We start from the raw sequence: 144,179 nt of genomic DNA, 5'->3' as shown, positions 1-144,179 counted from the left end.
CTCTGTTTATGAACGCTGTTTGCATGCCACTGTGGTGTTTTTCATCATAACTATTCATTTTTTTACAAACTCAAAAGAGATGAGAGTATAATTCACTGTTCAGTCATTTCCTATTCAGTCTTGACCCAAATGAGACAGGAAAAAGTGAAGAGCTATTCACATTGATTCATGGCATGAGGAGCATTTCTGAGTAGCTCAGTTTTAGCCACTTCACTGTTTATTGCCAAATTCTTCAGCCACCCTTTTGTCTTTCTACTGATATTCTACCTCCAGTTTTCCAAATCTGGAACTTGTTCATGAAGCTTGAAACAGTCTAATTTCTATCTCTGCTATAACTGAGATTTGTCTCATGATTGGCTTAAATAATTAGCTAATGGTATGGCATGGAGATGTTTGACCGTCTACAAAGGAAGGGATCCTGGGGGTTTCGGGACCTCCTGACTAACCTCTTCAACATACTCAATGTCTCAATCAAAATTCTGGGGGTCCCTAAAAATAAATGTATGACGTTATGCTGTGCATTAGAGAAAAACAGACACTCAGATCCAGATTCAGTGAAGCTCATTGTTTATCTTCACCCACAACCAGCTTCTGTCTCTGGTGTTCTTAACTAACTAGAGCTGCAGCACTGCTCTGCCTCAGGGTGGTGCTGTAGCCGACTGGTTCACCCAGTTGGTCCTTCATAGCCTAGAAACTGTAACTCTGCCCGGATTCCTCTGAAAAACTTTCCAATGAGCTGCAGCAGATCTGTAAATCTGAAAACTCGCCCAGTTTCCCAAGAGTTTGGAGTGAAGAGTGACTGTTCCTCATTTCTCACACTGAAGACAGAAGAGGAGACGAGGAAGATCTCAGTTACTGTGAGGAAGAGCGCAGAACCGCACTAGAACAGAGACTCTACAGAAGAGGAGACGAGGAAGATCTCAGTTAATGTGAGGAAGAGCACAGAACCGCACTAGAACAGAGACTCTACAGGAGAACAGCTGATAAACAAACATTTACTGACATTGAAGCATCAGCGCCGCTATGGTGGGACATGGGACACCCGAATACCAGGGGAATTTCACACACTGGTCAGAGGTGTGCTCAACATTAACTCAAGAAGAGAGGCTTTTTTGCCCAACACCGCATGGTAAAAGCTTAGTTTACCAGACCTGGCAGTGGTCTTGGTTATCTGTCCATTACTGTCCATAATAGAGGAACAAGGTCATTTTTTATGCAAATAGGTTTCCAGCTGCTTATACAGGTCACAGCAGAGAACTAGATGAGAAGTAAGCTGTGGACAATTTTAGGAACATTGATTCTGTCAGCGGCTCAGTGGAACAGCCCTGGATGACGTTCGTACCGTTCCTCAGTGCTGAGTACCTTTACTTATGTATGTTTAATGTTACTGTTGTTTGCTGAGGATAACAGGTGACCTTTCATGCGATTTATAGTGGATGTGATGGTATATTGATTGGCTTGAATACAAATTCAGGAGCTCAAACAAAGCTGTCAATTCTTTCTACTTCACTTTTACTCCTGCTGTCTCATCACAACTGTGAACGCCAGAGGCCACATACAGCTACTGGTGGCCCATCGTGAACTTTTTTGGTGGGACTCTAATCTGTGGAGCTCAGTTTAGAAGCAGAATAACTGAAAGAGCCTCTCCACGTTTTCTGTGTTTTACTGAAGGTGTTTGCAGAAGGTCAGAATCTGCAGATCTGAGATCATAAACAGACATTCAGGAGCTTTAAGGTCATTTAGAGCTTTAAAAACCAGCAGCAGAGCTTTTAAACTCTATCCTGAATGATACAGGCAGCCAGTGCAGCTCTTTTAAAGCGGGACTGATCTGATCTCTCTGTGTTTTTGTTAGGATGCTGCTGCATTTTGTACGAGTTGTACAGGATGTATTGTTTTTTAGGGAGTTCAGCAAGAAGATCATTACAGTGATCAACTCTGCTGGAACAAATGCATGAACAAGTTTCTCTGCGTCGCTGAACTAAGTGATTTTTTTTCACATGACAAAAAGCTGCTTTAGTGACTGTTTTTACACACAAATTAAACAGAGCTCAGAGTCTAAGATCACACCCAGGTTTCTACTGCAGGTTTGGTAGATGAAGATAAAGAACCAAGTTTCTTATAAATCATTTTTCCTCTGAGTTTCTGTACCAACAATCAGTATTTCATTTTTGTTTTCGTGATTTAATTGTAGAAAATTTGCGACATCCACTGAGGAATATCTGACACACAGCTGGTCCGTCTGTCTACAACGTCTTGATCATCAGAAGGAATGGAAATGTATAATTGGGTGTCGTCAGCGTAGCTATGAAAATTTATATTATGTTTCCTAATGACATCAACTAGAGGTAGCATGTACAAAGAGAAAAGCAAAGGCCCTAAAACTGAGCCTTGAGGGACGCCACAAGCAATGCCAAATCTTTTTGATGAACGATTTCCCATTGAAACCATGAACTGCTTATTACATAAATATGATTTAAACCATTCTAAAACTGCCTGAGAGGCCAACCCAGCATTCAAGGCATGAAGTGTTGGTTTAGAAATTTCACTCTCAGTTTCTTCCTAACATCATAAGCTCCAACCCTGATCTGACACACCTGATCTAGGTAATCAAGGCCTTCAGGGACATCTGTCTAAATGAGCCAGGTGTGATGTATCTGAGCTTTCCAGGGTGGTAGATCTCCAGGACCAGGATTGAGCACCCCTGTCCCAGACGTTCTTGATACAAGATCACGTCTGGCTTCAAGAGAGGTGGATGTCAGACAAAAATATGCGAGGTTCGACCCCTTTAACTCATCTCGGACTCGGCTAGACCACCAAGGTGTGTTTGTATTAATAAGCTTTGCCCATTGTGCATGTTTGTGCACACGCTGCACCCCTTTAAATCCTCTATTTTGGATTGTTCTCCAGCTGAGAGATCGGTGACGCTCTTCATACTCCACAGGTCCTCTCTCAGATCAGTTTCCTCCGTGAGCCCTCGGTGTCGAAAAGCTCTGCTCATAAATAAGATCAGCACCAAAAATCAGACGCATTATTACTGCCCACATCGTGCTCCCTCCCCCAAAATCCCTCCTTCCATTCCTCAATATCCAATCTCACTCCAGAAAGTCCGGCTGGGGGTTATCTGCTGCCGGGTGTGTCGAGTTAAGCCTCCCTCTCCAGCAGGAAGAAGCACAAGCGTGATCTGACTCACTGCTTTATTGTAACACATCCTGCCCTGTAGGAGTGTGATGTGTTTATGCCTGTGTAAATTGTAAGAGTGCTATATCAATATCCCTGGGATAAACCGTACTCAGTCGTTCTAGAGAGAGAGAGAAAGCGAGACACAGGCAGAGAGAGGCTGAGATGAGAATGAGAGAGGAAAAAAGGAAAATACTGAGAATAATCAGAAGGTAAAAGCATCCGGGATAAAGGCCAACAATCCTGTTACTGTTACTAGATGAAAAACATTCAAGGAGGAATCAATTGAACTTGTAGCATCAAAGCTGAAATGCTGAAGAACATTGGGCCTCGTTCTCCAACCGTTCTTAAGAATAAATTTCTTCTTAAACCCTCTTACGCTGTTCTGACGAAGATTCTGACTCACCGATGTTCTCTGATTTGGGATTTATTTAGAATCTACACACACTCAAGAGCACAAAGGTGAGAACGGTTCTGCGCTTTAAGAACACGTCATGAATCTGACGGAGACTTTTTCTTAGGATCTTTATCAAGAACACACTTAAGAACAAACTGAGGAAGATATTGGAGAATGAGGCCCAGTGTGATAAACTCCTGTGAATGATGATTCTAATGAATATTAACGTGATGAGCTCGTCAAGCATATTAGCAGCACAACACATTCACTGACCTTGAGTAAGTTTTGGTAACAGTTCTCTGAAACTAGTAGACCAGCGGTGCCCAAATCCTGGTCCTGGAGATCTCCCACCCTGCAAAGTTTAGATCCAAACCCTTCAAATTTGGCACATCTGATCCAGGTAATGAAGGCCTTCAGCAACATCTGAATATCAGAGCCACGTGTGCTGGATCTGAACTCTTCAGGACCGGGATTGGGCATCACTGTATTAGACTGTATTAACTGTATTAACAATTTTGTAAAAGACTATGGCTTCAAAATAAGGCTGAATTATTAGAAAACAATAATAAATAAGAGAGCTTTCACTGATTACACTGTCGCCCTTTCCATTCTGTCTTATCACGAGATCATACGAGACTCACATCCGGAGTTATGAGCCTATGAAGAGGGGCTGAGATACACGGCATCTGCCTCTCACCGCGTGGAACTGGTGGATTTGTGTGTCCGTCTACATTCTGTGTGAAACCGACCAATGGACACTCAGGAAATCACTAAGGACTGACCATCACGCCGGAAACCCTTCATTCTTCATTCAGTCCACATCGGAGACTCATGTGAAATGGCGTACAGAGAGTTTACAGCTGCTGAAGCTGCAGCAGCGGGATTGGAAAGTAGTGATGAGGAGAACATTTATCTATTTTATTCATACATTCCTCTGCTTTTGTGATCCTGAAACTTTGGTAAACACATTTCAACACCAAAACAATTCGTCCACCTGAGTAAAGCTGTGTTTTCACAAGAGATATTGAGAATTTCTAAAACTGGATTTTAGAAATTATCTCTCTATTCCAGGTCAAAAGGGCCTCACATTAGAGAGAACTGAGAATGTTCTGAACATTGATATACATTACATAGACAAAAGTATTTGGACAGCCCTTCTAATTATTGAGTTCAGGTGTTTCAGCCACACTCATTGCTAACAGGTGGATAAAATTAGGCTCATAGCCCTGCAGCCTCCATAGACAAACACTGGCAGTAGAGGGTCGAAAAGAGCTCAGTGACTTTAAACATGGCTCTGTCATAGGATGCCGCCTCTGCCACAAGTCAGTTTGTGAAATTTCTGTCATGCTAGATCTGCCCCAGACAACTGTAAGTGCTATTATTGTGAAATGGAAGCATCTAGGAGCAACAACAAGTAGCCCCTGGAAGCAACATCAGCCAAAAGAACTGCACGTTAGGAGCTTCACAAAATGGGTTTCCATGGCTGAGCAGCTGCACACAAGCCTAAGATCACTATGCGCAATGCCAAATGTTGGCTGGAGTGGAGTAAAGCACCGCCACTGGACTCTGGAGCAGTGGAAACGTGTTCTGTGGAGTGACCAATCAGCTTCTCTATCTGTCAGTCTGATGGACGAGTCTGGGTTTGGCGAATGGCAGGTGAACGTTACCTGCCTGACTGCACTGTGCCAGCTGTAGAGTTTGGTGGAGGAGGGATGATGATATAGTTCCAGTGAAGGGAAATCTTAATGCTTCAGCACCAAGACATTTTAGAGAATTTCACACTTCCAACTTTGTGGAACAGTTTGGGGAAGAACCTTTTCTGCTCCAGCATGACTGAGCCCCAGTGCACAAAGCAGCTCCATAAAGGCCTGACTGGGTGAGTTTGGTGTGGAAGAACTTGACTGGCCCTCACAGAGCCCTGACCTCAACCCCATCACACACCTTTGGGATGAACTAGAACAGAGATTGTGAGCCAGACCCTCTCGTCCAACATCAGTGTCTGACCTCACAAATGCTCTTCTGGATGAATGGACACAAATTCCCACAGACTCTCTCCAACATCCTGTAGGAAGCTTCCCAGAAGAGTGGAAGCTGTTAGAGCTGCAAAGGGGGACCAACTCCATATCAATGCCTATGGATTTAGAATGGGATTCATAAAAGCTTCTGTAGGTGTGATGTGTGTAAGGTGGGTATCATGTTGTATGCAAGAGCTTTTAAAGGTGACTTTAAGAATATATATGAAAATCAAAGAAATGCCCTCAGACCTCAGAGCGTTTCTCAAGTATTACCATTTATTTTATAATTTTGAGAGTGATTTGAGAGTCAGAACGAAAGACTTACCTCCTTTTGTTCTTTTGTCCTTTGATTGTGCTGTAAACGCCATGCTGTTGTAGCCTCACATGTGCTGCCTCACTTATAAACCCTGACCTTTCATACAGCCTAAATTAGAGGTCATCTCAGCCAGGTAAAGCAGCGGCATTAGGACCAGCCCCTGCCCTATTGAAAACCGTTAGGACGCACAATGACAAATGAAGTTGAAGTTTTGGTTGTGCTCTGTGTGCGCAAACAAGCAGGTGATTGGAAAGGTGGATTCACAATTAATGCGATAGAGAAAAGGATCAATTGCAATTAGGTGTGTGTAACACACCCTGAGCCTGATAAGCATCCTGGCTATCGATCACCCTGGAGACATGCCGTTACTGTGGACGCAGCCCAAGAGGTTTTGTTCTCCTCCTGATCCAAATACAATCAGCCCAGATGAGTTAATTCAGACGAATCTGCAATCAGGTTCATGAGGTCAAACGACAGCATTAGTGCTCAGTGCCTCAGGTTCACAGTGATAGTTAACAACAAAGCACTCTGTATTCTATTGTGAAGCACAGAATGGTACACCATATGAACAATATATATAATATATATATATATATATATATATATACATATATATATTATATTATATTTGAAATACATTTCAAACACACTGCTGTCAGTGTTGAAATATATTCCAAACACTAAAATATATTTTAGAATTTATTGCCATATTAACCAAACATATTTTAAAATACATTTAAGAAATATTACACACAGAAATGCCCTATACAAAAATAAATGTATGTAAATATGTTTATCAAATCCATTTGAAAATGTATGAAAATATCCAAAATCCTGTCTGATGCTCTTCACTGTCTGATACCTTTAGAAATGAATTTCCAGTCTCTTCATTTTAAATCTGATCAAATGATCCTTTAACAGGACAGAAGCGAGTGTTGTGGGTATTGATACTCTGTGAAAATGCAGTTATGATCTGATATCTTGTTTATGTGAACTACATTGTGTGTGAGAGTCTGACTGCAGACGTACATGGTTAATGTAAAGTACAGTGCAGAACACAGAGGTCAGTACATTTAGTTACATCTGGAACCTTCATTACACACAACTCAACACAGATAATAACAAATATATAAAAAGGGAGCAGCACTGCTGTGTCTGATCCACTCATACCAGCGCAACACACACTAACACACCACCACCACGTCAGTGTCACTGCAGTGCTGAGAATGATCCACCACCCAAATAGTACCTGCTCTGTGAGGGTCCATGGGGGTCCTGACCACTGAAGAACAGGGTAAAAGGGGGCTAACAAAGTATCAGAGAAACAGATGGACTACAGTCTGTAACTGTAGAACTACAAAGTGCACCTATACAGTAAGTGGAGCTGATAAAATGGACAATGAGCATAGAAACAAGGAGGTGGTCAGAATGTTATGCCTGATCGGCAGTTAAACAATCCTGAAAGTCAGGCTGCTGCGGTTCCCTTAGTTTCCTACTTTTAACTCACTCTATTCGTGTAACGTCTCCTTATTTCGAGATCATAGAGAAGCACATTCTAAGGTGGACTAAGGAGAGACCACACATCAATATTTTGACAACTAAGTAAAAATTTAAGTGTTTGGATTAAAATGTTTTCGGACTCAGTGACAGCTCACTGTTGTTTGCACGCAACGTACCCTTCAAACCTGCTGTAGAGAATTCATACAATATTTACATTTACTTTTTATACCCCGGAGCATTTTAGCGCAAGAACTTCAACACTTCCTCAAGTGGATTTATGGACGCGGGACTTTCGCTCACTCAATTTTAATGGCATAATAAATTGGGTTATTTCTACTTTTCCTCAAGTAAACATGGTTTTCCTCCATCACTGATTACGGAGGAGACTGTGTCGGGGAGGTCAGTGCCTTGAGAATGAAACACAATGGAAGAAACACAATGACTCAATTCTTTCTAATGGTTTTTGTTAGAATAGCCCGTTTTTATTTTGCTCAGAGAAATCGGTCTACAGCAACCTTTGACCGAATATCATCTTCAGCTGAGAAAACTGAGAAAGACAGTGTGTTGTAAACAGAAAGAACAGAAGTGTAAGGGCAGCCATGTCCTTCACACGACAAAAGAACTAAATGAAAAAGAACATGCTGTGGTAAATATACTCAAAAAGAAAAAGGACTTTCAGGACATTCTGCATTACATATGGTAAAGCGTACACATGGGAAGTGAACAGCTGGCCCTCCATGTAGTGACATAAGCAGCCATGTATTATTTGGATGAATCATAGGCAGGAGAAAGTCTCAGGACAAAGGATGTGACGCTTAGGAGTTCTATTCAATTCTATATGTTGCACGGCTCAGCAGCTCCACTCTCACGGCTTTCGGTTTCACGCATGCGATGATACAGAGCTTCAGACGGCTCTTCAGACAAGCACACAAACTGTGAACAAACATGTAACTAAGAGAAAATTAAAATAAAAACACAATAAATAGAGAACTTCCATGGCCACAGGTGTATAAAACCAAGCACCCAGGCCTGCAGACTGCTTCTACAGACATTAGTGAAAGAATGTGTCGCTCTCAGGAGCTCAGTGAACTCCAGCGTGGTACCGTGATCGGATGCCACCTGTGCAACAAGTCCAGTCGTGAAATTTCCTCACTACTAAATATTCTACAGTCAACTGTCAGTGGTGTTATAACAAAGTGGAAGCGATTGGGAACGACAGCAACTCAGCCACGAAGTGGTCGGCCACGTAAAATGACAGAGCGGGGTCAGCGGATGCTGAGGCGTATAGTGAGCAGAGGTCACCAACTTTCTGCAGAGTCAATCACTACAGACCTCCAAACTTCATGTGGCTTTCAGATCAGATCAAGAACAGCATAGAGAGCTTCATGGAATGGGTTTCCATGGCCGAGCAGCTGCATCCAAGCCTTACATCACCAAACGCAATGCAAAGCCTTGAATGCAGTGGTGTAAAGTGCCGCCACTGGACTCTAGAGCAGTGGAGATGTGTTCTCTGGAGTGACCAATCACGCTTCTCCGTCTGACAATCCGATGGACGAGTATGGGTTTGGCGGTTGCCAGGAGAACGGTACTTGTCTGACTGCATTGTGCCAAGTGTAAAGTTTGGTGGAGGGGGGATTATGGTGTGGGGTTGTTTTTCAGGAGGTGGGCTCGGCCCCTTAGTTCCAGTGATAGGAACTCTTAATGCTTCAGCAGAACAAGAGATTTTGGACAATTTCACGCTCCTAACTTTGTGGAATCAGTTTGGGGAGTTTGGCCCCTTCCTGTTCCAACATGACTGCACATCAGTGCACAAAGCAAGGTCCATAAAGACATGGATGAGCGAGTTTGGTATGGAAGAACTTGACTGGCCTGCACAGAGTCCTGACCTCAACCTGATAGAACACCTTTGGGATGAATTAGAGCGGAGACTGCGAGCCAGGCCTTCTCGTCCAACATCAGTGTCTGACCTTACGAATGCGCTTCTGGAAGAATGGTCAAAAATTCCCATAAACACTCCATAAACCATCAATAACCGAGCTCAGGGGTCGGCAACTTACGACTCTTTTACTGTCCTGATAAAAATAAAATAATCCTCCTTTGCAGCAAAATAATGCTCTGCTGATCGTTCTAACACTGTTTTAATAAAAGATGGTCTTAAATGTTGCTAATTCACCACCCTATAACCCTTCTCGTTCGAATTGTCCCGTTCCACCTTAAACAGTGCAGCATTTACATTCTGGCGCCTCATGCAGAATTTAAGGTGGAACAGGAACATTACAAGAAGCTGTTCTACTTTTGAGGAAAGGTTTCCTGCCGGAGATGTGAGGAAAGCGGCTATAATGTTAGCTAAATCTTAAAGCAGAGCAAAGTAAGTCTGCATTTTAGCTTATATTTCTTAGCCTATACAAGGACATTAACACATACTGACACATACTGGACATTAAATGTTTGATTTTTGTGGAAAGGACAAAATGGCTCTTCTTAACATTTGGGTTGTGACTCCTGACCTAACCTAACTTTTAATGCAGAAGGTGCCGGTCGGATTTCTCGTTCATCTAGTTTTCGTTATGTGCCACAGACTGTCCGGGCACTGCACTTCCGAGTTCCGCCTTTTGCGTTCCATCAACATTACGTTAGAAATTGAAATTTGGAAAATCGATTCAGAATCATCCACGTCCACATCGCAATGCATCTAAGAATCGACACCCCCCTCCCCCCACCCCTACTGCTAATGTATGTGTATTATGGTAACATTACAAGGGTGTACAAACTTTTGCACAGCCATTTCTTTGAGCATTCAGCCTTTCATATTAATAAACTAGATTTTAAAAAGTTGCTCCTAGGTGTCTTTCCTTCATCACTCATTCATAATCATACTCTGATTAGGAAGATATGGGTGCCTGAGAATGAGTCCCTGTGTTTTGGCCATAACTAATAGTTGTTATGAAAATAGGCCTTTGTTTTTGTGAACTTTGTGGAAGACAAGACTTCATAATCCACATGTTATACAGGCAAAAACATATGTAGTAGGATTATGGTCAGTCTATTATCAATGATTTATACAGAGCTTCTTTATTGTACAGTGTCCTGGATCATCAGCACAGCTGCTTATCGGCTGGGTTGATAACGGACAGGAAGGTTTGGGATTTCAGTCCGAGCTGGATGTTCTGTACGAGTCAGATTAGACTTGATGAACAGAATGTCAGATTAGGAGTGATGAAAGGAATCTCGATTAGACTCGACGAACCCAATGTCACACGCAAGGACACTGAAAGGGACTCTGCTGTACGTCTGTAGCCACGTTAGCAGGTGGCAGAACAGAGTTACGCAGATGAAAGCAGATGTGCTGAGAGTTTATTTGATGTCCTTGAAACAGAGTCTCAGATCTTAGAGGTGGGCGATGTGCCCGTTTTATCATTGTCATTAGGGCCCGACCGATATATCAGCTGGCCGATAACATCAGTTGATATTAACAGAAACCAAAACCAGAAAGAATGACGAGTCTCTCACCCCAGCGATACAATAATTATATTTAAGACTGCAGTTCATTTAAATTTAAGAAGTTAATTTTTACAGTTGATAATCATATCAGTCAGTAAGATACTAAATTTGAATCAAAATGGACTTTTTTTACCTTGTTAGTTCAAGACCCATGTCATAAGCATAATTTATCATGCCACACTATTTAAAACACATTTTCTTTTTTGTTTTCTCGTGAGTTTTAAACATAATGATTTGTGTCCACCTCAGAAATGTCTTCATGACACAACAAAGCAGGAGACAAACATAAAGGACAAGAAATCTACTGTAGGTAAAGCAACTGTCCTCACTATATTTTCCAAAGTAGCCACACATTCGGATAATCAGAAAAGCCACTTTTTTATATCAGATCTACTGTTCTAGTCAAGACACAAGTCCGAGGTCAGAGTTCCGAGTCCAAGTCAAGGCCGAGACCGAGACAAGACTTTTCCACAGAAAAAGAATTTTGTTTGTAGTTAATTGTACACTTACTATCATTACTTGTCACTGTTGTCGGAAGAAAACCTTGTATCTCCAAAATGCTAACTTTACAGGAGAACTTTAATGTAAGTCAATGGAACCAGACTTTTTCCCAAGTCATTTTGGGTCATTTCGTTTAGTCCATTCATCATGAAATTTACACACAATGTAAAGGGCAACAGGGAATTTCAAATTATGTCAAAAACTGAAAAAAGACAGCGAGATATGTTATATATGTTAATATATAATATTATATTACATTACATTATATTTTGTCAAATACAACATTAAATGTATAGCCTAAAACATTACTACATTTATGCATTACATATCACAGTAACAGTGACTGTTGTAGGAAGTTATTGATAATACTGTCGCCATTGGCGACGCTCATGGGGGCTCGGACCTGGATTTTTCTGTAAAGCTGCTTTGTGACAACACCTGTTGTAAAAAGCGCTTTATAAATAAACTTTGACTTGACTTGACATGGCAACATAAAATAGGGAAAAATAGCTAAAATACAGCAGAAAATGGCCAAAGATGAACTACAATTAATCTATTAACAGATTTGTAAACAATGTAATATGAACAGTAAACTACAGCTCTCAGTAACATTATTATTCTTTTGATGCTAGTAACATATAATAACAATAAGGAGTTCCACCCTAAATGGTGCCTGAGTGCCTCCAGAATGTAACTGCTTTACCATTTAAGGTGGAATAGGGCAATTTGAAGAAGAAGCTGGCGAATAAGAAGCCGACTTCAGGCTATCAAAATATCCCACCTACAGTTTTACGTAGAGGTCCACCTGTAAATACATCCTACGGTTGGACATTTTAACAAGGCATCACAATCCATCAGAACACCTGTTAGTCTCACACAGCTGAGTGAGGAGCTGTATAAATAACTTTCATTAATAAGTTATAAATATAAAAACTGAAACAAGCGATTCCTTACCAGATCATATGAGCAGAACAGGTGTTGGAATAAAGAAAGTTCGTCTTCATTATTAGTTGTACAGAGATTAAAACTTTTAAAACTTTCTGTGTCATTTGTCTTGCAGCTCTGGCTGCTTTTGTCTGTCTCCTAGCAACACATCTGCGCCTGCGTATCTGCGGTGCAACTCGAGCAGAGCGGAGAGTTTAGTACAGAGAAAGACTGTTTATTCTGGTTTTAATAATGTTTCATGATAATTCAGCTTCTAGTTACCTCAGATGGAGGCATCAGACTCGGCTGGTCTCTAACAATTTCCGAGTCTGCCTTAAACCGAGAACGAGACCGAGTCCCAGTGAAGTCGAGACCGAGACCGTTAATTTATGGTCTCAAGACCAAGACCAGACTCGAGTACTGCAACACTAATCTAATCCTCAAAGATCTCCCCATTTAGGAAATCTGTCTGCTGGTATGTTTCAGTGCCATGCAGCTAAAGCACAGGGATGCATGCAGACTCTGCGTTTATCATTGTAGCCTTATATCTCGGCCGTGCACGGCAAGTTTAGCTTGGCTTTGGTTGGGCTTTTCTTCCGTGACACTACAGAAGCATGAACGAAACAGAGGGTTTAGTGGGGCATGATGAGTTTTGGAGCTGCGCTGCTCCACTAAATGACCCCCCCAAATGACAGGCCTGCAACACTCCCACCAATCATCAAGCAAAAATGTTTAAATAATTGTTCTCAAGCTTTTCGTAGCGCTTTGTAAATGTGCTGCTGCTGTTTTGCTGGTGCATTTTGTCTGTTGATGTGTTGTGGGAGAAAAGAGCAGGTGTGAAGGCCTGAGCAACTTCCTTATGCCCAGCCGACTGGGTCAGGACATCTTTAAAACGGCAAGGTTTGTGGTGATCCCGGTCAAAAGTGGTCCAAGTATGGACGAACCCCCGAGCCAGCGACAGGGTGTTGGTGCTAATCAAAGAGAGGGCAACAAAGGTGATCCCATCTGACAGAGGAGCTACTGCGGCACAAGTCACCGAAATGTTTAATGATGGTTACGGGAGGAACGTGTCCCATCACACAGTCCGTCTCACCCTGCTGCACATGGGGCTGCATATTCACAGAGTCAGTGCCCCTGCTGACCCCTGTCCACTGCCGAAAGAGCCCACAATGGGTACACGAGTCAGAACTGGACCTTGGAGCAATAGAAGAAGGCTGCCTGGTCTGATTGGGTTCCTGGAGTACTGATGGACCAGGATGCTCTGTGGGAAGAAGATAAGCTGGTGGAGAGAGTGTGATGCTCTGGTCTGGGCATTCATGTGGTCAGTTTGACATGTGACTCTGACCAGGTCCACGCCTTCATGGTGATGGTGTTCCCTGATGGCAGTGGCCTTTTTCAGCAGGATAGTGACCTGCTACACTGCACTACACTGTTCAGGAACAGTTTGAGGAACATGCTGAAGAGTTTGAGGTGGTGTTCTGGCCTCCAAACTCAACAGATTTCTATCCGATCCTGTGCTGGAACAACAAGTCTGACCTGCAGCAGCTCCGTCTTACAACGTACAGGGCTTCTGCTGAAGTCTTGATGGCGGACACCACAGGGCACCTTCAGAGGTCTCGTAGAGTTCATGCCTCGGCACACGGAGGACCGACAGCACATTTGGGAGGTGGTCATAATGTTTTGGTTCATTGGTGTAAATGTGTTGAAAGTGAGTTGAAAAAGAACAGTTTAAAAGAAGGACAGCTCACTGAGATTTTTCTGTTTATGCTAATGTTGTTATTTTGCGTCATGCAAAACAGGCAGAGTAAATATTTAGGAAATATTCAGGGGAAATTATTAATGTGTTTACCGCTGTGTGATTAGCCATGATTAGTGTAATTAAGATAATCCGAATGTGATAAGAGGACACCAACAGGGGCTCAGGGGATAATCAGAGGATTTAGGGATGTAAACTTGATCTGCTTGTCCACTGCAGAGCTCTCTTTTATCTGCACTGCGGGGGGTTTTGTGATTTTCTCATTGTTTCCTAAACAAAGAGCACCAGCACTGAATCAGATTACCTCTGCCTGTTGTTCAGAAGATAGATGCACTCTCAGCGGCCACTTTATTAGAAACACCCACTTTGCAAGTCCACTTTTGTTATGAACTGGTTTAATCTTTGCCAAATCTGTACAGTCAGACTCACATCTGGTAGAAGTGTATGTGCAAGTTCATCTTTAACGTCAATAATAACAATAAAAACAGAAAATAACAAGGCTAAAAAACATTGTGCACAAGGCAGTCCAGTACAAAAGTGTGTGCACATTGGAATAAACAAACGCTGCAACTGTTTCAAGTTCCAAGATATATTACACTGTGCTTTTGTTCTATACTACTGGCTCCGCCCATAAAATAAGCAACACAAAACACAGCTAATGCACTGCAATAACACAATGTTTCAATCTGTTATTTTAGGAAAATAATTACAACCACATCATTCTACAATTCTAATATTTTCCAGTCATAATACTATTAACACTATAAAATTTGGTCAGTAGGGGGAGCAATGCACTCACTGCTTCATCTCAAACTCCGCCTACAAGTACATCCATTGGCTCATGAGTTGCTCAAAGCTGTCGTTTTATTGGCTAACTGCTGAAAGTCTGCCTGAATTAGAGCGTGGAAAGTTTTCGCTGGTGGTTTTGGATGGTAAATAAAATGTCTATGTTTAGTGTTGTAGTCATGGCGACCACTGGTTCCAATCACCACCACTGTAAAGACATCTGAACCATTTCATACCAAACCACTCTGAATCTCTCTAATTACATCTCACACACTGAATTATGGGCAAATTTTGAAAGATTTAGTGGAATTCCCCTTTAAGTGCAGTAACAAAGGACTTTACTTTGTTACCTCCCACCTCTGGTTATGTCAGGCTTAGTCTCTTCGTGGTGTGATCAGACCCCCAAGCCCTAAGCGGCTCTTCAGTACCACACTGACACCAATCGCTTCCCCGCGGCCTCTGTGGATCGTTCAATTACACACTTTCCTGAGCTGTGATGACACAAAATCAGCTGCCCTTTCAGAGTGACCACTGTACACAAGCACTGTGCTCTAAACTTGAACTGTTTCCCTCTTTTCCTGTAACGAGTAATGAGGAAAATCAGAATGAGGATTAAGATTTTGTACTAGGTCTAAATTTTGACCAATCATTCCGTTCTGTACATGAGTAATGTGACTAATACAGGCGCACATCGTATCTTTCGTCATTCGCTATTGTGATATATGCCTTTGCAGTGCTGATATCACAGCAGGTCCAATCACAGTCCAGATGTGTTTATATAGTCATAAGTTTGGGATACCCCTGTTGGATTTACATGTGATACTGAATGTATGAAAAAACCCATCCCTAATACAGGCCACTGTTTCTGTTTTATTTTTTTCCCAACATGTTCAATACAGCTAATAAACACTAAATGTAAGAGGATGTGTTAACTTATTTTGGTAACACTTTCTATGAATATCACATTTGTAAGCATCTATAAACACATTTATAACATGTTATAATGTATTCATAGGGCATTATAAACATGGTTATAAATATTTATAAAAAAGAATTACACTGGATTACACTTTATAGCCATTTTTATTATACATTATGAATTGTTAATATAATGCATTATAAGTAGTGTTAATAACATGTTACAATGTCAGTGCCAAAGAAGTCAGTCCCAGCTTGGAGAGCGTAAAGTAAAGACAAATACCAGGCTAACGGTGGTGAACATTACCTTTCCCACATTGGGTAAAACACTGATGGCAGCTCTAGTTTAAACTCTGACATTTGAAGCCTGTAATGTGCTTTACTGTGAATGTTTTAGTGTTTCAGTAAATCCTTCAGTAAATACTTCAACTTGAAGCCTCACTCTGAACACTGGAGGAGGCTTTAGTACAGTACGCTTCACTTTACTTAGAGCGGACAAATACAACTTATGAGCTCTTTATGATCAGTACTTATGTATTATGTTAACAATTCATAATGCATAATAAGCATGGCTGTAACGTGTAATGCATTTTTATAAATATTTATAGCCATGCTTATAATGCCTTATGAATGCATTATAACATGTTATGAATGTGTTTATAGATGCTTACAAAGGTGAAATTCATAGAAAGTGTAACCCTTATTTTCACCTAGAACAACAAAACATGTCATTTGACCAAACTTTTGCTTACAATTATACCTTTTTTTCATAATCTTCGCTTCTTTGTTCAAAACTAATAAATAATCAAAATAAAACTGTTAAAAACAAGCAAATTGTTTTCGACAGCTGTTTATATTCTCACAGCAGAATGACTCCTTTCCTGCATTCACTCCAGTCCAGTCTGTGTTCAGTCGTGCCTGTGGAGATGTAGCAGGTCTCTGTGAGTGAGATATCATTAGCACTGAACTGTGCTCGGCTATAAAGAAAGAAGAAACATACAGACGGAGACCTTCAGTGGATTCCTTTACATCTATATTAAACATTTCATTTACTCCTTTTCATTATCTACCTTTCTCTGTTCCACACCAGCCTGTGGCTTCTGCATTGCATCATCCTCCTTTAACGTCTTTAACAATTTAATAAACTCTTTTAACACTCCTTTAACAATTTATCTGTGTTTCTGCTTTTCTTTACATAAAATAACCTTCACTCGTTAAATAGTGAAGCACTCAAACTCCACACATGTGAGCACACTCTCAAAAAGATGGTTCGGTAATACTTTCTATGAATGTCACATTTGTAAGCATCTATGAACACATTTATAACATGTTAAAATGTATTCATAAGGCATTATAAACGTGGTTATAAATATTTATAAAAAAGAATTACACTGAATTACACTTTATAGCCATGTTTATTATACATTATGAATAGTTAATATAATGCATTATAAATAGTTTTAATAACATGTTATAAAGTCAGTGCCAAAGAAGTCAGTCCCAGCTTGGAGAGCGTAAAGTAAAGACAAATACCAAGCTAACGGTGGTGAACATTACCTTTCCCACATTGGGTAAAACACTGATGGCAGCTCTAGTTTAAACTCTGACATTTGAAGCCTGTAATGTGCTTTACTGTGAATGTTTTAGTGTTTCAGTAAATCCTTCAGTAAATACTTCAACTTGAAGCCTCACTCTGAACACTGGAGGAGGCTTTAGTACAGTACGCTTCACTTTACTTAGAGCGGACAAATACCACTTATGAGCTCTTATAATTTGTTATGATCAGTACTTAAAATGTATTATGTTAACAATTCATAATGCATAATAAGCACGGCTATAACGTGTAATACATTTTTATAAATATTTATAGCCATGTTTATAATGTCTTATGAATGCATTATAACATGTTATGAATGTGTTTATAGATGCTTACAAAGGTGACATTAATAGAAAGAGTTACCGATGGTTCTTCAATGTTTCTTTAGTTAAAGATAACGCTTGCTTGATTAAAGCGTTCTTTGCACCATGAAAGAGATCTCCAGAATGTGCTGTACATGGTTCTATTTAGAACTTTTCTGAAAAGGGTTCCATTGTTACACTCTGGAAAAGACGGTTCTTCAGGTGTTCATTAGCAAAGAAAATGGTGCTATGTATTAATCATAAACACTCAAGGAACCATTTGCATGATTAAGGGGTTCTTTGCATGGTAAAAGAGTTCTTCAGATTGATGGAGAACGTGCTGTAGGTCTTACTGTGTCAAGCTTGCAAAAATAGAAAAACCCTTTTGGGTGCTGTATAGAACTCTTTTCGAAAAGGTTCTATATAGAACCATCTACAGCCCATTCATGCACGTTTTTCAACAATCCAAAGAACACTTGCACCATGCAAAGAATCCTTTAACCATGCAAAGGTTTCCTTGAGTGTTCATGGTTCTATATTATACCAGTTTCTGCACACTGAGTGCAGTCCGTTCTGCACAAACTCAAGAACAAAAGACCTGTTTGGGCAGAATGTCTGTTTAATTAGCGTTAACCTCTCATCAGCAGGAAAACTGTTTACATCATAGTTCCATTACTGTCTATACATTACTGTTATAAATCAAGACAGCACTTTAAAATAGTCTCAACAAACCAAAAATAACCAGGAAAGTCAATACAGTGAAGTTAAGCAGCCAGAAGAAGTTTCCTTAGCACATCTTCCTAGTTTAGCAACATTTTCTAAAGCTGTCAAATCCTGAAAATGCGCAATATAACACCCTATTTTGCTCAGTACTGCTGGGTGATTAAATGAAAAGCATATATGAAACCCATACAGTGTTGTTTGCTCTTTGTCTGAGGAAGGAAAACCTGGTGCTCATCTAATGCAAAATGTGTCTCTAGTCAGGCTAACCTGATCGACAGCACTAGATCTGGTGTAAAATGTGAATGTTTTGAGTATTATTTTTAACACCCTGCAAACTCTGGTTGAAATATGAATGGAAAAGCTTGTGATGCTCAACATGGCATCTGTTTATGGAGAAAGTTCTGCCCTTCAATGAAAAGAGCCAATCAGCCTGCTGGTTGTGGCATGAGTGGAGAAAGTAGAACTGAAACTTCTCTGAGTACAGCTAAAACCCCTCCCAGTACAACTGAAACTCCTCCCAGTAGAACTGAAACTCCTCTGAGTACAGCCAAAACCCCTCCCAGTACAACTGAAAACCCTCCGAGTACAGCCAAAACCCCTCCCAGTACAACTGACAACTCTCCGAGTACAGCCGAAACCCCTCCCAGTACAACTGACAACCCTCCGAGTACAGCCAAAACCCCTCCCAGTACAACTGACAACCCTCCGAGTACAGCCAAAACCCCTCCCAGTACAACTGACAACTCTCCGAGTACAGTCAAAACCCATCCCAGGACAATCAGGAGGGGTCCAAGTACAACCAAAACCTCTCCCAGTACAACTGAAATTCCTCCCAGGACAGCCAGGAGGGGTCCAAGTACAACCAAAACCTCTCCCAGTACAACTGAAACAGTACAGCAGGAACTCCTCCCAGTATAACTGAAACCCCTCCTAGTACAACCAAAACGCCTCCCAGTACAAATTAAACTCCTCCCAATAGAACCAAAACCTCTCCCAGTCCAACTGAAATCCCTCCAGTACAACCAAAGACTCCTTCTAGGACAACCGGAACTCCTCCCAGTACAACCAAAACCCCTCCCACTACAACTCCTCCCCATGCAGTATGTCACTCAGCAAGTGATCCGTGTCTGGGAGGAAGACGATCATGGTGGACACACACAGTTGCCTTAAGTTTGAGAAAATGCACAACAGCATGCAAAACTGCAAACGTTGCAAAGCACAGAAAGAGGATAAACTGATATACGATGGTAATTAGTTCACCATAACGAGTGGATTTGCATATTCTGTCCCACAAAGCAATTAGATTTCAGTCCGACTACCAAGTGTGGCTAAAATCTTATCAGGATTCAATCCCCATACTGGACACATGAGGTGACCAGGTGTAAACCAGTCTAAGATGAGCAGAGCAGGGTTGGGAAACAGTGGTCAAAGCTTATTTAAAAAACTGACAAAACATGAAATTATTAAGTTTCTTCTGAAATTCTGCAGACCCTTAGCGCCCACTGCGGCCCCCGGTTTAACAACCGCTGCCTAACTGGTACCATCTGAAAATCACTGGGCTGCTGGACTGTTAATCAAACCTTCTTTTCAGTAGTTTTGTTTCACTTTCTGTATTAAAAGAAAAGGCTTGTTTGCTCGTAACTGACTTTTCAGACTTTATAACCAGATTAAAAGCTTTAAATGCAAAGTTAACAGTTAACGACACTGTTTTTACCCTTGTATTATACGTCAGCATGTTTTTAAGCTGAATGCAGTTCTGGGCGGATAACAAAAAGAGTTCAATAAACTTTGTGACGGTAGCAGCTTTTTACAGTGTAGCCATAAAAACATAACGGTGCTGTTTTTATTATCCTGAATGATGTTTACCTATAAATGCTGTTTGTTTTTCACTCACGTTCCTCGTCTCATTTATGATGGTCTTGGCGGTGATTTGAATAAATATCTAATTAATCAGTAGATTAGGGGGCGGCATGGTGGCGCAGTGGGTAGCGCTGTCGCCTCACAGCGAGAATGGCCTGGGTTCGATTCCCGGCCGGGCGGCCAGGGTCATTTCTGTGTGGAGTTTGCCTGTTCTCCCCGTGTCTGCGTGGGTTTCCTCCGGGTACTCCGGTTTCCTCCCACAGTCCAAAAACATGCAGTCAGGCTGATTGGACATGCTGAATTGCCCCTAGGTGTGAATGTGTATGTCTGTCTGTCTGCCCTGTGATGGACTGGCGACCTGTCCAGGGTGTATCCTGTCTTCCGCCCAATGACAGCTGGGATAGGCTCCAGCACCCCACCGTGACCCAGAAGGATAAGCGGTTTAGATGATGTATAGATTAGATTAGGTTCAACTTTCTTGTCATTGTGCAAAGTACAGGTACAGAGCCAATGAAATGCAGTTACAAATTAAGTGTATACTTAATTTAATTAAGTGCAACTGATTTAATTCGACGTCTGGGTCTCGGGTAGACAGGCTTGACACTCTCACCCCGTGTCTCTTTTCCTCTCTCCTCACTCGCTTCCTGATAGAGTCCCATTCTTAGTCAAGATGTTTAAGAAGTCATAAAGCTATTTAAAGTAAAAGTTCTGTATTCAAACTTGTTTTCGAGAGAGAAAACATTAATTCGCCTCGGCTTGATGGACAGAATCAATCATGTGGATGGTGATGAAGATCCACATCAGCATAGCGGCGAATGTAGACAACACAGACTTCGCAAACATACTGAGTGGCTTCTAGCGAGCGCAGAACATCATTCCCAGACACATCAATCCCGCACACACCCGCACGTCCTCCACCAGCTCTAATCTCCTCTGAACCCCGTAAACAGATGTATGTCTGCCTGACTTTGATTGGGCCGTCCTGATATGGTTCAGCCTTATTAACTTTGATGCGTCTGGCATCTTCCCCACGAGGACAGAACGCTCAGAGATTTTTTCCTCTGTATTTTCTCTCTCTCTCAAACTCGTCTTCTGAAGACGGCGCTGTTTTTCTGATCGTTTAGCCGCTCGGCCTGCTTACTGGTCTTTGTCATCGCGTGCTCAAATGGTGCAACGATCGCTGAGAGATCATTTATACAGAGGGTATTATTATTTTACTTATCGCATGGAGTCATGACGAAATCCCCCACACCGCTGGGTTCTTTCATGATGATCAGTGATGCAATTCTAACACAAGGTGCATGAATAATAAATCTCAGCATAGACGCAAAACTAGCAGGACAGCTGTGCCAGATGCAGAGGGAAAACAAGTTTGAATATGCATGGTGTCGTCTTCGTCTTAAGATTTAAGAAAGAAACAACTTGGTTTTCTCAAGGTCAGAGAGAGAGAGAGTCATTATAGTCCAGAACTGAGACGTGAAATAAAGCAAATAAGGAGGATAAAGAAGTTTTCATCAAATTTACATCAGTAAATAAACATAAGAGAGACGTTCTCAAGTCAATTCAAGTCTGAGTCCAGTCTCATTGTTAGCTGCAGACTGTGGACTGTAAAAAGTACTTAAAAGTTCCAGACAGCTTCGAATAATGAGGCTTTCATTCTAGAAGAACCCTCAGTCTGAAGAACCGATCTGAAATGCTACATGTTAGAAATGCACAATAACTTGGAATGGTTGGTAGCACAATAGCTAATCCAACTGCAGTTATAGTATGTCATAAATAATAGTAATAATAATATTAATAATAATAATAATAATAGTCTCTATTTATATAGAACCTTACATCCATTAAAATGCCGCTCAAAGTGCTTAAAAAGAACAGAGGAATAAATAGAGAAAAAAGTCTTTCTTAAGATCATCTCAGAGAAATAAAGCAGATCTCAATATTGTATTAATGAAGGATCACTGATTTCTGAATTCCTTCTCCTCAGGAGAAACAAGGACATTAACTTCAGCACCTCACTGTGAGAATTTCTGGTGATGAAGGAGAAAAGTGTGAGTTCTCCTTCTGCACTGATAGACTGAGGAGAGAGTTCTGTGATCTAGAACAGAGCTCTATAAGAAAACGATGAGATCTCAGTTTTTACACCTCAAATCAGATCCCGGATCACCCAGGATGCATGTTGGTGTGAACAGGGCCTCCGTGAATGTTTATGTGTATTTAGTACACACGCTACTCGTGTGTACTCGTGTCATGTTTACACACGAGTGTCAATTTTCCGCGTCCTCCAGAATTGCACATGCTCAGAGGAAGGAAATATCATCCTCCCAGCTTGGTGGCGTCGAGTGATTGGAAGAAACCCAGTGGTAGGAAATTAGTCTTGACTATTGGAGTGAAAAATTGGATATTGATTGCAATCAGATCAATGCATTGATGGGCAACAGACACCAATGCAGTACAGTGTGTGGAAATTACCCTGAATGGTCCCTCAATTAAAAAACTATTTTGAGAAAAGATGCTCTTAACAGAACAAAGCTTTTAAATACTGATGCTCCACAAATGGTTCTTGGATACACAGTCTTAAGAATTGGTATAGAACCTTTGCATTACATGGAACCCAAAAGCACATTAATCAAAAGGTTCTCCAGGGAACTGAGAGTGGTTCTTCTGTGTTGTTGCTGAAAACCCCTTCTCACTTTTGTTTGTTAAGAGTGCAGGAGACAAGAGTGCATCTCCACTCACAACCTCACCTACAACTGCCAACTCAGCCAGTCTGAAGCACTTCAGATGTTTGATAATGTGTCTTCTCTGGATGGGTGAAGCTGGGAGACTTTATTGGCTATTGATTTGCGTAGGTGAGAGTATTAGTGTGTGTGTGCTTGTCTTGGGGAGCATCTCTCTCAGCCTGTGTCTCCATCAGAGCTCCAGACCTCCAGCTTTTGCCTTCCAAAGCGTTTCCATGGAACTGAGCTGCTCAGGCATGAGAGGACCATCTGAGAGAAGCTCCATTCACTTCCATTCATTTCGGGTTCTCTCCAGTCCGAAGATAAAGGAACATCTGAGCTGTGTTAGATCACCTCACGGCCCTGTCCTCTTCTACAGAGACTGGACTGTCTGTTGTTTAATCCACAGACCTGTCAATCACTCTATAGGTAATTATGAATCATATGAATTATTGTAATAATATAATAAAAAGTATATTTCATCGCTGTTGGAGTAAAATGACAAATGAGTACACATGCAGAGTGTGCACATGGGTAGGCCATCCAATCATTTCATTCGGTCCGAGTGAAATGACTGTAAAGGGTGTTTACAGTCCTGTGGCCTCCACAGATAATATTTTTTTTTTTCTTTTTATTGTCAGAGCTATTGATTGACTGATTGATTGATTGATGATTGATTGATTGATTGATGACTGATTGATTGCTATCAGGATGCAAGAAATGTTTCAAGAAATATATAAAAAATAAAATATCTATCACATTTAATTCAACAGCTTAACTACGTCAATTACACACTTAAAAATTATGATTCTTCAAGGGTTCATTAGTGCAGAAAATGGTTCTATATAGAATCATAAACACTCAGAAACCCTTTACATGATTAAAGGGTTCTTTGCATCATGAAATGTTCTTCAAATTGATGGAAAATATGTTACTTATTGTTCTATATAACACCAAAAAGGGTTCCACTATTGTTACGATGTCAGGCTTGTTACAATAGGAGAACCCTTTTTGGTGCTATGTAGAACCCTTTTTAAAAAGGTTGCATACAGAACTATCTACAGCACATTCTCCATCAATCTGAAGAACCATTTCCTGATGCAAAGAATCCTTTAATCATGCAGATGGTTCTTTGAGAGTTCATGGTTCTATATAGAACTATTTTCTTTACAAAAGAAAGATCCACAGGCCTGTCAATCACTTTCGGGGGAGGCTGGAGCGTATCCCAGCAGTCAAAGGGCGGAAGGCAGGAAAAACACCCTGGACAGGTCGCCAGTCGCCAGTTCAGGCTGTTTTCACTGTATCGTCTTCTTCTTTTTCTCATTTTTAATTCTACTGCATATTTTTATGCAAACAACTACTGGCGGAGGAAGTAGTAACTAAAATTCATTATTTGGTGAAAGTGCACTGTGTTGTGCTGAACGGTTGTGAAGATTTTTATTCCTTTAATAGGTTAAAGCTTAAAAATTAGCTGGGCACCTCCTACAGTTTAATCATTTGCACCTCACACTTTAGATTTTGCGTCATTAAGGTCTCAAGTGCTCCCGTTAGCCACCACACGAGAATCCGAACAGGAAGTGACATGACTGACACCTGGTCCCCCTGAAAACAGCTGGAAGTCCAGGTCCCATTGATATCTACGGTCACTGTCTCCACATCTGTATTCATTTCAAAGGGCAGTGCAGCTGCTGACTGACTCGCTCCACAATCAAATTAACTGCCTCCTTTTATTCACGTACTGAAAGGGCAGTAAAACTCTATGAGCTCGAGAGCGACTGCATTAATCTGCATGACAGTGTTACTGGAACTCTCAGTACCGCGAGCTACCAGAGAAATTGTGTGATGAACCATGTCGCCCAACGATTATGGAGCTTTTCTTCGTCCACTAAAAACCACGATCTGAAATGAACGAGCATGAAGAGCTAAAACGAAGGGCCAGATGTTACATTCAGATCTGCAGTCTATAGAAACAGACACTGCTATCTGAGTTTGTGCTAATTCAACACACTAGATTAGTTGTATTTGGACATAAACCAGACGTGGGTGTGGCTTAAACTGCTTTCTAGCTTAAAGAAATGGTTCAGCAAAAAAAAATAAAATCAACACAATTTTCCTGATGTAGTCAATCAGTTTGTCTGATTTTTGCCTCTTTAGCCTAGTGCTGCACTGTAAAAAATAAATAAATAGATACAAAAAAAATCAGTAAAACCTTTTAATTAACCGTAAATGTTTGACGGTAAAAATCTGTAAAATTAGTCATGTAATTTCTAAGAAATATTTTTTTTTTTATTTATTTATTTTTTTTAATTTTTACCCCGATTTTCTCCCCAATTTAGTCGTCTCCAATTCCACCCCGCTAGCTAGGACTCCCCCAATCACATGATGCTTTCAACGCTAGGAGGGTGAAGGCTAACACAGGCTTCCTCCGAGACCTGTGAAGCCACCGCATTCTTTTCGAGCTGCCGCTCACGCAACGTCACTGGACAGCCGAACGCGCTCGGAGGAAAGCGCCAACCGCCAGATCTGTTACGTCAGCTAACAGACGCCTGCACTGACTAGCATCGCGCTGAGTGATGGGGGGAGAAGGAGGGGCCATCCTACCCACCCAGAGAGAGCGAGGCCAATTGTGCTCTCTTGGACTCCCGGCTACGGACGGCTGTAGCATCACCAGGGATCGAACTCGCGATCTCCTGATGATAGGGCCAACGCTTAGACGGTTGCACCACTCGGGAACTATTTCTAAGAAATATTGCCCTTTACTTCAACGCTGGAGTAGGTGATTTTGTAGAAACCAGGAATTGATAGTATTCTGATGATGTCACAACGCACTGCCACCGTTTTGGTAGCAACATCAGATTCATTCAGCAGTGCTGTGGCTGTGATCCAGCAAAGGCAGTAAAACCTTTTTTTAAACACTTTTTAAATCTCATTTTTAAAGCGTATTAATCATTTGAGTGTACTGACTTGATTTTATTTGATTTGTTGCTGTATTGATAACAAATGAAAGCTGAAATCTAAACGGCTGAGATTTCCTGCTGTGTTACTGGCGCCCCGTCCCAAACCGCACACTAGCTCACTAAATAGAGTGTAAAAATAATGCATATCCCATTAGAGGTGCACTCATTAGAGCAGCAGGTGAAGTACAGAAGTGTGTGGTTTGGGACGCGGCGTTAGATCAGCCAGTGAGACGCGTTCAACAGCTGCTCTGCTGTGCTGCTCGTTAGCTGCTCATTAAACACCTCCAAGAGAAAGTTTGAGGGGGTTGTTCATTAAGGAGCTTTTATTGAGCGAAATTAATGCATTTATTGAGGCTAATTAATGCATTTATTAAGGGAACCTTATGTTGCTTCATATTCGGCAACTTTCATAATTCGTTCTGCATTTAAGGCGCCTCAGTGTAACTGCAGTTCCATTTAAGGTGGAACTGAAAACTCAAGTGAGAATCTGGTGAATAAAAGCTTCATCTTTATATCTGTGTATGAGTTTGTAATTTAAGAGCTTTGGCAGTTTTGCTGCCACTTTAATTAGATTTATAAAATCTCACACACTGGAATGTTCTGAACTCTGGAGATGTGCAGGTTAAACAGATCCACCAATCAGCTGATCTTCTCCTCATAGTGTTTTCTGGAGACGCATCTAAAGTGTCCTCATATCTGTTCATGTGTTTGTGGTCATTCTGGTCTGTGTTGTTGGTGTTTGATCCTCCTGCAGGGCTGTATCTGCAGTAACGGTGATGAGACGAGCTCCATCAGAGCACAGTCAGAGCTACAGCTCACCTACCAACCTGGAGACGGGCCCTCTACTTTCAAAGCTACTCGCCCAAAACACATGAACGTGCACAGCCTGATTAGTTACGACAGACAGTGTTGGAAAAAGTGCACAGCGCATCATTTTGATCACTGTATCTATCAACCTCATCTCTCATTCACATGTAACTAGTAGCAGCTACTGAAAAACAACAAATTCCTCCACAAACAAAACAGACCAGATAATCAGTGTCCAACAGAAAATCAGCAGCCTTGGCGTCACTCTCCAGCCTTTCAGGTCTCAGATTTTTCCACCGTTGGGAAGCTGCACCAATGGTCACTCTGGTTTGACCTCTCGCTTCATCCACCCTCTTTCTGTTCTGTTCCTTTTCTGCTTGTCTTTCTTTTCTTTCTTTCTTTCTTTAGCAGTGAGAGCTGCTGTAGGTCCCTGTCTAACTTTCTCTGCCGTTCTTGTGAACTGAGTTCGCTACCTTTGGTTATAAGCCACTGAATACTGTCATTTATCAGCTCCCTACAGAAACATCTGCATGAATTAGGGCATGCTTCATGTAAATGATATGTAAATGAGGTTGGCACTTGATTTCACGCACTGAAGCTGATTGCACATCAGAGAATCAGACAAATCTGCTTTCTTTTTTACTTCGATCAATAAAGACTACTGTGTCTTAAACTACATTTCATCCACGTAAACTTAACGAAGACCTGGATGCAGTTTGAGCAGGCTGACAGAAGTTTTGGGCATGTATTTACAGACAAGATTTGGGTGACTATTGACTTCTAGTGTTTGTTAGCAATGTTAGCCTTATAGCTATGGGTTAAATCTAAAGAAGCTGAATTTGGACCCCAAACATGTCTGATTGAATCCATCCAGGTTAAGTGGAAAATCATGTAAATGAGATTTTTTTCCTTTCTCCTACTACAACCATGTGTTGAAGGTCTAAACCAGCATAAACATATACATACATACATCCATCATCTAAACCGCTTATCCTTCTGGGTCACGGTGGGGTGCTGGAGCCTATCCCAGCTGTCATTGGGCAGAAGGGAAGGCAGGATACACCCTGGACAGGTCGCCAGTCCATCGCAGGGCAGACAGACAGACAGACATACACATTCACACACTCACACCTAGGGGCAATTCAGCATGTCCAATCAGCCTGACTGCATGTTTTTGGACTGTGGGAGGAAACCGGAGTACCCGGAGGAAACCCACACAGACACGGGGAGAACAGGCAAACTCCACACAGAAACGACCCTGGTCACCCGGCCGGGAATCGAACCCAGGCCATTCTTGCTGTGAGGCGACAGCGCCACCGTGCTGCCGCCCAGCATAAACAGTATTTAGATATTCAGTCAGAGCCCAGATCAAACCCATTGTTTGTATATTTGTTAATGTATTTGTACTCAGGAGCACAACTACACAGGACACGGTGCTGTGAAATAGAAGAGAGACACACAGTCGAAGGAAAGCTGACTGTAAGTTGAATCTGTAGGACTTTATGCAGCACTGTTAATGCTGTGTTGTGTAACTCAGAGGCTGACTGACTGAGAAAGGTGTGCAGCTCTCAGGCTGAGAGAGATCACACTTTCTCACAATGGCTTTCAGAAACCACAGTGAAACCAGAGCAGAATCATAACTGTGAGTTTTATGCGAGCACTGAGTGCAGAAAACCCGTCCTGCTAAGCAAGCTGTTCTCCTAAAAAGAGGAGTGTTTAGTCGCAGTTTCACACTCTTATCTCTGTGTTTATTTTTAAACAAGTGCTCCTTGTTTACTGCAAAGTTTGGGAACATTCAGTTTGAACAACTACTGTATTTACTGTGCTTCATATGCAGCGTCTCTGTCCAAAGATATACTAAAACCTTCTTAACTTTCATGTAAGTTAAAGGAACCTGACTTTATTCCAAGTGAGTTTGGAGCATTTCTGTTTTGTATACACACTCTTCAACAAGTTCTTCAAGGGTTCTTTAGTAAAGTGGTTCTATATAGAGCCATGAACACTGAAAGAACCCTTTGCATGATTTGTTTCTATATAACACCAAAAAAGGTTTTTCTATTGTTATGATGTCAGGCTTGTACACAGCAGCAGAAGCCCTTGTTGGTGCTATGGAGAACCATGTACATCACATTCTCCATTAATTTCACCATGAAATGGTTCTTTGAGTGTTCCTGGTTCTATATTTAACAATTCTCTTTACTATAGAACCCTTGGATCATCATAGCTGGTCACCAGTGTTTTGGATGCTGGTATGCAGGTAAATAGATTTATATAATAAATTATTCCCACATTTCTAACATGTGAGGATGTTATTAGCATTTAACGTATTGTCTGTTTACACTTTGTTAGAAGTTCTGTTAAGAAGAACTCGGACCGCTCAGCCCGTACCTGCGCTCTGAGATCCGTGACTGGAGCCCCTTTAACTCTCAGACTGTGTGATGAAGCTGGTTGGTCGCTAGCAGCATGACGGGAAACGCTGGATTATTTTCATTAATAAATCACTCTCCAGCTGTGTGGCAGCTTTTATCTCATCTGTGGTCTCTATAAATAACAGTAATTATCAGACTCGCTCTGGTCACTGAATCTGGAGTTTAAACTGGAGTTTTCACTGAACTGGGAGAATCTGCTTTTACCTGCAGAGCAGCAGTGAACTGGAGTTCAGTACAACTGGAGTCTCTAAAACTATTTGACCACCTTCAGACAGACTGGAACTGTTTTAGCTGAGTGTAACTTTTGCTTTTTCCTTTTTTATTTAATTGTATTATTTTTTTATTTTATCTGCTCACTATTTTATTGCAGCTGTTTTGTTTGATGTTCATTTTTTTTACTTTTCTATTGTAGTAAATAATTAGATTTTTCTAAAATGCTTAGTTTCCTTATTGCTTCATATCTGGTTCTTTGACTTACATTTAATGTGTTATTATTAAAAAAAATATTGCTATTTTATGTTTTTCTTTGGGCTGTTTTTTTATTTTATTTTTTTTTATAATTTATCTTCTTGTTTTGCTGATTTTCATTTGTTTTAGTTGATCAATTAAAACTGAGGGTCACCCTTGATGTACCTCCGAGTTAAAATAAAAGTTATTTTATTTGATTGATATCACTCAAAGCATCATGCAGCACAGGAATGAGGTGGGTTGCCAGATTTCAGCCCTTGCAAAAAGCAAATGGAGGAGAGGCTGTTTAACAAGCATAGCATTCAATATGTATTCATCACCTCCTCATTCTGTCCTTTCTATTGTGTTTTTGTGTCTAAAACAGTTTGATTATATACTTTGGTTTCTTTTGTTTTGTTTTTTTTTTCATATTTTATATAATAAACAATTAAGCTTAAATGCCAGGTGCTTTACATTTTTTATTTTTTTTTTTAATTCTGACACTGTGTATTGCAAATAAAACTATGAGAAAATGACCTATTGTTTAGTCTTCTTTAAGATGACCACTGCGTGAATCACATGAAGATGCACATTTCAGTGTTCTATTAATGTAAAAGCATCTGTAATGTAGAAATAACATTTTTTTGACCCTTTTTTTTGCAATTGTTTCCAATTTTCTCCCCAATTGTAGTCATAGGACTCCCCGAATCACACAATACCACCAGCTCTAGGACCGTGAAGGCTAGCACAGTCTTCCTCCGAGTTCTGTGAAGCTCCACCGCATCTTTTCAAACTGCCACTAACGTCATTGTACAGCTGAACGCGCTCGGAGGAGAACGATAACCACCAGTTCTATTACGTCAGCTAACAGATGCCTGTGCTGACTTGCATCACTTGCATCCCACATGAGAGGGGAGACGGGAGGGGCATCCTACCCACCCAGAGAGAGCAAGGACACCTGTGCTCTTATGGACTCCTGACCATGAATGGCTGTAGCATCACCGGGGATCCAACTTCCAATCTCCTGATGACAGGACCAACACTTCTAATGCATTTAACACGGGACTCTACCAGACTCGACTGGTTGCCAGTCCGGAGCTGAAAACTGGACATCTGGCAACCTTAAAGGATCCTATAGAGCGAATATGTAGTCTATAGAGTAATACCACTGAGCTCTGTCCTGTACATAATTCGGTGGTGCCACCCCTCAGTGCTCCTGCTCCCTCTTGTCCCACCCCAAGTCTAAATCCCTGGACCTGCTGGAAGATTGTTTGCATAAAAATGATTAATCTTGCTCAAACATTGAAAAATATACTTAGCAAAAACCAAACAGTGTCAGGTTGCGCCCCCCCTCTCCCCTCCAGTTAATGATGAGTACCCGTCATGGGCTTGTTGAGCATTCATTTACCAGCAGAACTCATTTATCCTCTCTCTCTCTCTCTCCTCTCTCTCTCTCTCTCCTTTGTTGTACGACCGTTGGAGAGGCAGTGCTGGATGAGCTGAGCGTGTCAGTTCCTCATGCTGACAGCGTGTGTGTGGGTGGGTGTGTGTGGTGACCCGACTGAAGTTTCCGTCTCTGCGCTGACGCCGCAGACGCAGCCAATGAGGTGAACATCTCCCTTCTCTCCAGTCCAGAGCCGCTCTGATCACGCTCCAAACCTCGGCTCCGCTCCCCAAGGCGTCGTAGCTTAGCGCCTTAGCTGTTAGACAGATCACTGAAATCGTGCTCTCTGCCGATTCATAACGATGTTGGCGCTAAAGTGCTTTTGTTAAACTCGCGCTGTGTTCCAGGGCCAGCAGGACGGCGGGAGACAACTTCATTTCTCCACGACAGCGTAGCGCTGCTGAGCGTGGGACCCAACTCCGAGAAAAAACTAAATGTCGGTGGATTGTTTTGCAAATGTTGATGGTTTGACAACACAAATAACAGTTTTTCTCAAAAACAAATGATGCCTTGCATCAAACTGGTTCACATTTTGAATGTAATCCTGATGGAATGGAGTGGTGCACCTGGAAACTGCCTCAGCAGCAGCACTTTCAACTGGTTTTATTAGTGAAAAGTCAGTTTCAGGGCTCCCAACATGGTGAAATCGGTTATGCATTGGCCTTTTCATTGGGAGATTGTGAGTTTAGTGCCACAGTCACCCATGGCTGGGAGTCCAAGAGACCCTAATTGGCCTTGTTGCATTTGGGTGGGGACAGAGGACCTCCCCCAGCAATGCTAGCAGAGCTCAAACTGATCCGTCACAAAAAAGTAAAATTAAGCCGCAGCAAACGAAATGTGAACCGAGTGCGTTTGGTTCAGGCTAATAAATCTAAATAAACAAAAGCTGTAAATGCATTAATTGAATGTTTTGCAGATGTTGATGGTTTGACAACACAACGAACAGTTTTTCTCACAATCAAACCAGGCTTTGAATCAAACTGGTTCCCATTTTGAATGTAGGCCTGATGGAATGGAGTGGTGCACCTGGAAACTGCCATAGTAGCAGCACTTTTAAGTGGCTTTATTAGTAAAACGTCAGTTTCAGGGCTCCCAGAATGGTGAGATCAGTTATGCATTGGCCTTTTCATTGGGATATTGTGAGTTTAGTGCCACAGTCATCCATTGCTGGGAGTCCAAGAGAGCATAATTGGCCTCATTGTCTTCTCCCAGTGATGGCAGCACAGCTGAAACTATGTCTGTCACAATTATTACATAATCGGCTGATCACAATTATTTGAGATGATCATGATTATTTACATTTCACAGTGAAGCGAAGCCTCAGCAAACAGAATGTGAACTGAGCGTGTTTGGTTCAGGCTAATAAATCTAAATAGACAAAAGCTGTAAATAAATTAATTGAAACATCACAGGAATTATGAAAAACCTCCATCGGAGTTTTTGTTTATATCTTCGCTCTCATGATCAATATGAGTCTACATGTAGTTCTGTGTTTCTGCAGCTGCACTATTATTTATATGACAATTAATCATCAGCTAACATTTATAATTGTGACGTACTTAGCTGAAACAATTATTCAATAATTGTTGACAATTATATTCTCATAAAATATTCAGATATGTGTGGACGAGGCAATATACATGTTGGTTTGTGACATCAACATTATTTTCATTATGTGTGAGGAAAAGAACAAACAGTCAATTAGTGGTGAGTCATCAAATAACACTGTGCACTTAGTAATTAACGTTAATGGTAAATCACTTTTTAAATATGTACAGTTAACATGCATTTATAATAGCTTTCTAAACTGTTCGACAACCTCCATGTTCTTCAAACTTACTTCTGACCACACAAACGCAGTCAAAGCAGGTAAACAGATTCCTCCTTGAAGAAAACCCGCTGATTGAAAGTCTGTGATCAATGACATAATCAACAGTTCAGCACAGTCACTGTGTCACTCAGTCTGCTTAGAGTCAACCTGACAGAAAAAAGCTCTCTTTTTCTATCATTTTCTTTTACGTTTCCAGGCATATTAAACACAATCCATCATATAATTTAAAGAGAAAGTGTCCTATTTTTCTTTAATCTCTTATTGAAATGCAGTGACTTTAAAACGCCTCCAAGACCTCTGAAAATACGGCCCATACAAAGGACAGAGTGATTACTTAAACGTGAACCCAAAAACAATAAGCAGGTTCTGTCACGGTGCGTCAGGATCTCAGCGTCTCCTCAAACCTACACACGTCTCATCCAGTCAGCACCTGCGTAACTGCAGAGCCTCAGGGCTTCTTTACCTGCTCTGAATTTAAACGTCACCTGCTTTAACACAGAAACCAAAACAGAGACTGAGCAGCTCTAACAGCCAAGTTAGGAGACGAGAGGAGGAGCAATCAAGAGAGAGAAACGAGAGAGAGGGAGAGAGAAAGAGAGAGGGAGAAAGAGAATAGACATGGAAAGACAGAATAAGAGAGAAAGAGACAAACAATAAAATGACAAGAAAAGAATGAGAGAAAAGGAAGATAGATAGATAGATAGATAGATAGATAGATAGATAGATAGATAGATAGATGAGAGACAATGAGAGAAAGAGGTAGAGAGAACGACAGACAAAAAAGAGAAATAAGAGAGACAAATAAATGAGAATGAGTGAGGAGAATGAGGGAGACAGAGTGAGAAAATGAAAGACAAAAAGAGAGAAAATAAAGGAGAAAAGAGAGAGAGAGAGAGAGAGAGAGAGAGAGAAAGAAAGAGACCTTTTCCATACTGAGCTGTTCTGTCTGGCTGAGTCTTTGTAGAGGACACTGCTGGGACACAGCGGCAGCTGATACATGATAATGCTCGCTCTCTCTCTCCCTCTCTCTCTCTCTCTCTCTCTCTCCCTCTCTCTCTCAGATTGATGGCTCAGCAGAGTTCCACACTGATCAATCAGACGCGATCTGCGTCTCTGTTTAACCTCGGCGGAGGGAGCTGTGCATTCTGAGTGGGGAGGTGCATCATTGCTCAGCCTGTCTCGGCGCTCCGTACCGTCCGGATCGATCACTTTCAGCTTATTTGTGTAAATACTTTGTAAGAACGTCCATTAATCATACGCAGCGCCAACTTTTCTCAATGCTGCAGCATCACTGTGTGCTGAATTAAACGGGCCGAATCCTGATTGGAGGGTGAAGCAGCTAAACAACGAGCTTTACCTGGACTCATATGAGCATCTGTTTTACCCTAACAGACAGCACAACTTCACTACGTTTACTTTCAGGAACCTGAAGCCCCCCCGAACCCCCCCAACAAAGAAAAAAAAACTATTTTGAAACATCCAGGGGGTCCAGTAGGTTAATTAGGGTGTCCCAGGGTTTTGCACCCCTGTATTTTACACCTTGTATTTGTAACCTGTTTATGTAATAAATTTGAGATTGATTAAAAGCTTCAGCCGTCTGGCTCCCATCACCACCACTGTTATTTCACACCTGACCACTCTCAATTACTTAATTTACGTCTTAACAGTTTGATTATGGTGAAAATTTGAACAATGTGTGAAATTCCTCTGAAATTCGTTCTCAATTTTTATTAATTTACTTAACTAGATCGATCTATGCTGTGGCTCTCGTCTCTTAGGTTATAAATTCTTTGTACATTTTGGCTTCCATTGTTTTGTAAGTCACTCTAAATCAGATCGTCTGTTGTTTTGTTTTATTTGTATTTGTTTGTATATCTTACTTGTAGGAATGAGCAGAATTGTTTTCTAGTGTATTTAGTTCACTTCATTATAGATCTAATTAATTAAAGTAACTAAAATATCTAGAAATTAGTCGAATAATCCTATACAAATTGTGGCGCCACCACAGGACTCAGAGTTTGGGCCAAATGGGAGGTCAGACAGGATCACATAGAGGACTCCCAGAATGCCTTTGCACCTCTGTTCAGTTAAATTTAATGTTCTAAGTGTTGTTTGGTTGTGTCCTTTTTGAACACTCTTAAAAATGATGGTTCTTTAAGGGTTCTTTAGCAAAGAAAGTGGGTCTATATAGAGCCATGAACTCTCAAAGAACACTTTGCATGATTAAATGGTTCTTTGCATGGTGAAATCGTTCCTCAGATTGATGGAGAATGTGCTGTGTATGGTTCTATATAGCACCAAATAAGGTTCTTCTATTGTTATGATATCAAACTTGCAATATTAGAAGAACCTTTTTGAAAAGGGTTCTATATAGCACCAAATAAGGTTCTTCTATTGTTATGATATCAAACTTGTAATACTAGAAGAACATTTTTTGAAAAGGATTCTATATAGCACCAAAAAGGTTCCATATAGAACCATTTTATTTACTAAGTAACCCTTGAAGAACCATCATTTTAAGTATGCAGTTGAAGTAGTGTGTAGGTGTTCACTGGCTTCATGCTGTGGTTGTCTGTTGGTGGTCTGTTGGTGGTCTCCCCCACTTTCCCCCTGCATTTTGGTTCCTCTCTCTGTTGTTTCTAATGGGTCTGAAAGGATGTGTAGCTGTCAAGAAGAACCTCACTGAGAAAAGGAGACGGACACATCAAACAAAGAAGCTGAACGATGGACTGACCACCCCAGAGTCCAGACCTCAACACCACTGAATGTGTTTGATTACTTCAGAAAATGATCAACCAGCTTCTAAGACTGAGCTTTGGAGGTGTGTCTGCAGATTCTTCGAGGAACTGAAAGTGAGTCTCAAACAGCTGAGATTAGATTTAGCTGCTGAGACTTCTGTGTGATTTTCTTTAAATATGTTTTCTGTTGTTTGTACTGATAATTAATGAATAATTAAAAATGACATGAAATATAATAGTGTTAATTTAATACTTTTTTTTTTTATAAAGTTACTGTATCTCCAAAAAACATAATAAAGTAAATGGATGAAATAATTTTCGGACCATTTCTGTTGGTCATCAAGAAACTTAGACACATCATAAAGGGCAACTGGCATTTTTAAATGATGTCAAAAAGAAAAAAAAAATATTGTCAGAACGAAACCTTGTGTCTCCAAAATGATGACTTTACAAGAAAAGGAAAGTACTTTCATTTTAATGTAAGTCAATGGAACCAGATGTTTTTCCCAAAATTTTGTGCAATTTCTTTTGGTCCATTTATCATAAAAATTATACAAAATATAGAAGGCAACATGTACTTCTATATACACACATTTTCTTTGAGTTCATGATGATGTTTGAACCAAAAGAAAATCTTTGTACATCTGTTACTGGATGAAAACTAAAGATTCTGCTTCTTATTCTGATTTCAGCGGACTCATCACCTCCACAGCCAGAAATAATAGCGCTCCAGTGTTTTCTGTCTCCATTATGCACATTTTTCAGTGTGATGTGTGTTGGTTTGTGTCCACACTGTGGGCTGACAGCTGAGAAACAATGCTTAGCTTGCTCCGCTGTGTGTCAGTGAAATCTTTCTCAGCGCTCGTCACCGGTGACTGACGTAATGTTGCCTGTGGTTGGAGTCAGAGGCCAAAGAGAATATGAGCAAACATGCATTTTTAATGCCAGTGCCTCGCTGAATGCAGAGAGGAGCTATGAATGGAATTGGAATGGTGCGATGTCGAGCTGAGAATGCGCTGAGGGCATTTACAAGGGCCTGCCTCTCTTTCGGTTTGCTAAGCAGCGTTTGACTGATAAATGTGTGTGTGCAGAGGCGGCGCAGCTCACGGACTCTGTAATGTGCTGTGCCGGTGAGGGAAAAGTGGCAGGTTTTACAGAGCTGAGACGATCTGAGGTTGTGTCAAGGAGCCAGTGATGCTTTGGACTCATAAGTGTGACACATAATAGACAATGATGTTCATTCGTAAACGCAAAGGCCTTTTCCTTCCCTTAATGATTCACATTTACGTCACTTTGAACAGTCATGAAAGTTTTAAAAAAATGAGGAGCAAATTAGAATTTTTGATAAGCAATTTAGCTTCTCCCTCATGTTGGGCTTCACTAGATTTCTTTCCAGGCATGCTAACTTACATTGCATCCATGAGCTAGTGACAGGCTCAGGCTGCTTTCCGACTAGACTTCACATCACAATATGGCCTTTCTTGTTAATACACACTGTGTAATATATAATAAGCTGCTACTGTAATGACTCTCACTGCGCACTTCAGACTGTAAACACTGCAGATACTCCCAGTTACGTTTAAATTCACTGTGACTTACCACTTAGTGCAGTACTGCTCTCATGAAAATACAACAAATCTGTCTTAGCTGCTTATGTAAATATGCAAATAGATATATGTCTGTTTCTACTTCCTCGTACTTTAATCTATCTTATGTGTAATTTATGTCTATTATAATTTTCTCTTTTATTTGTGCCTAATATTTGTAAGTTTATGTGCAATTATGTCTTGCTACTGTAACATTGCAATGTCCCTTCGGGATCAATAAAACCTACCTACCTACCCACCCACCCACCCGATACATTCCCACCCGCATTAGACCCAAAATTTCATGGCTGTCACCACACATTGCTGTTACGAGATTCTGATCTGTGTAGTCCAGAGAAGGAAACACAGAAAGACTACTGCAGCCGCCTAAAGGATGAGAAGCACTGTGTTGTGCAGCAGATAGGAAACGTCATGCAAGTGTCAAGAAACAATATGCTGAATTTCATTTCACCCTCATATTTATCTGTTTCCATCACATGATTTTTTTCATGCAAAGACCATATTAGTATGTCTCCTGCTGCATCTCAGTGGGAGTGATGATGGAGAATTAAAAGATCAATGAATAGCAGTACTGAAAAAAAAAACAGCGACATCTACAAAAAACAAAAATAAATGTTCTTGGTTTATATATGGTTCCCATTAGTTCCCATAACTGGTGTAAAGCCTTTAATGTGGCAGTGCAACGCCAGGCCTCCATTGTTAATAAGAAGTTGTTGGCAACACTTTCTATGAATGTCACCTTTGTAAGCATCTATAAACACATTTATAACATGTTATAATGTATTCATAAGGCATAATAAACATGTTTATAAATATTAATAAAAAAGAATTACACTGAATTACACTTTATAGCCATGTTTATTATACATTATGAATTGTTATTATAATTCATTATAAATAGCGTTAATATCGTTATAATGTCAGTGCCAAAGAAGTCAGTCCCAGCTTGGAGAGTGTAAAGACAAATACCAAGCTAACGGTGGTGTACATTACCTTTCCCACATTGGGTAAAACACTGATGGCAGCTCTAGTTTAAACTCTGACATTTGAAGCCTGTAATGTGCTTTACTGTGAATGTTTTAGTGTTTCAGTAAATCCTTCAGTAAATACTTCAACTTGAAGCCTCACTCTGAACACTGGAGGAGGCTTTAGTACAGTACGCTTCACTTTACTTATAGCGGACAAATACAACTCTTATAATTTGTTATGAACAGTACTTATAATGTATTATGTTAACAATTCATAATGCATAATAAACTTTGTATAATGTATAATGCATTTTTATAAGTATTTATAGCTATGTTTATAATGTCTTATGCATGCATTATAACGTTATGAATGCGTTTATAGATGCTTACAAAGGTGTCATTCATAGAAAGTGTTACGAAGTTGTTCTTAATGACTTGCCTGATTAATTAAAGATTAAGTAAAATAAAAAGGGCCACAGGTTACACAAGTTTGGGAAACACTGATTCAGAGGAAGAATTGTTTTATTCTGTTATTCTGGCTTGGTTAGTATTCAATAGTAATTTAGCTTCTAGTTACCTCAGAGAGAGGCATCACACTCAGCTGGCCTCCACAACCAGGTCCACTTAACCCTGAGACCAAATGAAGTCAAGGCCTAGATGCGATCGAGTCCAAACGAGGTCCAGAACGAGACTGCTAGTTTATGGTCTTGAGACCGGACTCAAGTGTTACAGTATCATCAGTATCAAAAAGCTGAAATGTATTAAATGTAATATTAAAATCATTTGTATACATAAATAAATTCACAGAACTTTGTTTAGGATTGAATATAATTCAATTCATACCAGTATATTCAAGTTATTAGATTGAGTTTGTCTTTTGTCTTTCTTCTTTTCAAACTCTCCTGCCTCTGGATTTGACAGACAGTTTATCGATGGCTAATTGTTTTGCCTCCAACCACATACTGGGCCATTTTAACTGCTTTTCCATATGTTTACTTTCAGTGATATTATGCATATCGTTGACCTTGCTAGCCCATTAAAATGAGACATTTACCTCAACAAGAGCCCAAAAGTTCAGCGGTTTATCAGCCAGCGATATGAACAGGAATGTTCTAGTCGTAATAGCGAGGACGTGGGCCCCTGATGTATTGGCAGCGTGCTTTCCTCCCAGCGAACAGAGCGGGGGATTTGTCATTTGTAACTGCAGATTAGTTCCGTCTGTGAACTCGGCGACTCCCGTTCTGATAGCGTATCAAACAGAGAAATGTCACGGGCCTGCACTGTGACATTTCGAGCCCCTGTTTTAGAGCAGGTCTAATTGAGCCTCCCTTATTATAATGATGGAGAATAGGCCAACAGACCAGAGAGAGAGACAGAGCATCACGCCGCAGTAGAGCCAGGGGAGGAACTGTGTTTTCTCCTTCAAACAAGTGAGAAAACTGTCCACCCACCAAGCCAGGCACACTTAAAATGGTATATGGGTGTATATGCAGTGTAGCCTATAGGCTATGTAGCACTACTGGGTATTGTGTATTGTAAGATATATGTGATACTAACTCACACACAGACACACACACACTGTCTTTTGGGCTACTTTCTAAAAGTTTAATAATGTTTTGGAACCACGATCTGACATTTTTTGCACCAACAGTGCTGTAAATATTATGTTTTATTTAAGAATATGGAAAATATAGGTTGAACATAGTAAAGAACTTTAATTCTGTTCATGAAAAACTGTTATTTGCTGTTAGTGAGACACATTCAGGTATAGTTTTGCTTTTCTACATTACTCACAATGCTCATGGTACAAAAGTCCACCATTTATTTACTTAATTTTCACTCGAAACAGTCAAGTTATTAATTTCTCAGGAAGAAATTAGGAGACTAAATATAAGAATAGCCTACTTGCATAAGGAAGGAGAAAGTTGATGGGAAATACATTAAAAACTGATTAAAAGCTACAGAGAAAATGTTACTCCTGACAACCACCTGGAAGAGCTGGTAGACACCAAAACACCCAAAAACAAAAACAAAAAAATAAATAAGAAAACTATGCATTAAATAGCAAATTAGGTAAACGGCAAGAATTAAGTAGAATAATAAACCAAACAAATTAGTAAAATAATAAAACTTTGAAAGTAAATAGAACAATAAAATGAACTAAAACAAGGTACTTATCTTATCTCGAGAAAACGAAAGTTGTTATCTTAAGATAACGAGTTAGTTATCTTGTGATCTCAAGATAATGAAGTTGTTATCTTGAGATAACAAGTTACTTTTCTTGTTATCACAAGATAACAAACTAGAAAATTGTAGAAACAGCTCAGGGCCTCTCTGGACTTCCGTAATTGGAAGTGAAATAAGACGAAATGAAAAATTTAGTGCCCTAAAGATAAAAACGAGGTGAGCTTTAAATGGTTCTTCAAGTTATTCTGTAAAGATATATGTTATACTGTAAAGACCCCCATTAAAAGACAATAATGAAATAATGTAAGGTAAAACACAGTAAAGGCCTTATTAATAATTAAATCCAGTGTTTGTCTGAACAGACAGAGTGATGAACAGGGCCTGAGAGTCGAAGCTGAAACATGCAGGTATAAAATGTCACCGTAATTAGAGACAGAAAGGAAAGTTGCCAATAAATAAGCATTTTTCTGCAATGCAGAGGGAACCATGCTTTATTCCTGAAAGAGAAACCATTTCTTCCTTTAATCTGGATTACTTAGCTTAAATGGTTCTATGTAAAACACACAAGGAATTAAAAATGTTCTTTAAAAGGTTCTTTGCATCATGAAAAGGTTTATCAGATTGTGCTGTAGATGGTTCTATATAGAACCTTTTTGAAAAGCGTTCTATATAGCACCCAAAAGGGTTCTGCTATTGTTAGCAGGTTGATTTGTAACACTAGAAGAAGCCTTTTGGGTGCTATATAGAACCCTTTAGTGGCCGATCTCATTTATAATGTCTCTGATGTAAACAGGACTGATTGTGCCGGTTGTTTGTGTTGTCATGTATATCACCTTTCAGGAAGGGAGACCGTCACCAATATACGAATCAAACATTGGTAACCGGTTAAACCATCAGACAAAACACGTTACAAAACCATCAGAAACCAAAAGGAACACTTCATGGTTTCTGTGGGTTTTTCAGCAGGGCTACGTTCAAAAAACTAAGGTTTGTTTTAGGCTTAAGTTTAATATTATGCTCAGTTTAAGCCAGGTAAAGTGTTATTCCTGCTCATGTAATGTAAGTGTACACATAAAGCCGTTTATTAAGGGTAAGTTAACTGAGCTGTATGTCTACATAGCCCAATAGCTTATCCAGGACACATCAGCTGTAGGTCCTGTAATATTTACCCTGTGAATTTGTGTTCAAACCAAAGTTTGTTTCAGCCTAGAAGCTTAAAATATAACATTAGCCCAAGACAAATTCATCACAAATGTATTGGAAACCCACATAAAAACGACTGAAATGTTGATTAGACTAAAACTCACTAAGAAAAACCAGAACAAGTGTCGGCGCCTGAGCTGAATGCCACTGACTTGAACCTGCTGAAGTGAAACTGCTGGCATGAAAACGTGGCTCTGCGGCTCTACAGACAGATATTATTGGATTTCTTTGAAAAACTGAAAGTGAGTCTCCCGAAAAGAATGGAAGCTGAAATAAAAGGACAGAGAGACTCACTGACCCTCACACAGCTGAGAGTAGAGTTAGCTGTGGCTTAATGGCTGCTATGAAAATAAATACATGGAGGTGGTCTCTGAGTTTTGCACAGTGTGCAGTGATTTCAGTGGAACATACCACATACCACAAAACCTTGTTGCATGAGGCCAAACAATGCATAGCTGCTGCTCTAGGAACTCCTCCTAAATACCCCTGGGTCATCGTCACCGCGGGGCTGAAGCCGGGGGGCTCTGTGTAAATCTTTTCTGGTTTGGTCTCCTTGAGTAATCGGAACAAACACAGTCATTACCAAACACAATTATTCGCTGTTTTCTATCTAAGAAACCGTTGCTTTTGGCTGCCGGCGAGGAGCCTTGGCAGAGCTCTCGAGTCGCTACACTCGAAAAACCTTTAATGGATTTGAGACACAGGGGTCGCAGGGGGGTCTCGTCTCTTTATGCCAAATGCGAAGGCCTGGAGGCCCCTCTCCTCCAGTCTAAATGTCAAAAACAGACTGTATCCCTCTTATCACCCTCTGAAATAGTTTCCTCTCTGATGGATGCAGTCCGTACCCGGCCAGAGAGATTCCAATAAGTGCCCTATTGTTCGCCGAGAGACAGAGAGATGGAGAGGAAGAAAGGGAGTGTGTGGTGTGTGTGTATGAGAGAGGGAGGGATGGTGCGAAAAAAGGATAGAAATCCATTTGTATTCCAGCCTGAGCTGTTTGCATGGAAAATAATGGCTTGTGTGTTACCAGTGTGGTTCAGATGGGGGTGGGGGGGGGCAGACAATACCACTACTGTTTGTTCTCCTCGAGAAGTTATTGAGAACAGGGGGTGGGAGAAGGAGGGATGGAGGGGAAAGGAGAAAGGGAGAGGTCGTCAGTGGATGTTGGCCATTGTAAATGCAGTGGGCATTCAGTCTTCAGCCTTACTGGGCATCTGGTCCAGCTGTTTTCAATTCAAGGCCACTTAAGATTAACAAACCGGAGTGGAGACAGGAGAGGTCACACGCTCAGGCCAGGTGAGTTGGTCTTCTTGTCATTTGGAGGAACGACATAAGGTCCTCGAGGAACTGAGAGAACGGTTTTGGCTCCAGCAGTGCAGTCTAGATCTGGAGGAACGCTGTGTGGAACTGATCAGTCCAGCAGACGATCCTTTAACTTATTGTTTGAAACAACGGGCAAAATGTAGGTTTGAGGCGATTTGTTGAACCTCTACTCACTTAGAAAAGATGGTTCTCCAAGGTTCTTTAGTAAAGGAAATGGCTATGTATACAGCCATGAACACTCAAAGAACTCTGAGCATGATTAAATGGTCCTTGCCTGGTGGGCAGGTTCTTCAGATTGGTGGAGAATGTGCTGTAGATGGTTCTACAAAAAGAGTTCTTCATTTGTTACAAGCTTGACATCATCACAATGAAAGAACCCCTTTTTGGTGCTATTTAGAACCGTTTTAAAAAGATTCTATATAGACCCACCTACACACTCAAAAAGATGTTTTTAAGGTTCTTTAGTAAAGAAAATGGTTCTATATAGAACACCTAAAGAACCCTCTGGATGATTAAAGGGTTCATTACATCATGAAAGAGTTTTTCAGATTGATGGAGAATATGCTGTAGATGGTTCTCTAAAAAAGGGTTCTTCTGTTGTTATAAGCTTGACACACACACACACACACACACACACACACACACACACACACACACACACACACATCTTCTAAGCCGCTTAACCTTCTGGATCGCGGGGGGAGCCAGAGCCTATCCCAGCAGTCATTGGGTGGAACATAAGCTTGACATCATAACGATAAAATAACCCCTTTTGGGGTTATATAGAACCCTTTTCAAAAAGGTTCCGTATAGAACCATCTACAAACTTAAGTGAATGTTTTTTTTCAAAGGTTCTTTAGTAAAGAAACTGGTTTTATTTAGAACTATGAACATTTGAAGAACCCTTTGCATCATGAAAAGGTTAATCAGATTAATGGAGAATGTGCTGTAGATGGTTCTACCTAGAACCTTTTTGAAAAGGGTTCTATATAGGGTTCTTATGTTGTTCCAAGCTTAACATCATAACAATGAAAGAGCCCTTTTTGGTGCTATATAGAACCCTTTTCAAAAAGGTTCCATATAGAACCATCTACAAACGTAAGTGAATGTTTTTTTCAAAGGTTCTTTAGCAAAGAAATCGGTTTTATATAGAACTATGAACATTTGAAGAACCCTTTGCATCATGAAAAGGTTAATCAGATTAATAGAGAATGTGCTGTAGATGGTTCTACCTAGAACCTTTTTGAAAAAGGTTCTATATAGGGTTCTTCCAAGCTTAACATCATAACAATGAAAGAGCCCTTTTTGGTGCTATATAGAACCCTTTTCAAAAAAGTTCTATAAAGAACCATCTATAGCACATTCTTGCACATTTTCCATCAATCTGAAGAATCCTTTTATGATGTAAAGAACCCTTTAATCATGCAGATGGTTCTTTGAGTGTGCTATATAAAGCTACTTTGTTTACTAAAGATCCCTTGAAAAACTATTGTTTTAAGTGTGTATATGGTTCACAAGCTTGACATTGTAACAATAGAAGAACCTTTTTTCGGTGCTATATTGAACCCTTTTCAAAAGGTTCTATATAGAACCAGCTACAGCACATTTTCCATCAATCTGAGAAAACATTTCATGGTGCAAAGAACTCTTTAGTCATGCAAAGGGTTCTTTGAGTGTTCATGGTTCAATATAGAACCATTTCTTCACTAGAGAACCCTTAAAGAACTGTCTTTTTTTACGAAACCTCTGTTCTACACTAAAAAGCCTCCACACATGCAGCTGAGCTCTTCCACTGAAAACCTCATAATAAAACAATATTCAAATAAGTCAGTTTTATGCTGAAGATGCAGACATGCAAATTTTTGACTGATGATTAGTTGTCAGGTAATCATTAACCAGCAGGACTAAAAATCAACATGTGATTCATCAAAATATCAGTTATATAATATCCGTTCTGGTTCTGAAATCTGATTGGCTGAGCTTTGTTTGAAGCCACTAAGATTCTTGATATACGCTCATTAATGAGCATCTCACCTGAATTCTGTATTAATGCACCCAGATATTAAAAAGAAAACCTATTTTCATCACTTTATATGTTTCAGCTGTGTGTATATTGTTGGTTATTGTTGTTTGATTATCGGGATGTTTAGGTGTTTAGGATCTCCTAAACCTATAAGATAAGAAATAATTCTGGAATTAATGCAGGATTCAATTCTACAACATGAATTTGCCAAAAGATCATAACTTATAACTAATAATAGGATGTTTCTGTGATTCGGGCTCAGATCAACAAGTGAAGCTCCACCAGTGAAGTTGAAAAACATCTGACAAATATAATCACACTTGTGATTTTATTACGTGTGTTATACAGACAATTCAATTTTTAGTTCACAATTTCTATTTATTGCTGAGTTTAACATACTGGAAAAATTAAAACATATAACATATAAAAGGTGCTATAATGTTTGCACAGATCAATTTTTATATTATTGTTTTTTTAATGTGTTAAGTTCAGTAATTCAACAGTAATTGTGTATTAAAGTGTGCAGAAGTGTCTCTGTAGAGGACGTGTCACTGATTTATTTACAGTCTGAACCTGCATTAAACAAACTCTGCATAACTGAGGGGCTGACAGAAGCCCTGAAGGCTAAAATGAATGATTGAAAGTGTTTTCCTAGGTTGCACTTTAGTTTATGTATAAATTTGGCCATCAAAAGCCTCTTTTTTCTTACCTGTATGAATACAAATGGCAGCCAAGCAGGAATCATTGATGTTAATTTATTGATTTATATATATATATATATATATATATACATTGAAGGTCCACCATTGGAGCTAAGCATCGTTTTCCAGCCACTCTCAAGTCCTTTTATCCAGGAAGTTACTGTGCATACATATTGGCCACTTTATCAGAAACCCCTCCCTTTAATCTCCAGCTGGTGTTTGTTGATGCCCATTTATTAATGCACGGTTTGTGTTAGCCATACTCAGCCCTTCAACTGACCACAGAGCTGCTCGTGGCTGGGTATTTTTGGGTGGTGCACAGTGTTGTTTGTAGAAATACCTATTTCTGTTGTGTACAAATACTGATTCCATAAATATATCACTTTTCCCTCACCATTTGGTGAAAAAAATCACTGAGGAGTTAACTGGCTAACACTTGGTATGTTAACGGACCAGAAACGTAATGAAAAAAATTAGATGCCCCCTGCTGGTCAGACCTGGTGTAACGTTCATTGTTAGCTTCTGTATAAATAGAAACTGTTTACTAGAAATGCATTCAAAATGTTAGCTGACAGCACTGGTACAGAAAAGGATCTTTGGGGAAATGCCTTAGAAGAACCAGTTATGGTTCCCCCTTAAGAACCTCTCAATAGAAGAAAGGCCACTGTAGACTGAATAGCCAGTATACGTAAATATGTTGTTCTTGTGACATCACAAAAACAAGGAATTCAGACTGGGCTGTTTTTGCAGCTTCATTTCCAAATACTAACTGTGGACCAGAGAGTGAAAGATACGATATAAAACTGCTCTTTTATTTCACAAACATGAGGACAATTCAGTTTTCCATCAAATGGGCTCTTTAAACAGCCTCCATATAATAATATGCAAATCAGAATTCTTCCATAAATTAGTGTTTGAGATGTAATCAGAGTGGTTCAGAGTGGTTTGGTGTGAAATGGTTCAAATGTCTTTACAGTGGTGGTGATAGGAACCAGCGGTCGCCATGACTACAACACAAATATAGACATTTTATTTACTATCTAGAACCACCAGTGAACCTACATGAGTCTTCTGAGCTTATATAGAAAGTTGATGATGGAAAATAGTGGAAAATCTGAAATATTAAGTTTTCTTTGGGGACTATTTTGCTGCCATATTATGTATCCCTCCACCGTGAATTGATTTCAATTCCAAAATCTTCTCAAAACTATCGTAAAACAGTGTCTCAGTCATCAGGCAGTGAATTCATAACCATTTCATGTAGGAACTTTCTGTGAGGGAGCTTTTAGCTGTAGATGTTCTGTCCGTATAAACTGACCTCTCTGCTATACTAACAAGCCTCTTCACACACCGTTGAGCTCTTAATTACATTTCACCACTGAGTGCCTCGTTATCTTACACCACTTGACAGCTGTTGGGTCAATCAAATTAATCAACTTAATCAAAATGAAGATGTTGTGTGGGCGTAGAAGAGCAAACAGGATGTAGAGCTGGATGGATGGACAGGGAGGCAGTTTGGGATGTATTAATGATAGTTGCAGGGCTACACTGTGAATATTTAATGTCTAAAATCAACCAGCACAGCGTTATTTCTGCTCATGTGGAATGTGTTTATAGATTATGAACTTTAGATGCCTGAACTTCTGACTGGAAGTATTCTATATCATAATGAGCCAATATTTTGGATTATATTAACTCTCTTACTGACAAACATGAACCATTTAGAGCTTCTCAGTGTGGTTCCTTGTCATAGAAGAACCTGTTTGGTTCCCTAAAATAACCTGTTTTAGTGTGAAGAATTTTTTAAATTTAACAAAACCAATTAAGGTTTAAGCTGGGCTAACAATTAAACCTTTACTTATAAAAGTGAACAATCTGATGTGAAATTTGGGCATTACTGGTGAAATTATAATCATTATAAAATAATATAACAATTAGAAATGAGTGTTAAAGCTTTGATGTTTATTGAGTGGTGGATTTAAAACTGCTTTCATTTGTTTGGCGTTCGTGTGAACGAACTGAACTCGTCTGATTGTTGGTTTGATTTAGCGCAATACTGATACAAACGTAGAACCAATCAGCGAACAGCTGCGTCGTTACATCATCCCACCTAACGGTTCTGTGACCCAGACTCTGGTCAGCTAACCATGCCAAAAACACGTCCTGAGCCCAGTTTTAAGTGTTCCGTGTCGAACCATGTCCATTGGAAAAGCCACTGGAACGGTTCCACTCCGTGCTCAGAACCGTTCAGCCCTGCAGTGGAAAAGAGGCCAAAGTTTCTGTTTCTGTGATGTCATTAGAACCAACTCATTTACATATGTGTTCACTAATTCAGCCTTCAGGCAGTTTAGCTCCGCCCATTCCTATCAAAGCCCTAGGGAGTGTTTCAGCTCTGAGTGGTTTTTGGATGAGGCGCAATATAGGATAGCCAATCAGGACAGAGCTCATTTACATATATCAGTCTTAATGGCGCAACAACAGAAACAGCTTGTTTAACTGTAAGGGATTAATAGAGGTTGAAAACGGTCATGTAATTATGAATTATAACCATTTTTGGTACAAAAACTCACACAAATGTTACATATCGCTGCTGTTGGAACAAAACCTCGTATCTCCAAAATGGTAACTTTACAGGAGAAGGAAAAACATACTTTACTTTTAATGTAAGTCAATGGAACCAGAGTTTTTTTTTAAGTAATTTTGGGTCGTTTCTTTTGGTCCATTCATCATGAAATTTAAACACACTGTCAACGGTAACAGGCATTTTCACATTATGTAAAAAAAACCTGAAAAACTACAAAAATGGAGATATGAGGTTTTGTTCCAACATCACCCATATATGAACCTTTAAAACCAAAATTAAGGTAAAAACGATAAGAAAAGTCCACTTTACTAGCCTAATGCTCTTCTGTCTGGTCTTAGTTTGTTGGGAAGTTGTCGTTGCTTGTTTGGATCTGTTTAATTCTGTTGTCCAGGCTATGATGTCAGCTTTCTGGGGTACTTTAAGGAAATTACACAGATACTTTATCCTGCACGAATCAGCCAGTGAAATCCTGACAAATTACAAATTCCATTACCGGACCTCCTCTGGTAAAACTAATCCAGCTCCAGTAGAGCTTCTAATTCATCAAACCCTGAGCACCTTCAGGAGTAAAAGGCCTGTACAAATCAACAAATGACAAATAACAAAACTCAGCGATAAACAACAGCAGCTCTGTGTTTTAGCTTGACTTGGCACTGTTCAAAACAGGACCACTGGAAAACAAACTGATTAGAAGGAGACGGGAAATGAAATTTCTAGAAGGTACCTCTGACAGAGCAGCGCAACTTCTGTCCTGTTGGGCAGCGTGAATGAATGAGGCCACTTTGCCTGCCTATTTATTTATCTGATATTAACTAGGAGTCGTTTGGACCTGTTTAATTTACTCTTAAACCTGACATGAAAGGTCAGGATATGTTTTGATCTGTGCTTTCTGGGGTCATTTGGGGGAATTATAAATATTTTATGCCCTACTGGACCTTCTCTGGGCAATCTAATCGAGCTTGAAAGATGCTCTAGAGAAGCAAATCATATCTTAATTTAGAAATGATATCTTTTCTTACAGCATTTCATCATCTTATAGATCAGAAATACTGAATTAATCACTGTCAAATATTAATTGTTAGGTTTGTTAATAAGCAACGTAAACACAAAATGTGAGTTAGTTAGATAGACAGCTTAAAATAATTAAAAAAAAAATAACAAAACAAAACTAAAGTGTGATAAAGTGTGTTACACTGTTAGAAATAAAGGTTCTGTTCAGGTATGTTTATCACTCATAAAGGTTGAAACAGTGTAAATGTTCCCTCAAAGGTACAACAGTGGTTCTAAGGTCTGATTGTGAACCTTAAATAAGTTTTTCCAGGTGAAAAGTTCGTATTTGTACCTTTTCATAACCGAATGTTTTAAACAGAACAGTAGAATAAAAGCCTGGAGACGAGACGGGGTGTGTGGAGTCAGTACAGCTTAGAACATATCATTTCAGTTATGTTCCCTGACTGAAGGTACTGAGATGAACCCTTGAGGGTTCCACCCCAGTGATGAGAGGGGAACTGCCCCAGTGAGAGTTTAGTACCTTTACTTCTGTGTAAAAAGTTCAGAGTATTGTAACTGTGTCTCCAGATCGCCACCAAAGCTTTAGCCAGCCTTTGAGACATTCTAGCATTGTTTACCCTAATTAAGAGCTTTGTGGTCAGCTCAGTCTCCTCATTATTCTCTGCATAATTTCATACAACAGTTAGTTCTGCTGGATCTGGCTGGTTGAGAAGCTGTGCTGATATTAGAGATTATAGAACGTTTTTGACAATAACTATCATTTGCTGAGCAGCGGTCGCTAAATAACCATTCGCTTTACACCACGTCGGACATTTTTTATGTGCTTATTATACTTATTCTCTTCAGCACATTCAAAAAAAGAGAACAACAAAGAAAATGTGGAAGATAACATCAATAAGGTCATATCTGACCTGCAGCCTGTTTGGTCAGATTCTGAAGAGGAGTGTTTCATCTGGCCTCATCAGATTCTGAACCTCTTTTTGCCCTTAAGCACTATTTTTGGCAGCTGTAACAGAGGAAAAACTAAACAAAGTGCAATCAGCGCTGGCTTAAGATGGGTCACACTATACGACTTTCACCCTGATTTTAGCCCTGATTCTCAGTCTGAGTCTGAGCTGGTTGGCTCTGGTCTGATTTTTAGGTCAGTCGGAGTCGACAGTTGGAGAGAGAGTCGAGACGTGTGTGAGGGGCACTGACTCAGATTTACTGCCTCCCAATCGAGTTTCAGACCAGTCGGAGTTTATCAAACATATTTGATGTTTTCGACCCGACTCTGAGTGAAATCTAGTGTAATCTGATCAACGACTCAATCTGAACAGAATCCTGCAACAGCCAATGAAAGAACAAAATACAGCAAGTAAACAAAAAAAATGGTGAAAAGTCTCTCACATGTGGAGCGAAGCTTTTTAATGAGCTGAGTTTAAGGCACAGTCCAGTTTATGTACATTTAAAACTCTAAAAAATACCAACTGATCACATTTTAAATCCATGATCCTCATTTAAACATGTTTACCTGCGGCTTCTTTACTGTTTCAGCGCAAACGGCACAGAAAACAGCAGCAGCAGCTCCACGTTTGTTTATTTGCGTTTCCTATGCAAAGTAGAGTGGATCCCCAATATTTCAGTCGCTCACAAAACCAAAAAAAAAAACAAAAAAAACAGTGTGATAGCGTGACACGCCCAGTTTTTGTAATCTGTTAAGACTTTAAAAGTCATGTAGTGAACCCAAGACCTAAACCTAACAAGTGATATAAGCAGCTCAGTAGGGCCCTGCGGACACTAGGGGGCCCTCTAAAACGTTACTGTGTCATTGTGTTGTCTGTGATGCTCCAGTGAGGAGAGAAAGAGCAACTGGTTCATCACATCTCTAAACAGGTTCAATTTAGACGAACATTTTAGTCCAGGTTTAGAGACTCAGACTGTGATTAATCCAAGTTTAGAGACTCAGACTGTGATTAATCCAGGTTTAGATACTCAGACTGTGATTAATCCAGGTTTAGATACTCAGACTGTGATTAATCCAGGTTTAGATACTCAGACTGTGATTAATCCAGGTTTAGACACTCAGACTGTGATTAATCTAAGTTTAGAGACTCAGACTGTGATTATTTCAGGTTAAGATAATCAGACTATGATTAATCCAGGTTTAGAGACTCAGACTATGATTAATCCAGGTTTAGACACTCAGACTGTGATTAATCCCGGTTTAGAGACTCAGGCTGTGATTATTTCAGGTTTAGATAATCAGACTATGATTAATCCAGGTTTAGACACTCAGTCTGTGATTAATCCAGGTTTAGACGCTCAGACTGTGATTAATCCAGGTTTAGACACTCAGTCTGTGATTAATCCAGATTTAGCCACTCAGACTGTGATTAATCCAGGTTTAGATACTCAGGATGTGATTAATTCAGGTTTAGATACTCAGACTGTGATCAGTCCAGGTTTAAAGACTCAGACTGTGATCAGTCCAGGTTTAAAGACTCAGACTGTGATTAATCCAGGTTTAGAGACTATTATTGACACAGTGTGTTAAAGTGAAACAAAAAATGGTCAGGTCATACAGGTGATGTTGCGCTGAATATAAAATACCAAACGTGAGCATTGCAAACATTTTTCAATGTGATATTTAAAGGCAAAATCAAACACATTCAATAACAGCCCAAACAGCCCAAGACTCAAAGAGTTAGTGTCTATTTCTGTTATTTTGTTTAGAAGTGGAGAAGTTAGGACGCCATTGGGTGTCTTTTAAACTGTTTTCCAATTTGGAGTTAGAACAAGATACTACAGACTTAGCCGAGGTTATTAACTGTATTAGTTATTGTCCTTAAATCCAGCCCTAATTAGTGTTATCATAGCGACAGAACAGATGAGACTGGAAGAGTCGGGATGTTTCTGTAATGCATCTGAAATCTTTGTCTCCAACTTCGGCTCGTTCTATCTGGAAAGGACTGCTTTATTTTTGTGGTGCACATGGATGGTCGCACAATAAAAATAAGGTGTCATTGTCCTGCGATGCATAAAGTAAACAACAGGTCCCAACATGGCCCCCCCAACGACCAATTAAACAGTGCTAAGCTCTAGATGAGTGACTAGTTGTGGGACAGGAGTCTGGGGGGAAAAACGACGATGTCCCAAACACGCATGAATGAGAAATTAGAAAATGCGCCTTGCTTTCCTGCTGCGCGTTTGAATATTATGTTTTGAACACTTTTATAATAACCTGCTGTGATTTTCAGCCTGTGTGTAATGTATTCAGCAGAGTGACTGGTCTGGGGAAAGGTCCGCTGGATTTACTGCAAAGATACAGACGCATGCATAACAGAACAAGTGCTGGCAGAATATAAATCTTTGCATGTATGGAGAGTTCTAATGTGCTAGCTTGCAGCTACGGACACGTAGGCTTGTTCATGCCCATATATAAGGTGTTCGAGTGCGCGTTACAGGCCGTGGGTGGTCAGCAGTAACTTGCGGCTGATGCATTGCTTCTAAAGAATGTGGATGTCAAGCGCTGAGCTATGTGTGCAATGAGCACAGCGCTGTGAGGATCGCAGACTGACATGAAAATAAACCTAGACAGTTACTTGGACTTGATTTTCAGCTCTAATATTGCCTTTTTTTGCCTTGTTTTTGACAAGATTCAGAGATTCAATAGTTTCCAACTGTCCAATTCTTTTCTGTACTTTCACAAAACCCTGTCCGAATTCTCTCCTCATACAGCCGAGATTAAAGGGCCAGAGCAGACAACCCTCAGACACCAGTACATTCTTAACACAACCTGGTGAAAAATAAGGGTTCTTGACTCGGACATACGGTTTTAGGAAGTGTGTGAAGGTTCTTTAAACTTAAAAATGTTAAAAAAGGTTCTCCACACTTACACAGCTCATTAGTAGAAGTTCAAGTTCAAGTTTATTTCAGCGATATAGAAGTACACAGTGAAACCAAACAACATTCCTCCAGGACCAACACAGGAACACAAGTGGAAAATAATGCAGTACAATAAATACAAAAGACTTACAATAAATACAAAAACACAGACATAGTACTGAGACTGTCGCTGCTGTCGGAACAAAACCTCACATCTCCATTTTTATACTTTTTCAGTTTTTGACATCATTTGAGACTGCCTATGGCCCTCGGTATTGTGTGTAAATATCATGATGAATGGATCAAAAGAAATGTCCTAAAATGACTTTTAAAAAATTCTGGTTCCATTGACTTACATTAAAAGTAAAGTAGGTTTTTTCCTTCTCTTGTAAAGTTACCATTTTGGAGATACGAGGTTTTGTTCCGACAGCAGTGATATGTAGATTGTGCAAAGCAGCATGTAACATACTATGACATATTAGCAGCTAGCTTAGCATATATGAGCACAACAGTCACTGAGGTAGCAGCCAGAACAGCAATGGAATACAGTATTTGGTTGATACAGTAATCCTAGCAGCCGATATTGTTAAAGAAAGTAAAATGTGCAAAAAAGGCAAGTTATCAGATATTTGAGTTCTATTAAGTGAAGTATTTCAGTGTGAAATACAATAATTATATTTAAATACAGACATAATGATTATAAATCATCATTCCAGATTATAAAATGATTATGGCAAATTAAAAAGTGGTTCTGAGCTGTTTTGGGACCTTTGTTTCAAGAATATACCCTAGACTAGTGTTGTACACTTTTAAACCGGGGGGTTCATCAAGGGTTCTTTAGTAAAGACAATGGTTCTATAGAACTATGAACACTCAGAGACTTTATTTGCATGATTGAATGATTCTCTGCATGGTGGAATTTTTCTTCAGATTGATGGAGAATGTGTTGTTAATGGTTCTATATAGCACCAAAAAGGGTTCTGCAATTGAAACAGCCAGAGCACTTTTTGATGCTGTAGAGAAACATTTTCGAAAATATCTATATAGAATCATATATGTTCTCCATCAGTCTGAAAACCATTTCAAAGAACCGTTTAAGCATGAAATGGTTCTATATAGAACTCATGGTTCTAAATAGAACCATTCCATTTACTAAAGAACCATGAAGGGCCGTCTTTTTAAGAGCATACCATTTGGACTTGGTTTAAGGAAGAGTGTGAGGTCTCCGTCTGAAGTGATTGGAAACTGATTTTTTTTTCTATCATTATTGTAATCAATAAAACCTTCAATCAGAACAAACAGTCTTTTCTCTGCATGTTTAAATCAAATCTGTTCTGCCTGTTGAGGATCTAACTGATATTTATATCGGGAATATTTGTTTGTTGATGTTCATTGAGTCAAAATATCAAACATCCCCTGAAGGCAGATCAGAGTGTTATGATTTCTATGTTTACATTTAATCATAAAAACAGACTGACGTTGTTTGGTTTATATTCATTTGAATTCAGGTGGTGATTCTGAATGTGTTTAGAGAAGAACTTCACTATTTACTGCCAAAAGCCAAAAGACAATACTATAATAATCCTCAGTGTTATTTAGGTTAGATTTAATGTTATATTGTACAGAAGATATTATGAAACCTAATATGTTTTATTGGTACATTCCATGTGTAATGAATGATAATGAAGCTACTGTGAACTGCAGAAGAAATTCAGCTTTTTCCTCTTTCTTCTTTTCATTTTTAGATTTAGAAAACAAATAAATCTGGTCTTGGTCTTAACTCAGACTCACCTCTGGCTAAAACACACAAGTGTTCTTAAGTTTTTTATTTGCTAAATTCAACATATTGAAAAAAAAACACTCAGAAAATCAACAACATGGAATTTGACCTCCTGTTGGTTTAATAAAAATAATAATTGTCCCATCACTTTGCTGGATTCTGTATCTGTGCAGAGTGTATATCACTGATGGATGTTAATGGTTCTGGCACAGTTTGTATGACTGAGTAAATGCTGGTACTGCTAATCTCTGCTAGCACCCTTATGGGATTTTTAATAAAATGTTAGCACTAAGCTAATGTTGATGCATGTGATTTTTTTCAGGTTGTTCTAGATTAAACACATTTGAAGATTGTAAAAAAAACATTTTTTATTTAAAGCTTGCAAGTCATGTTTAATTTGTACCACAACTTTCATACACTGCAGTCATTCTAACTGTTTTACAAATGATAAAACACAAAGATAATTCATAGTTTAATTAAGTAACGTAAAGGACACTTAAAAACATAATTAAAACAACAGATTTTAAAAGAGAAGAATTGATTAACCATCAAATTCAAGATGAAATGATGATAATATAGTGCTGTTAGAGGACAGAAGAGCAGTAGAGCTAACAGTGTTTAAACTGAGCTGAAAGCTGCTCAAACCGGATCGTTTTCAGGCTGGTTTAAAGTGTCCAGTGTTGGGGCTCTTCTAATGCTCTCTGTCCACTGGGTCCATTTAAGAGCAGCACAGTATCTAAACGCTGCTTCTCCATGTTTAGTCTTCACCTTCAGCAGGACTGACTGACCAGTTCCTAATGATCTGAGAGTTCTGCTCGGCTCAAATCGCTGCAGCAGATCAGATAAATACGCTGCTCCTGCACCATTAAGACATTTATAGAGCAGTAACACCTCCTTAAAGTCTATTCTGGAACAGACGGGGAACCAGAGTAAGAGTTTGAGAATAGGGTTGGGTGGGGGGGTTACGTCATTTACTCCTAGTGAGACTCTGGCAGCTGCATTCAGAATCAGCTGAAGCTGTCTGTCTTTTTTGGGGGTCCAGTTTGGAGACCATTACACTGATCAATCCTGCTAAAAATACAGGTGTGGAGTTTCTCCAGGTCTGCTTTAGTCAGAGCATCATCTCTGATCTTGTTGATGTTCTTGGAACAGACATTAACATATATTAACATATATATAACCTGGTATGGTGCAGTGGGCTTCTGTGCAGCTCCTGAAGTCCTAACCAGTGGGAGAGGTAGACTGGCTGTGTGTACCTAGATATCATGGGAAAAACCTCAAAACCTGACTGGACAATTTTCCATTGGCCAATTTAAGATCTTCACCTTTTTGTTTCAAACCAAAATTTGAAACTAAAATAAGAAATTACTATTCACTGTATAGTTCATTGTATAGTTCAGGGGTTCTTTAGTAAAAAAATGGTTCTATATAGAACCATGAACGCTCAAAGGACCCATTGCATTGTGAAAGCGTTCTTTAGATTGATGGAGAATGTGCTGTAGACAGTTTTATATAGGGTTCTTCTATTGTGACAAGCTTGGCATCATAATAATAGAAGAACCATTTCTGGTGCTATAAAGATCTATTTTCAGAAAGGTTCAATATAGAACCATCTACAGCGTATTCACGATGCAAAGCACCCTTTAATCACGGTTCTATATAAAACCATTTTTGTTATTGAAGAACCCTTGAAGAACCATTGTGTTCAAATACAACAATCAAGACAATTCTATTGAATAAAAATGTGCTTAAAACTAAAGATGTGTCCCAGAAATCATTAGCACTTCTCTGAAGGCCTTGAAGGCTCTAAGGGTTCCCCAGTTACAATAGAACATCACAGTAATTTTGCTTTCAAGCTGACGGGCACCCTCGGGGGGGTACCTGTGGACTCGCAGGTGTTTGCTTGCTCTGAATCTCCGTCCGGCGTTTCGTCTTCAGAGCCTGCGATGGAAGCTAATGCGATGTGAGGCGCTGACAGCAGACCGGGTGTAAGTAACGTTAGCGCTCCATAGCTTCAGCCCGTGGCACTCGACTGTGGCGCCTGGCAGCCTTATGAGAGCTCGTCATTAGCTCACGATTCACTGGCCACTAATTGGAATGTCAGTCCTGCGCCAGGCCGGATACGAGCGCACTTCCCCGGGACTCGCTCACCCACAAACACGCGCGGCCTTCGCTCTCATTTCTAAAGCAAATTGAATTTCAAAGAGGAAATTGGGCATCGGTAATTGATTTTTATCGTCGTGACATGGCGCAAAGGGGCTCGACTGGCAACGTGCATCCACGAGATGAAGCGGTCGTAATTACCCAGTCATCAAACTTGACTAATTGCAAAGCCCATAACACCAAGATCAGTTCGAGCCCTTTCAATACTATTAGCAAAGCTATCATGCAACAACAGAAGCCCAGAGAGTCTCTGCTGAGAGCGCCTGCGAACCCCTCCACCACTCAGGAGCAGGGAAATGAATAACACTGCGCTCCTCTGGAGGGCCATCTACTTGAGCAAACTTTGGTGACAGAGGACATTTAAGGATAATATACATCCTGCATGAACTCATTTGTCTTAAGTAGAAATTGGCCCGTGATTTGAATGCTCGGCACGCGGCCGCGTGGAGGAAATGATGAAGTAGTAGCCCGAGTTAAGACGTGCTCTTTTATCTGATGTAATAAAGGAGGAAGGTGCAGTCCTTGGTGCAGTCGGGCAAAGTCAAACGTGTCGCATTGACATGATTAATGATTTTAATAGATGTTTTTGGTGAGACCGTTTTAAAGCAGAATGTCAGAAAGATTTGATGATACCCCCGGTGACAAGCAGAAAAGGTTCTGATATTTTCCTGTAATTGTTTGAGGTTCCACCGGCCGTGGCTGTGGGAGATAATTAACTTTGAAAGAGTATCCAGTGTTGGAGGCCACATGTTGGCCTTTGATTTGAGAAAGATGGTGATGGGAAGGTCAGGCTGGACAAAGTTTGCTTGAAGAGCTTCATTTCTGCACATTAATTCGACTCATGCGTAAAAAAAGTAGTTGGAAATTTTGAAAAATGAAGAGACTGTGCTGCATTTATCTGAAACATTTATTTTTTTATTATTTATTTATTTATTTATTTATTTATTTTATTTATAAAGTGACAAGACAATGCCAGACAGTCGATCTTAGCTCAGATTGATGGGCAAGGTGCTGTAGATGGTTCTACATAGAACCTTTTGAAAAAGGGTTCTAAATAGCACCCAAAAGTGTTCTATAGAAGCATCTACAGCACTTTCTGAAGAGCCCTTTCATGATGCAAAGAACCCTTCAAAAAGGGTTCTTTGAGTGTTAACCATTTTCTTTACTAAAGAACCTTAAAAACCAACTTTTTTAGGAATGTATGCAAAAGTTTTTCTGTTTTCTGAAAATAAGTTAAAACATCCTCAACAAAACACAATTCTGCACATTTTCATTCATTTCATTTGATACTGTTACTGTAAAATATGGCCTGTGCAAAAGTTGTAGCACATTTTATATTTTATTTTTTCTAATATGTTAAATAGAAATTGTGCACTAAAATTAGCAGAAAAAAATGTAAGTTTGTTCCTTGTAGGGGGTGTGTTCACTTATTCACATAGAAATTATGCAGCTGAAATTGAATGTAGGCTAATATAACGAGACGGTATCCCTAAGTCATAATTTCTGACTTATTATTCACAATATGAGGCGTCTTGCATTTTCAAATGATGATTAGAAAAAGATAAAAACATATACATTTTGTCCCAAAACAAAACGGGCACTACAGTTCAGAAGTTAATAATCAGTGTTTCCAATAATATGAAAAAATTAGTTTGCAGATAAAAATGTAAAATTTAGAAATGTTGGATGTGTCCAGAATGATGAACAGAACTACAGATGATCCTAAAATAAAGTTATAATGAATGAATATACAGAGTTGATGAAAAAATCATGTACATGGATAATTACAATATATTACTTATCATTCCCAAAATACTAAAAACAGAAGAAAAAGGTTGATATGTATTTTTACTATATTCATACATTGTTATCATAATACAGACGCGATTAATATGTTTACAACCTTGTGAATGGTGATGTATCACAAGCCTTTAAATGAATACATGCTGTTGTTTTCAGAAGTTTGAACGGCCAAATGTTTCACTTCAAACTGCACGTTTTGTTGATTTTCTTGGTGAAATTAAGTTTCACACGTCTCTACAGGGAACAAACTTAAATATGACATTGTGCTGCAAATGTGCACAAATTCTAAAAATTTGCTGATGAAAAATAAAACATAAAATACCAATTTTATACCCTATTTTTTAAATTTTTCCCCAATATATTAAATTTAGTAAACAAACAATAATTGTGTATTAAGGTGTGCAGTAGTGAGTCTCCGTAGAGGATGTATAACTTATTTACAGTCAGATACATGGTTTTATACATGGTCACAGTATCTGTGCAGAGTTTATATTATATTATATTACATTTTCTGATGCAATTTGACCAGAAGTGCCCAAACTTTTGCATGTGATTATATAATAATAATGGCAATAAAAAGAATCAACATATAGTTTATAGTTTATAGTAATATAGTAATATAGTTTGGTCACCTATAGGTTGATATATGTATGTATGTATATAAACCTATAGGTGCCCAAACTATACTATAAACTATAAACTATACCCAAACTCTATACAATCTATATATATGTATCGGTGCCTATAGACATATATATATATATATATATATATATATATATATATAGGTTGATTATCTTTATTGCCACACATAGTAATTGTTAAAGAAAAAAGCTGCTTTTAAAGCAGTTGGTCTTAGTTTTCATGGATCTGTAGCTCCTCCCAGAAGGACGTGGTTGGAGGAGATGTTTCTCTGGATGGGAGGAGTCTGTAGTTATTCTCTCTGCTCTCGTAAGGATGTATTGAGTATAAACAGAATCAACTGAATGACAAACTATTCCAATTACCATTAAGCTTTACTGACAAACCCTTGCAATTCATATTGAGTATGAATATCTATATTTCAATACTATACTGTAATAGTGATGATGTAAGATCATTTATTGCCCAAGAGTGTGAGAGTATATATATCATATATTTAAAACCACCTCGACTTTAAAACCACTTGTTTCTTCGGTGTTTAAAAACTCCAGCAGCACTGCTGTGTCTTATCCGCTCGCACCAGCGCAACACACACTAACACACCACCACAACATCAGTGTCACTGTAGTGCTGAATGACCCGCCACCCAAATAATACCTGCTCTGTGGGGGTCTTGTGGGGGTCCTGACCACTGAAGAACAGGGTAACGAAGTATGCAGAGAAACAGATGGACTACAGTCTGTAACTGTAGAACTACAGGGTGAAACTATACGGTCAGTGGAGCTGATAAAGTGGACAATGAGTGTAGAAACAAGGTTATTTTAATGTAATATCTGATCAGTGTTTTTTTTCCAATCCATAAAGTAGAATTTGTACACACTCAGCGAAATTGCTCCATAAGTCAAGAGTCAGTACAGTGACAGGAACATCTGCTGCCCTGTGAGTTAGCGCTGGTTACCATACCAACAGAGCGCTATAGGAACCTGCTGGTATCCGTGATAATGGCATTCCAGTCTAGTGTGGGTAACGTCAACCTGCTGCAGGCCATTTCTCACTCAGAGTCAATGAAGGTGGAATAAATCATTCTTGCTGGTGTTATTATGACCAGAGCTTTTCAGTCCAGTCCACTGCTTCTGCCAACCAGTTCACATGTTCATTCTTCTCAAGGTTAAACCTCTCTGAGCTTCATAAAAGCTTCGTTCCAAAGCTCTACAATGCAGATCTGTTAAGAAACATGAAGGAACAAGACCAAAATATGACTGGCTTCCAGAGGACTGGATTTTATTCTTGTTTTCCATTTTCTCGACATACTTGGTTCGACTTTTATACTTTGTTAAAATTTCAGACATTAAAAATACATCATACAAACACAGCAACTACAGTGTGAAAAGAAACACCAAATAAAAATGTGAATTATATGTGCTGGGAATCTTTTTTCCTCACCACGCATGTGTTTTTGCACCCTCTCTTTCAATGGAGTGATTTAATTAAGACTTTCCATTCACCAGCTGGAGAACTTCATGTCTCAGTAAATAGATTGGCTTCAAAATGTCTTCCCCCTCAGACAATAAGTGGTGTTGTCTCATAAAGTCAGGGTAATGCCCTGGGAAGCTCGTCTATTTTGGGGTCTCTGAAACCAATCATCTGGTTCCGGGAAGCCTTCATACATTCCAAGTGTTCCCAAGAATTGGCTTCTTGTTTTCGTAGCCAGTCTGTTTCTCCAGCGTTAGAACATTACAACTTTTTCAAGCTGAATTCAGCATCACTGTTGACAAACTCAGAGCAATCGTTTCTTTAATAATCTGTTTCTTCCCGCAGAATGAAACCCCAGGTTGGGTTCTCCCCGTCAGCGCCTTCTCGCATGACTAACGGCTCCAGTGTTCTAATGGAACACTAACTGGCTCCAGGGCTCTGACCACGTCATCTGGAAAAAGGGGAGCGGACCAGATGGGAAGTGGTCAAACAATGGATGGCTGTTGTGTTCTTTCCATGGTCATCATGGTCTCCATCATGCCTGGTTTGGGAGGGAGTGAGCTGAGAATGTCCAGACAGGAACTGAGGGACAGCCAGCAGTCGGAAGCCCTCGGTGGATCCCGACCCAGAGCCAAACGTGACTGGATCTGGAAACAGCTGTTTGTTGAGGAAGAGGATCCGACACCGAAAATAATTGGCCAGGTCGGTTACCCTCAGGGGAAATGCTTCTGTTCTGATTTAAAGGAAAAAAAAAAAAGAATTAACAATTAGTGAGCTAAGCTCAGTTGATCTTCTACACTCTTAAGAAAGATGGTTCAGTAGTAAAGACAATGGTTCTATAAAGAACCATGAACACTCAAAGAACCATATGCATGATGAAATGGAGACTGATGGAGAATGAGTAGCATCAAAAACTCCAGAGTTTAAGACCATTTATTGTTAAACTGTGTTGAACGATCAGCAGAGCTTTATTTTACTGTAAAGGAGGATTATTTTATTTTTACCTACAAATCTGATTCTGCTGTGGAGCCACAACAGGACAGTAAAAGAGCCGCAGGTTGCCGACCCCTGGTGTGGGGTTACAAAAGCAGTAAAAATGAATAAAAAGCAAACATTTTTCCTCAGAAGCCCAGTGTCACCTAAACATTCTTCTCCTCCTGAGCAGGGGCGCAGCGATAGGGGGGCTAAGGGGGTCTACGCTCACTCACTGATCTTTAAAAAAAGTTTTTAGCTGCCAGTGAAAAGTGCCAGTTTTTCTACCTCGAGTGAATAAAAGGGGCAGACGAAGGTCTCCTTAGATCACCACAGGTTTTCAGTGGACAGTATCACCATGGCAACGTTTACACAGCTGTTTGCCAGCATGGTGGCCTTGCAAACATACATAGAAAGAAACTTTTCTTTTCAACTCCAGCATGTAAACACATCATTTGCTGCTCCACAGTTTCCCCTGATGGTGAGAACCTAGCTGAGCTGTGTTTGTTCAAATATTAATAGTTATTAATAATTAATAGCTATTTCCTGTTGGTTACCCAGTTAGCCCATGTGGCAGATTTATGGTTAGCCCATACTCGCTGTGCTGTTCTGTCAGTTGTTATAATTAATGCTAGCCACTTAAATGTGGTGTAAACAACTGTGTGTTGTGTTTCATATTCAAAAATGTTTTAGCTAAAATGTTGGCTAGCATCATCCTCACTATAACACTGGGCCTCGTTCTCCAACATCTTCCTAAGTCTGAAATTTCCTAATTTGAAAATGCCTGTTGCTCTTTACATTGTACACAAATTTAATGACGAACGGTTTAAAAGAAATGGCTAAAAATTACTTGGAAAAAATCTGGTTCTACATATATACCTCCTTGTTTCTATGCTCATTGTCCATTTTATCAGCTCCACTTACTATATAGGTGCACTTTGTAGTTCTACAGTTACAGACTGTAGTCCATCTGTTTCTCTGATACTTTGTAAGCCCCCTTTTACCCTGTTCTTCAGTGGTCAGGACCCTAATGGACCCTCACAGAGCAGGTACTATTTGGGTGGTGGATCATTCTCAGCACTGCAGTAACACTGCAGCAACAGATGGACTACAGTCTGTAACTGTAGAGCTACAAAGTGCACCTATATAGTAAGTGGAGCTGATAAAGTGGACAATGAGTGTAGAAACAAGGTCATAATGTTATGCCTGATCGGTGTATATATATATATATATATATATATTCATATACATATGAAATTAAAAAGTAGAAGAGCAGCTGGCACTTTCAAATGGTGCAAAAATAAATAAAAAAAAATTAAGTTGAACATTTTTGCTATGACAGCAGTGATATGAAGTTAAAAGGTCGAGCACTGCAGTTGTTCCAAAATCAGAGCGAAGGGTATTAACTGCCCTTTACATTGTACAAACACTTCATAACGCAATAATGGCTTCAAATGAAAAATTGCTACATTAATACTAATTAATAAAAAGCTAACAATTTTCTATTTTGGAGATTTTGTTTTGATTATGACAGCATGTTGTTCAGTTTAGCATCTGTTGTTGTTCTATTTTAAAAGACTGTATTTACTGTAATTTTACTGCTGCTAAAATATGAACCTTTTATTTTTCACTCAGCTGAAATCAAACTTTGACAAAGGAGACTTTACAATCAAGTACTTCCTGTCTGGAGAGGGAGCCGGAGAGGTCTTCAGCATCGACGAGTACACCGGTGACATCCATACTCTGAAGAGCCTGGACAGAGAAGAAAAGGCCTTCTACGTGCTCCAAGCCCGCGCCATTGACCGCAGGACTGGCCAGCCGGTGGAGACCGAGTCTGAGTTTATCATCAAAGTCCAGGATATCAATGACAATGCCCCGGAGTTCATAAATGAGCCCTATGTGTCCAGTATTCCAGAGATGAGTCCGATGGGTACGGCAGCTTCTATCTCAAAGAGCGATTCATCCTTTTCATGTGCTTTGAAGCTCTTATAAGGAATATGTGAAACAGTGGAACGGCGCCGTCAGCGGACCAGATCTGAGTTTCAGAACAGACTGTACTGAGAATTAGATCTTAATGTCATCAAAGCTGGTTTAGAGTGAAGCATAAGAAGAAGCAGCTTCGTGTTTATCTTCTTTGCCTGTTAGATCTACGAAGCACCGTCTGTTAAAAGAAAATTCTCCAGATTTTTATACATTTCAGCGTAATGGAACAAGTGAGATGTAAGACAAGTCATTCTGAGTGGTTTGATGTGAAGTGACAGCGAAAACTCACCAACTCAGATTTCTTTACAGTGGTGGTGATAGGAACCAGGACTGGGTTGAACCAGGTTTGCGTGAGTTTGTACTTCAGTCTGTGTGTAAAGCCTTTACTGGGTCCTCAGTTACACTCGTTAGTTTCCAGCTATCCTTTCACTGAATTTGGTTGCACCACAAATCTGTAAGTCATGTTTTAACTAGTAACAACAAACTAATGCGTACATCACTTTAAAATGGCGATAACGTTCAGAACCGATCAGTAAACCCGCTGCCATGGAAACACGACGGCAGCTGCTCTGACTGTAATATGTAGCCTAGAAGAGAACGATGTGTACAAGTTAACAACCAAAGAAGTCGTGTTTTTGGTCATTTTTGTGCTCTCTGTGTGTTTCTGATGGACTCCCCAAAACTTACACCTGCTGAGGGGGGTGTAAATATTTAATAGAGCTTATAGCTCAAAGTTAAAACTAGTTTGTGGTGCAGCTCGTTCTGATTTAGTGATGATAAACCTGAACTTTGTAAACACTTACATTATAACTAGCCTATGTTTGATCTCACGCACAGCTGGTGCAACCGGCCACAGGGGTCACCATGACTACAACACAAATATAGACATTTTACTATCCAAAACCACCAGTGAACCTACACGAGTACTATTTATATGTAATCAGGGTGGATAAAGTACAATAATTTCTGTGTCCGAGCAAAAATAGAAATACCCTTTGATATATATATATATATATATATATATATATATATATATATATATATATATATATATATATGAACATTTTAAACTTATAGTCTCTAAGCACCTCCAATCAGTCTGCAACTTTTTAAATTGATTTTATGTTATTGTTATTGTTTTATTTTTATTATTCTATTTTATTCATTTTAAAATTGCCAGCCTATTGTATTTCAATAATTATATTTTTATTAATAATATTTATCTTTATCTTAATTATTGTTACTATATTGTTGTAATTTTAATGGTTTATTAATTTAGTATTTTTTTAATTTACTACTATTACTTTGTTAGCATTTGACACGTTTTCACTATTGAACTATGTACACATATCATTACGATACGTGATATGATAATATATATCGCCGCTGTCCAAAGAAAACCATGTATCTCCATTTTGGTCAAATTGTATATTTCTACATCATTTCAACACAACACACACCACAACATATCACAATCTGTCCTTTACGTTGTGTGAAAGTTTCATGATGAAGGCACCAATAGAAATGCTCTAAAATGACTTAGAATAAAACCTCTTAACATTGACTTACACTGGAAGGTGAGAGTGTTTTGTCCTCTCCTGTAAACTTACTATTTTGGAGATACTTGTTTTTCTTTGGACATGGCTGATATAACAGTTCTGACTCGGTAAGTTTCTCTAAAGTGGTGCGTTTCACACCAAACCACTCTGAATGACTCCGTTTACATCTTAACCACTTAATTATGCAGAGATTTAGAAAAATTTGCTAGACTGCCCCTTCTAACTGTTGTTAGCTTCAAAAAATTCACCTTCAAACTTTCAAGTAGATTTTGTCTTTTATCTTCTTCATCATTCTACATGCTTAAAAAAAGCATGGTCCTTCAAGGGTTACACTTTCTATGAATGTCACCTTTGTAAGCATCTATAAACACATTCATAACATGTTATAATGCATTCATAAGACATTATAAACATAGCTATAAATATTTATAAAAATGCATTATACGTTATAGCCATTTTTATTATACATTATGAATTGTTAACATAATACATTATAAATAGTGATCATAACAAATTATAAGAGCTCATAAGTTGTATTTGTCCGCTCTAAGTAAAGTGAAGCATACTGTACTAAAGCCTCCTCCAGTGTTAAGAGTGAGGCTTCAAGTTGAAGTATTTACTGAAGGATTTACTGAAACACTAAAACATTCACAGTAAAGCACATTACATGCTTCAAATGTCAGAGTTTAAACTAGAGCTGCCATCAGTGTTTTACCCAATGTGGGAAAGGTAATGTTCACCACCGTTAGCTTGGTATTTGTCTTTACTTTACGCTCTCCAAGCTGGAACTGACTTCTTTGGCACTGACAGTATAACATGTTATTAACACTATTTATAATGCATTATATTAACAATTCATAATGTATAATAAACATGGCTATAAAGTGTAATTCTTTTATATAAATATTTATAACCACATTTATAATGCCTTATGAATACATTATAACATGTTATGAATGTGTTTATAGATGCTTACAAATGCGACATTCATAGAAAGTGTTACTGAAAATAGTTCTATATAGAACCATGAACACTCAAAGAAGCATGATTAAAGAGTTCTTTGCATGATGAAATTGTTCTTCGGATTGACGGAGAATATGCTGTATAAGGTTCTATATAGAACCTTTTTGAAAAGCGTTCCATATAAGACTCAAAAAGTTGGTTACAAGCAGTAGAAAAACCCTTTTGGGTTCTATATACATCCATATACCATCTACAGCACTTTCTCCATCAATTTTGAAGAACGCTTTCATGATACAAAGAACCCTTTAATCATGCAAAGGATGCTTCTATATAGAACCATTTCTTTACTAAAGAACCCTTAAGGGACTATCGTTTTACATTATTTTTACTATTTTAAATATTTTACTATTTATGATTGCTCTGTGTGCACCTTTCATATTAGGCACCCTGAGCTGCAATTCTATATATGAAAGGCAGTAATAATAATAATAATAATAATAATAATAACAACACAAAGGATGTTAAATTCAGTGTCTGTGTTGTTGTTGAAACTCCGTCCTAAACTGTGCATTGCCAGCTGAAGCGCTGCTCTCTAACTGACATTTGAGTTGTTTATGCTCAGCGCTGTGAGACACTGGTTTGTTTTGATTCCTCCTGATATGAAAATAATACTTTTTCAGCTTTCTACATTTCTTCGCTGTATAATTTCCCCTATTTTTTTTTTTTCTGCCGTGCTTATGCTAAGGTTTCCACGCGTTCTCACTGTGAGGGAAGCTTCTGCCACTTAACCGCATTGGTTTGAGATATGATACCCCCGAATATTCTCCGCAGAATATGATTTATTTCGGCCTAAATATTGTTATCATTACTATTGCCTTTTTATTGCACGCACATTACCATTTCAATTTGTACGTAATCTGTTTCAGCTGCATAATGTCTTTATTGCAATAAATCATACTGCAGGGAAGGAAAGGAAACTAGAGAAGCGAGGAAAGGAGAGCAAGGTGAAAGGAAATAAAGGGTGACGCGGGAAAGAGGGATAGCCTCGCGCCCCAGAATATTGCAGCAGGAGATTTTCAGAGAGAGAGAGAGAGAGATAAAAAGAGCGAGATCAGTCTGAAAAAACAACAGAGAAACAGAAAACACAGCGATAGACTGACTGGCAGAAAAGTTGAAAGAAGTAGAGATAAAGAAGAATGAAAAAGGAGACTTGATAAGGACGCGGAGAAAGAGAGATAAAGAAGGTTGAGGAATGATGATGAAGAATAAAGGGCGAGAGATAGACAGGGAGGCATGGGAGAGAAAGAGAGAGGGAGGGGAAGGGGGGTCTTGGGGAAAAGAACTGTCATGCTCACCTGCTCTGTGGCTGACACACACACACACAGACACACATACCCACACACACACACACACACACACACACACACGCACACACACAGAGAGAGAGAGAGGTTATTTACATGAGTCAAAGGCTAGTGTTGACAGTGTGTACTCTCTCTCTCTCTCCCTCTCTCTCTCTGTGCAGGGACCACGGTGATCCAGGTGACAGCCACGGATGCAGATGACCACATGTTTGGGAACAACGCCAAACTCATCTATTCCATCCTGCAGGGAGAGCCGTACTTCTCAGTAGAACCCAAAACAGGTACCGAGCGCAAAGACAGCTTTTCCTTTTAGCACCACTGACACAAACTCTGCTGTTCTGCTGCTCATTAACGCAACAGTTTGGCTTAAAAATATACAATTCTAAATATCAATATACAGCGTTTATATTCATTCCCGCTACCACAAATACTCAATCAGCCAAAGCATGTTTGATGTCTGAAATTTGCTTCTTTAGTTTTGCTTTAAAGGCCCAGAACAGTATTTTTCCTCCTTATTCAAAACGTTAGATCAGCAGAAAGTGTGTGATTACCCTCCTACTTCTGCGTCAGTCCAATGCCGAGTGCACACTGCCCCATAACGATATGAGGTTGAAGCCAGCTTCCTATTCGCCAGCTGCTTGTTTGAATTTTCCGTTCCACCTTAAATGGTGTAGCAGTTACTTTCTGGCTCTGCACCATTTAAGGTGGAGCTGAACAATTCGAACAAGAACCTGGTGAGTAAAAAGCCGACTTCCACCTCATGTCTAGAATGTCCAGAAGAAATGGCCCAATATTACTTCCAAAAAAGTTGACTTACAAAAAGTTGACCAGCAAATCATCGCTGTCCACAGAAAAACGTGTATCTCCAGTTTTGTGGACGCACCAGTTGTACTTTACATTGTGTGGAAATGTCATGATGAATGGACCAATAGGAATGCTCCAAATTCACTTTGAATAAAAGCTCTTTACATTAACTTACATTAAAAGGTATCAACATTTTTTGCCTTCTCCACTATTTTGGAGATACTTGTTTACTGTACTTTTTTGGACAACAATAATGTTGTGTTTTGGATGCTGGTATGCCAGTCAACCAGTATGACCATAATGGGTGACCAGCTAAACCAGCTTAGACCAGTATGGAATGCATACACACACATTAACATGAGTCAAGGGCTACTGTTGAATGAGGAGAGACTTATAAACCTGCAACTAAAAGCCACATTAATATTTCAAAAGCATGTTTGAAATCACTGGCAACATTTTACAAAAACAGCATGAATAGTTTGTAGCATTTTGCTGAAATAAGGCACAAAAAACACATTTCAAACAGCTCAGATGGTTCAAATGATTCAGTGTGAGCATCACTAGATACGTTAGCATCATAGCAAATATTCGCTGTGGAGGGTCTTCCTCCATCTGGAGGGGAAACTATGTCACAATGTTTCAGGGCTTAAAAAAGTTTTTAATATAAAACAATATTTTTAAGAGGTTTAAAATTCATGTTTACTTTTTATATCATTAATGTTATACTACATTTAAAAATAAATATATTTTATTTTTTAAATTAAATTCTCAGAGAGATTTTGGTCACTGGTGTTATCAGGACTCTTATTTTACATTTTTAACTTATTTTCAGCTCTATTTAACTGCTTATTTGGGTCGAGGCTCATCAGAGAGGAAGCATCTTGAGGCCTGAGAAGGCGAGTCTCACTCGCTCACTATTTCATTAAGTAATTAATTTTGTTTATCAGGCAGCTCATAACTTCTGTCACTGGTGTTTTGTGCTTTAATGGCTGGGTAATTATAATTTAGTGAAAATAATGCCAAAATATAATTTTTATTACTGATTTTAAATAGTTTCACAAGGTCACCTGATCAGCCAACGAGTCAGCCAGTTTACAGAATCCTCAGTTTCACCCAGAAAGTCACTGGAGTCACCGTCACTGGTGTTACACCATATTCATACAACACCAGTGACTGTAGAACATGTTTGGAATGAAGCTCTCCTTTCTGCATATATGATAATGGGAGATGTTAATGGGCATATTAAGATTATTTTGTTTTGGGATGAAAAAAATTGAATTCCCACTCCAAATGGAGAATGACCAAGTGTTGTGTCCATCAGTTCCTGCAAAGAAATTTGGTCTGTCTGTTTTATTTTGAAAGGAAACGAGACTCACTCACTCTGTCTTACCTTCTTCTAAGGTATAATCGTGACCTCATGGCCAAACATGGACAGAGAAGCGAGCGAGCAGCACCTGGTCGTGGTTCAGGTGAAGGACAAGCTCGGATATTCTGGAGCTTACAGCGCCACGACGACAGTGACCATCACCCTCACTGACGTCAATGACAATGGACCTACCTTCCAACACAGTGAGTCACAGCTACCCAGAGCAAATGTTATTGCTCAGATGTTATTGGCTCAGGAGAATCTCCTGAAATTCCTCAGGAGAAAGAGCGTTAGGCATTAAGGAGACATGAGATCCAGGTAGAGATGAGCAGTATTATCTCAGCAAATCTGAGCAAAGCGTTTGACTTCATTAGGATTTCTACTAAACCTCGAGAGGTTTAATTTAGTTTGAATTTTCTTTATTTTTGGTTGAATTTTCCTGTTCCACCTTAAGTGGTGTAGCAGTTATATTCAGGCTCTGCACCATTTAAGGTGGAACTGGAAAATTCAAACAAGAAGCTGGTGAGTAAAAAGCCGACTTCCCACCTCATGTCTAGAATGTCCAGAAGAAATGGCCCAATATTACTTATATTGATGTCCTGATTCTTGTTGAGATAGAGGGGGAGGGTGAAGTGTTGGGGCTACATGACCCTCCAAACGGAAGTTTTTCAGAGACTCCAAACAGAGAGTTATGAGGAAAAAAGAAAAACTGGCAAGATGGCTGAACAAGAGACCAAAGAAACCCACAAATGTGAGAATTTTCTCTTAAAAAATTACGATAATCACTGTATTATCTTAGTTTAATGTTGTTTCAGTGTATTATGGTTCTTCTCTTCATAACAGGCAAAAAAAATCACTAAAAGCATGCTAATGTCTCGGGAGCTAGCTAACTTTGCGGTTCCACCTTAAATAGTCCAGCAGTTCTGAAGCCTGAAGTGCCAAAATGTAAATGCTGCACCATTTAAGGTGGAATGGAAAAATTAGAACAATAATCTGGTGAATATCTGACTTCAGCTTCATATCACTGAAGAATTAGTGGTGGGTGATAATAAATAATTGCCCCCCTCTTTGAAGATCATATGATGCCCTAAATGTAACTAAAGCCCAGCAGTGAGGAGCTGAACTTTACCCTCCTCTGCTGTCACTGCAGACTGGCAGGGTCGCCTACAGAGCAGCGCTGGTAGCTGTTAATGAAGTGATGCTCTTTTTATTTGAGGGTCCCATTTCAGAGGGGAGATTTCAACCACTGCCCTGTAACTCAGTTCCAAGGGGCAACACTCGAAAACAAGGGGTAGGGATAAAAATAAGAAATGGGACTGGGCCTAAATGTCCACTAAACGGCCGATTGATTTCACCTACGTTCTCCTCTTTTGATGTAAACTGGGTGGCCCTCATTTTGGGTTGTGCGTATTTTAGGGTCCTCACCAATCACAGAGCTGATGTCCCGCCAAATCATCCTTAACAACACTGAGTTCACCAGCAGCCTCTCTGCGTTTAGGACGGATAAAGTTGCCCTGAGAAAGTCAACAGCAAACAAATGCTAATCTTGCACAACTGACCTGAAAATGTCTGTTTATCCATTCATTCTGTCGACTGGCCAAGCCAGCATTCTGTGAATGGACATCCAGCTGTAAAGTGAAAGAGCACCTCACCCTCTTCAAGACTTTCCTTCGTCTGTCCATCTGATCTCATTGGTTACACTGCAAAAAATGGTGTCTTCATGATTAAAATGTTTAAAATCTATCATCTTTACAAAGACGATGCTTTAAGGGTTCTCTAGTAAAGACTACGGTTCTGTATAGAACCATTTGCATGCCTTAAAAGTTCTTTGCATGGTGAAACGGTTCTCCAGATTGATGGAGAATGTGTTGTATATAGTCCGTCAGATTTTCAGCCTGCAAGATGGTGCGTCTCCTTCATATCACTGTAGTTTACAGCAAAAAGGGGATCTTAGCAAATGAAATGATCTTAAATTTAGTCAATATATCGAATATTTCTCTTTTTAGATGGTTGTAAAATTAGATTGTTGTTAAATACAAGATTTTTTGACTTATTTCTAGACGTTTATTACTTGGTTTGAGTGATTTTAGTAAGTCAAATTTTCTCACTGTATTGTTCCGTAAATTAATTTCAACAAACAAATCACTTTGTTTTGCCATCGCATGACACATAACACGCCAAACAGACCAGACGAGAACACAGACTGGTAACAAGTGTTTAACTAAGAGACAAACACAATAAAGGAGCTAGAGAGAAGTGTGAATATCTGTATATATGCAGGTCTGATGACATGTACTATAAAAACTATCATATACAGGATATTACAGAGTGATGTGAACATTTGCACACAGCTGTACAGCTGTGCGAACGAAGTTATGCGAAGTGTAGAGAAACACAAAAAGAGCGCTGGTGTTAATGTTAGTGCAGATCCAGTATTGGAGTAATAAACGTCTACAAATAGGTTAATTATTCTTACTGCAATCTTAAAATGAGAAATATTGGATATTGTGGTGGCAAAGTACCTATTAGCCCCACCTGGTATCATGAGGCGCAGGGGCTACAGACATACATATATATATATATATATATATATATATATATATATATATATATATATATATATATATATATACACAATATAACCACTAAATTTAAGATGATTTCATTTAAACTTTCACAAAAATGGATATTCAGAGAGCCTCATTCCTCTTTTGCCTTGAGCTGCACGATCAGTGAATCTGCCCCTGTATGCACTAAAAGGTTCTTAAGGTGAAGCAAAAGCGGTTCTTCTATTCACTCCAAAGCACTCTTTGACCCCGAGGGCTCATCTAGTTTACCAGTCGTGTAAATGCAGCGCAATTTTGGAGTGAATTTGAACACAAAGGGAACTTTGTCAGGAAACGTGTAACTGTCAGGGTCAAAACCATTGTGGAAAGGTAAAATACTACACAGTCATAATGTATCAAATATAAAAGAATGAACATGAATGAAGTGGCAGTGGTTCAAGAACACTGCTCCAAAAATTCAAAGTCAAAATATTTAAGTAACCTAAGAACAAACTGTGCTGTTTTGGAGCCCAATTGAACTTTCAGTCATTCATTTCCTTTCAAAATATGCGTCTTTGAACCTGGAACCATCAACTCAACTTTTACCATTAGAATGTCTTAAACACCATTAAATAACGTTTCCTTAAAGGGCAACATTTTTAATTTAGGGGACTCAAAACCTTTTGAAAAACTTTTGAAATCATGAAGGACACTGCAGGTTTGATAGAATTTCAGCCAATTTCACTGCTAATGATTTGGCTCTTACCATATTTTGGGGAAAGGAGTTTGAAGTGGACGAATCAAAGCTCCTGTGGTTTGTGCTTGACCTGTGGTTCAACACGTTTCTCTCCTAGTTTAGTGCTGTACTTCTAAATCTCTGAGGGATCACAGGGTTCCTCCTCCAGACTGCGGTTCGATAGTTCTTCATCAGTTCCTGCTCTGGTGGAACATTCTGTCTCTTTGATCTGCTCTTTAAACTACTAAGCCAGACCTTCTTGACTCAGCATTAATGAAAGGAACTTTCTGGAAGATCTGGCTTTGAACTGGAAGCACTTAGTTATGCACCGTCTGTCTGAAGACGTGAGCTGCAGGGTGGATTGCTGACAGTCTAAGAATGTGTTTGGATGTGTTCACTGAGTCGCTGACTCTTCAAGAGACTCTCAAATGTGTCATGTTGTCTCCCCCATCCGGGGAAACTACACTTGGACTCTTCCTGGCTCCGCCCACTCACACCTGCATGTGATTCCAGGACTCGTTACTCCCTTTTATGAACTCCTTAGTTTGGATCAGTTTAAGTCTGTGTTCAGACTGCAGACAAATCAGATCCTTCGAGTCGCCTGTCTGCTCTGCTATTTAAGTGGTCAGATCTGATTTGTGTGTCCAGACATCACCAGTCTATCTGCATGGGTTGCCGTGGGAACGATGTAGGTGTCAGTAACTATGTAGTTACGCTGGTGACGTGGATTTCAAGTGCGGATATAGGAGAGACTCTTCAGAACTCGTGAATCTTTGTAGCTCTTCTTGAATCCCAGCACTTCATCACTCTGGATTTGACATCGTCGCTGTTTGTCGTGTTGTGAGTGACGAAAAAGACTTTGAAATCTGATTTGAGCGTCCAGAGCGTCCAGACTGAGACGTATCTGTAAAAATTTGAGACGCATTTCAAACGAGCTACAAATGTGGTTCTAATCCAATTTGCAAAAATCAGATGTGTTTTCTTGCCATCCAGACTATCAAAAATCAATCTGGATATGCCAAAAAAAAATATTTAGGCTGGCAGTCTGAACACTACGAAAGCATTTTAGGGCCACTGTTAATAAAAATAAAAATAGTGGACTTCGAGAATAAAGTTATAATATTTTGAGAAAAAAAGTCATAATATTTCCAGAATAAAGTCACAATATTTCGAGGAAAAAGTTGTAATATTTAGAGAAAAAAATCTTAATATTTGGAGGATAAAGTGGGCTAACTGTAGGGGGACTAACTGTAGGGGGGCTGCCATAACGCGTTGGGGTCTCGGTTGCTGTACTGTAGGGGGGCTAACTGTAGGGGGGCTGCCATAATGCGTTGGGGTCTCGGTTGCTGTACTGTAGGGGGGCTGCCATAACGCGTTGGGGTCTCGGTTGCTGTACTGTAGGGGGGCTGCCATAACGCGTTGGGGTCTCGGTTGCTGTACTGGCGCCGGAGCTCCACTCACTCCTGTCTCTCTGTGGATCATTTTGATCATCATTCTCACTGTCTGTGAAACTTCATGCCCTCTTTGAATGGGGGGAGATGGAGCCCCGATAGCCGTGTAGACGACCCTGCCTGAGATTCTCCTTCAACAACACAGACAGACAGTTTCTTCCGAGTCCGTCTGGCTCTTTATTCTAGATAAACACAGTTTCCTGCTCAGCCGTTTCAGCCGGTTCTTATACTAATAACAGGCTGGTGCTGATGTGCAGGAGAGACAGGGAGACTGAGTGCTTCTTTATGGGTGAATCGATATGAAAGTAGAACTCCACCAACTGACCGACCCTCATTTAACACGAGGAGGGGCTGCCTTCACTTTGAAAAGCCTTTGGCCACAATATTGCAGCCTTTCCTGGTGTTAATGCCACTTTAATGTCGTAATTCTACAATTTTTTTCTCAAAATATTACGACTTTTTTCTCAAAGTCTACTATTTTCATTTTTATTAACAGTGGCCCTAAAACGCCGTCGTAAAACACCGCCTTTGACTCCTGCTTTGTCATTTTTTTTGTACATGGATCTGCCTCTGATAATACCTGCCTGTGTTTTGATCCCTGCCTATTGTGACGATGAGTATTGGAGTGTCCCAAATGCAGCCATTTGGCACTTGCTACCTCCCTACATGCCCCCTATGTTGAGATGCACAATATATTAGTGGCTAGCTGATAAATAAATGCCAAGAAAAATGAAAAACCTGGGTAATATAAACCAGTTATCATTATTAAAGAAAGAAATTCCTGTCATATGGACAAAAGGTGTTTGTTGTAATATGTAAACAAACAAACAAATGCATCATTCAGTCCCTAATCCTTGTACTTTTAAAATAGTCGTGGGAACATTATGAAATCATTTTTCTTATTTCTAGATCTTTTTACTTGTTTTAATAATTGTATCAATTAAATGTCTCACAGTACAGAAAGCACTTTACTTCATAAAATTACTTAAAATAAACAAGCAAACAAAGCATACAAAAAAATAAAAAATAATCTGCTGCTGGGTCTGGTTCTCTCATGCATGGCGTGTCTGTGTGTTGTGCTCCGAGTCTCCTCTTTCTCTTTTGTACTGAGGGCTCTGTGGCAGTGATGGCCTTGTTAATGTTCTTTAATAACACTAATATTGATTGATTCAGGGACTCAGCCATTCATTGTAGAACTGTTTTGGGACTTATAAAAACACCTGTAAACATCTGTAAAATTGCAAAAAAATTTGCAACTTTTTAATTTAATTTTATTTCATGAGAATCTACTCAAAACGACCTACCTACAACCTCCCTACATGCTGCCGACGTTAAGATGCACAGTATATTAGTAAATAGCTGATACAAGAAAAATGAACACACTTCGGTGGTATATGCCGCTTTTCACTAGTAAAGAAAATATTTCCTTGCATCTTTGCACATAAAGTGTGTAATATGTAGAAAAAACAAACACACAAAAATGCAGCATTCAGTCCCCAGTCATCCAGACCTAGACTTACACTATATGGCCAAAAGTATGTGGACACCCCTCCTGGTTATTGAGTTCAGGTGTTTCAGCCACACCCATTGCTAACAGGTGGGTAAAATTAAGCTCATAGCCCTGCAGTCTCCATAGACAAACACTGGCAGTAGAGGGTCGAACTGATGCTCAGTGACTTTAGGATGCCACAAGTTGATTAGGAAATTTCAGGCCTGCTAGATCTGACCTAGACAACTGTAAGTGTTATTATAATGAAATGGAAACAACAACAGCTCAGCCACGAGGAGCATCAGCACAAGAACTGAGCAACGGGAGCTTCATGAAATGGGTTTCCATGTACACAAGCCTATTGATGGGTTCAGGGACACTGGCTGGGCCTGTAAAGCTTCATTGTAGAACTGTTTTGGGAAATATCATCACCCACATTTGTTTAATTGACCTGTAAGGTGTGCAGTTGCTACTTTTTTATTTAATATGAGGATTTACAGATCAACAAAACATGCAGCAATTCAGTAGCATTGATTGGCATGTCCATGAACAAAATCATACATCATATAAACTGCTTATCCTTCTGGGTCGCGGTGGGGTGCTGGAGTCTATCCCAGCTGTCATTGGGCGGAAGGCAGGATACACCCTGGACAGGTCACCAGTCCATCGCAGGGCAGACAGACAGACAGACACACACACTCACACCTAGGGGCAATTCAGCATGTCCAATCAGCCTGACTGCATGTTTTTGGACTGTGGGAGGAAACCGGAGAACCCGGAGGAAACCCACGCAGACATGGGGAGAACAGGCAAACTCCACACAGAAATGACCCTGGTCGCCCGGCCGGGAATCGAACCCAGGCCATTCTTGCTGTGAGGCAACAGCGCTACCCACTGTGCCATCGTGCCGCCCTTGAACAAAATTATTCAACACAAAAACCGAAAGAAAAGTGAAAACAGTTTGTAACAGTGAATTAAAAATGCAAAGTGGTCAAAATAGAGATGTTTTTATAATAACGCTGTTCTTAACCTCTTATTCTCCAGGGTATATTTTGGTTTTTCCATCTGAATTTAAGTGACCAAATCGTAAGGCAAATTATTCGGTTACTGCATGAAATAACTGTAAATTTTTATTTTATTTATTTTTTGTAAAAGCTCCCCTCAAATTAACAGAACATGTGTTTTATGATACACATACTGCTATATGCTTACAATTTACTGTTGAAAGCCAAAAATCTTAGACACTCTTTGTATTATTTTATAATAATAATGTTTACAGAGCAGATCACTGAAGAGACGCCATCTGTTTATAGTTTATAGCCCAGATTTGTGGAAAAATGGGTCGACTTTCAGCAGAAAAGAAAAATTGTAAGTTCAGCTTCTTTTATTATAACTCTTTAAAATAAAAACCCCCATCTATTTGACTGGAAAGAAGACAGTTACAGCTCTCATACGACCCCCACGTTTTGAATGTAGCTTATGAAATATGAAAGTTATGAAGAATATGACGAAGTGCGTTTTGGAACCACCGGTGGTTCCAAGGAATTGAAAAGGTTAAAATTCTCTGCACGTTTTCTCTCTCTCTCTCTCTCTCTCTCTCTCTCTCTCTCTCTCTCTCTCTCTCTCTCTCTCTCTCCATACCTGCCCTCTCTTCTACACCTCTCTAATGTCCTGATATCACACAAACATTTCATCTGTTGTTTTTAAGAGCCAAATAGTCATTAAGTAATACTTTTTGTGCCAAAACCAAACCAAAAAACCCAACACGAGCTACACAAACTATCAGGTGATTTTTTTTGTTTTGTTTTTTCCATATTCAGCATCAGGCTTGGGTCAGGCTACTTTTGAAATGAGTGATTTTGTTTGTATCCTGCCTTCCGCCCAATGACAGCTGGGATAGGCTCCAAGCACCCCACCGCGGCCCAGAAGGATAAGCGGTTTAGATAATGTATGTATGTATGTATGTATGTATGTATGATTTTGTTTATGTTCACTGTAAAAATTAACTTTAATCTTAAGGTGTCCTTTAAGCTGCCTTATAATTTTTTATTTATTTTACTCTAAATAATGAGAAACATCATTATGTTTACTTATTATTTGATGTCCAATGAACTTGAAAAGTTAAAACAGCCAGTTTCCTTACTTTCATAAGTTAGTCTTTTCTAAATCAAAACTTCCAGGTATCAAAATCATTTTTATGCATCAAATCGATCAGCAATACCGTGATGCAATACATCGTTAGAAAGCTTAAAATCCCAGGATTTGATTCCCACAATCTATTTTATGATCTGTTATTCACAGAAGTTGTTGTTTCATTTGCAGCATCAGCACCAAGCGAGCAAACGCTAACAAATCTGTCAGATACGGGTCGTGCTGTGGCTCAGCTGTGTCTGCAAAGTGAAGTGAGCTAGTGAACTTGGAGGAATAGGCTGACCTAGAGGAATATTGCCCAGTTTAGAGATCCATGAGTCAGGAGGAAATAAACTCCTCCATTCTAGATTCTGTTATTGTGTGTCAGTAATCCAGACAATTATTCTGACTGCGGGGAATAACTTGAGCATGTTACTTGTCAAAGGAGATAAGGAGTTAGAGGAGTGGGTGAATGTGCCCCTGAATGAAGCTGTGGATGATGAGAATGATGTGTTATGGAGTCCGGGTGAAGCCCAGGCCAGGCCATGCCCCTAGATTCATCCACACACTGTTTCACACAGCATGTTTAGTTGCCTTAGGGCCCCATTTTCTATCATAATTCCTCATTGCTAATGTAATCAGACTGTCTGGTGCTCACAGTTCATCTGCAGCTGCTTGCTAGTGTACATTTCTATTTTTTTTTGGTTGCACATCTCACAGCAGGACAGTTTTGACTCTAGAGCTCAATCACGTCTGTGTCTATCATCATAGTCACACCTGAAAGGCTCCAGGTGAGCCGAAGACTCCACGCCCTCCGGCATTCCCCCTCAAGTTTGAACTGCCTGTTTGTAAAATGCAGCAGCCTGTGTGGAGCTCCTTCACTAACAGAAGCAGACTTTGTCAGTTACAGTAACACCTTGACCTCCTCATAGAAGCGTAATACCTTTAATTATTCTTGACATATTTGGTAAGACTTTTTTCTGAGTGTCCTTTTTACATGAAATGAACACTCAACAGACTCTTAACAGACTCTCTGACATTAACGACTTGTTGCATGATGCAGCAGCAGTGAACACGTTCAGTAGATCATCAAGAGACTTTTAATTAACTTCATAAAAAATGTGTAAAATCTGCTGAGTTCATTTTTACTTTATATTGGAGTCCAAGTTCAGATCTGTAGATGTTTAAATGAGAGGAACTGAACATTAACAGGTCTAAATCAGACCATCAACATCCTCAACAACCTGGAGCTTTACTGGATTTGGGTTTAGTTAAGATAAGGGTCAGGAATAGGGCTAGGGTGAGGGTTGGAGTTAGGTTTTGGGTCGAGGTTAAGGTTAGGTTTAGGATTAGGGACAGGGTTAGGGTTAGGTTTTGGGTAAGGTTGGGTAAGATTACGCTTTGGGTTTGTTTAGGTATTGGGTAAGGTTGGGTTTTGGGAAAAGTTAGGTAAGGTTGGGCTTTGGGTAGGGTTGGGTTTTGGGTAAGGTTAGGCTTTGGGTAGGGTTGGGTTTTGGGTAAGGTTAGGTAAGGTTGGGCTTTGGGTAGGGTTGGGTTTTGGGTAAAACTGGGTAAGATTGGGTTTGGGGTTAGGTTAGGCTATGGGTAAGGTTGGGTTTTGGGTAAGGTTAGGTAAGGTTAGGCTTTGGGTAGGGTTGGGTTTTGGGTAAGGTTAAGCTTTGGGTAAGGTTGGGCTTTGGGTAAGGTTGGGTTTTGGGTAAAACTGGGTAAGGTTGGGTTTTGGGTAAAACTGGGTAAGGTTGGGTTTTGGGTAAAGTTGGGTAAGGTTAGGTTTTGGGTGAGGTTGGGTTTTGGGTAAGGTTTGGGTAAGGTTGGGCTTTGGGTAAGGTTGGGTTTTGGGTAAGGCTGGGTTTGGGGTAAGGTTAGGCTTTGGGTTAGGTTAGGCTTTGGGTAAGGTTGGGTTTTGGGTAAAACTGGGTAAGGTTGGGTTTTGGGTAAGGTTAGGCTTTGGGTAAGGTTAGGCTTTGGGTAAGGTTAGGCTTTGGGTGAGGTTGGGTTTTGGATAAGGTTGGGTTTTGGGTAAAGTTGGGTAAGGTTAGGCTTTGGGTGAGGTTGGGTTTTGGGTAAGGTTTGGGTAAGGTTGGGTTTTGGGTAAAACTGGCTAAGGTTGGGTTTTGGGTAAAGTTAGGTAAGGTTAGGCTTTGGGTGAGGTTGGGTTTTGGATAAGGTTGGGTTTTGGGTGAAACCCCTTCATATTCAGTCTATTCTCAACTGATATGAAACATATGAGTATCATGTTATATGTAGAGCCTTTAAAGGAGGTTTTAGGAGGATATGCACAAATTGAGAAAATGAGACTCCAGAGGGTTCATCATATCCATAACTATTGGAAGATCATAAGCAATCAAGAGCTGCACAATAATAATATACCTTGTTTTTATCATTTGTGTCCTCAGACTTGTACACGTTCGCCTTAGCGGAGTCAGCTCCGGTGGGCACGACGGTGGGCAGAGTGATGGCAGAGGACGACGACATTGGGGTGAACGCCAGAATGAATTACAGTCTAGACGACCTGGAGGAGAGCGCCACCTTCAGGGTCCAAACAGACCCTGTCACTCAAGAGGGCATAGTGACGCTGGCCAAAGTGAGCACATTTACTATTACAGTCTAATTAAAATTATTTTAATAAAACCAGTGGAAAAGGAAACGCTCTACAATGAAGCATCATATATTTGAACTTTCCAGATTCAAATGAGTGTTGGCAGCTGCTCAATTCAGAACGTTCTGTAAATGATTTAATAAAAAAAGCCTGTCAGAACAGCAATCAGTCTCGATCTCTGTCCATGTTACAGTATTTTTCAAATTGGCTTGGAATGAATCCACAGCGCAGTCAAAGGCAAATGCAGATTGTTGTCTTGACATGCGGGCTTGTTATTAAACCAGGGAATTTTACACATTTGGTCATTTATTCCATAAAAATTTGATCTTTTTCTGCTCTTTTAGACGGCCATTTTCCACCAAGCGCAGTTACCCAGTGTGAGGCTCTATTGTTGTGTCCTAAGTTTGATGGGATCAGCTCCCATGGTGGGGCTGATATTGAGCAGACAGTGCCCTTCACACCCGTAGTTTTATGTGTCCTGCTTAGCCGCTCGTGTCTGCTAGGGAATGCTGGGGGGAATTGAATGGAGATGGAAGCGCCTTGTTATGGAAACGACTGGCTTGCCCTGCGTTCCTTTTGGGAATACATTAATGGTTTGCATGCTGTTTTTAACTAGCATCATCGTGTCTGTCAAAATTCAACATCGGTTAAGTACTAGCGCACAGCTGGCGGCTCATCAAGTTTGAATGAACCATTTTCTCATCAGACTGAATCCGGAGGAAAATGCACCACAGCTTGCGCTTGTTTATTTATTTATTCTCCCTTCTTCTTCTTCTTCTTCTTCTTCTTGCCTTCTTCTCTTCTTCTTTTTGCATCCCACTCTTGGTCTGGATCTGTAAACAATTACAAAGCTAATTTAGAAGAAGAGGGTGGTCTCTCATCAAAATTATCCATCAAAAGTTTGAACACTTAATGCCCAACAAAGTTTTGACCAGTAGAAGGTAATATAATAACTCTTGTTACATCTGTTGTGAGCTGTTTACTCACCTCTTATGTCTCTATAGTGGCGTTTTCCACTGTAACGACTAGGAAACCCCCTTATTATGATGGATCTTCAAGGTAGAAGGGAAAACTTCAACTCCTGCAGGGTCATTTTTTGGGCAGGCTGTGTTTTTTTTTATAAACTGTTGAATTGCAAAGGAAAGCAGACAGCTATTGTTATTGCTAAGAAGGCGAATATCGTATTATGGTCGTATAACTGTCTTCAAATCACCATATAAAAGCTAAAGTTAGCAAGACAGCTACATGGCTATCTAGATACCCCAGGTTAGCTTCTTTTCCCTGGCTGAAAGGGTAAAAATGGTCTCTGAGGTGCTAAATAAAGATTCATTGTATTCTTCACAATTTTGTTTGACAGCTGAGGTAGGAGTTACACTACACAGCAAAAAACAAGATCCTGGCAAGTGAAATGGTCTTAAACTTCTCTTAAATGTAGTCGATATATTTGCTATTTTTCATTTGAGGTTGTTGGAAGCCAATTATAAGATTATTTAACTTATTTTCAGATACTTTTATTTGTTTGAAGTGATTTTATCAAGTCAAATTAACTATGTTGACAGATGATTCAGTGTAGAAATGTGCTCGAAACAAGTAAAATTATCTGCCCACATAGTAATTTGTTTGCTGAAATCACTTAAGACAAGTAAAAAGTTCTAGAAATAAGTTACATAATCTTATAATAAACATATAACAGTCTCAAAATTAGAAATATCAGATATATGGACTAGATTTAAGATATTTTCAAATGTCAAGGTATCATTGTTTGCTGTATAAAGCTAGTTTGATTGTATTTATCAGCCTATAGATCAGTGGCTAGGCTAGCTGTCAAGATTGGATGACACCACAGGGATTCCTAAAGGTTGTATGATGCATTTGTGTGATGTATCCGGGGTATTGTGTGAGAGTTAATTAGGTAGAACATGATTTTTACAGAGATCTGTAAAGCTTCTATGAAAGAAAACTTCTGGAGAGGTCAGTTCTCATTTTTGAGATGGCCAACCTTTGTCTTAGTAACAGCTCCAAACAGGAGTTTGTTTAACATGCTTTGTTGCATCATTCCAGATTATAAGTGACCTGGTTCTGATTAAAACCTCTTTGCTTTGGGCAGAGTTTCTGTTTTTGAAATTCACAAGATCTACAAGATTTTTTCCAACATAATTAATTCATGATTATCTGCACAGATATGAAACATACCGGGTAATGAAATCTTACACAATTATGTTCCATCTTTTTAAATGAAAGGTTAACCTTGTTTCAAGCAGGTGAGCTCAACACTGACAGTGCATCTTATATGTGTAGCATTTTTCAATAACCCAAAAATGCTTATATAATGGTTGTAATCCATCTTAATCCATAATAACATGCTATAATCTGTATCTGCCGTTTAGCATTAGCAATTTATTTGTATGTTACAGCTGATTATCTTCTTCTTTCCCATCAGCCTTTAGACTATGAGAGCAAGAGGCGCTTTGCCATCGCCATAGAGGCCATCAATGACCACGTGGACACCAGATTCCTGAGCTACAATGAATTCCGTGACAAGACAATGATTAAAATCCTGGTGACAGATGTGGATGAACCTCCAATCTTCTCCGTTCCTTTCTTTGAATGGAAGGTTCCAGAAAACGCACCTGTGGGTACGCAGGTTGGCACGGTCTACGCAAGAGATACAGATGCAGTCAACAATCCCATCAGGTAACCCAAACATGTATTAATATATGTGCTACTTATTTGTAAATGTGTGGAAAAAAAACAAGATCCTGCTCTGGTTACCACTCTGGGGTTCACGAACTCGCCCACACGTCAAATTCTCTGTTTCTATATCTGTGTCTGTATCTTTGTGATGATCCAGCTCAGAAATCCAGTTCAAACACTTCCTGAATCTGTAGAGTCGCCCTTTCCATTCCATCTTATCTCGAGATCATACGAGACTCACATCCAGAGTTATGAGCCTATGAAGAGGGGCTGAGATACACGTCATCTGCCTCTCACCGTGTGGAACTGGTGGATTTGTGTGTCCATCTACATTCTGTGTGAAACTGACCAATGGACACTCAGGAAATCACTAAGCACTGACCATCACGCCGGAAACCCTTCATTCTTCATTCACTCCACATCGGAGACTCATGTGAAACGGCGTGCAGAGAGTTTACAGCTGCTGAAGCTGCTGCAGCAGTTTTGGAAAGTAGTGATGAAGATAACGGAGCATTTAGATATGAAACATATGAGGATCATGTTATATGAAGAGCCTTTAAAGGAGGATTTAAGGAGAAATGAACAAATCAAGAGAGAATGACCTCAGAACACATTGACAAGATTAAAAAATGAATTTCACGCTTGACTGCACCACTGAATACACAAGCAAATGAAGGGTGTGTAATACTATTAGTGACCAAGCTTGTGATCAAACTCTAAATGTAACAGGACCAAATGTGAAGGTCTATATATCATACATTTCAAACTGAGCCTGATGTTTTTTTCTTTTGGATTTTTCGCCGATTTAGTCGTCTCCATTTCCACCTGCTAGTTAGGACTCCCCCACCCACACGATACTACCAACGCTAGGAGGGTGAATGCTAGCACAGGCTTCCTCTGAGACCTGTGAAGCGTCACCACATCTTTTTCGAAATGCCGCTAACGCAACGTCACTGGACAGCTGAACGTGCTCAGAAGAAAACCGCCGACCGCCAGATCTGTGACGTCAGCTAACAGGCGCCTGCGCTGACTAGCATCGCAGTGGGTGATGGGGGAGAAGGGGGGGCCATCCTGCCCCCCCAGAGAGAGAGAGAGAGGACGACTGTGTTCTCTTGGACTCCCGGTCATGGACGGCTGTAGCATCACCAGCGATCGAACTTGCGATCTCCTGATGACAGGCCCAACGGTGGCGCCACTCAGGAGCCCGAGCCTGATGTGTTTAAGCCTTTTACACAGGGTAAATGCATTTCTCTCTCTCACATAATCATTTTAGGGATGATGTTGGAAAATATGGAAGGATTACCCAAAAAAATGGGTGGAGAAATTGGAAATGTGGCTTGTTTTCCATGGAATTTTCTCTCCCTCTTAAAATCAGGCATAAACTCTCAGTAATGTCTCGAAAGCATGTTGTTTGGAGACTTTCCTTTGACAATGACAGCAGTGAATAGATTTGCATCTACTAGTTGATAAATGGGTGGGTAGACACTCACTGAGCAGTTTATTAGGAACACCTGTACACCCGCTCATTCAGGCCCTCACCTAATCAGCCAATCATCTTGCAGCTGTGTAGTGCATACAATCATGCAGAAATGGGCAGCAGCTTCAGCTAATTTTCACATCAACCATCAGAATGGGGATAAAATGTGATCTTGGCGTGTCGTTGGAGCCAGTTGTATGTTTCTATAACTGTATATCTCCTGGGATTTTCACACTCAGCATCTCTATAGTAACTCAGAATGGAGCAATAAAGAAAAAACATCCAGTGAGAGGCAGTTCTGTGGAAGGAAATGTCTTTGATGTGAGAGGTCAGCGGAGAATGGACAGAGTGGTTTGAGCTGACAGAAAGGCTACAGTAACTCAGAATACCACTCTATACAATTGTGTTGAGCAGAAAAGCATTTCAGAATGTGCAACATGTCCAATCTTGAGGCGGATGGGCTACAACAGCAGAAGATCACATCAGGTTCCCTTTCTCTCAGCCAAGAACAGAAAGCCGATGCTGCACAGGCTTCCCAAAACTGGACAGTTGAAGACTGAAAAACATAGCCTGCTCTGATGAATCTCAATCAGGCCCTCAGATGGTGGGGTCAGAATTTGGCACAACAACATGAATCCATGGACCCAACCTGTCTTGTGTCAGCAGGCCAGGCTGGTGGAGGTGGTGTAATGGGGTGGAGGATATTTTCTTGGCAAACTTTTGACCCAATTATTGCAATTATTGCTTATTATTATTCAATTATTGCTTGAATGCCACAGCCTGTTTGAGTGTTGTTGCTGACCATGTTCATCCCTTCCTGGCCAAAATTCACCATCTTCTAATGGCTACTACCAGCATGATAATGCACCATAAAGCAAAAGTCACATAAAACTGGTTTCATGAACACGACAGTGAGTTCAGTGTTCAGCCACGAGATCTGAATCCAATAGTCCCCCTTAGGAGGTTCGCAGCGATGAAAGTGCAGCTGAAAAATCTCTGCCTCCCAACTTTTAACAGACTTTTTCTTTCTGTAATGCAGTAAATGAATGAACCTTGACTTTGCCTGTCAGATTTGCTATGTTTATGCACAGTCATTACTGCAATTCTGTTTTCCTGCAGCTCTCAGCAGAATCAGGTTTAATGCATGTTTAAAAATAAGCCTTTTTATTATAGGAACACCTTCAGTCTTACTGACAGAATTGAGAATTACATGCAGTAAAAGCAGCATTTAAGGAAAGAGACAAAACAACTTGAAACAGTTGGCCAGCATGCAGTTTAGCTAGCAATTATGCAAGCCAGCACATTGGCTATTATAGCTAAAGTTGCCAGCTAATCTAAGCTAAAGTTTTAATAATTTGCAGATCACATTCCTGTAAAACGTAATAATGTTTCAGCTGGATTTGTTATTACTAGCTAGCTGGATTATGTGCTTTATAACCTACAGACTAACTAACCTTTTGCCTTTTTCCCTTAAACACTGCATTTACCGCATGTTCTGCTTCAGTTTGGTCTTTTAGACTGAAGATTTTTTCTAGAATAAAAGTCTTGTTTTTTGTAAACATGGCAAACCTGGCAGGGTTTTAGCTGGGATTTACTTTTGTACAATGCAGTGTCTGCAGCTAAAAATGAGACTAAACTAAATTCTCAGCTAAAGACTCAAGACTCGACTCCCTTTTTCCAGAAGGCCCGCTGTCGTTACCAGCAACAATCATTAACCGCTCATTTAGAGACCCTTGCCTAATAATTATTCACAATTAGGCTGTAGTCAAAACCACCTATGTCGAGTCCAAGTCAGGACCAAGACCATGACTAATTGAAACCGAGACAAGACTGAGGCAAGACCAAAACCCCAAAAATCCAGTCCTCTTCATGATGATACCTTACTTAGACTTTTTTTTCAGTACAATTTACAGGAAAAATGTAAAGGACGGATTTTTCTTTATGCAAAAATACAAAAAAATGTGAATCTAAAGTTTTTTGACGTTCAGTGTCCACTTTGAACGAATCCAATCAATGGCTTATATCAACTTTTTAAAAAATCTAGGCTACTTGTTGAAGGGTAACCTCAGACGAACACTTACAAGATCTCTAGAACCATATCAGGAGAACCGTGTGTAGCGGCAAAAATGGTTAAATGGATTTCAGAAAATACACAACATTATTTACATTACAATTAAATTACAGCACTGAGCTCAGCTCCGTTTGCCATTGAGAGGAACCGGAAGCTGTGAAAGCTCTGTTCCGGTTTGCTGTGGTCCAGTTTAGCACCCTGAGCTCTTTGATTGCAATCCAGCAAGTGTTTGTAACAGTTAAAAGCAATAAAATAATCTTTTACATTGTAATTGTAGACCGATGGCCAAGACCGAGACAAGTCCAGGTCCAAACAGTAGACAAAAAATGTCTAGAGAGTGGACTCGAGTACGACAGCCCTGTCCACGATATTAAGTTTCAAGTTTATTTGTCATTTGCACAACATGACTGGACATTCATGCATTGAAATGCTTGTGGTGGCTCAGATAATCACTCTACAGAAAGTAAAGAAGTAAAAATAAAAACACAAAGTACAAAAATACAAAATACTGAAACAGAAATATATTAAATATACACAAAATATACAAAAAAACCTTCTCTGCTACGTACAAATATATTTATATTTATTATATATTACAGTCGTTACTCTTGCTACCACAGAACTCACTTGAAAAATGATCCCCGTATTAGAATACATGTAAACAGACTGACTAAAAGAAAACAACAACAACGTCTGTTTGATACAGCACCTCCTGAAACAGGCCTCCAGCCAGCGCGTGTGATTTCGGGCAGATCACGTGTTTGTGTGTGCGTGAGACATTTCCAAACAGCTCCCTCCCTTCAAGAGGAAAGGAATCATTTTCTCCCTGGCTGAGTTTCCCACTCCCTGTGCTCCTCATCCTCTGCTCTTCATCCTAGCAGCTGCTTGCCACATGCTCATATTTATCGCATATTACTTTAGTAGGAAATGAGAGCTGCTGAATAAAACATAGGTCTCTCTTCCTGTCTCTATCACTCTCTCTCCTTCCCTCTACCTCATCTCTCTCTCCTGTTACAAAGCAGCCGGTGCTGGTTGTGCCAAAATAATAACTCTCAGTATGGGGTGGCATTTGGAATTCAGAACTGTGTACGTTTGTGGATTTGCAAGTGATGCACGCCTACAGAGAAAAGACAGCAGCTCCGTCACGGGCTCAGTGGAGGCAGCTGAAAGAACAATCGCGCTCTGCACAAGAGGTGCCGTTTTAACCATCCACCAAAGAGACGTTAATAAAGGAGTGAAAATTAAGCCTGCAGTCGGAAACTCTGGGTCATGTTTCGGAGGGTTTGACCGTGCAAGAGAGCCTCCACTGGAAAACAACAACAACAAAAAAAAACAACAACATTGCTTTAAATTGACTTTAATCAAATGTATAAGTGTTAAAATGTAATTATGTTTTTAACGTAGTTAAACAGGTTCAAGTAGAAAGAACATTCTTTTGAATGTTTTCTTTTCAACATCATCTGCAATTAGACAGATATTTATATATCAATATTCTTCAGAAAGACTGTTTTTGAACCATAAAAGTACCATTTGTCGTCCTGTGTTTTCAGTTGTGAGTTTACATTTCTGGATTCACACTTTAATTTTATTCACATATTATTTAAATCATCTCTAGGTATGTGTGATGTAGCACTGTTCTGTAGAATATGACAAATGCACAGAAAAAGCCAGCCAGGCTAAAGTGCAGCTCCACATGGTGGGGTTAGTTGTAATCTGAGCTGGGACAATCAGTACTTTTGAAAAGTCTGTAAGTCAAGAAACAGTTACAAATATAACTGTAACTACAATATACCCATAGTTTAATGAATTTTAATATATATATATATATATATATATATATATATATATATATATATATATATATATATACACCACTCTTTAAATTCATTAAACTATGGGTATATTGTAGTGTAGTTACATGTTCAGTATATCCAGGACAATTTCTATTTCCACCAGAGGGGGTGACAAAGCCATAATGCCTGTTATGGTAGTCCAAGGCTGCCATACTAAATAGTATGTCAAAAAATTACACTAACAGTGTTGTGGATAATACAGTAGAAAGTAGCACATTACAGTAATGTGATTATTGTTCCTGTAATGAAACAATATAATTTATAACAGATTAAATTCTTGTAAACACATTACAGTTTCTGACTTAATCCTTAATCCTAAAAGTTCCACCAGATTCATAGATAGATAGATAGATAGATAGATAGATAGATAGACAGATAGATCACTTTATTAATCCCAGAGATCTTCTATTGCAGCAGTACAAACCACAGAAAAGAGCAAATAAAAGCAAAATGAACAGAAGCAGAGTATTGCCGTAAAATAAATAACAGAATAAAATATACTGAACAATAAACAAAACAATAAATTGATCAGTATAGTCTGTGTAGTATAGTAGAATGTAGCTTTGGACCAATTTTCAACAAAAAAAGGAAAAAAGTGCTGAAATGTTTTGAAAACATAAAACATACATGTTATCTTTAATGCTGGATCAGAGCACATAACGCTCACGCATACAAACCAGAAAAGAAAGTCATTTCTTAGTAATTTCCAGAAAAATGAATAAAGTGGTCCCGTTATCAATCAAGTGGTCCCAGTCTTGTCTTAACAGTGTTACAAATAAATTCCCAAACGTAAACAATGAGAACAGTCAATATCCCCATGTACAAATTCAAATCTAATTTTACAAAACTTTTTATTTATGTTATAAAGTACAAAACACATCACAGATCACAGTGATTTTAGTTTTTCATACTGAAATTTGCTGTTTTGTGGTCAAAAACAAATGTGTCAGTGTTTGACACCGCCTCTTTTTATCAGATTTATTCTGATGCATATATTTTTTAAAATATTTAGGTTAGAAATGCCCTCAAACGACATAGAATCACACTGAATTACTGCATCAGTTGCCTAGACCTTTCCAGCAAATGCTACAAGTCTTTAGCTGTAATATTTGCACTCTTGCTTTTGTCTGTATTGTTCAGAAACAGCACCTGTCTGAAATGAAGTTTTAATTTTCATTTGTAGCAGAGATGTGTAGGTTGTTTGTATATAAAAAAGATATTAATTTTGCACAAGTATGTTTAAATTGAGTTAGATTAAACTGAAAGGTCCTTAGGTTCCACACTCTGATTCATAAAATATCCTGCATCAGCATAATTGCCAAAAGTTATAAAGACAGTAACTGGATTGATGTGAAGTCAATGCACCTGTCTATGTAATAAAATGGAGTCACAGCCAGCGAAGCATTTGTGACTGAACTGCTAAAAACTGCTCTTCACTTGCTGCGGCTTTCAACTGGCACATTAAAGTAAAGTAGCTGATCAGCATTTGTCACTGTAGGCCTTGTTTTTGCTTCTAAAGCAGATTTGTAATCCTGTAAAAGCCCCACCTTTGGCCTCAATCCGGACAAATTTGCAAAAATGCTACCAAAAGAGCATCAAACAGAGAGACTGGAAACAGATCACACAGCATGCGTTATTTGTGAGCGCTTTCCTGCCTCGCTTATTAACACAGCCCGGCTATAAGAACGAGAGCTCTCATTTACAATGACAGCCTGGCGAGAGATGAGGGCCGGCTGACCCATCCAGGCTCCGCCCACAAATGTGTTCAGTTCTGGCTCCTGTTGTGAGTTTGGACAAGCTTTACAGAAAAAGCCCTTTCAGCCTAACGAGACATTGTAGCATAAATTCTTGTGCATTATTCAAACTGGACGACTGTGTTTGTTTAGAGATGCTACATGAATGTTGAGTGTTCAGGTTAAAAAAGCTATGCTAACAAGCTGGACTGTGCTGTTGTAGCAAACCAAGACTAGGCAGGTTGGAAATGCAAGTGATGAATTTGCCACCGTGCTAAAGTTAGCTTGATTACTCATCAAAAAAACTGCTAATGATCCACTGTAACAGTGTGACCTTTCACATGCATACAAAAAAAATGTTGGAATTTAATGATGTACCCTAAAGGTAGGGTTTTTTGACAAAAAATAAGTTACGTAAGCAATATTTTGTGTTATGATTCGGTCGCAGGCACCAGCCAATAAAAGTAAAGCAATGAAGCCTAAATATTCTATCAGATAGCTTTAATATTGGCACTTCCTTCCGCCAGAAAAAGTAGTAGCCTTTTGTGTTATAGAGTAATACTGGACTGTTGCAATATCAGGTTCAGCTCAGCTTTTTTAACATTTGCCAAATTAACCTGATCCCATTTTGTTCCAACCAGTCTGTAAAGCATTTCACAGCCAGTGTTACAATACAACACAACTCAATACAATGCAATACAATCCAACTCAACACAATACAGTACAACTCAATATCATACAATACCATACAGCTCAATATAATGCAATACAGCTCAATACAATACAATATAACTCAATGCAACACAATACAACACAACTCAATACAATACAATACAACACAACTCAATATCATACAATACCATACAACTCAATATAATGCAATACAACTCAATACAATACTAACTCAATGCAACACAATACAACACAACTCAATACAATACAATACAACACAACTCAATACAATACAGTACAACTCAATATCATACAATACCATACAACTCAATATAATGCAATACAACTCAATACAATATAACTCAATGCAACACAATACAATACAATGCAACTCATTACAATACAACACAACTCAATACAATACCGTACAACAATACATCACAATACAACACAACTCAATACAATACAGTACCATACAACTCAATACAATACCGTACAACTCAATACAACTCAATACATCACAAAACAACACAATTTAATACAACACAACACAACTCAATACAATACAACACAATACAGTGCAACTCAGTATAATACAATACAACACAACTCAATATAATAACACCAGCATTCTATAAAGTTTGCCAAACCTTTCCAGGAGTTATTACAAAAGAATGTATTTGTGGGCGGAGCATGGATAGATCAATTCAGTATCATTTATTCATCTTATATATTAGAATAACTCAGGAATTTGTCGTGTTTGGTCACAACATGCCACATTTAATAGTCTCCACATCTAATACTCTGAGTTACTTCATCAGAGAATCTGTCCATTCGGTCTGATCAGGCTCTAGTCTGTTTGCAGTGTAAGACGTAGAGGAAATCCTCAAATGTGTTTCGGATGAAAAAAACAGCAGCTCATTTCAGGTATGCAACCCTCAACTTTTTTAAAATCAATATTTAATGATAAGGTTTTTTCCAAGTTGTTTAGCCGTGTTTAATTAGACCTCTAAGGCCATTATTTATTTACAAAGTCTGAAGTAATTTTAAATCCTAATGGTGCTTTAGAAGAAAAATCGACCACGTCTCTCCTAGACACCTTCAAAAAGATCACTGCATGAAGATCTAGTTTTTGGTTTCGTTTTATTATTATAAGAATTAGAAAGCAGTTTCGGTCATGCAGCCACCCAGAATGCTAGTCTATGTTTGACTGCTGCGTAGTTTGAAATGATGAATATTCATATTGGAAACCTGGACAGGTGTCAGATGCATATTTCACAAAATAGATTTTCACTGCCGTCTTAATGTTCATTTCCTTTAAGACACTTGAATCAAAAAAATAAATAAATAAATAAATAAATATATATAAGTAGAGAAAAACACATCTGATTTTTATTAATATAGTTGTTTGACTTAGGCTTCTTATAACTAATAGTCAAAAGAATAGGCAGAGACAACTAGAAATATATTTATATATTATAAAAGCTTTCGAAAAATTCAATATTATTTACAAAGTTATTTGCTTGATGAAATCACTGATCAGGTAGCTGAGATTTGGCTACCTCAAATCATTGGTTATGCCCATAACCTTACTGTAGGCACGATACCACCTTATCAATATCGATACTAATACTGATACTTCTTCTTGAACACTACTAAGCTTTAACGCTGAACTATGCAAGTGTTTGGGGATTTGGAGACCTCTCTGGTGAAAATGTGTAACTGCACACAGTATGCAGGAGAACATTTTTTAGTGTGGGCTGTGCTTCGGCCCCCTTCCCCAAGGGGATGAATCTGACTATTAAAAGAGAATTCAGAGAGAACTCGGTCTAAACTTGGTGACGAAGCATCGTCTGAGGATGTGAGTGAATTATCTACTATAGTCATCGCATCTTCATCAGTATGATGTTGATTCTGAGATCATTTGAGGTCGAAACATCGAGCCGGACCTTCTTTTTGAGTCTGTGTGTGTGACTTTGATACATAAAGACGTACAACATGGTGTGAAAAACACTCCCTCTGACTTTTAAATGATTATTTAAGGCTTTTCAGACTGCCTCACAGCAGCTCACGCTCACCATATTTTAGCCTGTTTACATTCTCCTCATTCAGTAAATACACTTCTTTCAGGTTTATCAACAGAGTCTTACATAGTGCAGCTTTAAAAGTGAGTTATTTTTAACTGAAGCGTCTAAAAGTAGACTATCACCAGAGATGTTATAAAGGAGAGGGAGACGGTCACTGGTTGGAATATGAATAGAAAAGCTTGTAATGCTAATCACGGCGTCTGTTTGCAGAGAAAGTCTCTACCTTCAGTAAAAGAGCCAATCAGTTTGCTGGTTACGCCACAAGAAGAGAAGTGTCAACTGTATTTAACACATATTTAAAATTTGTTTTTTAAACTGTAATTTGACCTTCAGGTTGGAGTATTTTGGTCTCTCCCCATTCAGAAAGAGAGGAGTCTGGTCTTGTATGGCTGGAAATAACTGCCCAGCAGCGCTGCAAAGATGGCCGCGAAGTGAACGAACTTTAGCAATAGAACACGAGAGGGAGTGTGTTGTCGCGAAATAACATCATGGCTGTGATTTGGTCGTCGTAGATCATCACAGCCGTGATGTTATTGGCGATAACACACTCCTCGAGTGTTCTACTGCTTTTACACAACAGTTAAATAAATAAAGTAATAAATTAATAAACTGGGCCGTGAACGCGGCGTTTAATATGTTTTAATGTTCGCAGTTCCTTCACCAAATTATAGTTCCTTAACGAGCAGCTTATTGCTACGTCAGAGTAACGAGCTCCGCCCACTCGCTGCACAGCCGGTGGTTCGTTCTCCAGCTCCACACAGGACCAACTGACAGTTTGGGAATTTAGTGTAGCCTCATCTTCAGAGTCTGACCAAATCGGCTGTCGGTCAAATGTGATCTTAAAAGTGTCCATTTTCTCTTTGTGCAAAGTAAGAGGTAAAAACGTTCAAATGGCTCGAGCATCTCCTATCAAAGTCGTTGCTTAGCAACGGCGTCTCAGCGGAGTGATACAGTGTTTGTGAAAAACCGTTAGAACGCTTCTCAACCAATCAGCTTGCGTGGCCGGAACTAACTGTTGTATAGTTTCCTATAAGGACTTTGCTATCATGCTCAAACTACTTAAACACTCTGCTAACACACACAGACGACCACACAACACCACACACTGGGATTGAATACTAATTCAGGCCAGACTGGATTGGATTCTTTCTTTTTTCTCTCTAATATCCAAGATGTTTTGCTCGGCCCAATAAGCACTGGCACCAATATACCATCATCATCATCATCATCATCATCATCATCACCTGTAACCCTTTAATCCGTGGTGCCAATATCATCTCTATTTTAAAACTCACAATGCAAATGTTTATGTTGGCCTTGCCAGCTTTTTCTCACCGAGCCTTTCACAAATATTGGCACCCCTGATAAACATAAGCAAAACGGGCTGTAAAAAGCATTTTTTAAATTATATTTCTATTCTATTTTTATTATCAAAATATTAACAAAAATCTAAAGAAGTACAGTGTTTGAAAGACAAAAAAAACTAAATCATATTACAAAGTCAATATTTTTGTGTCCTACAGTTAATTTATTACTTTGTGCAGCCTTTGTGGCTCTATTTAAAACCTTTTTGAAAAGGGTTCTATGTAGCACCAAAAAGGGTTCTGCTATTGTATACAAGCTTGACATCTTAAAAATAGCAGAACCTTTTTTTTGGTGCAGAATCATATACAACACGTTCTCTATTAATCTAAAGAACCGTTTCACCATGCAGAGAGCCATTTAAGCATGCAAATGGTTCTACATAGAACTCATGGATCTAAATACTCTGCAAAAAAATGGTATCTTGTCAAGTAAAAGTATCTTAAATATAAACAATACATCTAAATCTTTAACTTATTTCTAGACATATTAACTTGTTTTAAGTCATTTTATTAAGTAATTTTATCTCACTAGGTTGGCAGATAGTTTAGCTTGTTGTAAGAAATGAGCTTGAAACCAGCAAAATGATCTTCCAGTATCTTCTTTTAGTGCGTATGTCTGCAAAGCACTGACTCTTTCTCTTTCTCTGTTTCTCAGATATTCCATATCCATGAGCAGTGACTTGAGGAAAGTTTTCCGGATTGACCCCCACAATGGGACAGTGTCAGTGGCCAAACCTTTGGACCGAGAGACAGCAGCCTGGCATAATCTCACTGTCACAGCCAAAGAAACGAGTGAGTGGCTGCAGTCTCTCTCTCTCTCTGTCTCTCTCTCTCTCTGTCTCTCTCTCTCTGTCTCTCTCTCTGACAGGGTGGGGTGATGTGGGGAGGGGTGGGGTGATGTGGGGAGTTTATGCTGTGACTGAATGCCAAACCCATTTCTCACTGTAAAGACAGCTTTGAACTCTCAGACTGCACTGCAAAAAGTGGCATCTCGTCAAGTGAAACGATCTTAAATCTAGTCAATAAATCTAATATTCCTTAATTTATGATTGTTTTAAGCTTATTATAAGATTATTTATGTGACACTGGGTTGACTAATCAGACACTCACGGATATAAAATGAACCGCAGGGTTTATTAAAAGGAGGGTTAACAGGGTTTAGACCAGACCAGGTCAAAAACCAGAGCTGCAAAACACGATACATGGGATAAGGCAAAAAAAACAAAGTAGATAAACAAGCGAGGGTCAAACCAAAGAGCCAATAAACAGGTAAACATCTGAAAAACGATGAGAAATGAAACAGAGTCATAAAAGTATAACAGCAAAACAAGAGACATACACAGATGTATACACAGGTAATCAGGTGAAAGCAATCAGTACTCAGGTGACTTGAATCTGCTAGTGGACGGTTGATTGGCTGGTGGAGTCACACGACAAACTGGGGAATCTTGGGAATTGGAGTTCGTAAAGTGGAGTCAGACTGAGAGCCGGGAGATTTTAACTTTGAGTGAGTTTAGTAAGTGAAAGTATCTCACTGTAGATAGATAATCTGTCTTATTAAACACCTCAAAACAAGTACAAGTCTAGAAATAAGTTAGTCTTATTATGAGCTTACAACAATCTTAAAATGGGGAATTTTAGATACATCGACTAGACTTAGAATCATTTCAGTTGACAAAATGCCACTTTTTGCAGTGAGGTAACCATAAACTAATACAGGGACATCTTGGCACGTGGAACTGTCTTAAATCTGGTCGATATATCTAAACTTTTGTGTTTTAAGATTGTTATTATAAGATTAACTTATTTGTAGACGTTGTTACTCGCTGTGTGTGGTTTTAGTACGTCAAAATTTGTCAGATAATTGGGCTTGTTTCAGGCACTTTTCTTACAACAAGCTAATTTATCCTCCAACATAGTGAGATAAGTAGACTTATTAAAATCGTGTTCGGTTTTGTTTTGACTGTGTGCTGCAATGTGCAAACCTACAGTTCCTCACAAGACATCAGAGGCTACAATTAAGAAGAAACATTATGCTCATTGACTGTATATAAGATATATGATATCTATACTCTCACTGAATATATTATGTGACTTATATAGATATGCTCATTGACTGTATTCATGATACATATCGCTGTCAGAACAAAACCTTCTATCTCCATTTTTGTAGTTTTTCAGTTTTTGACGTATAAAATGTTGCCCTTTACATTGTGTGTAAATTTCATAATGAATGGACCAAAAGAAACGACCCAAAATGACTTGGACAAAATGTCTGGTTCCATTGACTGACATTAAAGGTAAAGTATGTTTCTTCCTTCTTCTGTAAAGTTACTATTTTTGGAGATCTGAGGTTTTGTTCCGACAGCAGCGATATGAAAAACACTTTTCTTGACTATATATATGGTATATATGATATAGACACTCATTGACTGCATATATATGATATGAGATAAACACTCATTTACTGCATATATGATATATATATATCCATCCATCCATCCATCATCTAAACCGCATATCCTTCTGGGTTGTGGTGGGGTGCTGGAGCCTATCCCAGCTATCCCAGACAGGTCGCCAGTCCATCGCAGATATTATATATATATATATATATATATATATATATATATATATATATATGCTCATTATTGGTAATTGGTATATATAATATATACACGCATTCACTGTATATATGGTATAGGTGACTTATACACTTGTTGACTGTATATGTGATATATATGATATGATATGATGATATGTACACACGTTGGTGATAAACCGTTCTCTCTGTGGAAATCGCATGAATTTCATTCATTACGGGTTACATGAAACTTCCATTCACACAATGAAAATCCAGTTATTGAATTATTGAAAGCAATAATTTTATTGATTCTAATAATTCTAATGAACACTACTTTGTCGATTCATATAGCCATAACAAAATGCACTGCTTTATAAATGGGAGAAAAAGCCTTAAAGACAAATGTTATTAACTATACAAAAGAATGCAGTTAATTAATTTAATCATTTTATATCTGTATGAATAACATCATTACATTTAAATGGTATAGCAAAATGGCAGAAATAACTCTTTGGGCTCAAACATTTGTTTATGTTTTTAAATGTGATATAGTATTGATTTATTGATCAGGAAGACCATATTTTTACATCTGTAACATGAATTAATGCACCCTGGTTACAAATAAATCTCTGTCTGCCATATTTATTTATATATTTCAGAGGAAAATCAACTCTCCTCTACAGTGTCTGTGGCCATCAAAGTCCTGGACATCAATGACAACATACCGACTCTGTCCCAGGACTACCAGCCCTATGTGTGTGAGGGCACACAGGCTGGAGAGGTGAGGTTTAGTATCACACTCACACACACACACCCACCCACACACACCCACACACCCAACGTTCTAACGTTATTGGAAGAGCACACAGGGGACAGACTCGTAGAAGTGCAGGTTTTCTGCTGTTTTAAGAGAAGTCTGTGTGAGTATCCAGTGGATTTTCCACTCAGACCTGCACGCAGTCAAGCCCTGCACTTCTGAGGAGCTGCTTCACTCAATAGGCCACAATTTGGCAGCACAGAAAAGCAAAGCCAAGGATGAATGGCCACTGCGGGGGGGATGGAGTCCAACACCGGCCCACTCGGCTGTGAGCTCCGAGAAGCACTGCGAAAAGGTTGTTCGTACTTTGTCAGGCTAAGCCCCGCGGGTTCGGCCGGCGAGAGCTGTAGACTTCACTTAAGCCTCCGTCTCCCAATTTATATTCTAGGTGTTACTAGAACGCAGCGCGGCAGACCTTGTCTTCAAGCTGCAAATGATCAATTAGGGCAGACCTGGAGGACGGGGCGTGGGCTGGGGTTCAGGATCAATAGCATGCATGCACCCCTGGCAGGGATCTCGCCGCGTTTATCTCACGATCGGCTTGTTCTGCGCTAGCCGTGTGGATAAAGGTGGAAGATCCATATCATATCAAGGTCAAGATAAACAATACAGTCTCAGGCTAAAGCTTACATGTGTACACATTTGTGCATGGAGATAAATGCTGATGAACCTCGGTTGGCAGTGAGATTCTTTTGATAAAGCAGTACCGTTCGCTCCCCAAGCTTTCAGCTACGGTCTGCCATATGTTTTCTTTAACCTCTGCCGTTTTATAGTCAACATGGTGCTTGTTGTATGAGCTTTTGTGCTCCGCCAAACTCTGCTGCTATCAAGAAGCACATTTGCTTTGACTGCAACCCTGACAACAGAGTTCTGACTGTTCGCCTGATTTTAGTGCTTATGCACAATTGAGAACACTGGGTCTCGTTCATCGACCGTTCTTAAGAAGAAATTTCTTCTTAAACTCACTTACGCAGTTCTGTAGAAGACTCTGACTCACCAGTGTTCTCTATGTGGGATTTGTTCTTAGGTAAGAACAGAATCTACTCACTCAAGAGCACAAAGGTGAGAAGAGTTCTGCGCTTTAAGAACACGTCATGAATCTGACGGAGACTTTTTCTTAGGATCTTCCTCAAGAACACACTTAAGAACAAACTTAGGAAGATACTGGAGAATGAGGCCCAATAAGGCTACAGTTAAACATTTTACACAGTGTCACCGACATTTATAATGTACTCCTTTTTTCATATTTGAAAATTAAACTTTGGATAGACTGGCTTGACAAACAACTCAGACTCACACCCCAATGACTCAGACTCTCATCCCAAAGACTCAGACTCGCACCCCAATGACTCAGACTCTCATCCCAAAGACTCAGACTCGCACCCCAATGACTCAGACTCTCATCCCAAAGACTCAGACTCGCACCCCAAAGACTCGAGACCCGGCTCAGACTCTCAGCTCGAAGACTCAGATTCTCATCCCAAAGACTCAGACTCGCACCCCAAAGACTCGAGACCCGGCTCAGACTCTCAGCTCAAAGACTCAGACTCTCATCCCAAAGACTCAGACTCGCACCCCAATGACTCAGGCTCTCACCCCAAAGACTCAGACTCACACCCTAAAGACTCGAGACTCGGTTCAGACTAACGCTCCACAGACTCAGACTTTCAGCCCGAAGACTCAGACCGGCACCCCAAATACTCAGACTCGCACCCCAAAGACTCAGACTTGCACCCCAAAGACTCGAGACTTGCCTCAGACTTGCAGCCCAAAGACTCAGACTTGCACCCCAAAGACTTGAGACTTGACTCAGATTTGCACCCCAAAGACTTAGACTCACACTTCAAAGACCCAAGACTCAACTCAGACTCACACCAAAAAGACTCGAGACTCGACTTAGACTCACACCCCAAAGACCTGAGTCTCGACCCAGACTCACACCACAAAGACTCATGATTTGACTCAGACTCACACCCCAAAGACCTGAGACTCGACTCAGACTCGCACCACAAAGACTCATGATTTGACTCAGACTCACACCCCAAAGACCTGAGACTCGACTCAGACTCGCACCACAAAGACTCATGATTTGACTCAGACTCACACCCCAAAGACCTGAGACTCGACTCAGACTCGCACCACAAAGACTCGTGATTTGACTCAGACTCACACCCCAAAGACCTGAGACTCGACTCAGACTCGCACCACAAAGACTCGTGATTTGACTCAGACTCACACCCCAAAGACCTGAGACTCGACTCAGACTCGCACCACAAAGACTCATGATTTGACTCAGACTCACACCCCAGAAACCCGAGACTCGACTCAGACTCGCACCCCAAAGACTTGAAACAGACTTGAATAAAGTAACCTGAACATCGCTGGTTTGCAGTAACACATTTGTTTCTTTGTGAAGCTCATCCAGATGATCAGTGCTGTGGACGCAGACAACCCAATGGAAGGCCATCACTTTTATTTCTCTATGGTGCCAGATAAACACATCAACCCCAACTTCACCATCAGGGACAACCAAGGTGCGGTACATCATGAAAATAAAACAAACAAAATCATATCATATGATGTTGATATGTAAGGTAACTCAATTATGTTGTAAAGTAAATGAATATATTACACATGTATAAACATCCTATTCAAAGTGCACTGCAGGTCATTAAAGTGTTTGTTGTCCAACCTTGCTTCTTTAGTTTCTCAGCTAATGCAAACTAATGCAGCTAATATGTAGTAATAAAACCCAATTACTATCATGGAAACTGCTTCGCTCAGTGATCACAGACTCAAATCAAACTGTGTCTCTTGTTAAGCACAACTTTTTGTTATATGTTCTGACATATTTATTTATTTCTAGACATGCATAAATGTATATCACATAGCTTAAAAAGTAGTAGTATCTTAAGCCTGAATCGTGTTGGCTATTTGTACAGCATATCACACAGTGATAGAAATAAAATAAGCAAGTCTGTTTGTGATTACTTTACAGATCAAGATATACTATATAGACAAAAGTATTGGGACACTCCTCTTAATTATTGAGCTCAGGTGTTTGAGCCACACCCATTGCTAAAAGGTGTACAACATTAAGCACACAGCCTTTCAGTCTCGATAGGCAAACACTGGCAGTAGAGGGTCGTACTGAAGAGCTCAGTGACTGTAAACATGGCTCTGTCATAGGATGCCGCCTCTGCCACAGTCAGTTTGTGAAACTTCTGTCGTGCTAGATCTGCCCCAGACAACTGTAAGTGCTATCATTGTGAAAACGAAGCATCTAGGAGCAGCAACAGCTCAGCCACAAAGCGCTAAACTCACAGAGTGGAGCCACCGAGTGCTGAAGCGCAGAGTGTCTATCCTCTGTTGAATCATCACTAAAGATTTTCAAATTGGCCCTGGAAGCAACATCAGCAAAAGAACTGCACATTAGGAGCTTCACAAGATTGGTTTCCATGGCTGAGCAGCTGCACACAAGCCTTACATCACCAAGCACAATGCCAAGTGTCGGATGGAGTGGTGTAAAGCGCCACCACTGGACTCTGGAGCAGTGGAAACGTGTTCTGTGGAGTGACCAATCAGCTTCTCTATCTGTCAGTCTGATGGACGAGTCTGGGTTTGGTGAATGCCAGGAGAACGTTACCTGCCTGACTGCACTGTGCCAGCTGTACAGTTTGGTGGAGGAGGGATGATGATATGGGGCTGTTTTTCAGGGGTTGGTCTAGAACCCTTAGTTCCAGTGAAGGGAAATCTTAATGCTTCAGCACCAAGACATTTAGAGAATTCCACACTTCCAACATTGTGGGAACAGTTTGGCGAAGAACCTTTCTTGTTCCAGCATGACTGAGCCCCAGTGCACAAAGCAGCTCCATAAAGGCCTGACTGGGTGAGTTTGGTGTGGAAGAACTTGACTGGCCCTCACAGAGCCCTGACCTCAACCCCATCACACACCTTTGGGATGAACTAGAATGGAGATTGGACCAGACCCTCTCGCCCAACATCAGTGTCTGACCTCACAAATGCTTTTCTGGATGAATGGACACAAATTCCCACAGACTCTCTCCAACATCTTGTAGAAGCTTCCCAGAAGAGTGGAAGCTGTTAGAGCTGCAAAGGGGGACCAACTCCATATTGATGCCTATGGATTTAGAATGGGATTCATAAAAGCTCCTGTAGGTGTGATGTGGAGGTGTCCCAATACTTTTGTCCATGTAGTGTATATACTGGCGTAGACATTATGCTAACAGGCAGCTATAAGCTTCCATTACATATTAGTTTCTTTAGCCTCCAACACAAAACAAAAAAAGCAAATGTGTCTTGGCTACTGACTATTGACAACATGTGCAGAGGAAGATCATGTAAACAAACCATCACTTTAACTACTTTTTCTCACAGACAACACAGCGAGCATCCTGACGCGTCGTAGCACGTTTACCCGTCGCGACCGGGTGCTGTATCATCTCCCTGTGGTCATAATGGACAGCGGCTCTCCTGCCCTGTCCAGCACCAGCACCCTCACCATCAGCGTGTGTGCCTGCCAGCCTGCAGGACACTGCCCATCAGGAGGAGTTGAGGCACTGGCCCTTTCTATGGGCCTCAGCACACAGACCCTACTGGGCCTGTCTGTGTGTCTCATCATGCTCATAGGTGAGGAATTATGGGTAATGTAGTCCATTGCAAGCAGTATTGGCCTGTCGTAGACCTCTGAGGTTGTGCATCCTTTTGTAGCTATCAACATGTCCAGCCGTTGTTGTATATGGGAAAAAATAAACTGCCTCTATTGCAGTGGTTCCTAACCCTGGTCCTGGAGGACCCCCTGCCCTGAACATTATAATGGGGTTCCTGCTCCCAACACATCTGATCCAATTAATCAGCTAATTAACAAGCTCTTCATGAGTTGAAGTGGGTGCGTTTGGGCAGGAAAACACAAAAATGTGCAGGGCAGGTGGTCCTCCAGGTCCAGGGTGGGGAACCACTGCTCCGTTGCATGCTGTGGTAAACAAAAATGCACCAAAGCTAATCATTTTTATTCTACATACATTGTTCTCCAGTTATTACTGGATCCTCTGAGTTGTGAGGTTCTGTAAGAAGTTGAAATATGAATATTGCTAATATTGCATTTAATTTATGTCACTAAGATACACGAAAGTACTACTATAACTATATACAACTTCAGCACCAGCTACTCAAATTGTAGCCCAGTACTGCCTGAGCCAGTTAAAGGGCCTAAAACGAGAGTTTACTGTGTTATTTATCGTGTTACGCTGTATTCTGTAGTGCAGCATTATCTCCCTCAGCCTCACTGGTTTGAAAGGATTTTATATTATTTTTATGATTTGATTCATCAATGTACGAAAACAAAAATACCCAGCAGGAAGTATATAAATTCATCATAAAACCATTGGAAATCCCAGTGGTGTCAACCAATCCTGACTGCTAGCTTAGCCACTGATCTGTCAGCTAATATATACAACCAGGCTAATATAAGTGTAGCTCTTACCTTTATCACTGAAAAGAGCAGTGATTCTATCTTTATTCAGTGCAAAATGGATGTCAGAGACCCTTTTTTACCATTTCAGTCAGAGAAAAGAAACCAAACTGTGTTAAGATATCAAGATAAGCGGACAGCCACGTTGCTAATGCAGTAGTTTATATTAAGTAAACTATTAAAAAAACATAAAGTCTACAAAAGCTTGTTGTTTTTATCATTTTATCAGTGCACCTCAGCCACTAAAGGGAGGATGCCAGTAAATTATATATATATATATATATATATATATATATATATATATATATATATATATATATATTATGTACAACGCCTTCCACAAATATTTGCACCTTGATACGCATGAGCAAAATAGGGCTGTAAAACATTATTTTGCTTATTCTTTTGATCTTCTATTTAAAATATCACTAGAAAGCTAACCTTTATTTGAAGTACAACGACTGAAAAAAAACCTAAAAAATCTAGAAAATCCTCCTGAAATAAATATTTCTCTCAAATCGATTTATGCCACAATTGTTGACACCCCTAAAATTTTTTATAAGGGAAATTTAAAATTCTCATTCAGATTTTCTCTTTTAAAGTTCAGCTCACGGAAGGAAAGTTAAATGGTCCGTGATGACTTCCTGTTTCACTGGGGTATAAATATCAGCTGACACACAGGCCAAATTCCCTCAGTTATCCATCACTATGAGAAAGACCAGAAAATACAGCAATGATGTGTTGAATTGAATAAAATCAGGAAATGGCAACGAGAAAATAGCTAAGAAGTTTAAAGCAGCTGGAGATGTTAAGAATCTGCAGGGAAGAGGACGAATGTCTTTACTGACCCCATGCTCAGTGAAGAGGATGGTTCAATTGGACAAAGAATCTCCAAGGATCACAGCTGGAGAACTGCAGACGTTAGTTAGGTCTTGGGGTCAGAGTGTGTCCCAAACTACAGTCAGATAAAACCTACAAAACCTACAGAACCACAAGTTGTTTGGGATTGTTTCTAGAAGAAAGTCTGCAGTGCCAGATGTTAATGTAACTTTCAGTGGGACCGTGTTCTGTGATGAGATGACCAACACAGAACTTTTTGGCAGCATACCCCAGAGGTGGTGTAAGGGTCCAGCCTGTGCCGCCGGCCGCCAGCAGAGGGCGACAGTGACAAGGTGCCACAAGTTCAGGGAACTCTAATTCCCAGAAGACCTCGGACTGATTAGGCCCAACCTGGCACACCTGTGGACTCCTCTATTTAAGGCTGTGGCAAACAGCAGCACTTTGTCACACCTTTGTAGAAGGGTGACCGGTAGGGTACTTAGCCCAGGTGGGTATTTAGGTATTTAGAGGAAAGGAAAAAGAAAAGAGGGCTGAAAAAAAGAGAGATGTTGCCCCAAAACAACAGAAAGAGGAAAAAGGGGGCTAAAAGGGAATAAATTGCCCCAAAACTACTTAAAAGCCAAAAACAAGGCTTAAACAAGAAACGGCTGCAAGCCAAACAAAAAGTGTTTGTTCCACAAAGTTTCACAAACAGGTGAAACATAAAGCTGATCTTCCTCTCCAAATTACAGAGGAAGTGTTTTTTGCTTTCTGATTATTTTTTATTTTACTTTTCTATCTCGGCCTTTGTTTGAGCGCTGCTTTCAGCGTCCCCTTTGTCTGCCCTTTCCCGCCATTTTTTCCTCGGACCACCTTTAGTACATTGACGGTTTGAGCCTGGCTCTGAGCCACCTCATCCCAATGCGCAGAATCACTCCATTCACACTCCATCACCTCATTAACTCACTGCACTTGTGTTCCGCCTCCATGCCATCCCGTAACGGGTGGGTTTAGTATAGACACAAAGATGGCCATGCAGACAAGTTCCTCCTCCTCTCTGTGAAGCATGGTGGTGGATCTTTGATGTCATGGGACGGTTTTTCTTCCAAAGACCCTGGACTACTTGTTTGGATCACAGATTCTATGAAGTACCAGCTGATATGAAATCAGAACCTGACTGCCTCAGCCAGGAAGCTTTAACTGAGCTGCGTTTGGATTTTCCAGCAAGACGATGATCCAAAGCACATCTCAAAATCAACACAAAAATAATTCACTGACCATAGAATCAAGGTTTTGCCATGGCCACCCCAGCCCCCCTGACCTACCCCATAGAAAACCTATGGGATGAAGAGCTGAAGAGGAGAGTCCACAGTGCGGACCTCAGAATCGGAAGGATCTGGAGAGGTTCTGTGTGGAGGAACGGTCTCAGATCCTGTTCTCAAGTCTCATTAAGTGTCAGAGGAGAAAACTCAGAGCTGTTATCTTTGCAAAAGGAGGCGCATAAAGGATTAAAGAGGGGCCAACAATTGAGGCACACACAGATTTAAAATATCATTTATTTCATGGGAGATTTAGTTTTTTCCAATCACTGTATCTCAAATGATGGTTAGAGTTTTATTAATATTTTGAATCAAAGTTGAAAAGGATCAGCAATAAAGAGTTTTATTACAGTCCATTTTGCTCATGTTTACTAGCGGTGCCAATAATGTAATACCTTAAATATGTAGCAATATTTCGACTGCTTAATGACCTTGTAATTCAAATAACACAATCATATTCGGGAGGACAAAACATATCAGCTTTAGCCACAGATTGCAATATGAGCGCTATGTGAATATGTTCCCACAGACAGCACCAGCCAAGCTCCAGCGCTGGTCAGGATGTTAATGACAAGGTACAAAAATATGGCACGTCCTCAGAGGTCTATATGGGGGTTTCTCAGTTCTATGACAAGAACCTGTGGAGATGCATGTGAACAGAACTAAACAAAATAGGGAAAATTACAAAGTGCTCTTTTTCAACAGAGAGCTTGTGACAGTGCAAGCTAATTCGGTTCCTCTTCACATCAAGCAGGCAAGTATAAACAGAGTGGATATTTCACCAGCTAATCCATCCTCATCCTCGAGTGTACTCACAGCGTGGTCCTAACATGGATTCAATGATGCTGAATGACTGCTTCATAATAATGATGCTATTTCCTGAAGTGTGTACAAGTGAGAACAACAGTACAATATTCAAACAACACTGATCATCACGTTATTATAATTACATGCATAAAAGAAATGCATTTTACAATGATCAGGCATAACATCATGACCACCTCCTTGTTTCTACGCTCGTTGTCCATTTTATCAGCTCCACTTACTATATAGGTGCACTTTGTAGTTCTACAGTTACAGACTGTAGTCCATCTGTTTCTCTGATACTTTGTTACCCTGTTCTTCAGTGGTTAGGACCCCCATGGACCCTCACAGAGCAGGTACTATTTGGGTGGTGGGTCATTCTCAGCACTGCAGTAACACTGACGTGGTGGTTGTTTGTTAGTGTGTGTTGCGCTGGTGCGAGTGGATCAGACACAGCGGTGCTGCTGGAGTTTTTAAACACCTCAGTGTCACTGCTGGACTGAGAATAGTCCACCAACCAAAAATATACAGCCAACAGCGTCCTGTGGGCAGCGTCCTGTGACCACTGATGAATGACCAACACAAACTGTGCAGCAGCAGATGAGCTATCGTCTCTGACTTTACATCTACAAGGTGGACCGACAAGGTAGGAGTGTCTAATAGAGTGGACAGTGAGTGGACACAGTGTTTAAACACTCCAGCAGTACTGCTGTGTCTGATCCACTCAGACCAGCGCAACACACACTAACACACCACCACCACGTCAGTGTTACTGCAGTGCTGAGAATAATCCACCATCCAAATAGTACCTGCTCTGTGAGGGTCCATGGGGGTCCTGACCACTGAAGAACAGGGTAAAAGGGGGCTAACAAAGTATGCAGAGAAACAGATGGACTACAGTCTGTAACTGTGGTCATGATGTTATTCCTGATCGGTGTGTGTGCTATTTTTATTAAATGAAAACGTTAATAAAATATATTGTACAGTTTGAGACAAGGAGAATGATGAGCTGTAATCTGTGAGTGATTTTAGTTTCTAAAGGGGTTTTTGACCCTCTGCTTTGCACAGTTCTGTGTTTTTTTTCATGTCTGATCCAGCTGATCAAGTAATTATCAAATCTTTCATCATTAAACGCTTGAACTGTGCTGGTCCAATGGGAAACGTAGCGCTTTGCAGGGCCGCAGGTCATCAGCACTGAGTTTCAGAACACCTGCTCCACGATGACTGAAATGGAAGTTGTTGTTGGGTGAAAAACATCTAATAAATCTAATAAGTTCACCACTCATTCAACCACATATGGTTGAATGATTAACGCAGGTCTAACACTGCTCACACAGATTTCCCCTCACCTCAAACGGAGTGGTTAATTCAGTGCTGGACCTCGTCTGGGGGTCCCTCTTCTAAACCACAACTCCATCCTCTGCCAAAGTAGCATTAAACTTTCATCCTTAATTCTTCTTCAGATCATCTGCTGTTGATCATGTTCATCCAGCAGTTCTTCCATTATACTGTTAAAAAGTCTCACCTTAGGGTTTAGCTTTTCTACATAGTGAGGAAACCAGGGAGGTGGGGGGTTGGGGGGGCGGGGGGCTGAGGGGGCTGCAGCACTCCCTGATTTCAAGATTGCAACTGCTAAAAATAATAATAAAACATTCTGAACTTTGTTATAATCTGAACGTAGTAAAGACCCAGGTGTGCTTGTTTTGGAGCAGTGTTCATATTTTTATATAAGGCAAAAATAAAAAATAACTGGCTCAGTATCCAGTTTCTGTTTGGTACTTTAAGTCTTTGGGCGTGAAATGGTTAAATCACTACTGCGGCAGTCGGAGGCGGGTAGGCATGTTTACATCAGATGTAGGAATAAGTTAAATTTATCGCTTAAATTTTTATTTTGGTCAGAGTGCAGCTTTAAATAATCTCAAATAAACATGCACAAGACTTCATAACACTGAATGACACACTGTTATCTACACTCGTATGCAAATGTTTGGGCAGCCCTGGTCAACTTTCCCTCTACATAGAACACACCTCTGCACATTTTAATACACAATTACTGCAATTTGCTGATTTTTATCATATTGAGGAAAAAATAAATAACGTTACATTTTATGCTTTTTCCCAATATGTTATAAATGTATAGCAAACAAATAGAAATTGTGCACAAAAATTTACAGATAAAATCCCACATTTTAAGGGCAGCACAGTGGAGCAGTGGGTAGCGCTGTCGCCTCACAGCAAAAAGGGCCTGGGTTCGATTCCTGGCCAGGTGACCAGGGTCATTTCTGTGTGGAGTTTGCCTGTTCTCCCCTTGTCTGTGTGGGTTTCCTCCAGGTACTCCGGTTTCCTCCCACAGTCCAAAAACATGCAGTCAGGCTGATTGGACATGCTGAATTGCCCCTAGGTGTGAGTGTGTGTGTGTGTGTGTGAATGTGTACGTCTGTCTGTCTGCCCTGCGATGGACTGGCGACCTGTCCAGGGTGTATCCTGCCTTCCACCCAATGACGGCTGGGATAGGCTCCAGCACCCCACCGCGACCCAGAAGGATAAGCGGTTTAGATGATGTATGTATGTATGTATGTATGTATGTATGTATGTATCCCACATTTAAGTTCGTTCCACGTAGAGGACGTGTCTTATCTTGATGTCTGGGCTGATCATCAACATTTAGTGTAAGGTTAAAAAAAATCAGTGAATGACCACTTCAAGCTCTAAAAATGTTGATCTGTATTAAAGAAGCATGTCTGTCCATCTGTTCCATCTCGCAGTGCTGTCCTTACTAATGCTCGCAGTGTGGAGACACAGGAAGCTGGCGCAGCAGAAGCTGGCTGCCCAGGAGCTGGACACAGAGGAGTATCATGAGAAAGTTGTACACTACGCCGAGGTCAACGCTGGTCAGGATGTAGCCGTCTCCTCCAGCCAGCCGGTCCCGCTGAGGCCCCACCCGCGGCGCCGCGAGCGCAGACTCCGCAGGGAGGAAGTGACCGCCAGCATTCGCATGTCCCTCCGACACTCGCATATCATCGGGCCCGAGGACGAGGTCTTCCGGCAGTTCATCATGGACCGGCTGGCCGAGGCCGACGAGGACCCCTACGTGCCGCCGTTTGACTGCCTGCGTACGTACGCCTTCGAGGGGACGGGGTCACTCACTGGCTCCCTGAGCTCACTGGAATCCTCGACGTTTGACCCCTGTGTGGATCGACCCCATGACAGCGGGCAGCGTTTCATGAGACTGACTCCGTGGCAAGGAGCTGGAGAGGATGAGACGTCGTTCTGAACTGAGGAGAAATCATTTACAGTGTATTAGTGGCACCTGCCTGCTACCTGGCCATTTTATCAGAAACACCTGCTATACAGGGTGTACAATTCATCAGCCACATTGTGCTTCATTCCATCAACAGTAGCGGACCCCTGGTAATGGACCACCATGCTAGTGTGTGTTGTGCTGGTATGAGTGTATCATAGTGTTGATGGGCTCTTTTTTCTAAATAGCACCAAAAAGGGTTCTATTGTTACAGGCTTGACATTAGAACAATTCTTCCATTATATATATATATATATATATATATATAATATATATATATATATATATAGAACCATGAACACTCAAAGAACCCTTGAACACAGATGGGGAATGTGTTTTATAGGGCTCTATATATCACCAAAAAATGTTGTTCTATTGTTACAGGCTTGATATTGTAACAATAGAAGAATGCTTTTGGTGCTGTATAGAACCATCTTCAAAAAGGTTTCATATAGAACCATCTACAGCATGTTTTGCATCATTAAATGGTCCTTCAGACTGATGGAGAACGTGCTGTAGATGGTTTTATATAAAACCTTCTTAAAAATGGTTCTATATAGCACCAAAAAGGGTTCTATTGATCTGATGTCAAGCCTGTAACAACAGAAGAACCCTTTTTGGTGTTATATAGAGCCCTATAAAACACATTCCCCATCTGTGTTCAAGGGTTCTTTGAGTGTTCATGGTTCTATATAGAGTGCAGTGTGCTATTCTCTTACTAAAGCTTAGGTTTGGATCAATTTTATATGTTGTTTGTATTAAATGCCATGATGGTGTTTTGTGTTAAGATTCACCAGTTCAGCCTGTTCAGGCCTTTTCCACAGGAAATGGAAATACATAAAGGCCAGTCAAAACAAATTTGAGGATGTGTCCAGAATTGTTGGAGAACACCAAACACACAATAAGAGTGTCCAAACTGAATACAGAACATACATCTTTGCATCTGTCAGAACATCAGCTAACCTCTACAGAGTGATAGAAAAATGCATAAGAGAAAATAACTATAATCAAAATGCTAGACCAGCTATGTTAGCTGGAGATGCTGGAACAGCTTGCTAACAACAAACTGATTCTTCCTCATCAGCTGAGAAAACTGCCTTCAAAACTGTGGTGATGTTGTTGTTTTTGCATTTTTCAAACTCAAACGCTTGTTATCTGTAGTAACTCTTACTCTAGGGCTTGTTTTTTAGCGTAAGCAGCTAAACCCAGCACAAACAGAAATGGGGAAAATCATACAGGTACATTGTGACAGTTTTCATCTGTTCATCAGGAGGTGGTGGGTTTGAATCGCACCAGTGCCACAACCAGAACAGCACAAATCTATCAGAGCAATACCAGATAATATGCTGATATCAGTCCATATTATAGGCCAGCTGATATTGGTTGGGCCCTATTTTCCATGCACGATCTGTGTTAGTCATCCTCCAGACCAGCAGACCTCAATCTGTTTTAGTCTAAGGCCTCCCAAAGAACCTTGACTTACCAGAAACTTCTCAGTTTTGCTAACTTTCTCTGCTGCTATCACTGACCCTGTTCTGTGGCATTACTAACTAGTTAAGTTACCAAAGGATGGATATAAATTGTTATTAATTAGCACATATTTAATTTGAATTACATTTATCCAGCATTAATAAACAAGGACTACTTTTTTAGATATGAACCAAGCACAGTAGAGCTAGACCTTCTGAGATTCTCACTACTACACTCTCTTTAAGGGTTCTTTCGTAAAGACAATGGTTCCATATAGAACCATGCACACTCAAAGAACCCTTTGCATGCTTAAAGGGTTCTTTGCATGGTAAAACAGTTCTTCAGATTGATGGCGAATATGTTGTATATGGTTCTATATAGCACCAAAAGGGGTTCTTGTATTGTTACAAGCTTGACATCGGAACAGCAGAAGAACCCTTTTTGGTGATTTATAGAACACTTTTTTCAAAAAGGTTCCATATTGAACCATCTACAGCATGTTTTGGATCATTAAATGGTTCTTCAGACGGATGGAGAATGTGCTGTATATAGTTTTATATAGAACCTTTTTGAAAACAGTCCTATATAGCACCAAAAAGGGTGTTATATAGACTTGCATTCATAAGAGCCATGGCCTTGTTCTATGACATGGCAGATAACTAGTTAGGTGACCACAGGATGGACATAAATTGTTATTAATTAGCCAAAATTAATAACAATTTAGCATTCACCATTTAAAAACAAGGACTACTTTTTGAATATGACCCAAGCACAGTAGATAGACCTTCTGAGATTCTCTGCGTCCCCTACACTCCTAAAGATGGCTCTTCAAGGGTTCTTTCGTAAAGACAATGGTTCCATATAGAACCATGAACACTCAAAGAGCCCTTTGCATGCTTAAAGGGTTATTTGCATGATAAAACAGTTCGTCAGATTGATGGCAAATATGTTGTATATGGTTCTATAGAGTGCCAAAAGAGGTTCTGCTGTTGTTACAAGCTTGATTACAATAGCAGAAAGCTTTTGGGTGCTATACAGAACCATATTCAACCTGAAGATCCATTTGAAGAGTGTGGTTTGAGAACTGCTGCTGTAGACCTTCCTCAGTGCTCAGTGCTGGCCTGTTCTGGTAACACAATCCTCTCATTTTGCTGTCTTCGTCTGATGAAGCTTCAACTCACACCATCATTGTTTGAAGTGTCCAGAAGCATGATGGTCCACTATCCAAATAATATCTGGTCAGTGGTGGACCTTTATTGGTCCCTTTCCACTGACGGATGAGCAGAAGAGTGTGTGAAAAGCTGTGCAGCAACAGGTGGGCTTCAGGAACTGTAGACCTACAAAATGTACCTATATGGTGGGTGTTTCTGATAAAATGGCCAATGAGTCTAGCTGTACCTTATAAACTGTAGAAGCGAGACTTTATTCAGCCTGAAAAGAGTGGACTGAGTGTTTTAATGCAGACACATGATCCTGGACTATTTTAGTGGTCTGAATGAAGAGTCAGTTAAGTATTAGTCTCTAATATCCAGCTATTTATATTTGAAAGTGTATCACTGAACTTAAGTACGGTCTAATTGCTGGAGTCCTTTGATTGTTTGAGACAAGCTTGACTGTACAGTCAGGTTCTTAAAGGGAACACTTTATTTTTGTGCTGTTCTGTTTTGATGCTTTTGCATTTGTCAGATAAATATGCATATATGTGTAGACAAATCTCTGCCCTATTTTATTTGTTAATTACAAAGAGGTTCAGAATGATTGTTCTGGGTGTTGTGACCTGAGAAGTGTTCTGATCTCCGTATTTCTATTGTAGGACTATGAGGGAAAAGAGAGAGAGATGCAGAGAGAGAGAGAGACACGAGAACTGAATAGTATTGAATTCATTTCAGCCCAAGCGATTGTCCTGGGCATGAACAATGGGCTCTGAATGCACTGCTGAAAAAATAGTGTGGCTTATGACAAAGCCCTGCAGCACACCATCATCATTTAAAGGGCCCACCATATTATAAGCTGAATCATTTCTCACTTTCTTATTAAAGAATTTAATGTAATATGTAAACTATGATAGTCAAAATGGTCCATATGTGACAATGAAGCTGTAAAAAAACAGCTCAATTTGAATTTATTGTTTCTGTGATGTCATACATGCATATCGTAGTGTACAAAAATCAAAGACTCCTCTCATTTATTTAATTTCATTCATATTTTTCAGTATTTAGAGTGTCCAGTCTTTATTCTTTTCAGGAGCCTCACTTTCAGTTCCTCAAAGAATCTGCAGACACACCTCCAAAGTTCAGTCTTAGAAGCTGGTTGATCATTTTCTGAAGTAATCAAACACATTCAGTGGTGTTGAGGTCTGGACTCTGGGGTGGTCAGTCCATCGTTCAGCTTCTTTGTTTGATGTGTCCGTCTCCTTTTCTCAGTGAGGTTCTTCTTGATCAGCTACACATCCTTTCAGACCCACAGTGCTGAGTCGTCTTCTCACAGTGGAAGGATGGACAGAAACACCTGTGGATGTTTTCAGATCTGAAGCAGCTTGATTTTCTCCTCTCTCTCAGAGATGAAAGCTTTAAGTGCTGTTTGTCTGATATATCTATATTTCAAACAACACAACTGGGTGATATAATTATCATTATTATTTTTTTTTAATACCTAAAACTGTTTACTGCAGTGTTTCACATCCTTGGTCCTGGATGCACACTGCCCTGCACATTTTAGTCTTTTCTCTGCTGTAAACCCATTTAAACCCAGTCAGGGGTTGTTAATGAGCTAATTAATTGTACTTTGTTCTGGGAGGAGGGAAAACTGTAAAGTGTGCAGGACCCAGAAACCCTAGTTTACAAATAACATGATCTGTTTTTTTAACGGGCCAAACTGGCATTTTAAACTCACAAATGAAAAATCAGTTTCCTAATTGAACATCACAAAAAAACTGCTACACTGAAACTTAGAAGCAACTGGCCGTTCAGCATGATGAGTCATGCCTACTTACGCTGTGACATGTTTGGATACAGTGGTGTGAAAAAGTGTTTGCCCCCTTCCTGATTTCTTATTCTTTTGCATGTTTGTCACACTTAAATGTTTCAGATCACCAAACAAATTTAAATATTAGACAAAGATAACACAAGTAAACACAAAATGCAGTTTATAAATGAAGATCTTTATTATTAAGGGAAAAAGAAATCCAAACCTACAGGACCCTGTGTGAAACAGTGATTCTCAATCAAGAAATCATTTAAACAGGACCTGCCTGACAAAGTGAAGTAGACCAAAAGATCCTCAAAAGCTGGACATCGTGCTGCGATCCAAAGAAATTCAGGAACAAATGAGAAACAAAGTAATTGAGATCTATCAGTCTGGAAAAGGTTAGAAAGCCATTTCTAAAGCTTCGGGACTCCAGAGAACCACAGTGAGAGCCATTATCCACAAATGGGGAAAACATGGAACAGTGGTGAACCTTCCTAGGAGTTGCCAACCAAAATTACCCCAAGAGCGCAGTGATGACTCATCAAGGGGTCACAAAAGACCCCACAACAACATCCAAAGAACTGCAGGCCTCACTTGCCTCAGTTAAGGTCAGTGTTCATGACTCCACCATAAGAAAGAGACTGGGCAAAAATGGCCTGCATGGCAGAGTTCCAAGACGAAAACCACTGCTGAGTAAAAAGAACATAAAGGCTCGTCTCAGTTTTGCCATCTTGATGATCCCCAAGACTTTTGGGAGAATACTCCGTGGACTGACGAGACAAAAGTTGAACTTTTTGGAAGGTGTATGTCCCGTTACATCTGGCGTAGAAGTAACACAGCATTTCAGAAAAGGAACATCATACCAACAGTGAAATATGGTGGTGGTAGTGTGATGGTCTGGGGCTGTTTTGCTGCTTCAGGACCTGGAAGACTTGCTGTGGTAAATGGAACCATGAATTCTGCTGTCTACCAAAAAATCCTGAAGGAGAATGTCCGGCCATCTGTTTGTGACCTCAAGCTGAAGCGCACTTGGGTTCTGCAGCAGCACAATGATCCAAAACACACCAGCAAGTCCACCTCTGAATGGCTTAAGAAAAACAAAATTAAGACTTTGGAGTGGCCTAGTCAAAGTCCTGACCTGAATCCGATTGAGATGCTGTGGCATGACCTTCAAACCCTCCAATGTGGATGAATTACAACAATTCTGCAAAGATGAGTGTCCAGAATTCCTCCACAGCGCTGTAAAAGACTCATTGCCAGTTATCGCAAACGCTTGATTGCAGTTGTTGCCCCTAAGTGTGGCCCAACCAGTTATTAGGTTTAGGGGGCAATCACTTTTTCACACAGGGCCCTGTAGGTCTGGATTTCTTTTCCCCTTAATAATAAAGACCTTCATTTATAAACTGCATTTTGTGTTTACTTGTGTTATCTTTGTCTAATATTTAAATTTGTTTGGTGATCTGAAACATTTAAGTGTGACAAACATGCAAAAATTAAGAAATCAGAAAGGGGACAAACACTTTTTCACACCACTGTCGGTGTAGCAGCAGTGTTCATACAGATCGGGCAGAATAAAAATAAGTAATAAGTGCTCATTTGTATGACGGACAATTAGAAAAATGTACCAAATTGTCCCCAAAGTAGAGCTGTCATTTGGTCCAAACCCTGAAAACAGGCCGAGTACCTCCTGCCTGACCCCTCAGCATCGTGTTTGGAGTCCAAACCTGAACGCAGCTCGACAAAAAATTTTGTCTGAAACTGATCTGACACACATCTTCAGGTTTTGAGTCTGAAACTGACCTGAGTCCAACAAACATTTGTCCAAAACTGAGTCAAACCGAGTGCTGAATGAAGCCTGACAGAATAGCACTGGTTAAATTAACGTGTAGCCAACACAGACAAAATAATATAAAATATAAAACAAGATGAAATAATATGCTATAATACAATAATCAGTTCACCTGTAATAAGTTTAAATCCCACTTTAACACACATATATGCAACTGACCACTGTTTTCATAATCAATTTCATAATGCATTGTGACTTAGATATACAACTGATTAAAAATATAGTGATTATTACTCCTGTAAAAAATTAAAAATAAAACACCTGCCCTGTCTTCTGATTCATATTGGATTCAACCACTGCACAGCAGCTGAACGGTGCCGAAACAATAAAGGAGCATGTCCAAGCCTGTATTTCCCCTCTGATGATAAATCAGCAATAAATAAAAAGCCTCTGTGTGGTTGATAAGATCATGTAATGAAATGTGATATTACAGATCACACTAACAGACCTAAAGCTGCTCATCACACAGAAAGCAGCAGTGACCATGCAGCGTTTTCAAATATATGGTTTTTATCAGTCCTTATTAAATACTGAAACTGAAGCTGTGTGTTGGTGTGGATGGGAGACTGAAACCTAGAGAAAAACACTAAAAGCGCCCGAGCTGGTCTGTGAGCGTTAGTGTACGTGCGGCCCTGATCAGCGTGTCGTTTAGCTGAGCAGTTTAGACCAACAGATTTAAAATGCAGCTCAGGTTCAGCCAGAACTCCTTACTCTGCTTATCTGCTACACGAAACCACAGTCAGCTGAGGAGCAGACAGTTATGAGGTGTGTTTTACTTTTGACTGCAGTTTTAATAAGACATTAGTGTCTCACTGCGCCGATGCAGTGGAAACTCGCTCTCAGACACCTGGTGGCTCCCTGAGCTCAGATTTACACACCACACTGGAAACCGGCTTTTTAAACATGAAGCATTTTCATAGTTTTTATTTATTTTTTAATATTATACTGCAGTCTGTGTTTCATATAAACTGTCCGTCCTGCACTGTTCTCTGTGAGGTGCTGATACAGCACCAAGTTATGATAGCATTGATTTACTCCAGCCACTAAAAGATCTCGGCCACAATTCAGCACCAAAAGTGAAATAAATTGTAACCTCATCAGCCGGCTGCACTAACAGAGCTTTTGAGTCGACTGTCCGCTCTGTTATCAGAGGGTGATCAGATCAGGCATCACCAGTCTATCTGCTGTGGTAATGGCGTAGGTGTCAGTAACTACGTAGCTACGCTGGTGACGCGGATTTCAGTCGCGAATGCAGGAGAGATGGAGGAGCATCATCTCGCCCTCCAAACTCTTCAGAATTCTCTTCATAATCCTGCATCTTTGGAGCTCTTCTTGAATCCCAGCACTTCATCACTCTGGATTTGACATCGTCGCTGTTTGTCGTGTTGCGAGTGACGAAAAAGACACTTTGAAATCTGATTTGAGTGTCCTGAGCGTCCAGACTGAGACACATCTGTAAAAATCTGACGCATTTCAAACCACCTCCCAAATGTGGTTTGGATCTGATTTGCAAAAATTCAGATTTCATGTGGTTTTTGCTGTTCAGACTCTCAAAAATCAATCTGGACGTAAGCTGAATTTTTAATAAGACTGGACGCAACAGCTGGGAGCGTAAAGTCAATTTCTAGACTTTTTCTAAGCTGCTATTTTTAACCGCTTTAAACATACTAGTTCTTTGCTTGTCAGTGTTGCTGCTGCTTAAGTCTCTGGCACGTGTGCAGCAGCTAACTTCACTTCTAACGTAGATGTATGAATAGTACACAATTAGCTAACTATGCTACAAAACCTACATAAACATCATTGTTATATGTGACTGTGCCACCAGGTTCTCTGAAGCAGTTCCCTTACAGTCCATCACCACCACCAAAATTATTACAGCACTTACGCAACTCTTCGCAAGAGTGGGCTTTCCAGACGAGATCCTCACGGACCAATCACGAACTTCACATCTCGACTGGACCAGCACTTGGGCATCACCGGTGTACGCACAGCTCCCTATCATCCCCAAACTGATTTTAAAGGTTCAACCAAACCCTCAAGTCAGTGCTGAGGAAGAGGGAACGACTGGAACAAGTGGTTACCATTTCTACTTCTCGCCTACTGAGGTACTGCAGGCATCAACTAGATTTTCTTTGACTGGTCAGTGCAGAGACCCCTGGACCTACTACGCCATCAGTGGGAGGACAAACCTCAGGATGGTCATATCCATTGTAAGCATTTTGCAAATGAGAGGCCGACTGGGGTCCTACAGGGACGAAGCCCGTCTGCATCTGGAGAAAGCCCAAAGAAAGCAGAAGAGTTTTTCTCTCGAGTGGTTTATGCTTGTTAACTTAATCATTAGGGGGAAGGCTAAAAAAGGGGTTAGTCCTTAAGTGCTCAAGGGGTTAGAGAGGGTGATGTTGTGGACCACCCAGTGAGAATATTGTTTTGGTGACAAGTAGAATTTTAGAGAAAAATCCTCTAAAACTGTATAAACTTTGTAAATAGCTTTATTTTTCCATTTATTTTTCTATTTTGTTGAAGTTTTGAATTTGTGCACTTTTTGCACCTTTTCACTGCAACAGAAAAACACTCTTGCAAGGAATGTGCTATTTTGTTCTGCCAGTATTCCTCAGATTCCTTCAGCCTTGTGACGGTCTACACTATCCTCGCCAGAGCTAGGTGAGACAAGCAGACATATTACTTTGTCCAGACTGAGCTTAGAAAGAGCTGTTAGGTGTCTGCAAATACCTTTTCCTCATTGTCTTCTGGGTGTTTTGAAGCCATCCCATGATAAAGTTCTCATCTTGTGCAGACGGTTGTGGTTTAAAAAGGCTATTCGGCTTAGCGCTGTCTTCCTGAACCAGCACATATTGATGAGTTTTTTAATATTATGTGTTGGGATGTTTCTCCATCACTGTGACTTGAAGCAGACTCTGTAAGTTGATCAACATGCAAGCTTCATTGTGGGTGAAATTACTGCTGCTAATGCACATGCAGCAGTTTTACTTAGTAACCCAGATTGCTTAGCAAAAGCTAAGGCTGGTTTTACGGCCTTTACATACCAAACACGATTTATTTTTATGATTTATTCAGACCACAGTAGTTAATTTAAGCTTGTGTATAGCTGATAGTATCTTCTACATCTAACATAATTTTCAGTCGGCAAAAATTAAACATTTTATTTGCCCTCATTTCAATTTTTGTGAACTTTTGCCAGCAACAAAAACTCACTGACCAATCACAGTCACCTCTGCTGTTGGCTTGGTGACAACCAAGATGACAGAGCGGCAAATGGAGCTTTTACACAAATGCTGAAGGATCAGAATCTCCAAACGCAGCTCAGACTGAGCTACAAACATCAAGTTCAGGTTAAATGTGGAAGAATTCAACATTTCAGCTTCTGAATGAAGTGATGAAGCTCTTTTGCTTTTCCTAAAGGGACAGTAGCCCAGCCTCACCGTCTGTCCACTCTGCTGGAAGCAAAGAATCAGGTCTTAGATCATGTGTACTGAGATCATCTTCAAAATCAGCTTAAACTCAGCTGAGATACCAGCTGGGAGTGAAGCTCTCGTACAGTTTCAGCTCCTGGATGAGGTGGAGAGACTCACCGTTCTCCTGGACACTGCCACAGTTTGCTTGTTTCATGAGGAGCAAAGGGCATTTTTTTGATAGAGTCGATATATATTCTGTCAATATATATATTTGATATACAGTCTTTTTTCCATGACACAGAAAATACATGAAATTCCAAAAAATTGCGTCATATCCAGTGTGTATGTTGCACCTGAATATTTCTCATTTTCATATCATTTTTTCACTTCGCATTCAGTGTGTAATGGCCTTTGATTGTGCCTGTGCATAACCGTCTTAGTGAAGACCAGCTGGCGCAAACATCCCCGGATGTATATTGTCATTTTGAGATTGTGTCTGTCTCCGTGAAACTGTACGACATTGAGCACCCGTAGACTGTTTCACTAGAATGCAGTTTAGTCCCAAAGCACAGCATGCAATTTCTTGATACGTGCGCAATTACAAACTGCAGTACTCTTCAAAACAGAAGCTATAAAGCTCTCATTCTTTCATCTCTCCAACTCAGCAGGCTCTCAAATTCATGACCTCTATATTTGGCCATCAGACATTTCTATAATGGCTGAGCACAGCGCAGTGAAGTAGCTCAGACCCACAGCAATCTGAATGGAAGCTCTGCACTCTTGTCCGTTTCAGGCCACTAGAGTGAATAGGGCTTGATTATAGAATGATCTATAACCCAGAGTTCATCATTATCAGGGGACTGTTTTTGCAATTTGTTCTCCCAGAATTAGCTGCATGTTCTGCCTGAGTGGGTCATATCTCTGATGAGACAACAGGGAAGAAAGTTGCAAGAAGAAAAAGAACTGCTAGAAAAGAGGCTACAGGTGTGTCACAGTGGCCTGTTTGAACTGTGAACCTGTTTAAATGTGTTTAAAGGATCCATATAATGGAAATCTTCACAAGAGTTTGGTGTAATATATGAACATTGTTAAAATGTTCAATTTTGCCATTCGTCCATATGGTCCAATATAGTATTGATGGATCCTTTGACATCCTTTATTCTATGGAATATCTTTAGAATTTATTCAACAGCAAAATGATTCAGTATTTTTAATAACATGGTGTTTTTATAAATCCTGCAATAATGCTGAATTATAAATAAATAAATAAATAAATAAATATATAATCGATCGATCATTTTAAATGAATTGTTTTCTTGAAGTCACAAAAATTAATTCATTCACACACATTCAGCAGGTTAGCCCCGCCCATTCACACCAAAGTTATAGTGTTTCAGCTTGAACAGCTTTTTTGAATGAGGCACAATACAAGGCAGACAATCAGTGCAGAGGTTATTTACCCACACTATATGGCCAGAAGTATGTTCCTCTCCTAATTACTGAGTTCAGGTGTTTGAGCCACACCCATTGCTAACAGGTGTATAAAATCCAGCTCACAGCCTTGCAGTCTTGATAGACAAACACTGGCAGTAGAGGGTCGAACTGAAGAGCTCAGTGACTTTAAACATACCTTTTTGCCACAAGTCAGTTTGGGAAATGTTTGCCTTGCTAGATCTGCTATAGTCAACTGTAAGTGCTATTATTGTGAAATGGAAGGTTCTAAGAGGAACAACAGCTCAACCATGAAGTGGTAGAACATACAAACTCACAGAGTGGAGCTGCTGAGTGCTGAAATGCATAAAATTGCCTATCCTCTTTTGTATCCCTCACTACAGAGTTCCAAACTGCATCTGGAAGCCACATAAGCACAACAACTGAGCATCAGGAGCTTCACGAAATAGGTCTCCATGACTGAGCAGCTGCACACAAGCCTAAGATCACTATGTGCAATGCCAAGTGTCGGCTGGAGTGGTGTAAAGCGCCGTCACTGGACTCTGGAGTGATGAATCAGCTTCTCTATCAGTCAGTCTGATGATGAATCTGGGTTTGGTGGATGTCAGGAGAACGTTACCTACCAGAATGCACAATGCCAACAGTAAGTTTGGTGGAGGAGGGATGATGGGCTGGGCTGTTTTTCAGGGTTTGGGCCCCTCAGTTCCAGTGAAGGGTGATGTTAATGATACTCTTCCAGCTTTGTGGCAGCAGGTGTGATGGTCAGGTGTCCACATACTTTTATAGTCTAAATCAGACTTAAAAACACAGGAACAAACACAGCCTGTTTGATTCTAAGGGATAACAAGTGGATTCATGACTTATAAGCCCTGAACTTTCTTTATGCAAGCAGTGATGAAAACTTATAATGACGATTGTTTAATTAAAAATAAAAGCCCTATTCTCCAGAGTAAATAGTGAACTGTTCACACATTCCACCAATGTTCCTCATGACTGCAAACCCTTAAGCCAGGTGGTCTAATTAACAGCATCTATGATTTTATTTATTTATATATTATTCAAAAGTAAATTGGTTTATATTAAATGCATCAAACATGGAAACAGGACTGTGACCTGCCTCAACAATTCCACAGTTCTCTCCAGCTCAAAACCACACCTGTGCATGTAGCCACACCCTTTGCTGCATGAAGCCAAAGCCTAATTCAGACAGAAGTCAGTAAAAAGCAACAGCAACTATATATCAAAGTTTTTAAAAAGAAATCTGTGGCACAGAAGAAGAAGGATTATTATGGGAAAGCAATACGATAAGCAATTCATGAATTATTCATCAGGGTTTCAATATCTGTCTGCAAACATATGTGTACTGTCTGTTCTGGTACAGCATATATGACTATATAGATTTTTATATGGACAATTCATTCAAAACTATTTTAAGAGAAAAGGGAGCAACTTTTCAATTATCAAGAGATGCAATTTTAATTATACTGTAGATAATTCAATGTCTATGACCCTGAAATTGAACCCTGTGTGACTTCTTTTTTGGGGGGACTTTGTAAATCAGTGCTAAGCCTGTGGTCATTAATAACAGACCAATGCTGTCTCTGTATTTCAATTAAACCTTTAAGCAAAAAAAATAAAATCTTTAAGCATTTGATAACCTACTGATTGTTTTCATAATTAATTGATTACAATTTTGAACAATAACAAATCATGAATTTCAACAATTCCAAAATCTTTTTAGTACTTTCTTCTTTAATTTGAGTGAAAAATATTAATAAGGAAGTGTTGATTTAACATATATGTTTTTTATTAAAACTTTACAATAAAACTTATTTTCCTTGAAACTTAGAATTTTGAAAAACATAACACAAAAAAAAGAAATAAAATGAATAAGAACTCAAAATTCTGCTCTATTTCTTTTTCACTGTTCTAATCATGTTGATCTGTTTGTACTTAAAGCTCAGAGTGTTTTAGTCTGATCTCTTCCAGTGCAGCTCGTGTTCAGACTCTCAGGTGGGTTTGAGAGACTTTTACACAAACTTGTGGAGTCCCATGCAGCTCGAGAGCTCACTGTCATTACAGCAGAAGAGGGACGCACCACCAAATACTCAGAAATTCTCAAATTTATGTTAAAACTTCAAATTCAACTTTTCTCTCAAATTGTTATGCTGATAATACAATTTGCAATGAAAATCCTGATATTAAATCAGAAAAGAATGCAAAATAGAAGCATTTTCACCAACACTCTCAGACTGTGTATGTATGTATATATGTGTGTATATAATTTTTGTTAAATTAATTTGAAATAAATCAAGTAATCTTATAAACCTATAAATGGAGAAATGTGTAATACAGTAGATGTTCGTTTCAGCATTGCTGTTTTGCTGTGAAGCTTGAAAATCTCTGACAAAAAAAAAAATCCCACAAATTCGGGGCCAATCTTGGGAACCTGCCAGGTTTGATTACTGTCCACCTTTCTGAGTGCAGGAGGACATTTGGAGTTGATGAGCGATTGGATGCTGCAGTAGCCATCACAGTGTGGATGGGTCCTTCCCTCAGACTCACTTCATCAACTAATTGGGCGGTTTTCTATCTGAGAGGGTCAGAGAAGGACAAGGACAGAGCACAGACCTACAAGACTGGATGGCCTGTATTCAGCGCACTGCAGCACGTGCTACTATTCAAGGTTTAGTTCATAAATTACACATTTTAGTTAGTTTTTAATAACTAATGATAATTTGTCATTGTTTGCTAACACATTGGAGTCAGGTTTTGACTCAAATAAAGCCAAAAACCATCACAAAAATGCTTTTATGCATCACAAAATGCTTTTGAAATATGCATATTCACCTTCTGATATGAAGAAATCAGATTTAGCTGCAGAGGTGGATGGTGTAGCCTGTTCTGTTGTTGGGACACTAATTATGACCATAGATAGAATTTATTCAGTCTTGGCTGCTAATGAAGTGTTTATCTGTTAAATATTAATTTCCAATTAGTCCAGTGTTGATTAGCTTGTTTCTACTAAACTGTATTAATTGCTATTAAATCAGAATTACCTGAAGTTGTAAGCACAATAGACTGTGTTTTATCGAGGCTTCTAATTACACTCGGTTCAGAAACCTGCAGGTCTGGGACCTAAGCAGGCCATCGCAGGCAGTGATTTATAACTTCTAAAGGCAGAGTGTTACAGTGATTCACTAATTAGACATTAGCTCTGCTGGCCTGGTTTCCAATTAGCCAATTAAATGCAGACCTATTTTATCTCTATGCACAAACTTTTTGTCACTCTAAGCAACGAGAATGTATCTTCTTTGTAAAAGGAGGGAACCTTTTGGTCCATTTGTTATGATCTTCTCCCTTTGTATTATTAAAGGTGGCTACATACAAACGCCTGACTAATATGCTGTCGGTCCTCCTCGTGCTGCCAGAACAGCTCCGATCTCCCGTGGCATGGACTGTGCAAGACCTCTAAAGGTGCCCTGTGGTTTCTGGCACCAAGACATTAGCAGCAGATCCTTTAAGTCCTGTAAGTGGCGAGATGGGGCTGCCACAGATCTTTCCAGTGCATCCCATAGATGCTGGATAGAATTGAGATTCGGAATTTGGAGGCAAGGGCAACACCTCAAACTCCATCATGTTCCTCAAACTGTTCCTGAACAGGTCATTATCCTGCTAAAAGAGGCCATCAGGGAAACATCATCACAGCAATGTTTAGGCAGGTGGCATGGAACAAATTGACATCCACATGAATGCCTGGACCAGAACGTCACTCAGAGCATCTCACTCCTTCCACCGGCTCGTCTTCAGTCCATAGTGTATCCTGGTCCATCACTTCTCCAGGTAAACGCTGCACACAGCCATCTACATGATGATATAAAAGAAAGCAGGACTCATCAGACCAGGTGACCACCTTCCATCACTCCCAAGGTCCAACTCCAACACTCATGTGCCAATGATAGACACTTTCGATGGTGGACAGGGGTCAGCATTGGCACTCTGACCAGTCTGCAGCTGTGTAGCACCATACACAGCAGGGTGCAAAGCACTGTGTGTGGTGACTTTCCTTCTATAACCATCATTAAACATTTCTGTGATTGGACCAGACAGGATAATTTCCATTGCCTTTGTGCATCAATAGGTGCCCAACACTCCGTTGCCACCTCATGGTTTGTCGTTCCTCTGTCCACTATTGGTGGGTACTCATCACTGCCTACTGGGAGCACCCCAAGCCTGGCTATTTACAGACTCAGTCATCTGACCATAACGATTCAGCCCGTTTCTGCCACACCCGACACTTTGACTTCAGAAAGGGTGCCTTTTTCAGCCTTTCCTGGATGTTCCTTTTATACCCAAGCACAATTGCACCATTTTGGACATTTCACAATGTTTATAGTTTTTGACTGCCCCTGTATCCACTTTAAAACAGGTCAGAATGCAGTGTTGCATTATCAATTGCATTGTGACACATTTCAGAATGCAATGAAACATGAAGCTGTGTTTACACAGCTCAGCGTGTTTATGCTCTCATACTTCCATGCAGTATACTTCTGGACTTAGATTAATTGATGTGCATGTAAACAGAATGAATCAAGGACCACTGAAAGTTTGGCCCACATTCAGGCCCAGTCCCATTTCCTATTTTTACCCCTACCCCTTGTCCTCAAGTGTCTCCTTGACCCTTGGAACTGAGTTACATGATAGTGGTTCCCTCTGAAATGGGACCCTCAAATAAAAAGAGCATCACTTCATTAACAGCTACCAGCGCTGCTCTGTAGGCGACCCTGCCAGTCTGCAGTGACAGCAGAGGAGGGTAAAGTTCAGCTCCTCACTGCTGGGCTTTAGTTACATTTAGGGAATCATATGATCTTCAAAGAGGGGGGCAATTATTTATCACCCACCCCTAATTCTTCAGTGATATGAAGCTGAAGTCAGATATTCACCAGCTTCTTGTTTGAATTTTCCTGTTCCACCTTAAATGGAGCAGCAGTTATGACTCCTGAGGTGCCAGAATGTAACTGCTGCACCATTTTAAGGTGGAACAGGAAATTTAGCTAGCTCCCGAGACATCAGCACTACTAAAGATTTCTAAGCTTGTTATGAAAAAAAGAACCATAATACATTGAAATGACATTAAGATAATACAATGGTTAATTTGTTAACAGAGAAAATTCTCACATTTGTGGGTTTCTTTGGTCTCTTGTTCAGCCATTTTGCCGTTTTTTCTTTTTTCTCACTGTTGGGAGTGTCTCTGAAAAACCTCCATTTGGAGGGTCATGTAGCTCTAACACTTCACCCTACCCCTCTACCTCAACAAGAATCAGGACACCCTACCCCTAGACGCGAACACTCAAAACAAAGGGGTAGTGCTGAGTGGTAGGGGTGAGGGGTGAAATGGGATTGGGCCTAGAAAAGAAATATACTGGTCTTGGACATGGTCTTGTTCCATGGTCCATGAATGAACGCCCAGCTGCCACCTTTCCATAAAGCATCAAGTCCATGGATCTCTAGTGCCTGAAGATCTCCGGAACTGCAAGTCAACTATTGAGAATGCTGACTTCATCACATATCGGTGCACTATCTCTTCATTTCCTCGTGCCCCGAGGTCTGTCGGCACAGGACTTCTAATTGCCTCTTTTTAGGTCATTCTCTCTTTGAGCTCTGTCAGACCTCTCTTGATCCTTTTGCACTTAGTAATGGTATCCACTTAAACTTCATAATAAATTGTCCTTCAGTCCACTTGACTCGAGTTCTATGCTTTTAGCTCAGTCCCTAAGGATGCACTGCTCCTGCGCTCACAACCTTCCAGACATTGTATTTTATCGTATTTATTCTCTCAATAACATCTCTCCATTTTATCGTCACTTGTTTTGCTTTTTTTCTCTCCTCGCCTCTCATTTAATCCAAAACTCAACTGCTTTTGCAAAAAGAAAAAAGCTTTAAGTACATTCATACCAACCAAATCCAGCCTATCCTTTTCAAGACCCTCTCCAGCAGCCTTGCACCATTTCTGACCGTTTCATAGTAAACACTTCACTGACAATAAGCCAATTTCTATCAGCTTTGAGCCTTGGAAGTTATTACTATCGCTTTGCTACACTATAATGTAGCTGCATAATTACATTTAAAAACTGATAGCTCCAGTATTAAAACCTGATTGGCTGAGGCAGGAAAGAAGCACTTGTAAAATGCTTAACATACACACACCTCTGACCGCCTCACAACAACTGATTCTTTAGTAATGCAAAAGTCACTAAAAGCCAAGTTTTGTTGCTCGTGTGAAGCACTGAGTGTAATAACAGATGAAGGAAGAACTTGGTTTTGCTTAAACTGCGGCATCTTATCAACTAGGCCAGGGGTCACCAACACGCGGCTCTTTTACTGTCCTGTTGTGGCTCCACAACAGAATCAGATTTGTAGGTAAAAATAAAATAATCCTCCTTTACAGTAAAATAAAGCTCTGCTGATCGTTCAACACAGTTTAACAATAAATGGGCTTAAGCTCTGGAGTTAATGTAGAACTGCTGATTCACCCTTTAGATCATCGCAGACTGCTGGTCACCATAGCAACACAGACAACAATCCCACCTAACTAGTAGCTAATGAAACGGCAAAGAGAAAGATTTAAGACAAACATCAATAATTTGGAGATGAATGGACTTATTTGTGTTTATAATCACTCCAGCTGGTTTCCTGATACTTTTAATCTGCAGTGAGAAACTGAAACATTAAAAAGTCACGAAGCTGAAGTCAGATTCAGTCAGATTAAATAGTGCAGCAGTTACATTCTGGCACCTCAGACACCATTTAAGGTGGAACAGGAAAAACAAGAAGCTGGCGAATGAGAAGCGACTTCAGCCTCATAAAAAATCAAATGTTGAGACATTTTACAAGAAACTATGCTACTTTTTGGAAAAGTTTCCTGCCAGAGATGTGAGAAAAGCAGCTATATATACTTAGGACTTTATGCTGTGTTTTAATTCACAGTTAAATATTTGCATTTGGGACATTTCCAGCTCTGTTTTGGTGGCCTGTCCCTGGAAAATGGGACTGTTTAGTTACACCAGACCTAGATAGATGTACATGTTGAAAGATTAAACCACTTTTATTTTTGAGACTGGGGCATAATGGAAACAACAGGAAGATAGGCAGAACTTGGAAAATGCAGTTGTGTAATATTTATTCTTATAACAGAGTATCAATATTAGAAACCAAAATCAATTTATTTCCGAGGCTTTTGAAGGGGCCCCCATTCAGAGAGGACCCTGGTTAGTCAGGTCCATCATTACCTGTGGTCCAACACCTCTGTATATGTCCAAAAAATAAATAAATAACAGTGTCACTTTGTGTTTAACACCACTTAAAATCACTGTGCATTACAGCCTCTCTTGGCTGATTGCTTTATTTAACTATATAGCAAATTACACATTAAATTACATTTAGTCTATATTCCATATGAATGAATGAATGAATGAATGAATTAATTAATCAATCATCTAACCTTTTTCACTCAGGAATACATTGAGGGGGTCAATGCTCAGCCTCAGTGAAAAATTGGCTGCAATTTTCAATGTGGCTGAGCATTTACAACATTGAAGGGATTGAAAAAGAAATGAAAATGGAATTTAACCAGGTTAAACTAAAATGAGTGAAACTACAAATTAACAGAAAAAAACAGAGGATGAATAGCAAAAAAAAATTAAGAGAACAATTAAGATTTGATGAACAGGTCTGCTCTGTCAGACGCTTGGCGTGGCAGAAAAGTAAAGAATTTTCTTTCCACATAATGTTCTGTTCCACACAGCAGCAACTCCATCAAATTCAGATAATAATAAAATAGCTCCTCTTCTACTGATTGAAAGATTTGAATCAGCTATTCTGACAGATTTTCTCTGCTAATTTCAATGAGCTACAGGTGAGAAATAGTTCATATTGAACTGGAGTATGTTTTTTTTTTTTAAAGACCATTGTGGACGCTACATTTTCTCAACATGCCAGCATTACTGTCCCTGTCAGTCACAGTGCTTTAACAGTGTGTCCTTGACTCAAAATCAGTTGGTGTACAAGGCCAGTTACATCCACAGAGAGGCTCCAGGAAAGCACTTCACAATCACAGTCCTCACAAACATTTCACTGCTCATTCTCTCCGACTCTTCATCTGCCTTTGACATCATGAAGCCCCAGATTTTGGGTTCTACACTGTCTAGTACTGTACCTTCACTGTTTACATCATATCTGGAAAAAACAGCCCTGTTTGAGAGGGTTTCAGTCTCGACAGCGCTGGTGTTGCCCACATGGCACTTTTTCACCCATGTGTCTTTTTTTTTTATTTATTCTGATGCAGGTCACTCTTAAAAAGATGGTTCTTCAAGGGTTCTTTAGTAAAGACAATGGCTCTATATAGAACCATGAACACAAAAGATTTGCATGCTTAAATGGTTCTTTGCATGGTGAAATGGTTTTTCAGGTTGATGGAGAATGTAATGGTGTCTATATAGCACCAACAAAGGTTCTGCAATTGTTATGCTGTCAGGCTTGTAACAATGGAAGAACACGTTTTGGTTCTATATAGAACCATTTTAAAAGAACCATATACACCACAATGCTGCTGTAAAGCACTCATAATCTTATGTTAATAATGTTATATTATGGAAAGTGTTTTATTTTTTTTAACAATATTCAAACATGAATTCAGCAACAAGTGGACACTATTAACTTGGTGTTATTGTGAAAAACAGGGATTGTTCTCTGTGGAATTCTTAAATCTGAGGTGCAGTAGATAAAAAATATTATTGGCTATATATTTTTATATTAAATCAGCTGGATATTTTTTTCTCTTTTGACGTTTTTGATGGGGGAGATATTGGCTAGAAAGATTCTCAAACTCAACTCACGATTGCTTTCCTTCAAAACGTGATTAGACTGCCTCTCCTGATAAGAGTGTGAGCTCTATGCTGTGGATTAATTCCAGTTTAATTCACACTCAGGCTGCCCTTTTTTCCCCTTGAGCTCCAGCCTTCCAAATTTCTATGCACAGGTCTGTGTCTGACATTTTGCTCTGGATGGAGACTCAACAGCAAAAGCTAAATCTTCACAAAACTGAATCTGACCAGGCGTTTAAGGTGCGTTCACACAGTTCTTTTAAACTGCTGAATTTTTAGTTTATCGGAAGGCAAAGTTAACCATGATTTTATAGACACAAATTCAGGCTTGGACAACATACTTTAAAAAAGTAGTGATGGCTGAATACTGAATACACTGTCCTCAATGTATTCAGTAACACATTCTGTCACAATACATACAAATATTAGTATTCCGAATACATTTAGTACAATGAAAAACACTTAAGTGTAGAAAAACTATTCTTCACTGTTAATCTTGGGCCATTTGTGTAAGTCTTCTGTTATTAAAAATTGATAAAAAAAAAGTTTATTAAAAGTTGATCAATTCTCATATTTTAAATTCTCAACATTAATTTGTTCTACATGGCCTGCTTGAGTCCATTGCTGCTCCCATAATTCCACTGCTATCTCATGAACGAAGCAAACAGTTTTTCATTTCCAATTACAAACTCTTGCAAATTTATCAGTCTACTCAGGCTTTAGCATGAACCTCAGCGTTTGTAATGAAGCTGTTCTTTGAGTTTTTTACAAACTGTGCTCTTATTTTAAAATAGTTCATAAACAAGCAGTGACAGTGTTTCTTTTAATGTGGTAAATTATATATATAATTTATAATATGTATATATTTACCACTTTAAAAGAAGCACTGTCTATATATATATATATATATATATATATTAATTTAGTATTTAATCTTAAAGTTTTGTCTTAAGATGTAAAAAGTAACTGTATTCTGAATTCTGCCATTACAAAATGTAACTTAGACTCAATACACTTACGTAGTTTCTGTATTATGGATACATATTCCCAATACTCGTATTCCAATACATCCCAACCCAGATTTAATAAAGGTGAACAGAGACACACTGACCCTCACACAGCTGAGAGTAGAGTTACTTGTTTAGGTGTAAATTTCTGTTAAATATGTTTTCTGCTTTTCTCTTGGCACATAATGGAATTTTGACTAGAAATTAAATAAATAAAATGTCTCTGGCTTCTGCAAAGTAGTAAAATAAATTTTGAATGGATTTGTACCTTCCTGAGTATTTTTCAAACGATAATACTTTTTCTACCATGGATCTGTGAGGAAAGGACTTTTTAAAGGCTTTTCACTTTATTTGAAGATTATTTTTTAAACTTGAACAACGAAAATCAACCTTCATCGTGCTCAGAACTTTTGGCTACACAAAAGCCTGAGCGGCTTTATTACTGGACCAACTTTTATTGAATGATTTTAGAGTTTCTCAATTGCTGTTCTGAAGGAATGTGAAGCTACTATATGTTTAAAGAGACTGACAGTCTGACACGAGAGAGAGAGCGAGGAGAAAAGAAGCGAGTTCAATCACCACTTAGCCATTCTGCATGTGGCAGATTGTAATCAGCTGTGAATACCTTCCTGTAATGCCATTTTCAAAAAGCTGTAAGCTGGAACTTCTGAAGGCATTCAGACCTCAAAAGCCATTTAACCTTTTAGACTCTCTTTTTTTTCATTACTGGCCCTGAATATCACGGTTAATTTAACGCTCGGGTCCTTTCTTTACACAATTATGTCCATTATGAGTGGGCAAAAGGTTCTCCCTCCGTCAGCCTTGCCTTTCTGCACCAGGACACAGGCTATCGAATCTTCTTTTCTCGAGCACGTCCAAGCAAGGAGGACTATCGAGTCCAACACAATTTGGACTTCTATTAGTCCCCCAAAGGAAAAAAAAAACAAAAAAAAAAACATTCTGCACAAATGGAAGATCTGTCAGAGGTTCTCTTCCTTTCCTAATGGAACGCTCAACAATCATCTCTGAAGGAGAAGACAAGGTGTCGGTGGAGAAAAGGACGTGAAATTGACGGTTGTTATATGTCCATAATTTGGGAGTCATTGAGAAAATGCGTATGTAAAGAGAGCGAAATGGGATATTAACACAGTATAAATGTGCTGGTGTCATCCGTCATATTTCCAGGCAGTGAGGATGTGCTACATTGTTCACAAAGACACCATGAAATGCATAATAATAAGCAGAGACACTGTCTGCATATGTATGAGATAACAGAGGGCCTTTCGAAAATGACAAATCCTAAAGACAGTAAAGTACCCTAGAATTACACGCATCACACTGTTTTGATCGGTGTGGCATTTGCAGCTCCTGAGGAATAGATTTCATAAAAGGATCTCTATTTATATGTTTGCAATAAATCTTAAAAGATGATCCTTTGGAGATACAAACACATGAAAGGCACTGCTTAATACCCTTACTCTAATTTTAATCTGTGGATATTGTATTCATAAACCTGTAGAAAGAAACCAGAATTATTTTGAAATCTGTTTTCAAAGGCAACAAGCAGCAATGCACGGGGTCCAAGCACTAATCAAACCAACACTGTTAGAAATAAAGGTTCTGTTCAGGTACATTTTTCCTTCATCGAGGTACAAACAGTGCAAATGTTCCCTCAAAGGTACAACAGTGGTTAAAGTCCCAATTGTGAACCTTAAAAAAGTTCTTCCAGGTGAAAAGTTCGTATTTGTACCTTTTCGTAACCAAACTTTTTAAAACAAAACAATATAATAAAAAGCCTGGAGATGAGACGGGGTGTGTGGAGTCAGTACAGCTTGGAAAATATCATTTAAGTGAATTATGGTTCAGTTATGTTCCCTGACTAAAGGTACTGAGATGAACCATTTGAGGGTTCTGCCCCAGTGACAGTTTACTACCTTTATTTCTGAGAGTGAATGAGGTCTAAAGCACCAGACTAGGGACATTTTTGCAGAAAGAAGATAAACAATAGAAAGTCATAAAAAGTAGTGTACAGTTTTGACAAAGGTGCAGACTTTGAACAAATAAGTAAAAATGCTAGCTAAGCAATCAAATTTTCTAATATAAAGAGTGAAAGAGTTGCAAAGTTGTTCACCAGATAAAACTGAAAATAACACTTTTATTTATTTGTAGAAAATAATGGCAATTGGATTTTTAACTATTTTAAATCTCAATTTAGTGGTTTAAACTTTTAGATGATTAGACTGTTTGAGTTTAATTCAGAATTACCAAATGATTAATGATTAATTAATATGTGATGACTGTGGTGGGCAAAAAAGTAATTTTTTTTGGACAGTTATTTACCTCCAGATGCCACAAATTATTGCAAGATCAGTTTTTAAATTATTAGATTAAAATCCTAAAACTAGTTTGAAAAGTGCTGCTTCCAAACAAATGTACGCAATTCGAAACATTTTATTAAAACATTTGTAATCGTAAAGGTTTAAGGCTCACTAAATTACTTTGAGTCCAGTGTCATGGAATATACTTGATTACAGTTTTGTAACGATCATCCTTTAAAACCTCTAATAAGTAAGCTCAAATATGCCAATTTTAGATTTATCAGATGAACAGATTCTGAGAAACAGCTGCTTAACTCAGGTGTGGAACATTAAGAATTGTCACTACTGAAAAACATTTTCTGCAGTTAAATGCTTTTATGTTTTAGTAAAAATATTATTATGGTGTGTGTGTGTGTGTGTGTGTGTGTGTGTGTGTGTTCAAAGCTGTGTTTAATAGTCAGGTACTTGCTAACATTTTTGATTTCTGCTAAATTAGCTATAATTTGTCACTACTGAAAATCACTACTGAAACATTTGGTAAAGTTTAGGCAGCATTGTTATTGTGTTGGTAGTGACAAAACAGAATGGACTAAACATAATTAACTCAGTTAAACATCTGAAAAGTGTTTAGAACTCTGACTTTGAAACAGATCAGTAAAATGATTCATAAACACCTTAAATAAGAAAAAAATGCTATTTTAAAAATATGCACTATTAATGTTGTTGTATAGCTGCTGAAGTGTCAGCCATGGAGATCATACTTCAGAGCATCTTCTCTAACTTATCTAACTGCTCTGATCACTACGTGAGGACATCGTGTCACATGTAATATGCAATAGAACATTATGCAGACTTTAATATTTCAGCTATGCCTAGTTCCTGTGGGTGAATAATTTATCAAAACTTGAATAATCAGTTTTTTGTTTTTTTGTTTTTTGCGACCGAATGGCATTTGAGGACCAGAACAAATCTTGAGCCGTGTTAAGTGTGAAGATAATGTAATTAGAAAAGATAATGTAAGAAATGTACGTATAGTCTTTGATCAATTAGGAGAATTATTCTTTAATGCACTACCCATGGTTACTAGAGCCCAGAGCAGTTAAGGCAGTTGCTGCATGTTCATCAAGGTTTCCTCAGATTGGGATTTCATGAGCTTCTCTTAACTATTTAGATGCAGCGCAGATCAATTTCAGACTCGCAATTTGACTTAAGGTTAAGACGCTGAGCAATCCCACCAGCGCTGTGCAGCTCAGCGGAATTTGCACTTTGAAAGAATCTTGTCAAAACAAGCTGAAACTTCTCGCTTTCCCTGTTCTGAAGTCTCCTCACCGATGATGAGAGGTCAAGTCGCTGAGCCTGACACCCCTCCTGAGATCAGCTCGTGCCAAACAGGGAAAGAAAAGTAGACAATTACAGCGAGCCTCCCTTGATCTAATTTAATATTGCTGCTTCTGTCGGTCGGCTCCGTCAGGATGCCATTATAAAATATCAGAGGCGCAGACAGCAAAGTCGGAAACACCATTAATGAGAGAGAGATTACGGAGGGCTACCATCAGGGGCCCTCAGCCGGCTACGGGACTGATGCTTCCTCATTACACCAAGCTCTTGAAGGTAAGAGGCCTCATACCTCTCTCTTTATAAAATACCAAGTACGAGGTTGTATTGAAGCCAGTGTGTTTGTATCTGCACTTAGCAGAGTGTTTTTTTTCAGAGTGCCCATCAAATGTTCAGAAACGTCATGCATTCTTTTGAAAGGTTTCAACTAGTGTTTGATTTTCATTGTTACTTTTTAGTTACACTCTCATAAGCTTCCCGGACGGGAAAGTTTAAGGTAGTGGTAACTTCAGGCTAATGCTGATGGCGCCGCACGAGGATGATCAGGCTATAAATACCTGTGTGACGGGATTCATAGATTGAGAAAAGGTGGTACAGTGCAGTGAATGTCTCATTCGATGTGTGGAAAATAGGGTCACAAAGCAGATGTTAATGATTGGCCACAGTGTGAAGGAAGTAGCTGAATTTGCAGGTGTATCGAAGCGTTCGGTCGTACAGGTTGACCAGCAGTGGCAGAAATCAAAGCATACAGGAATTTTCACAAGCTCCCCAGACAAAAAATTAGTCACAAACTTAAAGACGCAAGGTAATTTTTTATCTGGAATGTGTGGCTGATGATGACCTGCCTGCATATCGGCCTGTCAGCCAGCAATGAGCATCGTTTTCCTCTGTATTTAAATAAAAGAGCACTCATTTGCAGCACTAAGGCTGCGTTCACACAGCAGGTAAAAGTGGCCCAAATCTGATTTTCTCACCAAATCTAATTTTGTTCTTCGGCAGTTCAGATTATCTTTTAAATGTGATCTGTATGCGACATCAGTCTGAACAGATCAGCTCCTAAACTGAGCCGCATGAACAAAAGAACAGAGCGTCACGCTGCTTCACGGCTCATCCAGAGGAAACAATCACGACCGCCAACGAACGCCAGTCGCTCCCAGAGGATCAGCTTCATCTTCACCAGCATCACAGGAGCCATCATGAAGCTTCACTGACTGACAGCTGGGCTCATCACTCTGAATGTGTTCGAGCCGCAAAAAGGGCGCGGTCACTTCTTTGGTTCGTGTCCTCAGATTCTTTAAACTTGATTCATTCACGTGACGTTACTGAGTAGGATGTGCGCATGAGGGTCATTTCAGGACGCCGGTTCGTCACATTAATGACAGATTTGAATCACTTACCCTAAACGAGTGTGATCCATCAAGTCAGAGAGATCGGATTTCAGCAAAAAATCAGATTTGAGCTGTAAGGCTTGTAATGTGAACATAGCCATTTAGGTCACATGGGCATGAATCGGATACGAAAGTGGTTTTAGGCCGGATTTGAAAAGGTCAGATTTGTGTCCACACAGCTCTGAAAACATCAGATCTGAGTCACATTAGAGCAAAAATTCTGTTTACCTATTACTCTTTTATCCTAAAAATAAATAAATGAAACAGCAAGGAAATTTGGTTTGCCATAAAATGGGCACTTTAAAAATAACAATGCCAAAATAAGGTTCTTTGGAGTGATGGCTTAAAAAACGACAATTTTTGGTTCTCTGAAGAACATGGCAATTTAAAGAAGTGCTTTTTGTACATTTTGTACAAGACAGGAAAACATTTCATATTGACAATTTTGATGTAAGTGGATGTTAAATTCACTCTAAGTGTTTCTTACCTTGTTCTTAACCCAAAACTTCATTCAGCCCTCAACTTGGTCCTAACTCCCAACCCTGCTGAGAATCAACTAAACCCCAAACCTCTGAGCGGGAGGGTATGTGGATGGTGTGTGTGTGTGTGTGTGTGTGTGTGTGTGTGTGTGTGTGTGTGTGTATCTGTGTGTGTTTGGGGGGCATGTGTGTGAGCAGTGCTTTGGATTTGGTCTCGAGGTGCTGGGAAGGCATATTGATAGATGTAGATGTTGTGTTTTTTTTTGTGGTGACTCTCTCTCTCTCTTTCTCTGTGTCTCTCTCTCTCTCTCTCTCTCTCTCTCTCTCTCTCTCTCTCTCTCTCTCTCTGTGTGTGTCTCTCTCTCTCTCGGCCGTGGGGGTTGTTATTCAGTCAAACATAAAGGAGTCTCTGTGTTGTTTGGACCATCACTCAAAATGCACAGCTCCTGCCTGTCGCTTAGTGGAGCACAGAAATGAGAAATGACTCTCCAGTTCCAGCACTACTTCATTTTCACTTGCCTTATTACACACACACACACACACACACACACACACACACACACACACACACACACACACACTGTTTTTATACACTGTCAGAATGTCAGATCACACATACATCCCAGATTTATTATGTATGTACCGCAACTGTCCACTTCATGAAGTCCACCTCCTTGTATCTACACTCACCAAGCACTTTATCAGCTCCACTGACCGTATAGTGTCACTCTGTAGTTCTACAGTTACAGACTGTAGTCCATCTGTTTCTCTGCATACTTTGTTACCCTGTTCTTCAGTGGTCAGGACCCCCACGGGACCCCCACAGAACAGGTACTATTTGGGTGGTGGATCATTCTCAGCACTGCAGTAACACTGACGTGGTGGTGGTGTGTTAGTGTGTGTTGTGCTGGTCTGAGTGGATCAGACACAGCAGTGCTACTGGAGTTTTTAAACACTGTCTCCACTCACTGTCCACTCTATTAGACACTCCTACCTCGTCAGTCCACCTTGTAGATGTAAAGTCAGAGACGATAGCTCATCTGCTGCTGCACAGTTTGTGTTGGTCATCCTCTAGTCCTTCATCAGTGGTCACAGGACGCTGTTGGTTGGATATTTTTGGTTGGTGGACTATTCTCAGTCCAGCAGTGACACTGAGGTGTTTAAAAACTCCAGCAGCACTGCTGTGTCTGATCCACTCAGACCAGCACAACACACACTAACACACCACCACCACGTCAGTGTTACTGCAGTGCTGATAATGATCCACCACCCAAATAGTACCTGCTCTGTGAGGGTCCATGGGGGTCCTGACCACTGAACAGGGTAACAAAGTATCAGAGAAACAGATGGACTACAGTCTGTAACTGTAGAACTACAGAGTGAAACTATTCAGTGGAGCTGATAAAACGGCCATTAAGTACAAATTGTTATTTTTTTTCAGTGTCAGAAAAAAGCAGGAAAAAGAAATTTAACAGAAAATCCGACAACACCATAAAATCAAGTCTGTCAGTATTTATCTTTTGTGCACTTTATTGCCACTGTAGCTCTTCCATCCTTCCAGTCTTAAAACCAAAATGTTACAGCTTTGTCTTCCCAACAAAAGCTCTTTCCAAAGATCACACTGACACTGTATTCCCTTAAAAGAGACCCTAACGTTCACACTTCTAAGGTAAATCAGCTGAAGTTCCCCCCGTATTATAAATGTAGCAGCATTACAACACAAAATCCACGTTCCTCAGAGCGCATGTAGCACTTCTGTTTTCCTTCATTTTACTAGACTCTAAATTTAATTTAAGCAGCTAATTACAGAGCGCTCCTTGTTTGGATAGAGCGCGTGCACACTGAACAACCTTGGCAGGAAGTCGCTGGGTATCTGCGTAAAAACAGCAGCAGCTTCACTGTTAAACAGCTTTTAACATTCCCTGGAAAAAGAAAGAAAAAGCATCCTAGCCTGCTAATTAGCTGCCATTCATAATTGATTAAAGGCTGAATATAAATAATGAATGGAAATCTAATTTTATTTGGGATGTTTTGTCATTTACAGTTACCTAAGGCAGAACTGAGACAGCCTGCCACATAACGTGCCGGCTTAATTACACTGTAATTTGCCAATTGAATTTACTGAAATCTCGTTAAAGGGCAAACGTAGCCAGAATCAGTTTCACATTTTCCACAGGAGAGCTGCAATCTGATAAAGAAAGTTCTGGGTGGGTTTGCCTTTTAATAGAGAAATAATGGAGGAGGGTGTTTGTTTACACCTGTGGCCTCTGTGGAACAAAACGGCCGCAAATAATTTGTGGATACTCGCAAACCTTGAGGATTTTGGGATGAATACACAAAGTTTGCATGCCTACAGAAAAAGAAAATGCATATTGAAGTGCCTTGTTTGTGTCTATGAATCATGCAGTACACTTTGAGCCAGGCATGCAGGGCTAGATTGTAGACTAGCGAGTGCTTGTTTGCATAACAATATACAAAATCTTGAGATCCACTCACTGATTTGCAATATTCTGCATCTTGTTTCTTTCCAGAATGTGGTCAGAGCTGAGTACCACTTCATCAAGCCAGTAGACAGCAGCCAACTGAGCCTGAAAAGCGAGGAGAGATGGAGGAACACTTGAAAAGACAGCTGTCGGGTCTCTTTAGGAAGAGCGCACTGACCCATCTGTCCCAAGCTGCAGTGGATAGTGGCTCTCCATGCACATCTCACCTTTCCTGCAGAATTATCATTCAGATACTGGTTATTTGGAGCAATGCCACAGAAGAACCTCTTTTGGCTCTGTAAATGGTACATGCTTCTCCAAAATGTCTGCATGATGAAGTGGTCAAGAAGTGGACAAAGTTGTTCAGAGTGGTTTGGTGTCAAATACTTCGTTATAGATTTAGAACTGTTCACAGTGGTGGTGATAGGAACCAGACGTCCACCTCTAAAAGCTCCCTCACAGAAAGTTACTACATGAAATGGTTATGAATTCACTGCCTGATGACTGAGACACTGTTTTATGATAGTTTTGAGAACTTAAACTCCATTCATGGTGGAGGGATACATGCAGGGCGCTGTGAGGCAAAATAGTCCCCAAAGAAAACTTATTATTCCAGATTTTCCACTATTTTCCATCATCAACATTCCATATAAACTCAGAAGACTCGTGTAGGTTCACTGGTGGTTCTGGATAGTGAATAAAATGTCTATATTTGTGTTGTAGTCATGGCGACCCCTGGTTCCTATCACCACCACTGTAAAGACATCTGAACCATTTCACACCAAACCTCTCTGAATCACTCTGTTTACATCTCACACACTGAATAATGGAGGAATTTAGAAAAATTGATGTAATTGTCTTTTCATATTAAGGTTCTAAAGCAATTAAAGGTTTTTCCTAGAACCATACGTCCATGCCAAGTAGCATAATATAACATTTTAGGGCAAAATTATTAATATAAAATTGATATTTTTCTCATTTAAAAAAAAAGGCTATTTTGCAGTGTTTATTTTCACCAGAAGGGGCAACAAAGCACAGTCACAGTGACTGAACATTGACCTACAATTATAAAATGGATAATTCCTGTCCTAAAATCTGATGAGTTGAGCTGCGTTTACTTGGTGTCATACCTCCGCTTCACATTTGGCCTAACGACACCCCCTACCCATGACAAAATCGCTGTAAAGTACCGCCTGTTGCTTTGTTAAAAAAATCTGATGACATCCAATGACCTCTCAATTTCCTGAGATAAAAGGGTCACTCCAAATCTTTTGTTCTAGATACATCACTGGCTGAAATGTTTCAGTCAGTTGTCAGACATTTAAATCAGTGCTTGAAGTTCTACGCCAGGGCTTTTTGCTGGAATACACAGTAAAACTGCAGATTGCATAATAAAATGTCTGTTACAAGCTACATATATAAAAATGTGGAATGCCTTTCATAAGTTTCTTATATCCATGTTTAATTTAGAATGGGCAAAAAAAGATTCATATGCATTGTTGTTAGCTTAGTGCTAACAAATGACTACAATCACATAGAGGTGCTAATAGAAATTAGCATTATCATAGAGGTGTTACATTTATGGCCTGAACTGTAGACTTAGCTTTTATAGCTACACAAAGCTAACTTAGAAGGTGTATTTGAAGGATACCTACATAGGGACTACATAACACATGCATTAGCACTAAATAACACATTTACGAAGCAAGTATTTGAGTATTTGTTTGAGTATTTGAGTATTTATGACCAGCTTATGCTAGTAACTACAAGATGATATACGACGTTCTATGAAATAAAACACATTGCACTGACTTAAGGGACCTTAAACTAAGTGAAGCACATTTGTTCCTTTTATAACAGGATTATGACGCCTCATTCCAAAGTAACAGAAGGCAGCTTAGAAGTTTATATCAGTTCTATGTAGTTCCACATGAGTTAAAGTACAACATGTCATTTACATCAGCTCAGGATATCTTGTGATTTCTGGCATAAACTGTTCATAAATACTCCAGCATTGTTTTATTCAATGCTTATGCATGTGTTATGATGCCCTTATGTAGACAGCCTTCAAATGAACTGTTATTGATGGTGCTAATATGTAGATACAGAGTTTTATTCAGTCTCTGGTTTGTGTGTTTCTGGTCAGTTTTGGGAGTGTAAAATCAGCACTGTGGTTGGGTCAGATGCGGACAGGCTTTTGTCTGGATGTATTCAGATTCAGACCAAGATTTCAGCCTTGATTAAATGTCTACAAAGGTTGCAATCAACCCACACCACAAATTTTCTGGAGAATTCTAGAAGATTATAATTCACAACACCAAACTCCAAACACATCCTACACTGCGAGAAATGATGTCTTACCAACTGAGAACTTTTAAATGTTGGCAACATATCTAATGTTTCTCATTATGAGATGGATAAGCTCATTATGAGTTTTGAGTACTTTTAGATGGAGAAATCATGCTTGAAGTAAATTAAATGATGTGCCAAATGAATAAGATGCTTTAATAAGATAAAATAGCTTAAAACAAGTAACAAATGTCTAGAATTAAGTTGTTATAGTATTACAAAAATCGCATAATGAGAAATATTAGATATATTGACTAGATTTAAGTGTTTTCACTTGCTAAGAGATCATTTTTAGTATCATTTAGACAGATTCATGCTTCACACTGTAAGGCTGAATGTCTGCCCTGCTGTAAATGTACAACTACTGATGGCTTCACCCACCAAACTTTACAGCTGCCTGGCTGAGCCAAATTATCATCATCAGTCCAACCGCTGAGACCATGTAGGGCCCGATTTCACACCTGACCATAACGCCTCTGATTAGAGTCATACATAGGCTGTGTAAAGACGTATACCAGCTCATAAAGAGTCAAGAGTGTGTTCTGTGAACTTTGAGAGAAAAGCTTTGGAGCAAAAGACTTAAAATTGTGATTTAGAGTGTAAAGATATACAACATATCATCCTGCACTACTTTTCAGAAAGACCATAACTAAGTTACACTATGAAATAAATAAATAATGTTAAATTATTTGGATAGTCCACTTTAGATGTTTGGTAGAAACTTCATTTTTTTTCAGGTTACATTCAACTAAATATCTACTAAACTGACCATAATGTTCTTTAACTCTAAACCTGCTCTAATCCTAATGCTGACCTTAACCTCAACCCAAATCCTGACCCCAACCCAACCACTGTTTACAATCAACTGAGTTTCAACAGATAGTTTGTTGACAGTTTGAACATCTGCAGATAATCCATAGGGAACGATACAAATAAAGTGAGACCAAAATAAATAATAATAATAATTGTAAATAAATAAATTAAAAAGGAAATTATACTGGCAAACTGTACATTTTTCCCTGTTAAGAGACAATTCCGTCACTCCTTGCACAGAAGACTTAAATTACAGTACATATTCTGTGTATAGACAGTGTATTCATTGGCTGATAATAACTACTGTTGTTGATCTGCAGATATTAACAATAATATTGTTAATAATGTGTCTATAATTAGTGTCTTTTTTGGGCTGCGGCATCACCAGGATTCAAAAATTGTACCCTGACAATAGAAATATAGAACTGTACTAGATTGCTTACTGAGAGTCCGGTTAGCGACTGCTAAGCTATTTGCTTTAATAACAGAAAACACAAGCTGTTCTGCTAAATCTGACACAAAACAAAACCACGTTAAACGTATCCAAACCTGTGCGTCCTCATCGAGATTACCTGTTACAAGACAAACAAAAAAGTGTTTTTCTATGAAAAGAACTGATGAGAAATAAGAAAATAGGAGGTAAAAACCTCAAAGAATTCTGGGTATTGTCACCCTCAGTGGTGTAATAGAAAAAGATTGGATTAGTGGTAAATTTCCTAATTTCTCTGCCATGTTTTATGAAATGTTCTGCTCATTTAACAGGAAATATCCAGCACTAATCAGGCTAACTAGCCTCTGTTAATTAACCTTAGCTAACTTAGCTACACTGGCTTTGATACACTGGAACTCCTTTCATGTCTAGTTTTAGAGCCAAACATTAACAGCTGACACCGACTAAAGTAGCTAAGATTGCTGTAAAAAGGTTATTAAAATCATAGCTAACTCTATGCTAACCTAACAGCTACTTTAATCATTGTAACTTCAGTTATTGTTCAACATTGTAGCCACATATGTGAGTTAATAGTCTCTCTCCCTCCCTCCCTCTCTCTCTCTCTCTCCCTCCCTCTCCCTCTCTCTCTCTCCCTCTCTCTCACTCCCTCTCTCACTCCCTCTCTCACTCACCCTCTCTCTCTCTCTCTCTCTCTCTCTCTCTCTCTCTCTCCCTACCTCTCTCTCTCTCTCTCTCTCTCTCTCTCTCTCTCTCTCTCTTTCTCTCTCTCCCTACCTCTCTCTCTGTCTCTCTCTCTGTCTCTCTCCCTCTCCCTCTCTCACTCTCTGTCTCTCTCTCTCTCTCTCTCTCTGTCTCTGTCTCTCTCATGATGAAGGTGCAGTATTCTCCTCTAATCTGGTTTGACTGGTACACTCTTTGCTGCAGCTGTAAGCAGTGGGGTGATGGATAAATTACCCAGCATGCAATGCATGTTTGTAAATACAGAAAAGTTAAGGTGAAATGCAGAAACAGAAAAACCCAGTTTATATTATACAGTAACCCATAAAAAAGACTGGATTGCAATTTAGAAAAAGCAATGTGAGAGAGAGAAATAGAGGCAGGCAGACAGAGGGAGAGAGAGACAGACAGACGGAGAGGGAGACAGAGAGAGGCAGGGATACAGTCTGCTGCAGTAGCACATCATTAATAACGCCAGGACCTTTGAAGATCCTGCATAAATGTCTAATTAGGTTTGGTAACCTTTAGGAAACTGGAGTGGTTGAATACTAAACAGAGCCGGAGCTCCTGCACTGCATGGCAAACGAAGCAGCGGACATGCTGAGGAGCGAGAGCGCTGACATTGAGGAGGTTCGTCCCTGCCCGAGGCTGAGAGGCTGAGGTTTAAGAGTCTGAGTTACGGCGGATCAAAGTCAGCGGCCGGAGTTAGTCCGGTCCCGAACAGGTAGCCTGCATGTAAACCGCTGTACGAGGGAGATT

At 39.7% G+C, this 144,179-nt stretch overlaps 1 protein-coding gene across 1 annotated transcript; it reads left to right on the top strand.

Annotated features, from left to right (window-relative positions):
• Positions 1 to 42,722: 42,722 nt before the first annotated feature.
• cdh19 (cadherin 19, type 2) lies at positions 42,723 to 110,232 on the top strand. Its single transcript, XM_036558786.1, has 12 exons — positions 42,723 to 42,907; positions 61,327 to 61,683; positions 63,589 to 63,883; positions 67,984 to 68,103; positions 70,028 to 70,195; positions 80,762 to 80,949; positions 83,405 to 83,658; positions 95,571 to 95,707; positions 98,156 to 98,277; positions 100,730 to 100,847; positions 102,712 to 102,963; positions 109,512 to 110,232. Exons 2-12 carry the CDS (start codon positions 61,456 to 61,458, stop codon positions 110,018 to 110,020), a joined length of 2,391 nt encoding a protein of 796 aa, XP_036414679.1. The 5' UTR covers positions 42,723 to 42,907; positions 61,327 to 61,455; the 3' UTR covers positions 110,021 to 110,232.
• The last annotated feature ends 33,947 nt before the right edge of the window (positions 110,233 to 144,179 follow it).

This window comes from Colossoma macropomum, unplaced genomic scaffold, assembly GCF_904425465.1.
Source record: "Colossoma macropomum unplaced genomic scaffold, Colossoma_macropomum, whole genome shotgun sequence".
NCBI classification, from domain to species: Eukaryota; Metazoa; Chordata; class Actinopteri; order Characiformes; family Serrasalmidae; genus Colossoma; species Colossoma macropomum.
This window is presented reverse-complemented; position numbering and strand designations above follow the sequence as displayed.

What these genes read in the sequence shown, in the direction of transcription:
- cdh19 (XM_036558786.1), top strand. Translation starts at nt 61,456, where the DNA reads ATGGGAAGTGGTCAAACAATGGATGGCTGTTGTGTTCTTTCCATGGTC. An exon ending in CACCATCAGGGACAACCAAG is followed by an intron (nt 100,848 to 102,711) that starts GTGCGGTACATC and finishes TTTTTCTCACAG; the next exon opens with ACAACACAGCGAGCATCCTG. An exon ending in GTGTCTCATCATGCTCATAG is followed by an intron (nt 102,964 to 109,511) that starts GTGAGGAATTAT and finishes TCCATCTCGCAG; the next exon opens with TGCTGTCCTTACTAATGCTC.